A 134,685-nucleotide genomic window follows, 5' to 3' on the forward strand; every position below is an offset into this window, starting at 1 on the left:
GAGCTTTGCTCAGCTCTGCCCCTGAGTACTGGAGGGGGTTAGGCTAGATAAATCATTTTCAAACTTTTTTTTGTTGTTGCTATAAAACCCTTTCTTCAAATGTATTCTGATGAAGCTCTCTATATAAGACATAATAGCAGGAACTTGGTGGTACATTTATTCTTTCAGTGAGGATTTGTTTTCATGACACTGAAGACATGGTACTAAAGACACAATAGTGGCTTTTGGTAGAAGAGCACTGAATGAATGATGACAAATATATTTCCCTTACCCCTTGAAAAAAAAATCACAAATACCGTACAAATTGTAAACTGCTTTAGTGGTTCAGTACATAATTCTAGCTGTGTTCATTAGACCTCTGATTTGGGCCTTGGCTTTTGGCCCTCAACCAGTCGTGAACTGAAAGGTTGACTCAAGTTAGGAAGTTTCTCTGGTTCAAATCATTAGGTTCAAATGACTCATCCCTCTGGAAGGCAGCACCAGCAGGGAAACTACAAACACTTCAAAACTGAGTTTTAATGCTGGTTTTATCTTAACCACACACTGCACAGATGAGAAAAATTAGCAGGAATTGAGCAAAAAATACACAATACCTTGGGGAGAAGGCCTTGAAGCAGCTGCTAGCGAAAGCTGCAATAAAGTGAGAACGTCAGAACATGAGTCCAAGGCACATGTCCTTAAGAGGAGATGTTCTGTTGCTGGTCTCACTAGCCTGATTATCCTTCAGTTGCAGGCTTTTGACAGGATGTGACTGTTTCACATTCCAGGATAGTAAAGGAGTTACAGTTTGAAGCCAGAGTGAATGGCCACGATGCCCGATGTTAGACTTTCATAAGTCACCTTCTGAAAACCTGCATCTTCTATCATCTCCTTGAACTCCTCCTAAAACACAAAGGAAGATACAGCAAGGATCCGCCTGGATTTCATTTCAGCTTTAGGACCTTTGTTGTAAGCTACAGTAGTTTTGTACCTGAGGTGGGAACTGCCGGATACTCTCTACAAGGTATTGGTAGGACTTCCAGTCTCCTGCGATGACCTCTCCCAGGACAGGAATGACCTGGAAGCTATAGAGATCATAAAGCCTAAGCAAAAAGGCAAAAGATTAAGATCAGAAAATGCCAACTGATAAAAAGCAAGGTCTAAGCTTAGGATCATAAACTCAAATTCCTACATATAGGGGTCAAGCAAGTACCTGAAATAAGTAAGTGGGCCAGCTGCCAGACCAGTAGGGAGCAGTGAGGATGTGGTGACAGGTACAGTTAGGAAGCACCATAAAAGTGGAGAAGGGGCAGTTACTATTCAGCTCTGACTACTGCCATGTGGGAATATGGCTTACCCAGGGTTGCCATATGTCTGATTTCCCAAGTGTATGGAAATCCAGATTTTTATGTAGACTTACTGATTTTTAAATATGGACATCCAAGTCAATTTCTTTTTAACTTTTACTTATTTTAAGTGTGTTTTTCCAGGAACCATTAGCTCCAAGTCAAGTAGTTGTTTCAATCTAGTTGTGGAGGGCACAACTCACAGTGGCCCATGTGGGGATCGAACCGGCAACCTTGTCGTTAAGAGCACTGCACTCTAACCAACTGAGCTAACCAGCTGTCCCCAAGTCAACTTCTTTTTTTTTTTCCAAGTCAACTTCTTAAAATACCAACAGTCAAACAAAATATCTGTGGACTGACTAGAGCCTCTAGTTACTGGTTTGAGACTCTTCTGATCTAGGGGTTGTCATTGAGAACTGGCTGACCTCTGAGGTGGCACTATGCCTCAGGGAGTCTGGGACTCTGAACTATGAAGTTCATGCTCATAGCTTCCTGGCTACTTTCTATCCATTGGGGGATAGGAAACCCTTGGCTAGACAACGAGAATCAAGCCCTGTCAACAATGCCAACCTGGATACGAGCGGATTGTTCACTTGGCTGAACTCCAGACAGAGAAACCGTCCTCCTGGTTTCAGGACCCGATGGGCTTCCTGGAGAGCCTGAGTGAGAAAAGGAGTAAGAAAACACACTCCTCAGCAGACCTCACTCAGTTCCATGAGGCCGAGACAGCTTTAGCTTCTGTGGGCATTATAAAAGTTATTTCCCACAGATCCCTTGTTCCTTCTTAGATGGGAAGCTGTAACAGCAGAAATAACCCTACAATATCCTCAGTTTTATAGGCTGCCTGCTGCCAATGAAGAGGTTATTTGGAGTAATCTAAACTGACTTAAATTGGTACAACCCCCATGGAGGGCAATTTCTGAATTAACAAAATCACAATGGAAATTCCTTTGATCAAGCAATTTTACTTCAAGGAATCTATCTTACAGAAATGCTTCTGTGGAAGTGACATGTATATGGGTTATTCACTGCAGCACTATTCAAATAGCACAAGATTAGAAGCACTTTAACCATTAATGAGAGACTGGGTAAATTATGGAACATCTATACAAATGGAATCCATGCAGCTATTGATAAAAGGAAGAGCCAGTGTTCTTCACCGACATGGAAAAATCTCCATGATAATACTTTTGAGGGAAAAAAGCAATAGGAAAACTGTTTCATAAATTAGTATTTGCATAAGAAAAGAAAATAAATAAATATATTAAATATGCACAAAACATCTTTGTACAGATACACAAGAAATTGGTGATGGAAGGAAGAGAAAGGAAGCACTGAATAACAGGGATGCAAGGGCAGGAGGAAGATTTTCACTGATATAGCCTTTTGAACTTTGAATCTATTCGATTATATTTTTTTTAAAGAAATAATAAACTGGCTACAGACACAGGACAGGTCATAAAAACCAAGCTACAGAGTATTGTAAAGAATGTCCCACCAAAAGCAGAAGAATTGTCCCACCAACAGCAGGAGCCTACATTACAGAAACAAAACTGGTGCCGTGCACATTGTCTTCAAATGCTTTGGACAGAATATTAAAGTAGAAATAAAGAAGAGTTGCATCAGAATATGAGCTGAACGTTCCCTTCTCTCTACAGAGGAACCGCAAATCTACTAGCTATCTTCTGCTAAAATAGTGTGTGACTGCCTTTTTCTGTGTCAACCTCAGAAATGCCTCTGCTCTGAAAGGGATCACATATATAGTGATGGAAGAACTGACTGGGTGGGGAACACACAATGTGATATAGAGATGCTGTGTTACAGAATTATATACCTGAAACCTATGTAACTTTACTAACAATTGTCACCCCAATAAACTTTAATTAAAAAAAAAAAAGAAATCCCTGTGATCTTCTGCAAACTCACAAGGTCAGATGACTCCACAAGTGGGAGGAAAGAGCAAGACTGACAATCTCAAAGATGTAAATTAAATATCAACCCAAGCAACAAAAGGCTCCTATGGAGCCTGCTGTATGGTTTTGGTCTTTATCAATTTTGTGACTAGGAATATTGGCAACTTAAAGGATTAAGGCCCCTACGCCTCAATCTTTCCACTCAAGAGCCGAGCCCAGAGAAGAATCTCCCTCCTTCATTCACTCCAGGGGTAAATGAGCCACTCCAGGGGAACTCATATCCTGAGATTCACACAAGCTGAGGATGCAGCCATTCGTACCCGGTCAATGTGTGTGACATTCCGGATCCCAAAGGCAATGGTATAAACATCAAACTTGTCTTCATCAAAGGGCAGTTCTTCAGCATCTCCCAACACCCAAGCAAGTCCTGAAAGAGAAAATTGGTTTTCCTCTCAGCCTGGGTGGCTGTCCCTTCTGCACCCAGCGAATTGCCAAACCTGAGGAGTGGGTCATGGGAACCCCTGAATTTGTAGTCAGCCAGGCAGAAGTGGGGACGGCCTGGACACCCCATTTGCAGCTGGCTTGTGAGGTGGGGTCAGTCTTGTGGGGTATTCTAAGTACAGAATTTAGTATTGTTATATTAGTTATTTTTTTAAAAAAAATTTTGTTGTATTAGTTCTATTGGAGTCATAGAGAATCAAAGTGTCTAGACCCCAAGTCTGGTCATGAATTCAGAAAACACCCAAGGGAGTCCCCTATCAGCGTGGCTAGGTCCTCTAGGATCTGGATTCAGCTTTAACATTAATCAATTTGCAGCAAAGTAAGACATATGATATGGAAGGAAGGCTCTATAGAGGAAGACAAATGAAAACCTTTCTGGAAAACAAACTAGCAGTATTTAACAAGAACCTTCAAAATAATACCCTTAGACCCAGCTCTTTTGATTTTTAGGAGGAAATTGATGACATTATCATAGCTACTGCTTACTGAGTCCTTGATGGCAGGGTTTGTGTTATTAATATCACTTTACAGTACTGCCCCCTTATGCGAGGTTTTGCTTTTATCCGAGGTTGACTCCTACCCATGGCAACTGTGTTCTGCAAACATTACATGGAAAATTCCAGAAATAAACAATTCATAGGTTTTAAATTTTGCATCCTGAGTAACGTGATGAAATCGCACTCTGTCTTGCTTGGTCCCGCTCTGTCCCACCTCTGACTTGAATCATCCCTTTGTCCAGAATCTTCTGTATACACTCTCCGCTTGTTAGTCACTCAGTAGCCATCTGGGGTATCGCAGTGCTTGCGTTCAAGTAATCCTTATTTTACTTAATAATGGCCCCCAAACCTAAGAGTAGTGATGTTGGCAATTTGTATATGCCAAAGAGGAGCCGTAAAGTGCTTCCTGTAAGTGAAAAGGTAAACGTCCTCCCCTTAATAAGGAAAGAAAAAAAAATCGTGTGCTGAGGTTGCTAAGATCTACGGTAAGAACGAATCTTCTATCTATGAAATTGTGAACAAGGAAAAAGAAATTCATGCTAGTTTTGGTATCATACCTCAAACAGCAAAAGTTACAGCCACAGTGCATGATAAGTGCTTAGCTAAGATGGAAAAGGCATTACAGTTGTGAGTGGAAGACAAGAACAGAAAACACGCTCTGATTGATAGCACCGTGTTGCATCAGTAAGCTTTAAGCCTATAGGGAGACTTCAGGAAGGGACCCCTGAAACGAGTGACCACATTCACAGAACTTTTATTACACTATATTGTTTTAATAGTTGTTTTATTAGGTATTGTTGTTAATCTCTTACTGTGCCTAATTTATAAATTAAACTATTATAGGTATGTATGTATAGGAAAAACATAGTGTATATAGGGTTCAGTACTATCCACGATTTCAGGCATCCACCGGGGGTCTTGGAACGTATCCCCCATGGATAAAGGGGGACTACTGTACATACATCATCTTATCCTCATACTAACTCCATGAGATAGCGGTCACTATCATCCTCATGTTTCGGGTGAGCAAAGTTGAGTATCAGAAAGGTTAAGTCCAAGGTCACACAGATGGTTGAGAACTCAGGTAGCGTTATCTCTGAGCCTGTGTTTTTAACAGCTGTGGTATAGTACCTCCTATTATGAGGTGGTTATTATTTTATCCATTTCATAGATTGAAATCTAGATGGTTAAAACACTTGTGCAAGGTTATATAGTAAGTAAAAAAAATGACAAATGCATGCAAAAATGTACACATCAGGACACAGTGTTGTGCTATATATAAAAACATTAGGAAAAAAACGAAAGATCAGTTGGTTATGTAAATTGGTTATATGAATCATGAAACATCCATATGGGGAAATATAAAAATGATTTTAAGGAATTTTTAATGACATGGAAAAATCTTGTGATACAATACTGAATTAAGGCAGGATATTAAATTGTATATACAGGATGTTCTTAATTTTATAAGAAGGAAATGATTAAGAGAAAGAAGGAAATCTTTTAATATATTGAAGGATATCTTTGGATGTTGGAATTATGGGTAACATTTATTTTCTTCTCAATATTTTCCCCCAAATTTGAATTTAGAAATCCAAAATTTCTCTCATATCATTTTTAGAACCCATCAAATAATCTTTCTAAAAATAATAATAGTCTTTCTAAGGCTGCTGCCCTCAGAACTTCCATTTGGGGAGGAAGTGAGACACATAAACATAAACAACCATATTAACAGTGCTACACATAAAAATGCCTTTACACCTTAAATTTATTTTATTTTATTTTATTTTAAGTGTGTTTTTCCAGGACCCATCAGCTCCAAGGTCAAGTAGTTGTTTCAATCTAGTTATGGAGGGCACAGCTCACATTGGCCCATGTGGGGATCGAACCGGCAACTCTGGTGTTACGATCAGCGTGCTCTAACGAACTGAGCTAACCGGCCGCCCCCACATTAACTTTTATATTAAGTAATTTCTAGGATCCTCCTACTTAGTTTCAATGATGTTTGCATGGTATTTTTTGCAAAGGCATTATTAGTGGAGATTGATAAAGCAAGGAGGAAAGATAAAGACAACTGTCCTAGGCAACACTTGATTCCTATGCAGGTGGATTTGTCTTGGCAGGTAGAAGACCTTGAAGGGCAAGCCATACTACGGAACAGCTGCTTCCAGAACTGCAACGTTACCTATCATTTCTGTCTTTGTTCTCCATTCTTTATGGCTGAGCACCAGAGAAAAGGGAAACACGTTTTTCAGTAGGAGTAAGGAAACATAGTGCCTTTGTCTAAAAACACTAGTGACTGTCTGTCTGCCTTCTGGTCAGTGTTGATGGTTAACAAAAGAGCCCTTCATTTTGGGGGCCCAGGGAGCTGTGGTTCATATAGGCAGCTCCTTCTGGGGATGGGAGGAGGAGGAGGAAGAATTGAGCTAAAATAACCCTAGACACTGCTGATGGGGGAGCGGGAGGGGGAGGAAAGAAGTGCTGAGGCAGACCCGAGGGACTGGGTTTTCTTTGCTGTACACCACTGCCTCTCACAGTGGCTGCCTGCAGTGCTGGGCCTGCATGGGAGAGGGCAGTGCAGCGCTCTGAAAAGCGGGGTCAACGCGGTGCGGCTGCCAAGATCATTACTTCTACTTGAAAACATTGGGAGTGGGGAGAAGTAGTATTTCCAAACATTAAATGAAACGGAAAGCCAAATGTAACATGTACATCTTTCAGCTAGGCCACAAATTGTCTGTTTTGAGGTTGCAGTGGGTTCCTGGAGATAGTCAGTCACTCTCCCAGCTGCTGTTGAGAGTGCTGTGGTAGAGAAGGTTTAGGAGAACAGTAAGTCCTCACTTAACGTCATCGACAGGTTCTTGGAAACTGTGACTTTAAGCGAAACGGCATATAATGAAACCGATTTTACCGTAGGCTAATTGATATAAACAAGAATTAAGTTCCTATGGCATATTTCTTGTCACAAAATCACCAAACTTCTAAATGCAGACCCAAAACACTAATATTAAATATTGAAATAAATGTGAGCTATACGTATGTTTAAGAAAGATTAATAAAAGCAAGTCAGATGATGATTTTCCAACCCGATCATTCCAGGTCAGTACTGCAGGTGGCTGGAGCCTCTCCCAGCAGCTCAGGGTGGGGAACCCACCCTGGACAGGACGCCCTTCCAGCACAGGACACACTCACACACACCCACACTCATGCAGATTGGGATAATTTATACACGCCAATTCACCTCACAGGCACAACCTTGGGATGTGGGAGAAAACCAGTCCCTGGAGAAAACCCACTCACGCAGACAAATGGAAGGATGTGCTAACTCCACACAGACAGTGGGTGGAGCCCTGGCTGGGAATCAATTATTTTTTCTCATTAATCTTATAACAAAATGATGTTGAATCAAAAAAATGTTATTTGAGGACCTGCTATACTGTTTATGGGTGTTTCTTCACCTGTATCAGTTGGACCTTCTGAGAAACTAATGCTGAAATGGAGGTAGGAGTGAAAAGTATTTTGGGGGGAGGGGGCGGACATTTGGGAAAGATAAAAAGAAGAAGAAGCATGACTGACTTGGGGAAAGCTGTTAGACCTTGATGCAGATCTGATAAAGCCTCAGCCTCCCGACAGGAAGCTGTGGAGCAAAGACTGTTAAAAGAATCCCACCTGGGAACTGTCCAGGCCCTAGTGGCCCTCTAGTTCTCAGCCATCAGCTGGGTGCTGCCGGGAAAGAGCCTGGCTGGAAAGCTGAGGCAGAGCCTGAAGGTGCTAAGAGCTGGAGGCTGTCAGCTACCTGCAACCCTATGGCTGGAGGGCACGTCCCTTCTTTAAGGGCAGCGCACTGGCTCAGCTTCTACATCAATCAAACCATCCTGGCACTGATAGGAGAAGGGAATAGCTCAGGAATAGGACATTGTGGTCATCGGGGAGCTGCTGGAAATTAAAAGCAAAACCTCTGTCTCAGGGTATAGGAGCTGAGATCTGAAGATTCCGCTCCAACGTGGGATCTGCCATTTAAACGATATTACTTGAATAAGATAGTTAACTTCTTTGGGCTTGGGTCATCTCCCCTGTCACATAGGGGTGATAATCTAACTCCCTGGGTCGCTGAGATAATGTACGTAACAGCACAGACTGGATTCACCCACACAAATGATCTTCAACTCCAACCTAGCTATACGTTTTTGAAAACTGGGAAATAAAGCATTTCAACGTTTTCCATATTCCATTGTATCTTATAAACATACACACATTTCCTCCGTGTCGACTTTCTGTAGGACTTACCGGCCTTGTATCCTTGAGCGGAGGCCTTCTGCTTTCCGATCTTTAGCATCTCCTTGTTGATGTCACAGATCATGACGTGGGAACCACCCAAGGAATCCTCTTCATTCTGGTACTTTTGGGCAATTTCTTCCCAGGATAAATTTTGCTGGGCCCTTAACTGCCTCTTCTGCTTTCCCCGATACTGCGCCTGAACATAATTAAGGAACCGGAATGCAATGTCACCTGTGGGAAGCCAACAGGAGGAAAGATGCAAACATAAACAAAAACAAAACCTATCATTTCCTGAACCCAAAAGGGGCAACAAAGGTACAGGAGTTGAGGCGGGTACGAAAATGAAGTTTGTACTCATCTCCACAGTAACTGATTTTTTTTTTTAACAGCGATTCTAAGATTCTTTAAAGAACCTTTTTTAAAAATTACACAAGTAATACATGGACACATTCTTACTATACAAGACTCAATACCTCAATATATAGAATAAAACATGAATGTCACATTCCATGTCCATACCCTCTCCAGACATAAGAAGTGTTAAGAGCTTAGTGCACAGCCTTCTAATCTTTTCCTAATAATTTTTATGACAGTAACAGAAGGGTATAGTTACAAGGAACAATCTATGCCCCACCACTTACTCCCAGTTCAGTTCCCTAGAGACCATCTTTCCCTACTCTTTTAGTTGTTTCTTCTGTGGGTTACAGCTATTTCTTTACTTACCAAATTTATAATATATCCTACCCCTCCCATCTCTGCACGCCCCTACCATCTCAATATATTCACATCACTTTTCATAGTTCCTCATAGATACCTTTGCAATCTAGAGTAATAAACTAATCAATATTTTATTCTTATTCCATCAACTACAGATGGTATCTCTTAACTCCCCTTTGACCTTCCATCATATGTATTTTTACTCTGTCAAGATGTAACATTTTATTTGTTCTATAGCTATAATTAAGTCTTCTGTGCTTTACTGATGGTTTGAGTCCAAAAGCTGAGAATCAAAAGTGTTTATATTATTGTGACCAGGTAAATACTGTTTGGGCAAAGCCAGTGCTTTTCAGGATCTCATTTCTTTTCTTATAATGCTGTTTCCTTATCTTTGTTTTTCCCACACTATTTATAAGAAATATATCCTTTTTTCCAGTCTCTCCATCAAATTAGGTATTCTCCAGCCACTTTTCTATATCTACGAAACAACTTAGAATGTTTCGAAACAACATAAATGAGGATCATATTATACACATTGTTACACAGCTTGTTTTCTTTTTTCCCCACTTAACATCTTTGAGACATTTCCATCAGTATTTATAGGTTTTCCTCATTCTTTTAATAAGCTACATAGTATTTCATAGGGTGGATGTATCTTAATTTAAAGTCATTTATTTTGGGATAAATAGGGTATTACTACTTTTTTACTATGATTAAAAATGATGCAGTGAACATATTTATAGCCATATCTTTTTAAAAATGTCTCTTTAAATATATGGGGTTACTTTTTAATTACATTTTCTAAATGAGCAGTTGATGCTACTGGTTATGGTTCACTGGAGACGTAGGCAGCTCTGACTGAACCCCTTTAGTAGCTGTATCTTTGTGCAAGTTTTTTTTTTTAGACTCGATCTCTAAAATTAGAATTGTGGGATCCTAGACTCTAAGCATTTTCTATTTTGATAGAGTCTGCTGAATTGTCCTCCCCTGAGCAAGGTATCTTACTGCATTCTGAACTTCCACTTGGGGAGAGGAGCACACAACAAAGCCACATACACATATTTCAAACATGGAGATTATTATACTGTAATGTATTATACATTCTTCTGTTAGTACACATGATCACATTATTACTTTACACATTGCTCTAATATAATTTAACATGTACATTAACCATGAAATGGTATCACCAAGATGCACTTTAGAAACCCATGACATTTTCCTCCCCAAATGCCTAGTGTGAACCAGGTAAAAAGGAGCATGCCTAAACAATTGAGCTTTTGATATTTGATGTGACAGTGTGAGTGTGTTAAGCAGAAATGGCTGCCTCGAAAGCTTATGTAATAGGATAAAAGGCATCTTCCTCAGAGAAGAAAGTGGGTTAAAGGTTAAATAGGAGGTAAAACAGTCTTTTAGATGGTGAAATGTTACTGGAGTAAAAAAGTGGTCTTTTTACTTTGTAACCCTGTACATTTTAGAAAAGTGACAAGCACGAAGCTGATATTCTGTGCTTTTGATTGACATTCAGTTAAAAAGAAAAGAGTAAACCTTTCTTAGAGTGTATCGATTTTCAACTACCAACTTCAGGCTAATGGGAGGTGAGCTAGTTCATTCCAACAAGAGACACTAATTTCTGTAAAAGATGTTCAATGGTACCTGAGGACACTAACAAAGTCAGGACATTACCTGTGCCGCCCGCAACATCAAGCAGCTGGGTCCCAGGAAATGGACGCATTTTCCAGAGCAGCAAATCCTTCCAAATACGATGGATACCAAGACTCATCATATCATTCATCACATCATACTTCTTGGCCACACTTTCGAACACCTGATAGACTGACATGGGAGAAATACAAAACAATTATGTTATTGACAAGATTAATTTGGGAAAATCCTAAATAAAAGAATAGGAAGCTTTAACTCCTCTCCTGAAATTGCCTGTCTGTTGTTGCAGGGTGAACCTAAGCCATGATGTTTGATGCTCAAATCTACACCTTAACATCACCTTTTTTTAAAAAGGCTTGTATTCATGTAAGAAATCAATCTCTTTTCTACTGTTTTAGTTAGCTTTATCTAGGACCACTAACTCGGAATCATGCCATGCACATACTTGGTACTAAATATATTTCTGTTTCTTAGAGGATGGGGGTGTGTTGAGTTTTTCTAATGGTTATTATAATAAAGACAACAAAAATCCATTAGAAAGACACATGACTAATGGATGGGAGAGCCTCATGTCATCTCTGCCTGCATCACTGGGAAACAGAAGGAATTTACTATCCATGGCACTTGAAGGCTGCCATGAGGCTGAATTAGGTAATGTAGGGGAGATGCTTTGAGTTCCTCAGATGAAATGTGCTGCATGCATTCAAAACATTCCTCTCCTGGATTAGCAGGTTCTAGAGCTCCTCTTTTCACTCCCTCTTCAATGCCTATTCTTAACCTTGGGGTCTCCAAACTTGCTTTTTTTCTTTTGAACATCTTTTGGGGGTATTGAGGGACATGAAGGCTCAACCCGCTGAGTATAAGCACTGCTGGCTTTGCATGGTTCTGATGTGCATAAATTTCAGTGGTTTAGTTAAATAACACCAGTCCCCCAGCAACAGCATTTAGATACAATGGTATATTAACTGCAACTGCATATAAAGTACAAACTTTGCTAGTTCTTCAGTCCACAAATCACTATGTAAATAATCGACATGCATCATAATCAATAACCAGTCATGTCACTTCTTTCAGTTTGTGATTGGTTGGTCACTGTACATCAGTAATTTAGTTCACACACACACAGAGCAAAGCATGTAGTTGTGTTACCTCCTTATCTCTCAGTTGTAAACACACGGGGCATTTTACAAAACTAGATAACTGAAAGGGGAAATTGGCCAAGAAAAACGAAAGTGCAGCAAAGAGATGAAAAGTAATAATGCTGGAAGTGAAATTTAAATAGAATGTCCATGGAGTTAGAGGAGAAACCGCTGACCGTGGCAGTGTTGATACTACACGAGAGATTCTAGATATGCAGCCAGAAGAACTTTCAGAAGATGAACTTATGGACATAAATAAAGATGTGGTTGTAATGAAAAGTTTGAAGGTGTCCCAGGGAAATAATACCAGCCAAAAATTTCACAGTAAAGAAATTCTTGGAGGTATTTCATGACATTCAAAGTGAAAGGATAAAATGTGAGAAGCTGATTGAAACTTAGAAAGGAGTATGACAATTTGCCAAGGCATAGAGACAATGCTCACTCCCTGTTGTAAATTATATGACAACAAAGTAGTAAACACTGTTCGAATTAAGGTAAGTTTTTTACAAAGGAATAAAACAACTTAATTCCCAATATTTCTAATTTTTTATTAGAATTTAAATTTAACAAATTTTCAACTTAAATTAAAAATTCTAATTGATTTAAATGAAATGAAAATTAATTAAAAATTACAGTGTGCTAAAGAAATATTAACTTCACTATTTTTTCATTTCTCTATACATTTATAACTGATGGTAAGAGTTTTTGATATTCAATAATTTTTAAAGGTCATGGAACAATTAGAATTTTTCCCATTGTTTATTAAGATCATTGTGTATAATTTTAGCTTGCATAGTCATTTTTACCATGCTGCATCACTGTGTAAAGGGAAGACTCTGCCTGTACTTCAGTCTTGGGTCCCACATCTGAAAGCCTTATCTAGCTCAATGGATAACTCCCAACATGTCTGTCATTGTGTGAAATGTTGTTTATGTACTGTAAAGCACAATACAGAAGTTATACATCACTATTTTGGAAGCAGCCCACCTGGATTCAAATGCCAGCTCTGTGACTTACTAGCAGAATTTCGGCCAAGTGACTCTGTTTCAATGGTATCTTTATCTATAAAATCAGGCTAATAGTCCTATCTCATTGTATTTACAAGAATTAATGTAAAGTATTTCAAAAAGGTTTCAGGCTCTCAATAAATGTTCACTATTGTTTTACTTGGCTCCACTTATTTCACTCGACAAGCAGTTATTAAACTCCTAAAGTTGCATCAGGCATTGAAGATATAGACATGAATGAGCCACTGTTCTAGCTTTCTGGGGATTCACAGTGAAATAAGTGTTAATTTAAATTCAATATTCAAGAGTTATACAAGAGCTATGTATTTAATAAAGTTGGGGTGAGAGGTAATATAATGTACTAGTCTTTAAGACGATGGAAAATTCCTTTGCAGTCTCTTTTTCTGATTTCCTGAGTGTCCATAGGTTAAGTGAAGGAACCTCTCAGAGCCTCACCATATTCATCTGTAAAATGAGCATAATACCTTCCTCATTATAAATGGTACAGTTGGAGTTTTAAAATAGTTCTTTTCCTTTCCCATGCCTGCGGCACTGTGCTGGACTCAAAGAAACTGCTTTATCTAATATCTAATATTTACTGAACACTGACGAAATGTCGGGCATTGTTCAAAATACTTTCATTTTAATGTATGAAGTGATCTAATCCTCACAAGAACTTTAAGAAAAAAGTTACTATTATTCCTATGTGGCAAATTTGGAAGCTGAGGCAAAGAGAAGATACTTTCCTTCTTCCTTTTCATAAAAAATGACCTATGCCTTTAGCAAGAGGTTAAGAACGTGGGCTCTGTAGACTGACCAAAGTGGATTGGAATACTGACTGGTTCCATCACTCACTAGCTATGTTAAATTGGGCAAGTACTTGCTTAACTTTCAAGTCTCAATTTCCTTATGTGTAACATGGGGATAACAATATCCACGATCAAAAAGTTTAAAGAGAATTGGAAATGTCTGCACAGTGCCAGGTACATCATAAACGCTAAAGTGATGGAATCTAGTGATAATTAACCTGCTTAAAAAGAGGAGGCGTCTAAGCCATGCTGGGTCAGGCAGGGGTGTGGGGGCTCCTTAGATGTCAGGACTGCACAAGCTACAGCATCGAAGCTAACAGAACGTTAAGTCAGCCCTTAGTTGGGCAGAAGAAACTAGATTGCAGATGGTTAGATCCCTCCATCCGCCCTCTCGCCCCTTTCACCTTTGCCCCCCTTCTCCTCCTCCGACACAGTCTCAAACCCGAAGTGCGTTTCCGTTGCCCGCTTCTCTTGGGACAAGAGCCGCGCACCTAGCGGGCACCCAGGCCAGCAGCTACGAAACCCGGGGAGCCGGCAGCCCGGCATCAACCGCGACCACCCACGGTCGCAGTAGCCCCATAGAGCGAAACTCCTGGGGGCCGCCATGTTGACAGGTGACAGCAGCCGGACGGTACGTCTCATTGCATCACTAGACGATCGACGGAGGCCGGCCGGAGACATTATTAGCTGAACGCGTCCTGAAACCTGATATTAGGGAGTTATGCATGATCTCTGCGATCCAGAGGCTGCTTAGTCTTCCAGTACCCGAAGTCTCTTCTCTCTCTTCCTATACCGAATATAGAATTCACCAGGAGTGAGCGTACGTTAGGGAGAGCTGCCAATCACCTCTCAGCGGCCATGTCTCTGAATTTTGTCAAACTATAGCGCTAGTACTAACTCGCAAGACAGCAACTCTTGTTTCCTGGTGAAAAAGTGGGGAACTGAGGTACAGTGTGGTAAAAGGCTAAGATTACGGGATCAATTCTCCCAAACTTTGGTGTGCGTAAGAATCGACTGGTTTGATCTTTAAAATGCAGATTCTTGGGCCCCAAATACTACAGATTTTGAATCATTAAATCTGGTATGGGTATGGGTGCTGGGAATCTTTATTTGACCAAACTTTTCTTTGAAACTCAATAAGGAAACAACTACGTTCCCATATAGCTAAATATGCAGGTCCAAAAATGAAGGTATTTTTTTAACTGCCACACTCGCTGCGAAGCCCATTCATCTCCTTCAGCATCCCAAAACATTATGCACATGTTCTGCTTAGCTATGTTATAAAGTGGCAAAAACGCTGCACCCCTGACATCACAGGACAGTTGCCTATAAAACTAGACTTCGGAGGCTAAGCCCCAGCTTCCCTTTCTTACAGGTCGTCATCCTTGGCCAGGAGAGCAGTTGTCTGAGCACCCTTTAGGTCATGCTCATATTGTGCTGCCAAAGCAGGATGCATGACAGCCTCTGGTGGGGCAAGAGCAGGCATGGCAACAAGCTTCACGTTAGGGTCTCTGATGAGTTTTCTAGCAAGCCAGAGGAAGGGTTTTCAAAGTTGTAGTTACTTTTGGCAGAATTGTCATAGTGCTGAAGGTTCTTCTTTCAGTGGGAGACAATTGATTTTGCTTTACTTTCTTGTCCTTAATACTCACTCTGTTGCCACATAACATGATGGGGATGTTTTTACATACTTGTGCCAGATCTCTATGCCAGTTAGGCACATTCTTATAAGCAAATTCTTGAACTTACATCAAATATTATGGCATAGTGGACTTGGATGTAATAGCCATCTCTCGGTCTACCAAATTTCTCCTGACAAGCTGTATCCCATACATTGAACTTAATAGGTCCTCTGTTGGTATGGAACACAAGGGGATGGACAGCAACATCCAAGGTAGCTACATACTTCTTCTAAAAGTCACCAGTCAGATGACGTTTCACAGATATAGATTTTTCAGTTACACCATCACCAATGAATATAAATTTGAACTGAATTTGGGGTTCTCCTTGGGCAGCCATCATGATGTTACTTCCAGAAGTGTCTCCAGGCTCATCTTTCTGGTGATTCTGATGGAAGGAATTTGCAAACCATTCTTGAGAAACATAGGCTAGATTACTCAGAAAAATAAATGTAGGAAAGACTGTTCTTTGGCCTTTCCATTTTATAAATCTAGGAGTACATAAATGGGAAAGAAAGCTCTGGTATCTGTTTAGCAAGTCAGAACCAATCACCACTCACCTTCCCTCTCCTGCTGTCACACAGCTCCATTTCTAGCTCCAGTTGGCATAGCATGGGTATTTTACTTCAACCCCCGATTTTCCTCTTTGTTTTTTATGGAAAGAGTAATGTAGAGCATCTTGCACAAAAGAGGATGAGGGTGATGAGTTTTGCTTGGATTTCTGTATGTTTCTGCTTTGATTCTCTTTAAATGTATGTTTCTTATAAATATTTTACAAGGAGAAAGTGCTAAAGATGCTAAAAACTATTTTGAAAATGAGAAATCTCTTTCTAGTTTAATGTAGCCTACCACTTTCTTTTGGGAGAACTACACTGGGATTTCTCTCGTTGCCATTTATTTATTTATTTTTAATTTTTGAATTACAGTCAACCTTCAATATTATTTTATATTAGTTTCAGGTGTACAGCATAGTGGTTAGACATTTATATAATTGCCTTTTTTTATTTTTAAGAGTGAAAGGAAGGATTCATCTGTGTAATCAGAATTCCCACATCTTTGTTAAAGGAAATAAAAATTCATCAAGGAATCTTAGTATATCTTCCAAATCTAGTCATATATAAAAATAGACCTTAGGATTTGGGGCTGTTCCTTCTAGACATCAAATTAAGTTTCCAGACTAAAATTATGTAGCTATTCTCTCATTTCAATATGATCTGTTGGGGAAAAAACTGTAAAAAGGTAAAGCAAGATAAGGACTGATGAAGGGCATTTTACGGAAATTAAAAAATATGAGATTAATATCTAATTTCCTTTATCCCAGTTAGAACTGTTAATTTCAAGAAATTTATTGACATACATATTTATTAATGTTTCGTATAACGTGATAATTAATAGGAACCAATTCATGACTTGGATTTTCTGGAAAGATTTCAGTTGAGGAATGGGAACAAGATTATAACAGTTTTCCAATCACCACCAACTTCAATTTCCTTGGCTGTTATATTCAGCTTCCTCTGCTGGGCCTTGAGATTCGAGTTTATTTCCAGCTCAAGGAGCCTGGGAGATGCCAGACTCCTACTCCTCTGGCTTCTCGCCATTGGGCTTCGTGATCTTTGGGCTGAAACTGAACATGGCTTTCTCCTTGGTGAGCATCGGCCTAGCCACAGTAGTTTCTTATTTGCTTAACTAACTCAGGAAATTATACAATAAAAAGCCTCAAGCTTAATGTATTTTGGCTCAGCACAGTGCCTGGCTTATAATAGGCTTCTAACTAGCTAAGGTTACTGTGAGAAGAATTATTTGTTCATCTCTTTAACAGTGAGTGTATGCAATCCATTGAATTTCAAACTGCTATGGTTGGAGGGCATCATTTATAATTTTCCAAAGTACAGGTGAATGTGATGTGATTCCAAAAATACATATGTGATTTTCTAAGTTTTAGTATCTACATTTGTAAATGGAGAGGTAATCTCATAGGTAGTTGAGAACATCACTTATTAGCTATGTGATCATGGATAAATAATCTAAGCTTTTTTTTTTTTTAGTTTCAGGTGTACAAAACAATATCATGATTAGACATTTACACCCCTTACAAACTGATAACTCCCCCAAGTCTACTACCCCTGACACTGTACATAGCTATTACAATACCATTGACTATATTCCCTATGCTGTACTTTACATCCTGTGACTATATATATATATATATATATATATATATATATACACACATATATATTTTATATATATGTGTGTATATATATAAACCATGGGTGCCAAAAAAATGTATGCAAGTGGACACTTTGGTCAACGTTGCTCAAGCAGTAGTTGTAATCAGAAGTGTCTGGACGCTCATGGTAACTACTTTGCGCACCTCTTGTAATTGCAGAAGTCAACGTGACTTGTATTTATCTTTTGTTATTGATATATATTGAGTATTACAATTTTAATACAGTTTTCCTTTCTTAAAATGCATATACATATTTTTGGCACCCTCTGTATTTAATTATAGCTGACATTCAACATTGTTCTACATAAGCTTTAGGTGTACAGCACAGTGGTTAGGCATCTACACAATCTATGAAGTGATCCCCCCGATAGGTACAGTACCCATCTGACACCCTACATAATCTTTACATTATTGATTATATTTCTCATGCTGTATTTCACATCCCTGTGACTATTTTGTGACTACCAATTTGTGCTTTCTAATTCCTTCACCTTCTCCCCGTCCCCCAACCCCCTCCCATCTAGCAACAATCAGGTTTTTTTCCTCTGTATCTATTTTTGTTTGCTCGTTTATTCTGTTCTTTAGATTCCACATATAAGTGAGATCATATGGTATTTGTCTTTCTTAGTGTGACTCATTTTACTTAGCATAATATCTTCTAGGTCCATCCATGTTGTTACAAATGGTAAAATTTCATTCTTTTCTATGGCAGAGTAATACTCCATTGTGTAAATGTACCACAATTTCTTTATCCAATTGTCTACTGATGGGCATTTCAGTTGTTTCCATTATCTTGGCTATTGTGAATAGTGCTGCAGTAAACATAGGGGTACATATATTTTTTTTGAATTAGTGTTTTGGATTTCTTTGGGTAAACACCCAGGAGTGGAATTGCTGGGTCATAAGGTAGTTCTCTTTTTAATTTTTTGAGGAACCTCCATACTGTTTTTCATAGTGGCTGCACCAATTTGCAATCCTACCAACAGTGCACAAGGGTTTCCTTTTCTCCACATCCTCACCAACACTTATTCTTTGTTGATTTATTGATGACAGCTATTCTGAAAGGAGTGAGGAGATATCTCATTGTGGTTTTTATTTGCATTTCTTTGATGATTAGTGACATTGAGCATCTTTTCATATGTCTATTGGTCATCTGTATATCCTCTTTAGAGAAATGTCTATTCATGTCCTCTTCCTATTTTTCAATTGGATTGCTTGTTTGATCTAAGCTTTTTAAGCCTATTTCCTAGTCTTTAAATTTGAGTTATTGTGAGGATTGTGATAATCCATATAAACTGCACAGCACAGTGCCTGCTGATGATAACCACTGAATGATGACTATTATAATTAAATACTAACAATGGCTTATATTAACAAATGACTTAACAATGAAATGAAGTATTGTATGAGGAAGTGCTGTAAAGTGATATTAAATGTAAGGTCTTACCATTATTGTTGCTATTATTATTACAGGAGATAGAATAAGAGCCATAAATAAATTGATATCAATACTAGTATAAGAACTATAAGTTAAACGGTGAGTCAATAAAAAATTTCACAGGTATTCCGATGTTTGGATGTGTTATTAGCAGTGTATATTATTACACAGTACATATTATTAGCGTTCTAAAACCTGACTACAAATCCCATTATGCTGAACGGCCTCTCAAACACTGAGAAAAACAAATCACTGGACCCGGATGAAGGCGAAAACCACATTTCCCAGAGTGCCTCACTTCAGCATCTCCACTATATATAGTCCATCCGGGTTCTTCGAGATGCTGTTTGGCGACTCGTCGCCATTCCCAGAGCAGCTCGGCCTCGGCCCAGAGGCGAGTGTCAGTCGCTGTGTCGGAGACACCGGTCCCCGACACCAAGAGAGCCAGCCCTCTCCCCTGCCCCGCGGCGGGAGAGCGTGTCCGGCCGGCCGGCGGGGCTCGCGCACCCTCCCCTCGCCTCCCCGTCCCCCGCAGCCTCCGCCCCGCCAGGCCCGGCCCGGACCTCCGAGCCCCGGCCTCCTCCTCCTCCTCGGTCACCGCCGCCACTGGGCTCGACAGTCCCGTCCGCCGCTTCTCCTTTCATTTTGAGAAGCCGAGTAAGGAAACAGGGAAAAAATGTCGCCATGAAGGCCGAGAACCGCTGCCGCCGCCGACCCCCGCCGGCCCCGAACGCCATGAGCCTGGGTCCTTGCAGCGCCCGCTCCGCTCCGACCGCCGTCGCCGCCGAGGCCCCCGTTGATGCCGCAGAGCTCCCCCAGCGCCGCCGCCACCGCCTCCGACATGGACAAGAACAGCGGCCCCAGCAGCTCCTCCGCCTCTTCGGGCAGCAGCAAAGGGCAACAGCCGCCCCGCTCCGCCTCGGCGGGGCCTGCCGGCGAGTCTAAACCCAAGAGCGGTAAGGGCGGGCTCCTGTGGCGGTGGGCGGGAGTTGGGGGGCGACTGCCTCTCAGGCTGGAGCGGATCCTTGCTTTGGAGTCTGCTGGGTCCCACCCCGGGACACGCTCTGCTTTCTACTATGGTTCCTACCTTTCTGCCCTTTTCCATGGCTCCCATTACTTACAAGGAACACTTAATGAGCCCTGTATCCTGTGGTTTACGTGTATCCTTGCATTAGTACTCGAAACAGCTCGTGAACTAGGTGCTATTCTTATTCCCATTTTGCGGATGAGGAAACAGGTTCCGAGAGGTAAGGCTGTCCACCCAGTACGTGCCTCACAGGAGGCTTTAAGTCCTGGTTGGCCTGACTCATCAGTCCCGCTCCAAAAACCACTAAGTTGTTCTACCCTTGAATGTTGAATTAGCATTGGATAGTGTTCAAGTTTAAACAGCGGAGGGTGGGGCAAGGACTTTTCAAACTCAAAGCTCGTATTTAATAACCTGGCCCCTGAGCCATCCTCCCTCTGTTAAAGAGGACTTGTTCTTGAATGGCTTTGTTTGGTGTGGAGCAGTTTCAGAGCACAGGCTCTGGATTGAGGATTTAGGTTTGCCACACTGTGAGTGAGTGTCTGAATTTCCTTACCTGTAAAGGTGGAGGTAACAAGAATTAAATTAACTTAGAAAAGATGAACCTGAGGACTTAGGAGAGTCCCTGACACCTATTATGCACCAAATACGCATCATGCCTATTTCCCTGTGTTAGACTTCAGTAGTGTCCTTTTACAGGGAAGATTTTGTCATTTTTGTAGTCATGCTTCTCAATATTATGACCATCATGATAATAATAGCTACCATTTATGGAGGGTTTACCATGTGCCAGGTCGTGGGCTAGGCGTTACCCTCTCATACGGATACTCCAGTTACTAACCTGTCCGGCAAGGTGGAATTGTTTATCTAAAGAAGGAAAAAGTTGAGAGGCCAGGACTTTAGGAGTTGGCTGAGTCTGGAGTTGCAATCTCTTGTAATCTCTGCTCTTTTGTATTGTGATTATATTAACAGTAGGAAGACGTTTAGGAAGACGTTTTCGGTGGGAGTGGGGAAGTGTGTCAGAGAGGGGAACATTTGGAGTCCCCACATGTGGAGGTCCAGTTGTTTAAAAACTCTTTGAGGCTGACTTAGAAACAAAAAGGAAAAACTGGAAGGCTTACTTGAGTTGAGAGTTTATCTGTTGGATATAGCGCCCTTGTTTACCTGCTGTGCCAAGTACGTGTCCGAGATGCTTATGGAACTCAGGTGGAGACCAGTTGTCTCGATAATAAATGAATGCTTTAAATGTCCAGGCCGGGATTAGTGTGGACTCTTCAGGCCACGTCAGGCAGTATCATGTAGACTAATTTTGGGGTTTTGCACATGTGTAGCTTTATCACAGATCCCTCTAGAGATAGAGGGTAGCGACTCCTGGCTAGTGTTGGAACTGGTTTAGAGTGGTTAGACTATTTCTCAGTGTAGTTAATAAATTACTTTTGTACACTATTCCCAGATGTACAGTTAAGGATTTTGGTTTTCCAGCTATCCGAATTTTCAACTAATTTTTCTGGGGCTCCTGTTTAAACCACTAACATACTGTTATGAGTCAGCTGCAACAAATGTCTTAAGTTTATTCTTTAGTGAAGCAACAGTTGAAAGTTTTCAACAACCGAAACAAAATAAAACTGAGGTATTTAAGGCATTTTACTCATATTGTCCCTCACTTGGGGTATGTTGATTAGTGGAATTAACTGATTGCCAAGCAGGATGACATAGAATTCTGTTGTAGTTTGACCATAGCAAACATTTGTCAGTGTTAATGTTTCAAACAGACTTGTACAGAATAATTATTAATTGTTGGGTTCATTCTGATTAAAGTGATTTCTGTTTGTTTTTTTTAACAGTTAAATACTTATAAAGCACTTTTAAAACACTTGCTTACCTTAATTGAAAGCTTTTAAGGAAAAAAATTTAAAAAGGGACTTTTTGCTAGGTTTTATGAAATACACAAGTGTGCCCTCTGGTGTCATTAGTTATTGTTTAATGTGTTTGTTAGAAAGCGTGACCATGTTTGCCATTGCCAGTGCCTACTTTTCTGACTACTGCTATGTATTTACCCTTAGCAAAAGGGACGGTTTGTAGCTAAGTAAAGAGTTCTTCATCCATAGTCTACTGCTTGCATTAAGGAACAAATTCAAAGGTATAGTAGAAACAGATTAAAAATGATTTAGGAAACACTGGATATTGGCTCATTTTTAAGGTGAAGTAAAGGGTAGCGTACTCTTATGCTGCCTTCAGAGCTTTACAGACCAGTGCTGCCATAAATAACTGTTATTCAGTACCTCTTACACAGTGACTTCTAGATGGTTGCTCTAACAAAAGGGTGGACTCAAATTCAACAGAATTCCATAAAAAGGTTCCTGAAATATTTCAAAATTTGACTCAACACTTGATGTATTTGATTCTGCTGGAAATTGTTGAAAGGACCTCTTGAGTTTCAGAGCACTGAATTGAAGGAAGAATAGGAAGGGTAAGGTGAAAAGACATAACTTGCCTTTCTTTCGTCAAAGTAACAAGAACAAGAGTTCTGCAATTTTTTAAATATTTAATTCCCTTTTCCCATTTCCTTTCCCTACCTCGTGTGAGGAAAGAACCTCTGTAATTTCTGTTCTCTAAACCATGTGTGTAATACATGGTTATTTGTTTCCTAGCTACGTGATTAATATGCTTGAGTCTTTGATCCTGTGGCTGGCTTAAGTTTGCCCTTCATGCACACAAGAAATAGGTCAGTTTGGCTACTGGGGTTTATTTGATTCTTCCAGCCAGAGTGACATACCCTGGTTTCTTTGCCTTGGTTGACTGCTTCAAATATTCACGTACATTCCTTTTCTTGGACATACTCTGTACAGCTTTGTTTTCGTAGGGCTAAGATGCACTTCTAAAAGTATCAGTGAGTACAGTGAATATCCCAGGAACATAACGTGGAGGAGAGAGGTGGGATAGGATTTGGGGAAAGTCTAGAAAGAGCAAAGAAAGTAAAAAGAGGCAAGAGGACGCTAGGCAGTTTATGGGCAAACAATGGACCTTGGCCTGGACCCAGTCTCTTGCCTCATCCCCTTGGGTGGGGAATGGTACTGCCATGGAGGTTAAGAGAAGGTCAGGTATGAAGAAACAGTTATTTTGAAGTTGGTGGTGTGAAACACCGTCCTGACACTCTTCCTCTTATTCCAGTACCAGAAGCCAGGTTACTAGTGGTAATCTGCCTTGAAGAATGCCTCTGAGCTGTAAATGGACCTGGAGGTTTTAATGGCTTTGAAAATTGAGGTGACTTGAAGCCTTCCGTAAAAAGCACTTACAGAAGTTAAAAGAATTCCAGGCCTGTTGGCTCGAGACCTTGGTTTATATGGCTTTGTTGGAAGTCTGTGGGTGCTTTTGACCAGAATGAATTAGATTTATTAATAATAAGCTTTCAAATAATAACAGGAACTATGTGCCAGCCACTGTGGTAAGCATTTTACAGAGGTTTTCTCTTAATCCTCATAACCCTGAGAGGTGGGGGGTAAAGGATTAGTCCTATTTTACAGACAAGAAAATTGAGGCCTAGGGGGGTTAGAGTGATTTATTCAAGTGAATTCTTAAAAAGTCTTAGGCAATACTTATAAATACATTTTGTATAAATTCATTTACCATGAAGGTAACTTGCAGGCACATGCATCATTCCTGATACCGCCTCTCTCTTCCTTTCATTCAGAATTACTAATTTCAGCTGGATTCAATTTGTTGTCAGTTGATTCTGTAGTAGGCCATATAATGCCCCTCTGGAGGTGCTTGCCAACCACTCTGAACGATGGGTAAGCAACTTGCTTGTGATTACAGCGTGAATCAGCAGCAGAAACTTCCTGGCTGGTCTTCTGACCTCTAGGCAGTGCCACCTGTCAGCACGAGAGCTAGACATGTTGAAGATACCAAATTATTTAACTGAAAAATTTATGGCCTTTAATTTGGTAATGGAGGCAAGAGACTGAGGTATGCGTACTGTTACTTGGTAGAGATCTTTTTACTAGGGGAATGTGAAGTAACTGAGACACTGGATTAAATTTTCAAGTCTCTTGTGGATTCTGCGATCCTGCGTTCTGGTTTTGAGCCATTTAACTAATGGTCTTGTCCCTTTTGGAATGTGTCTTGATAGTAGTTCTTGGCAGTCAGTTGTCAGCTCTGGCTGTGCATTAGACTCTCCTGAGGACCTTTTTTAAAAATAGGGATGTGTAGGGCCCTTCCCTAGCGATTCTTAATGATTCTTTAGGTTTGGGGTGGGCCCTTGGGCCCTGACATCCATAGCTTTAAAAGTCTCTGGAGTGATTCTGTTGTGCAACCAGAATTGAGAACCACCACTTTGAAATGTAAAACTTTAAACAGAGAGTATGTTTCTTCCAAAAATTGAACTTGACTTTTCTTATTTAAAATAGATCATCTCATTGCTGTCTCCTATCAAAAAGGAGGACACATTCTACCCTTCGGTTATTTACATGTATATCCTGGCAAGTTGTCTGTAGAACATTTCAAAAACAGTACTGTGAATTTTATCCCTGTGTCCCAGGCCTGACTGTGCCTTCAGTCTTTAGCTGCCTGTTGCCTGGGTCTAGAGATAAGAGCCAGCCTCTCACTTTAGATGTCTGACTTCATACTTTTAGGTACGTGGAAGACAAGATAAGGGAGTTGATTTTAGCAACTGAAATCATAAATCCATATGTGGTCAGTTGTTGTAATCTGTTTTAGAAATAGTTCTCTGTCTACCAGAGAGCATTATGAAACTGTTTCCTTGTCAGTGTGGTAATAAGTGACTACATGAAAAAACCGTCCTGCTGTGTGCCAGCTTACTTTCTTGAGCCCTTGAAGTGTATAATCTGGCTTCAGTTAAATCACTGCAAATTATTAGGTGTTTGTTGCGAAAGCAACAGTCAAGCAGGACCATCTTAAACAGTCTTAGGTAATGAGGTTTGAGGAATACATGTTTTCTGTATATACCTCTATTTATGAGACCTCATTTGTTTTCATGGTAAAGTTTGCTGGGGCCTGTATCCCTCTGAATTTGCTATTTATTTGAAATCTTAGAAATGAATTCCATGGGTTGAGGGCAAAGCAAAATTTGTATGAGATCTAAAACTTCACTCTCTAGTTGTTACACTGCCATATTTGACAGTAACTTGCTAACTGAAATAGTAGGTAAAAGTATTTCATAAATTCTAACTTCAGATTAAATTCTAGCCATTTTCCCTAACAGGGGTTTAATGGTAACTGGTAGGGAGTGAGCCTAGCCTGGCAGTGTTTCTGTGACCATCTGTTCTCTGTTTACATCGCTGCCATCTCACATGACTATTAGCTTGTCTCCCAGGTCATACTTTGGTTAGGTTTGGACAGGATGGCATACCTCTCATTTATCCCATGTTGTTGACAAACTGAGTGCTGTCACAATTTAGACTCTGGTTTGTCAGCTCACGTTTCCTTTTCTCTGAAGACGGGCTTACACCTTGGATTTATTTAGTCTGCTGTAAAATAAGCTAGTCATCCTACTTGTCTAGAAATAATTTTTTCTAGGTATTGATAGTTTTAAAAATGAGTGAAATAATAATATACTGAAATCAGAATCTTGGAAGGTGAGGCCTGAACACAGGAATCCCTTAAAAGCTCATCTTGGTGATTCCTGTGAACTAGTAAAAGTGGATAGTTCTTTTCCCAAAGGTAACTGTCATTAACAGTCTGCTGTGTTGCCTTTCCGGACATATTTCTTTCTTTCTTTTCTTTTTTTTAAAGATTTTATTGGTGAAGGGAAACAGGACTTTATTGGGGAACAGTGTGTACTTCCAGGACTTTTTCCAAGTCAAGTTGTTGTCCTTTCAGTCTTTCTTGTGGAGGGTGCAGCTCAGCTCCAGGTCCAGTTGCCATTGTTAGTTGCAGGTGGCGGCAACCTTGTGGTTGAGAAGACACGCTCCAACCAACTGAGCCATCTGGGAGCTCAGCGGCAGCTCAGCTCAAGGTGCTGTGTTCAATCTTAGTTGCAGGGGGCAGAGAGCCTACCATCTCTTGCGGGAGTTGAAGAGTCAAACCGGCAATCTTGTGGTTGAGAACTCACTGGCCCATGTGGGAATCGAACCGGCAGCCTTTGGCGTTAGGAGCACGGAGCTCCAACCGCCTGAGCCACCAGGCCGGCCTGTAAAAGACTTTAATGATTATATTTGACCTGCTGATTCCACTTTAAGAAATTCACATAATCATACAGACCTCTGTATAAGGAGGCTCCCAATACTATTATATTAAACTAGCAAAAAGGTTAGATGCCACCTAAATGTATAGCAATAGGGAATTGCTCATATTATTATGTAAGCATATGGTAGACAATAGTGCAGCCATTAACCATGCTTCTGAGGACTACGGATGCAAGGAAGTGCTCCTGGAGTGGTAGGTAGAAGGCAGCGTATCTTGTATGCCTGTCATTTTGTGGAAGATGTGGCATGTGGGTAAAATGGAAAGTACAAGGAAATTAAACACTTCATAGGCTGGCATTCTCTGAGTACTGGCAAATGTAAATTCTTCTTCTGGGTTTCAAAATTGAACATATATTATAATTGGAAGGATAAAAAGCAATAAATATTTTTTAAAAGGGTGTAACTTATGCTGATCTAATGCTTTTTTAATTTTATTTAAAATTTTTATTTATTTATGTGTCTTTTTCCAGGACCCATCAGCTCTGGGTCAAGTAGTTGTTTAAATCTAATAGTTATGGGGGGTGCAGCTCAGAGTGGCCCATGTGGGGATCGAACTGGCAACCTTGTTCTTAAGAGCACCGCACTCTAACCAACTGAGCTAACTGTCCACCCCTGATCTAATATGCTTTTAGAGCTCAACTTATTTGGTCAATTTAATAGCTTCTCAGTTTGACCTCTAGAACATGTGTAAATATTGTTTTGCTTTTATGCCTTTTCAATGTATCTGCTAGGGCCTAGGCCAAGCTGTTGCAGTATAGAATCTCGCTATTTTGTTGTAATTTAAGGAAAAAATGTCTTCTATCCTGCCTCCAGATAAAATACTTTTCCCTTATATGTATAGACTGTTCCTATCACTTTGTGTGAATGGATTTTTATAAGAGCAGTGGTTAAGCTCTATAAAACAGAGTCATTGTGAACTGAAAATCTGTGTGGTTTGATCTGTATAGTGTTTGTCCTGAGGGAGGGACCCTTCAGGTTTCATCATTAAAAAACAAAACAAAACAACTCCGTACTATGTGATGTCTTGCGCAAAGCACCAATGCTCTGGCCCAAACCCAGAATTCCTGGAGGTTGTCGAAGGGCTTCATTTACCCTTGTTTAAACACAGTTTTGTTTTGAGGTGGACAACAATTGGCCAAAATATTGTATCATTTCTCAACTAGTTCTTTTGTGTTTCTTGCTTTCAGATGGAAAGAACTCAAGTGGATCCAAGCGTTATAATCGCAAGCGTGAACCTTCCTACCCCAAAAATGAAAATTTTAGCAACCAATCCCGTCGCTCCAATGCACAGAAAAGCAAAACTTTTAACAAGATGCCTCCTCAAAAGGGCGGCGGCAGCAGCAAACTCTTTAGCTCTTCTTTTAATGGTGGAAGACGAGATGAGGTATGGGATTTTACAAGTGTTCTTTCTAGAAAATAAGCATCAAATCTGTTTTTTTTTTATTTTTTCCAGTTTATCGATAGTTGGGGAAGTGGAAGAGTAAATAACCAAAGCAGTCTTGAGTAGCTGAGGGTTAACCAGGTTTGGAGCTTTGCCTCCTTTCTTGCTTTGAAGGTTATGAAAATTTCGTTGAAGGACAAAGACATCATAATCATGGATTGTGAGAAATTACAACAAATTTGGAGTACCTTAATTTGTATAGTCCTTTTATTATCGCTCTTAAATTAAGGTACCCTTCGGAATATTTAGGTAATAAAAAGATTAATTAATGACATTTGCCCTATAGTATCTAGCAAAATATAAAATGCTATATCCTTAGTCTCAGGTACTCTGATTTGGGGAGTTTCTTAGATACCCTTCCGTACAACCCAAATGCCATCAACAAGGGACTGGTTAAATAAATTATCCTGCTTGTTTGAATGTCCTGTACTAAGTAACCATTTCAGAATAGGGCAGGTTTAACGGAAGAATTCATTTATTTACCAGAAATTCACTCCTTGCCTACTGTGTACCAAATGCCATTTAGGAATTTGGAATTTAACATAAAGTGGAACATTGTCTTTCAGGAGCTTACATCCTAGTTTGTGGAGATAACAAATAAATTGTTATGTAATAAATCCAATGGTAAGTGCTTAATAATTTTTTTAAAAGTAGACTGAGAGAGGTAAAGGGATAGAGAGTAACAAGGAGTAGAGTTTTAGAAGGTGGCTAAGGAAAGCTTCTTTGAGGGGGTGAAGTTTGATTAGAATCCTGAGTGAAGCACGGGAGCACACCATACAATGTTGAGGTCAAGTGTCTTAGCCAGAAGGAATAACAAGTGCAAGGGACCAGAGGTGGTAATGTTTTTGGTGTGTGGGAGGTAAAGCAAGTCGCTACTATGGGTGGAGGAGGAGTGGGCAATGAAGCCAAAGAAGGGGAAAGGGATCAGATCCTGTGGAGCCTTGAGGGCTTTGGCTTTTGTTCAGAGATGGGAAGCACCTGGGTTTAAGAAGAGACGTAAGGTAATCTGACTCGGAGTTTTAAAAGGGAGAGTGGAATCAGGGAGACTAGTTGGGAGCTATTAAGATATTCCTGGTGAGAGTGATGGAAGCTTTGAAACTGATGGTGATGAGAGGTGGTCAGATTTGGGATATTTGAAGGTAGAGCCAACAGGATTTTTTAATACATTAGATGCAAGGTCTGAGCAGAGAGATGAATGAATAACGTTTTTGGCAGGAGCACAATTCAGGTACCATTTGCTGAAATGGGGAAGATTTCTGTCTGTATGCAGTTGGTGTTTGCCGCTGTGGATCTCAGAAGGTCATTAAAGAAGTGAGTGTTGCAAAAAACGAATGGATTCAATGACTGAGCCTGTAGTCACCATGATAGGGAACCAGCACAAAGGGAGGAGAAGAATTGAAATCCACTTAGAGAAAGTGATCAGTTTTGTCCTGTGCTGTTGATAGGCTGAGATTAGAACTGAACATTGATCATTAGATTTGAGAATGTGAAGGAAGGTTGTTGGCCTTGATCTGCTTTGGTGGAGTGGTGAGGACAAAATCCTGATTGGCATAGATTTAAGGAGAAGGTGAGGAAGGGAAGAAGAAACAGCAAGTTTAGACAATACTTTCTCGTGGCTTTGCTCTAAAGGGGAGCAGAGAGGTGAGGCAGGCAGTCCTGTGAGGGGAATGTGAGATTGAGAGAGATTTTGAGGTTAGAGAAATTCCAGCATACATCTGCTGACGGGATTGTTCTAGTGAGAGGGGAAATGTGATGCAGAGGAAAGGGGGAGAATTGCGGAACAGTGTCCTTGAGTTGCTGAGGAGTTGGGAGCCCAGTCCCCCAGTGGAGGAGTTGGCTTAGCTAGGAGCTTCTCCAGTTCCTCCTCCGTAACAGGAAGGCAGAGGAACAGTAGCAGAGCGCAGGAATTCTTTTCTGGAGGTGTTCTTACTGTCTCAGTGAAGTAGGTAAGGTGAGCCGAGAGAGGAGGTTCGGAAGCCTGAGAAATGGACTTGTCTGGGTGAATGGGGAGTTACTGGAGTACAGAAGTGCAATAGGACGTAGTGTGACGGCCAGGCAGCATCAGGGACTACGTGAGGGAGACTGGCAGTGTGGTGTGGTGGTGTTCTTTAGGCCTGTTTAACGGCTCTGGTGCCGGTGCAGAACAGGCGGAGAGTTGGATTAATCAGGGGAAGGGTTTTGCTCGGTGAGGAGAACTGATGAGATGAGAAGGGGGCAATGGAGCACAGTATCTAAGGCAAGTAAGGAAAGAAACTTTGGGGGATTGGATCACTAGCTGGAAGATCCCAGTGGGGTGAAGAATTGTTGGAATTGGAACTAGAGGGCACAGGCTGGGAAAGGAGTCAGTTGCTGTTGGGTGTAGGGTGCTACAATTAAGATGGTGGAAGAGGTGTTCCCAGCATGGTCTAGACTATAGAGCAGTACTGTCCACCAGAAGTGCAAGTCACAGGTGTAATTTAAAATGTTCTAGTTGCCTCATTAAAAAAGTAAATTTAATTTTAATATGTTTAACCCAATACAGCCAAAAATGCTCTCTCATAATGTGATACTTGAAGTTCTCAGCAGCCACATCTCGCTAGTGGTGACTGCTGTATTGGACAATATATAATATGTAGATGGTATGACCATGGGAATGGGTGTCAGGGTGGGGGCAAGCTGATTGGAGGAGAGGAGGTCAAGGAACTGAGAGGTTAGCCTGTTAGAAGGATAATCAGGAATTATGGGCAGTGTCGGAAAAAGTGGCAGTAGGGTGGTAACTGGTTAGCCCAGCTGGTTACATAGAGCGTGGTGCTAATAACACCAAGGTTGCCAGTTTGATCCCCACATGGGCCACTGTGAGCTGTGCCCTCCTTAAAAAAGAAAAAAAAAAAGCCATCTAACCATGTTTGAAGAAAAAGAAAAAGTGGCAGTGGGTCAGCTGTGATAATAGGGTGAAGATAGAGGTTGAGAATATGGGGGGTTTTGTTGAGTGAGCACAAGCTCTTATCTAAGCTTGGGGCATTGGGAGTAGAAAGCTGGTTAGGGGACAGCAGAGCCAGACGGAAATGAAAGTCTAAGGAACGAGAGATGCATATGGGATGAGGTGGGATTCTTGGGCTTCCTGTGGTGACTTACATAATAAACAATGGGTGGGGTGTTGTCATCCAAGATCTGTTAATAAGATCAAAGGAAATTGCCTAATTGTATTTAATCATAAGTATAGTATGCCACTGTACTTAATCATAAAAGTCATAATACTACGACGTGTGCTATGATTCTGAATGCATAGAATATATGCATAGAATGCCTCTGGAATAGAAGGTGTCTTTCATCGCATCCCTTTTGTACTCCTTAGGTTCTTTATCACCTATGTGCAAGCGCTGCTTACAAATCTCTAATCTGACTAAGCAAAAGCCTTACCTTTGCATTTTTTGACCCAATAATTCCTACTGTACACTCAAGAAATAATTGTAGGTGCCCAAATATTTGTGCATAAAGATCTATCCAAAAGTGTGTTTATCACAGCATTATTTTGTTACATGGTGGAAAGCTGGAAATAATCTGCGTCCTACACTAGGGTGTTACAATATACCTGTACGATGTAATGATGGTGACTGTATCATTTACAGTGATTGTATGCTGGTATTTAGTGACATGGGAAATGCTCATGACATTAAATGGGACAGTGGGATTAGAAAATGCATTAGCTGACTTACAGCAGGGATCTGTCCCACTTCAATTTGGGAATATTAAGAGGACCGAAAAAGCCCCAAATGATTTCTTTCATCTTTGCGTGCAGTGGTATTTCTCATGTTGTTTCCTGCCACTTTCTAAACTTTCTGAGTCTGCTGATTGGATTTATTTCTGGACAGAGCCACTCTTCCTACATGTTCTAATTCTGTCAGTTTTAATTAACAATGAATAGCAGTATGTGTCTTAGGAGGTTTCTGGCAGGCTCCTGAAGCTATGGCAGTTAGCAGCTGCCTGCAAGCCGCCTGCAGAGTATAATTCCACAGATTTGCTTTCGCCAGAAACAAACCAGAGAACAAGTAGCTAACAAGAGTGAAGCTGTAGGAGTTCTGTGGGACTGTGGAAAGATTAATCCCGCAAGTAAATCTTTGTGCTTCAAGATAGGTAGAGGAGTTCATTTTGTCATTTAATGGTTAATTGCCACTTAGCAGGACAGAGCGAACAGTTTAAATAATTGTATGTTAAAGACTCTTTTTCCCCTCTCCACTTCCACCTGGATCTTGGGTAGATTTTTGCATTACTCCCTCCTGGGAAGATTGTGTACTTTAAGCCTGTATTTTATTTAGTTGGTATTTTAAGCCACAGAAGGAGGGATTGTGCTGTTTTCTGCTGTAAATCATTGTGTCATCCTAATCAAAATACTCTGATTCATTCTCATTCTCCCTAGGTAGCAGAGGCTCAACGGGCAGAGTTTAGCCCTGCCCAGTTCTCTGGTCCAAAGAAGATCAACCTGAACCACTTGTTGAATTTCACTTTTGAACCCCGTGGCCAAGGGGGTCACTTTGAAGGCAGTGGACATGGCAGCTGGGGAAAAAGGAACAAGTGGGGACATAAGCCTTTTAACAAGGAACTCTTTTTACAGGCCAAGTGAGTATGGCTACTCTTAGGAGGAAAGTAAAATTGCATCTCTGGGTAGTTGTACTGAGAAGAAACTTCTTTAAACTGCTGTGGGAGAGAGACAGAAAAGGTCTGGGTCTTTTTTGTTTTTTTTTTTCGGTTCTCCTCTTTTTTCTATCTTGGCAAGTATTGAAAACCCACTTTCCAAGTGAATGTGTTCTTTGTGCTTAAAATAATATAATGCTTAAATAAATAAATAAGTAAATGCTAAAATTAAACAATGCTTTAGTATCATGATGAGGTACTAAAAGTGTTTGCTTTGGAATTAGACCCAGATTTGAATCTTGTTTGGCCTTTGATCTTGGGTAATTTAATCACTTTGAGATTCAGCTTCTCCTCTGTAAAAGAGGAGAAATTACTTAAGGGAGAATTGAATGACAAGTTGGAGTGCTTGGCATATATTTGCTCAAATACTGATTCCCTTTTTTCTTTTGTGTGGTGTTATAATGTAAGATTTGACCTTGGATCTAGACTGAAGTAGCCATTTAGTACTTTATTTGAACTGATACTCAGATGATTGAGTGGGAACAGCCTTTTCTGCTGCCTTGAAGACTAACTCTGTTCCAGGGTTTCTGGGGGTGAGGGAGCAAATCGGGCTTCCTGCTGGTTGTTGAAGCCACAGTCTGGGTTAATTTTAGTTCAGGGGAGGACTAGAGGCATTTTGGCTGGGCTTGGAAGCAGAAGAAACGGTTCATGGATTTAGACTCCTACCCACTGAGTCTTTGGAATCCTTCCAGAGCCAGGCTTCAGAACTGAGGCTGAAGTTCCAGTTCATTGCTTCACACACCATGGCTGCTAATGGCCTGCATTTGATTTAAGTGAAGAGATGCTGAATTTCGGTTGAGGGCTTGTTGGTGGATTCTTACAGCCTGCCTTTTCCATGTCTTCCTATTTCTAGCTGCCAATTTGTGGTGTCTGAAGACCAAGACTACACAGTTCATTTCGCCGATCCTGATACCTTAGTCAATTGGGACTTTGTGGAACAAGTGGTGAGTAGCTTACCTAAGCTTATAAGCTGTTAGTGGGAGAGAGAACTAAAGAAAGGGACTGTGGTGACACAGCAGTGGTTGGCTGGGTTCACAGCTGATACGCTTTGCCATATGGCCTTACTGTAGACGTTTCTCAGAGATCAGTCCTGGTTTCTCCTGTAATTCATTTTGTGCTAATTGTCACTGACTTGTCGGGCTAGGGAGTTGGAGGGCTCTGATCTGAAGGTATAAAAGGAGTGCTGTCTACTACCTTCTCTCTCCTGGAAAAAGTAACCAGGGGAATACATGACAGGCTCTGGTTACCCTCCTGACTCAGGGTGGGCTCATTACGTGGACATTGCTTCATTGGTAGCCGTTCATAGTGATCAGTATCAAATCAGGCCTCAGCCTTGTGGCTGGTGAATGAGCTACACGGCTGTACTTCTGTCCAAGCCACTGCTACATTTGTTTTCTATTGAAGTCAGAGCTCGGGGTATCCCTTTGCTGCTCCTAGGTTCTATGATGTAAAGTACCTTTCAAAATGATAGGCCTGAAAGCCTAGACTCCTGTTACTGTGAAAATTCATAAACTCATCTGAGAATGACATAGAAGGCTTGTGAAACTTAAGTTTTATATGCATTGGTTTGGAAAAATGGAGATTCATGAAAAGTGAAAGTCTCATTGACTGCTGCGTTGGAAATTACTGGTACATTACTTCTAGACCCTTACTAAAGCTTTTATGTATGTATGTGTACATATAATTTTTTTTTGTAAATAGAATCACATTGTTTTCTGTCATTTTTTTCCCTTTGATATAGAACCCCCAAGATGCCTGTTGTGTAGTTTTTTTATATTAAACCACTATTAACAGTTTCCTTAATGATGTGCTTAAAGTGCTATCATACGTATACTTGGCATTGTTGAACAATTTTATGAAGATGGTGTTGAGTAGAGGTGTAGGGATGAGGATGAGGATGGCAGAGGAGAGGCTTTAACTTTGACAATCCCTGGTCAGTTCTGAACGCATGTAACTTGTGGTGCCATTTTGTTTTCAGCGTATTTGTAGCCATGAAGTGCCATCTTGCCCAATATGCCTGTACCCACCTACTGCAGCCAAGATCACTCGTTGTGGACACATCTTCTGTTGGGCATGCATCCTGCACTACCTTTCACTGAGTGAGAAGACCTGGAGTAAATGCCCCATCTGTTACAGTTCTGTGCATAAGAAAGATCTCAAGAGGTGAGAGGGAGAGATTTACTAGATGAGACCCCAGGCTGCTAAGTCCTGGCCCTGCTACATCTGCATGTCCATGTTACAGTGTTGTTGCCACAGAGTCACATCAGTATGTTGTTGGCGACACCATTACGATGCAGCTGATGAAGAGGGAGAAAGGGGTGTTGGTGGCCTTGCCCAAATCCAAATGGATGAATGTGGACCATCCTATTCAACTAGGAGGTGAGTTCGGTTCATTGTAGGGGCAAATAATCCTGGGTCCACCCTTTGAGGCTATTGAATATATCTTCCTACTATCAGGAATTGAGCCTTTAGGGATGCGCTTCCAAAATTAGTCATAGGATTCCAGGGGGTTAGGGTGGAGTTTGCAGAGAGTGGCTTAACTCAATGTTTAAGTTTGGTTCGGGGGTGGGGTGTGTGTGTGTGTGTGTTTTCCATTTTACAAGGCTTTGTTGAACAGTATGTGGCACTGTGCCCAGTCTTAGAGATTTCAGTCAGCCAGTCTTAGCACCCTTCGTAAGGAACTTAGTCTAATAGAAGAGACAGACTGGTAGTTAGGGTATAGAGTGTGATAAGGGCTTATAGTGGGGAAAATGTAAGGGATCGTATTCCCTGTAGAAATGAGCATTGGATGAAAGTGGTATTTCAGTTTCTGGGCACAAGCTTTCTCAATAAATGGTATTGAAACAACTGACTGTCCTTATGAAAAAAATGAAATAAAATTTGATCCCTATCTCATAAAAACAAGTTCAATAAATTGAAGAACTAAATGTAAAAACATCCAAAACTTAAACCTTTAAAAGAAAATATAGGACCGTATCTTTATAAATCTTCAGGCAGGAATGGATTTTTTGAACCAGGCTAAAACTACAGATGCTGTAAAAGAAAACATTGAGGGGTCAGGGAAAGGTGAAGTGGGTAAATGGGGTTAAATATATGGTGACAGAAGGAGACTAGACTTCAGGTAGTGAGCACACAATAGAGTATATAGATGTCGAGTTATATAATGTTGTACACCTGAAATTTATATAATGTTAATCAATGTTACCCCAATAAAGTTAATAAAAAAGAAAAGATTGATAAATTTGAAATCTGACAAGATTCCTCAAAGTCAACAGTTGATAAGCTAGGGGAAAATTTACACATTTAGAACTAAAAATTAACATCCAGAACATACAGGTGTTCTATAAAATAGATTAACCTATGGGCTGAGCATATGACAGGACTTCCCAGAGAAGGATATTGAATAACCTCCAAGTATCTGCAGAGTTCACTTTACTAAGAGTTACGCAAATCGAAATGCCTATTAGATTGAGGCAAAAAAAAGACATTGGGAACACTGGCTATTGGCAGGGATAGAGAAATGGGTACTCTTATTCTTGGTGGGAATATAAATTGAATAGCCTCTGGAGAGGCAGTTTGGTAGTATTTAAAATATGCACAACCTTTGATCCAGCATTTATACTTAAGTGTCATAAAGAAATAATTTGTATTGAGTGTCCATAGGATTGTTTTCATCGTGAAGTTGGCAGTAACCTAAATGTTCCAAAAGGACTTACTAGAGCGTATAGTACTGTGGAACACTATACAGAAGGTAAAAATGGGCTAGATCTCTGTGTTAATATTTTGAAAGATTTTTGAGACACATTGAATGAAAACTAAACTGAACAAAATTTAGTTTATTTTTGGGAAAACCTTTATTTTTTATGAACAAGGGTATATGTATGGAAAAGGTTTGAAGGATACATATTCAAATTTGTCAGTGGGCAGGTGGTAGGATGGGAGGTTGGGAAAACAGGGCATTTCAAGGTTTCTCAAAAGATAACATTGTTTTACAGTACAGAAAATGTGGGGGAGGGAAGTAAAGGAAATAAATCATCCGTGATCCTTTTACCCAGAGGTACCCCCAAAAGTTTTACTCTAGTCTGGCATCTTCTCTTTTGTTCGTGTAATGTGGGTATTTTCTCTGTGTCACTATATGCCTCCTTCGGAAACCATTTTTAATGTTTGCAAAATTCTCTTTAGTGAATACCATCATGTCATTAACCATTTCTTTGTTATTGATTGGTCGATTGCAACTTTTTTGATATTAGAGACAATGCTATAATCAATATCATTGAACCAAATTTTTGAATGCATCTTTGGGTTTCTTAGGATCGATTCCTCATATGAATTATGGGGTCAGTTATAAACCTTATATTAAGGTCATTGTTAAATTATTTTTAGGAAATTATGCTAAATTACTTCATCTTCACCTTAGGAAAAAAACTTAGGTGAAAGTTGCTGTTTAGCCACACGGTTGCGAGCTTTGAGCGCTGCGCTTTTGTGATCTTGCTGGCTTTCTTGTAGATGAACAGCACAGCCAGTACTCAAAGTTGCTGCTGGCCTCGAAGGAGCAGGTGCTGCGCCGGGTAGTTCAGGAAGAGAAAGTCGCACTTGAGCAGCAGCTGGCAGAGGAGAAGCACAGTCCTGAGTCCTGCTTTATTGAGGCAGCCATCCAGGAGCTCAAGGTGAGGTGATGCCCTGGAACCCGGATGGGATGGCGGGCGTAAGTTACCACAGCCCGGCGCTGAATGTAATTATAGCGGGGGATGGCTGAAAGTGATTTGTCCTGGGCTTTGGTGAGGGGAGGGAAGGCTGACCTAGTGGGTTTTAAGCATTCTCTGCCGCTGAAAGGAACACTTTCAGCTGAGTCGTAATCACTTACAACTCAGAGACACTGGAGTTTCTTAGGTTAGCTGTGTTCTTAGTTAAACAAAGGTATGTTTTTTGTTTTCTAGGAAAACACTTGGATTTATTTTTAGAGATGTGTTATTGAAGGACATTGTGGAGAAAGTATTATGGCCTTTTCAGCAGGCCCTAGCAATATCTGCTGAGGATTTTGGAGCAGCAAGAATGACCCAAATACAGAATTCCCTATGCCTCATATCCTCTAAACAGGGATTCTTTAGCTTTAACAAGCATCAGAATCACGGGATGTTGGGCTCCACCCTGAAAGATTGATTCAGTAGGTCTGGGCTCAGTAGGCTCAATAATTTGCACATAACAAGTTCCAGGGGGATTCTGATGCTGCTCATCCCCAGACCACATCTTGAGACTCACCGATCTGTATTAGAACAGTGAAAGGCCTTATTCATTTAGAGAGTGGCATGTACCAGGCCCTGTGCCAAGGTACTGTACTTCATTTATTTCACTTAAGCTTTGTATCCTGGTGTGATAGCTACAACTGTCCCCTTTCCTAGACGAGGCAATGGAATCATGGCTTAGGTAATTTGCTTGAGGACACCTAACTAATAAGAGGTGAAGCTGGTGTTTGAATTCCAGTCTCTCTGACTGCTACATCCTCCTTGGGCAGTTCCTGTGTATTTTATTTTTTCTACAGTGCAGAGCATTTGTTCAAATGCATTTCAGGTAGAAGAAAAGCTACATAGAAGTAAAAAGCTGTCCAGGTTGAGGTGAGGGTTGGCCAAACCCCCTGCCTCTTGCGCTGGGGCCGTCTCAGTTTGTAAAAGTTGGAAGACTAGTTCTGTGTTCTTGGATTTCTGTAGGAAACTTGTGTAGTGTCATCGTCAGAGACTTGAAGCGGAATAGACCATCCTGTTTGAGTACAGATGCTTTTTGCTTCCTGTTTCCTTTAAAGATTGAGGATTTTAAGTACTTAAACTCTTCCCAATGGGTCTTGTTGCCTTTTAACTCTGTTGAGAGAGGCCATTATAAGCCCTTGTCTTTCAAACTACATTTGTTTCTGGAAACTTAGCTTCCTCTGGTCTCTTTGGTGGTCTAGATTCGGGAAGAGGCCCTATCAGGATTGGCGGAAAGCAGAGGGGAGGTCGCTGGTGTCGTGGCTGCTCTGGAACAGTTGGTGCTGATGGCTCCCTTGGCGAAGGAGTCTGTTTTTCAACCCAAGGAGGTTAGTGTGTCCCTGCTCCAGACTAAATGGCTGCCATTCCTCAAATGCTGCTATTGAGCTGCAAGGCACTGTTGTGAGATCTGAACTTTCTTGGGAGAAGAGGGGACTTTGAGTATTTCCTCTGTGCTTATTATGATAGTTCTTTCCCCAGGGGATCAGTAAATGTGATAGCTAAGATAAACATCCAGAATTAGTTCCCGTACCTCCCTTTGCCACATGTGTTTTTCTGTTGACCTAGAATTTGTCCTAACAGGGTGTGCTAGAGTATCTGTCCGCTTTTGATGAAGAAACCACCGAAGTTTGTGCTCTGGGCTCTTCTCGTCCTCTTGGTCTCCCTCTGGTAGAGGAAGAGGAAGCAGTGTCTGAACTGGAGCCTGAGGGGTTGTCAGAGGCCTGTGATGACTCGGAGTTAGCAGGTGACAATCTCAGAGAGGGGACCATTTGTACGGAGTCCAGCCAGCAGGAACCCATCACCACGCCAGGCTTCACACACCTGAGTAGCTCTCCTTGTTACTACTTTTACCAAGGTGAGGGTCCCTGAGGGGAGGGCTGGGTTGCCACAGAGATGTTTCAGAGAGAGGACCTGACTCTCTGAGCAGAAGGAAGTATTGTCACTAGTTCCTGGGCACTTAGATCTCTTGTGCCTTTCGGCTTGAGGAGGGAGAGGCAGGCCCAGCTGTACAGAGGGCCCTGTCTGGGGGACTGGCGAGACTGTTGTGTGATAGAGGTGCTTGTCTTCAGCGGAGGACGGGCAGCACATGTTCCTGCACCCTGTGAATGTGCGCTGCCTCGTGCGGGAATATGGCAGCCTGGAGCAGAGCCCAGAGAAGATCTCGGCAACGGTGGTGGAGATCGCTGGGTACTCCATGTCTGAGGTAAGGCCTTGCCTTGGAGGTGGAGGGTCGGGGAGCAGCATTAACCTCATGTTTTTGAGGTGCGCCTGGCCAGCCCAAGTTCACAAATCTTCAGGGCCTTCAGTTGTTGTACCTTAAGGCTCTTTTTGACAGTGGTGGTGCATGTGAATTTTTTAAAAGTGAAATGATGTTACCTTGCCCTTCCAGGGTTCTGTTCAGTGAGCCACCACTGCTGTCTGCTTCACAGGTTATTTCCTGTGGTTTGGGAATATAGATGTCTGTTACTTTGAGTCAAGATGAGTTTGTTTTTGTTTCTCTTTCTCCTTATTGCTTGGGAGAAATGTCCAAGAAAACAGAAAGTCCTTGGAGGCTCTTAGCTAGTTTATACATGCTTGAAATGCATTTTTGGTTTAGCAGACACCTATGAATTATGGCCTGATAATTTACATGTATGAATTTTTACCCTTTGAGTTATCCCTGCATTGATCACAAATTTGTTATAAGCCTCAAATTTAGACTTTCTGAGTACTATAAACTTTGCATCAAACATGCAGAAAAAGAAAATTAAACTTAAATTGATGGGTTTCAGTTTTTACTCTTTTTAGGCCAAGCTTTGTTTAATTGGGAAATCTCCTTTATCATTAATGGTATAAGTTATCATTAATTCTGTCAGTGGTTCCCAGAGTTTTGCCAACAAACAACTCTTCCTTATTCTCTCCCCTCAGTCATGGACCCCAGAAAATGATAAACACCTGATCAGCTTTAGATACTTTATTACCAGGCTCCATTCATTTGCAGCACAAACCAAAAAACTGCTTTTGGTCACTTGTTCTACCTTGCTGTAGCTTAATTGACACTTTCTATTCAGCCATTCACAATGGTGATAACTTGAGCACTCCTCATGGAGCCCCTAAGCCTGGTCTTAGTTCAGTGTTGGTCCCTTTTCCATTATAGGATGTTCGACAGCGTCATAGGTATCTCTCTCACTTGCCGCTCACCTGCGAGTTCAGCATCTGTGAGCTGGCTCTGCAGCCTCCTGTGGTCTCGAAGGAAACCCTAGAGATATTCTCAGGTGAGAATTCCCCTACTTTGCTTCTCTAGAATGGAGTTCAGGGATTCTTGTGACTAGAAATCCACTGTGGGCAGAGTTAAGGGGTGGTGTCATGAGTCTCAGAATCTCCTGATGCACTCCATCTGTTCATCCAGTCCATCTGGGCCCACTCGTGTGGCCTTAGGTATTAGTCAGCTGGGGGAGGAAATGGCCAGGTTGTTCTGGCTCTGCCTCCTCATGACCTGACCAACCCACAGATGACATTGAGAAGAGGAAGCGTCAGCGCCAGAAGAAGGCTCGGGAGGAGCGCCGCCGAGAGCGCAGGATTGAGATGGAGGAGAACAAAAAACAGGGCAAGTGTAAGTTCAGGAACTGTCATCTTTGACTAGTACAGCTGTGTATCATCGTACAGAGGCTCAAGTGTCCTGGCCCAGAAGCCATACTGCTTGGGTTCCTATCCCAGCTCTGCCAGTTGTTTTCTTTAACTCTTAAATATGAATCGTGGGAGTATCTCTTTCATAGGCTTATCTGAGAATTAAATGAGTTAATGCGGGTCAAAGTGTATAGCACATACTAAGGAATAAAGTTAAATTCATTCTTGGCACAGTGGGTGAATAAGCCTGGCAGGGGAAGAAGTTAGAGATCTGCTGAATGCTGGGGATAATTGTCCCATGTGTTCTCTGGATGGATCATTGACCTCACCTTTGACTCTATTCAAAGGGACATCTGTACATAGTAAGTCTGCCAAGAGGGTCTGATGGAGTAAAAAAACCTTGACAAACTAGGAAATAGATGCAGGAAGTTTCATTTAAGAGTTCTTTCATACCAGTAAGTGCGGAGTCTTTTGTTCTGGTTCGCCAACATAAGCTTCGTTGAACCCAGGAGATCAGTGTGACATGAGGGCCCAGTTATCCTCCAGAAAACAAGGAATGAGTCCTTGGCTAGGGAAAGGACTTAGGTATATTGACTCCATATGCTATGGGAAACATGAATTATACTTCTCCAGCGGGGGTAAGTATATAGCTGGTTCCAGTACTGTAGCTTTTTGGCACATGTCCTAAACATTTGAGAAAACTGATGTTTCAGGAACAAGGGCTTTTTGTTTAACTTCTTTTATTATGGAAATAATAAACACAAGTCCATAGACCAGTATGATTAAGCCCCATGTTTATCACTGAGCTTCAATTACGAATAGTCAGAACCGGCTTTTATATTAAAACAAAGACATGAAGTGGCAATTATACATTTGGGTTTTAAAGCTTCTGTCTACATCCTACACCCCTGGGGGATTCATATTGATTATGCTCAACAGTTGAAAAAGATTTGAGGAAATCTGTAAATGGGCCTAACATTCTCATCTTTTCTTTGCAGACCCGGAAGTCTACATTCCCCTCGAAAATCTACAGCAGTTTCCTGCCTTCAACTCCTATACCTGCTCCTCTGATTCTGCTTTGGGTCCCACCAGCACAGAAAGCCATGGGGCTCTCTCTGTTTCTCCTCTTAGCAGAAGTCCAAGTTCCCAAGCAGGTAAATAAAGTTGGGATTTAAAGAATGAAATTGGCCACCAGCCACAGACCTTAAATCAAAGCTCTAGTGTCTGAATATACAACACTGAATTTATTCAGTGTGGTGAGGTCTTTAGGTGACCATCCTTTCTTTGGGTAGTCAATATATTCCTGAGGTACATCAAATTCTTACCATTTGATTCACCTTTCCCATTGGCTGTTCTGACTACTTTATGCCTTAGCTTTTAAAAACCCCAAAGCAGCTCACATGGCAGGATGGTTACACCTAGATTCTTCCCTGCGACCCTGCTGCTTTATTTCTGGTTTCTTTGAGATACTCCCCTGTATGCTTGAGCACGTTTGTATATGTCTCCTTGTAGCACTGTTTGTAATAGTAGGGAGGAACAAACAGTCAGCAAAGTCTACTGGTAGGAAAATGGCTAAATTATAGCATTTATACTATGAAATACTTTATACCTATTTGAAGGAAGAAATAGCTCTCTTCATGAACTAACGAGTAGACCTTTAAGATAAAAGGAAGTTTTAGAACAAAACATGATCCCATTTGTGGGCTTAAAGAAAAGACCCACAAAACAAAGCATTTCATTATGGGTTTATGTATCTAAAAGTATAGAAAATTACTGGGATGTTTATGTTCCAAACTGGTATTGGTGTTCCACTCCAGGGGTGAGATCAGGATGGAGAGGTTGTTAGGCCTTTAGCTTTTTAAAAATATTTTTTTCTCATAGAGAGAGAATCTTTTGATGTGTTATAAAATTAAACACTTAAGAAAGAGATGCTGTAATTTCAGAGCTATCATTTCTGATCTTCCTCCACCTGGCAGATATTTTGGTACTTATTTCTCTGTCAGGCATTTTAAACAAAATGTGCAAGATCAGAATATTGAAAACTCTTGGTTACCCTTGTGATCCCGGGCCTGTCACTGATCAGCAGCCTGGGGCTGAGGCAGGGACTTGATTAGTGGCAGCGACTGGGACTAGAACCTGCATCCTGACGGCTGCCTGACCACGAAGCTCCACAGTGTGAGAAGAGCTGCTTGCTGTACAAGGAATGTGGCGGAACGCTGACTACGTGTTAGCGAGATAAAGATTGTGTTTTCATGCGCTAGCTATTCAGAAGGCATGGGCTTTAACGTATTTAGGTAAGAGCAGTTGGATGGTTCTAGGAATAAAGGTACTAAACAGCCTTGGCTGAGTACGGAAGGGCCTGCTACTGGGAGAGTGAATAGGCCTCTCTCCCCCAGTAGCCATCTGGGCAGGGGGTAGACTGATCTATGGGAATGTTTAAGGCCAGGAAGGATGGAGAAGACTATTCCTTAGGGAGTATCAGGGACAAGCTTGCATCTTCATGCTGGATTTTGTTGATGTATGTGTTTTGGATGCTAAATGAATATTCCGAAGTCATCTGCTGGCTGGAACATAAAGGCTGACCGGATTAAATTTTATATCTTTTGCTTGGAGCTTTTTCATCTATATAAAACTAGTTAATGACAATCCAATACCTAGGCCTTGAGAGCCAGCCAGTGTGGACGGGGGTTTTCTTACTGTGAGAATGGATTCTGCCATGCCTTTTAGTGTTATTGTAACCACTAACTTTTCTCTATATACTGATCAGTGGTGTGAATAATAGGCCATGTTCTTGGCTTTTTAAGAACATGGTAGGATTGAAGTTGGATCAAGGTTTGCTTTTTGAGGTGAGGTTGGTAATTACCCAGACCTGATTCACGGTTCATCTCTTTGGAACTTGATTCGTATAATGAATCTCTCGTTCCCTTTTAGACTTTCTGCTGACCCCTATGTCACCTACTGCCAGTCAGGGCAGTCCTTCATTCGGCGTTGGGAGTCTGGAAGAAGACTCTCCCTTCCCTTCCTTTGCCCAGGTAAATCCTTTGCTTGTGAAGTAGCCAAAGGGTATTTAACATAAATTCTATCGCTTGTTCTTTCTGGAAATCCCTCTGTTGAAGGGGAGATTTACAGGCTAACATTGCACTGACTCTAATAATCACGGAAGGCTTTCTTAAGCGGGAACCTCATGGATTTAATCTCAGACATTACCGTAGATGTACTAAGGAAAGAGGCCAAGAGTACTTGAGGGAGAATCAGAGTTTTCATTAACCAATTACTAGATTTCTTTTTTTCCCCTTTTCCCACATTGGCAGATGCTTAGAGTTGGAAAAGCAAAACCAGATGTGTGGCCCAAAACTACTCCAAAGAAAGGTGAGGATAGCCCTCCTGGTAAAGGGAATTTGGCCCCTTTCAGAAAGTATGTCTCTAGAGTTTTTTTCTAGAATTGTAATGCTGCTATTTTTTAGATGAAAACAGCTTAGTTCCTCCTGCCCCTGTGGACAGCGATGGGGAGAGTGACAACTCGGACCGTGTTCCTGTGCCCAGTTTCCAAAATTCCTTCAGCCAAGCTATTGAAGCAGCCTTTATGAAACTGGACACACCAGCTACTTCAGATGCCCTCTCTGGTAAAGGCAAAGCACTGAGTGCTCAGCTCAGCACAGGGTTGTTCTTCCTCCCTGGATCTCAGGGCAGACATCACTAATCAGTCCGGCACCTTCCCCGGAGCCTTTCATTCTAGGCTCACATTCTAGGGTCCGCTGACATTCTGTTTGGTAGGTCATGTTGGACCTTTTTGCCACCTCAGATTAATTCTGCAGCCTGCATGTGACATTCTGGGGAATTCATTTTTCCCTTCTAAGATACAGTAGTGGAGAGTAGATTTTGGAATCCTGAGTTGGTAAAGGGTGGCTCACAGATACAGAAATTGGGCTCAGAGCCCACCCCCACTCTGTGGTATTCATGATTAGACAAAAATAACATTTATGGTGTGCTTCCTATATGTGCCTAGCATTGTGCTAATTTTATTCTCCCATTAACCATATTAAATGGGCATAACTCATGTTACAGATGAGGAAAAAGAGGTCTAGGGAGATAAAGTGCCTTGTTCAAAGACAAACACCTAGAGTATGCAAGGACTGGTATTTGAATCCAGGCAATCTGATTCCAGAGCCTGCACTCTTAGCTGCCACTCTGATTCTCGGTAATGAAAACTGGCTGGGGACAAAGGGATGGCATTCTAAGATAAGATCTCTTTCTGTTTCCATTTAGAAGAGAAAGGAGGAAAGAAAAGAAAAAAACAGAAACAGAAGCTCCTGTTCAGCACCTCGGTCGTCCACACCAAGTGACACTACTGGCCCAGGCTACCTTCTCCATCTGGTTTTCTTTTTTCCATGCTTTTGTTCTGCTGCTGTAATTTTTAAGTATTTGAGTTTGAACAGATTCGCTTTGGGGGGAGGGGGTTTCCACAACGTGAGAGGGAACCAAGATTTTAAATACAGTGTATTTTCCAGCTTCCATCTTTACACCAAAATAAAGTATTGACACTCACAAGAAATCTCTTCCTGCCAAGGTTTTTAGTTTGTTACCAGGTTAGTCTTTTTCAACCCGTGTAATTAGTTTTTCTCAACCCCAAATAAGTTTGAGTCCCTTCAGCATCCGTTGGAGCAGCCCAAACCAAAGTATTAAATAGCACTGCTCTTGTTGTGACATCATGTCAGGGCATCATGGTTTCAGCACACCTATCAGTGTCTTTTAAAAAAAAGTTGAATCTTTTCTATCTGTTCAGTTCTCTTAAAGAAACAAAGGGATGGAAATAAAATGGATTTAGGATACCCTGCTTGAATTGCAGTTTTTCTTCAGACAAATGGCCAGGCTGTGAGGCCAGACCTGGGTTGCACTTGCATGTGTGATGAAGGGTTTTGCCTCTTGCACGTGGCTTCTATTTGGCAAGGAAAGCTGTGACTGTCACTAAGGAAGCCCCAGGGCCTGCCAACTGTAAATGACAGTGGCCTGAATTGTAGAAGCAGGAGTCTAGCACACCTGGAGGCAGAGTAGGAAAGGTTTGAAAGCAGTGGGGTTGCCCACTGCCTCCATTATTTTATATTCTTTTACCTTGGTTTGAGGTAAATTTGAGTGATGTGAATTCTTTTGCTGCTTAATAAAGTGACCTCTAGGTGTAATAGAATGTGAAGGCAAATAGTTGCAATAAATCACCTGCACAAGCAATGTGAGCTTTCTGTTTTTTTAAAGTTCATTACAGGTCAGCTAGATAAACTTCTTAAATAGGTTAAAGCAATAACTACTATGAGCGTGAGCAATTTTGCTGTCACGGAGTAATGTCTTTTCTAGGGTCATCAGGTCTAAATAAAGGGTTCTTGAGCTGGGTTTAGGTTTAACCTGTCCTTGTTGAAAAGGTTCAGAAATCCTGCGTCAGGAACTCTCCTGGGTGAGTGAGGGTGTTCTAGCCTGAGATGAGGTGCATTGAAGAAAAAATCAGAACTCTGTTACATGTGTCAGGGACTTTGAGTGACATCCATTTTTATTATCAAGAAAACATCCTAGAAATGTCATTAGTAGGTAGATCAGAACTAACCACAATCTCTTGACCCTCCTAATTCCTGTGAGTGTGGCAGTCTCACCTGTTTGCAGCTGCCAGGCAGGTATAAGGCAATAGGGAAGGATGGGACTACAGAAACTACCAGAAATTGGCAGCTGCTACTTGGCTTTGTAATAATGGTCGGGTGAAGCCAAGTTTTTTTCCCCTCAAGAAAAGTGCTAGAACTGCATTTTTTGTCAAGTTACCTAATGAAGTAGACAAGGAACCTGGTATTTTTAAGGTTCTGTGGGTCAGTACTGAGACCAGCTGTAAATCTGTGCCAGTTCAGTTGCTGTGTCTCATTAATGCTTCTACTCCACATGACCTGGACTGCTTAGGGCCCGTCCTAGGGGCTCGGGGTACAGGCCTCAGTGAGAGACTGTGCATCTCGTACCACATAGGGAGCCAGTCTTCTCACTGAGGCCAAGGGTAGAGGGAAGAGACTTGGCCAAACATGACCTTCCTAAGTACATATGCTAAATGCTGTAGGAGCCAAATAAAATTTATTAAACATGCTCTCAGTCAGGCAATTAGAAACAAAGATAGCTGTAACCACAGAGGGTCCACAACCTGCAGAACCACTTGACCGGGCAACGCTAGGTAAAGGTGACATCAGTTGATGTGAATAGGTCTGCCATTGTGAGCTGCTAACTTGGCCTCTGATCGGCAGTCATCCAGTGTGAACTATAGAAGATGCTGCTGCCTCCCAGAATGTCGTTCCAACAAGGCCCTGAGGCCCAGGCACAGTGCCGCCTGCAGAGGCTCACTCCATTGCTTCAGCAGCCTCCTCACCACCATCTGAAAGGTCCTCCTCTCCCGACTCCTCCTCTAGTAAACAGCTTCTTGTGACAGACTTCTGGATAGCTTCCCGCTCTCCTGGAGAAAGGCAGACGGACAGCATGGATGAAAGATGTCTCTGGGAGTGTGACCTCTTATTCAGCTGGAGGTCACTGCTTAGTGGACACTGGGCTAGTAGAATTGCTTACCTTCATCCGTGCAGTTCTGCAACAAGATCAACAGCTGTCTCCTGTTGTATTGAATTAGGAACTTCTGACATGTTCTAATTGTACCTGGCACGTGAAAGAGCTTTGTGGTCAACAGCTGGTGAAATGGGTCTGACTCAAAGACGTTCAGAGCTAGGGGAAGGCTTCTTGTTCTTGGCAGAATAGCAGGAGACCCACCCACTAGTCAAGACTCAACTCTGAACCTGTTACCTATTGAAAATGAGCCATTCCACATGCACCCCTACCTCCCACATGTAAGGTGTTGAGAAAACACGGGTAATGGTGTCCTTTGTTCTCCAAGTATGTGATGAAGGGAAGAGCTGACCACACAAGCTGGTAGAATTCCTTTCGGCATCGAAGAAGCACTATTCCAGTATAGGCATTGAGGTATCGCACTACAGCAGGGAAAAAAAAAACACATTTGGGGGAACTGGATTCTCAGAGCAGGTTAAAAACCTTAGCGTAACAGAGAGCCTATTATGTGCCCAAACTGTTCAAGGTAGTGGCACTTGGGATGCACCAATGAGTTAAAACCAGATTCCAGAAGGAAAACAAATTGTAGGGAAATTTCATTTATGGAAGGGGGATAGACAACACCCAGTGCCTTGCACACTACTCATAACTGGCTGCTGATTTAGAATTTTAAATGCTCTTAATTCACTAGCTCAAATGGAATGGGATAGGGAGGGCGTGTGGAGAAAACCTTTGGCTGAAAAAAAGGTTCTAATACAGCTAAGCATTAGGTTCTTGAAGCAGCCAACTGTCTCACCTGATAGAGAAGTGTGCCTATGTGCATTTAATTCTCCAGGATTCCATTTCGAGCATATGGTATAAGGGAACAAATTTAGATACTGTGGCTGTAGGGAAGGCCCTGTTCTTCCTCATTTACACACACACAATTTGTTCTGTACTTTACTGGCCCTATTAAGGGCTTTTCAGGAGTAATTCTGAATGTTTTTTCCATGTGCTGTCAATGTAACCAGTCAAATAACTTGAATTCTACCCATTCTATTGAGTTTAGTCGTACTCCCCAATATACACATGTCAAACAGGTACAGGGAGTTCTTGCCCAAAGTTCCACTGCCTTCTGCTCTCTCCGCTTAACCTCGGACTCGTCCAGACGTGGGGCTCGGGGGTCCCAGACGCCTGAACAGGACGATATCGTACAGAGGATGGTGCATAGGGGTTGGCAGGCCCTGGGGTCGCTCGTGCTCCTTCATCCCTCCTCCGGCCCCAGTTCCCTCCAAATCTCGCCGTCTGTCAGTTCCCCAGCACCCTTGTACCTGCGAAGCCGATGGAGGAGGCGGCCGCGCCGAAAGTTCCGTGTACGCGGGCGATAGTGTCCCGTACGAGGCCACCCAGCACTCTGTCATCCAGACTCAGGCGGCAGCGGGGGTCGTCAGACACCACTTCGCAGAGCAGGTACCTGCGGCGGGCGAGAGGGAGGTGAGCACGCGGCCAGAGCCGTGGGCACCGGGCAGGGACTGTATTGAGAGGCCAGACAGGTTGCTTACCTGTGCTTGAACCGCACCATGGCGATCTCCGCGTCCGGCTTTCCGTTGCGCAAACCGGATGTCTGTGTTCCCGCTGGTGGCCAATGGGAAGTTAGCCTCCGCAGTCTTGCAGCCACTCAGAGAGGGAGGCAGGATAGAGGGCGGAGCTATAATGTTGAGAGGCCAAGCCCAGTGTCAGTCTCCTTTAAGCCCCGCCTATCTGCGTTTGCAGCGCGCATGCGTCATGCTGAGATCCACGCTGCTTTGGTTGGAAGTTGGACTCGGTGTTGGAGAGGTTCGTGGCGGTGATGGGTAGTTCTGCTCCACGCCAGAATTTGCAATACTCTATAGGATGCAGCTGCTGCATTTGGCGACCTCGGAACGTTTACTTTCTATTATCTTGTAATAAATACAGTTGTGTATGCACTTATATTCTCTCCCCAACCCGGACTGTAGTACTTTTGAGGATACGACCTTGCATTTACAGGCCAGCAATTGACACAGGAAATCGGACCCTTATTTTCAGGTTAGGGCTCGGTTTACTTTTTCCATACAGCGAAATATGTTATTACTGTTTGGGTTTTTCAACAATCTTAGGGAGACGGGTGTATTGTCTCGTTTTTTGTTTACAAAAGCAATCCGGGGGAGTTTTATTTTCCGATTTTTAAGCTGAAAAGCACAAAGAAACAAAAATAAATTATAATCCCAGCACCGAGAATAATTTATAATGTAGTTTGTTTTCTTCCGTTATTTTCCCCCTATACCTGAAGTTCTCAAAGCGAGATGCAAGGACCACTGGGTTTTCTCAGACTCCCTCAAGGTCAAAATTACTTTGATAAAAACACTGAGCTGTTATCTGCCCTTTTCACTCTCTTAGAGTGGACAGTAAAGTTTTCCAGAGGCTACAAGACGTGTGGACATTATTTCTCTAATGGCTAATGGAATTGTGAATTGTGTTTTAAACATTTCTGTTGTAATATTCATGGTAAGGATGGATATACATATTCCACAAAACAAAAGCTCTTTGGGATCCTCAATAATTTGAATGTAAAGGAGTCCTGAGATAGTGAAAAAAGTTTGAACTGAGAACTGTTGCCTATGTTAAATTGTATTTTTTATTTTCTTTTTAAGAATAGGATCATAATATTTAATACTCTTTTTTTTGCTTGAATATCTTTTTAAAAACCTGTCTCATTGAAGTATAACATATATAGAGTGCATATATATATATAGACTTGTATAACCATCTCCCAGATTGAGAGCTTTTCCAGCACCGAATAATGTTCTAGTATCTTCTTCCCAAAAACCTTCCCAGAAGTAGCCTCTATTCTGACTTCTATCATGATAGATTAGCTTTGCCTGTTCTTGAACTTTATATAAATATCCACAACATGGGGTGTGTTTGTGTGTGTGTCCTTCCATTTAACATAAAGTCTGTAAGATTCAGTCTTCTTGTTTGACTATATTTTCATGTCAACTGTTCTGCCATGTTGATTTTTTTCAGCTACATTTTCAGTATTGCCTTCTTTGGAAGTACCACTATTAAACTGGTCAATATTCCCACGATGGACGTTTAAATTAGTTCCATATTTTACAGTTGTACCCAGCACTTTGATGCACAACCTAGTGACTCGGTCTTTATACCTATCCATGACTATTTGTAGAACTGTCCTGGACTTGGCTGGCTCTGTGAGGTCCATGAACGGAGGCAGATTTCACAACTGATTATTTGAAAGATCTGGAATGAGTCCTCAATTTTTCCATCTCTCACTCTTCGCCACCTTAAAAGAGGGATACTGAGAAAGGAAAGGGAGGAGGGGAGGCAGGAGAGCGTGGCCTTGCTGAGAAACCAGAGTCTGCTTTAACTTTCTTCTCACCCAAGAACCACCTTACTATGCCCCCCACCCCCGCAAAAAAAGATCTTGCCAGCCTTCACCTTTTGCCAGCAGGGGGCATCAGAGGCCTGTAGTGTGTGGAGAGAGAAAGACGCCGCTTCCGAGTACCCCTTCTCCCTCCTGTCCCTAAAATCACGTCCCTAACACTTCCCGGCCTTCAACTCACTTAATCCCAACATTTTATGGGATGCAGTTGGGGCTCAGACCAGTCAGTCACACATCCAATAAGAAGCAGGATCAGAATTCGAACCCAAAGCCAGCCAACTCCAGGGTTCTTGTTCTTGGCTACACCGCTGATGTCCTGTCCATGTTTCGCTTGTCCACTTGGTGTAAAATTGGAGAGACTAGAGACGCCGGTTCGAATCCCCTCTCCGTCATTTTCCAGCCACGTGATGTGGGGGAAGTTAATTCACATGTCTAGATCTTATCTATGCCATAGGATAATAATGGTTTCTCCCTCACTGGTGGATGTAAAATTTAAACGAGATAACGTGGTCAAAACTCCTGGCACGGAGTACACAGTAAACGCTTTTTTGAATGCATGATCTACTCCTCCCCCCAGACACAGCCCCCAGAGGAAGCACAGTGGGCCAGTCCTGGGGCCCCCCTCCTCCTACCAGGCCCGGCCCCCTGCCGTCCCCTTCAAGATCTGGACACCCACTGTAGCCTGGCGGAGCCGGCGGCCGGGGCGGGTGGCATCGGCGGCGCCGCCAGCTCCCCGCGGTAATTAGCCTGTGCCGACTCGGGTTCCGCCAGCCGCTAATTACACGTCTCCTAATGAGGCCGGCGGCTGTTTGCAATTACCCAGGTCCCCGCCGCGCGGCGCGGGAGGCCACCGGGGAATCCGCCCACAGAGGAGTGGAGGGCGGCCGGGGCCGTGAGATCCGCTTGGCGGCGAAGGGTGTGTGTCCTGCCCGGCGCGGGCGGGGCGCTCACCGTCAGTCACCTCGATTCTCTCCCAGTGGTGCCACAGAACCATTATCCCCACTTTACAGGGGAGTCAGGGGACTGAGGCTCAGAGAGGCGAACTCATGCAGACACAAACAAAACTCACGCTAGAATGAGGCTAATCGTGATCTCTGACCGGGAGCCTCTGCTGTTAACCTATACAGGTTCTGTCTGGATCAGTGGGGTGGGTACTCGCTGTTGTTACTTCTGGGACTCTCAGAAGAAGGTCCCAGCTCAAATGAATTGGGGGTTGGGGGAGGGGGCTTGGGAAACTTCCTTTGAGCGCTTCCCCTTCTTCCCATCTGAGGGTTCCCATGCTCAATTTGTCCTTTTGGATCAGACACAAAACTGAATATTAGCTCTGGCAAGTCCTTTAAAACTTATTTGGAAACATAAATCACACAACCCATTTCACAGACTGGGAAATCTGGAGCATTCCCTAGGTGGTCCTGGCAGCTGCTAAAATGCTCCCATAAGATGGGGGTGGGAAACTACAATTGTTCACCTTGTTCCAGGACCTTCTAGGGAGATCCAGAGTAGCTGGATCCTTTATTCTTCATCTTTATCTTCTGGGACTACCAGTTATTAGGCTCTTACTATGTGCCAGGCAATGAACTAGTAAGCACTTTATATATTGGACTTCATTTAGTCTTCACAACAACCCCATGAGGGCAGGTATCATTATTCTCTGAGGCTCAGGGAGGGAAATGATTTGCCCAAAATCACACAGTAATTTCAGTCTAAAAAAGACCTTTTGTCTCACCCCAAAATCTGAGCTATTAACCCGAGTCTCTATCTCTTCTAGGCTGTCTGTAACCTAGAAGGATGTTCAAAGAAGTCAAACCTAATTGGGGTGCCATTCTGAAGTGACTTTGGCATCCAGGGGTTCCCTATCAGAGCCTGGGAGCTGCTGGTGGCTAAGGAAAATTGTGTCTGCTTCAGCATTTTGTTAAGTAGCCACTGCTCATTAGGAGCTCCTGCTCCTCTAGTCCAATCAACCAATTCCTTGTAAAGACTTTATGGGGACAATCTGGATAAAATTAAGCTCTCCATCTGCCTGGCCAGGGGCCTGGGAAGCTGCCACATCCTGCAGGTTGCTGGGGCAGACATGGCCCTCCCTGGACCTCAGAGTCAGAAGGTCGCATTCGCTCCTCCATCCTCCTCACTGCCTTATGGACTTCTTTCCCCTTCCCTCACCTGCTGCGAGGATTCACTCATCCAAAAATTAATTGAAATTACAAGGGCACTACTGTTTGACCCAGCAATTTTTCTGCTAGGAATTTGTCCCACAGAGATTCTTGCACTTGTGCCAAGTGAGAGGTGAACAGGATGTTTCTTGCAGCATTGTTTGTGATAACAAAAGGCAGCTTCACAGAGAGAGTAAGGAGCAGGGCCAGGATTTGGACTAGACGGTCCATATCCTTCACCACTATCCTATACAGCTTCTCTGTCTTTATGTGCACTGGAAAATTTCTAAAAGTGACACAAAAGCTTTTGATGGTGGTTACCTCTGGTGAGAGGAGTTAAATAAAGGTGTGACATAGGAGGGGGAACTCACTTTTTACTGTGTCCCATTTTGTACCATTTTATTTTACCATGTGCATATTTTAGTTTCATAATTTAGAAGACTTCCTGAGCCCCAGGCCCCAAAGTATGTTATTATTATAGCAATACTTGCCTTTAGCCTGGAATTGGGTTCTATCATTACTCCCATTTTACAAGTAAGGAAGCTGAGCTCACCCAGGTGGTCTGGCCAGGCCACATGACTACGAATGGCAAAGTTGAGACTGAGTGTCAAGCCAGTGCTCATTTCCCTAATTTATACTAGCCTCCTGGGCTTGGAAGATTCAGAGGAGAGAAAAGTGGTTAAAGCATGGACTCTGGAGCCGCCTTACCTTGGTTCAAGTTCTGAGTCATCCACTCACTAGCTGCGTGATGTTGGACAAGTCACTTCCCTTTTCTGAACCACAATTTCCTCTCTGTAAGGATTAAATGACTTATCTCCATGTCAAGTGCTTAGAACAGGGCCTGACTCATCCTGGTAGCTCAAGAAATGTTAGGTATTTTGATATGATTGTCCTGAGTGTTGTCTTCCCCAATTTCAAGCTCAGAGCAGTTCCTTCTCCCAGCGGGTGGGTCCAGCCCTGGCAACTCCAGTCCTCTCTCTGAAGCGCAAGGCTCAGCCACCCCGTGCTCCAGCCTCCAGCAGAAGTCCTTTGGAATTGGTGCTCCTGGGTTATCTCAGGGTGGTGGCTGTGATCAGAACTGATCACATCACCAGAGCTGGAAAAAGGGGCAGAGCCATAGGGCTGGTGTGGCCCAGATCCAGAGTGAGGCTTTGACGGGCAGCCTCCCAGTTCGGGATGTTCCCAGCACCTTCCCACCACTCATGCTTGGAGGGAGAAGGGCCTCAAAATAGCTGTTGCTTCCCCAGCACGGTGCTAGGCCAGGGACAGGAATAGACATCTGGGGGTGGCCGCCTCAGCTTTCCTCAGGGGCCCTGGGGGTGCTGGGAATAGCTAGAGGCCAGGCTCCCCCTACCCAGTGTGGAGGGAGAGTGCAGCTGTCAGTATGCGGTGACCCACCCATGATGGTCCAGCCCATGGGAGGTATTGCCCCAGCTGGGGCTGGCTGTTCAGCAGGTTACCAGCACTGGCCAGATACTGTCCAGGGCCTGGATTCTTAGACCAAGAGGAAATACCTTTCAACACTAGCTTCTACAGTCCTCTCTTGGCAGGTGGGGAAACTGAGGCCCAGAGAGAGGATCACATACGTGAGATCACAAAGCTGGTTAGAAGTCAAGCTGACAGGGTAGGCAGGTTTTGGGGCTTTGAGAGGCAGTATAGGCTCATGGATAAAGGGTTAAAAGACTCAGACTGTCTGGGCTCAAATCTCGCATGCTCTCAGGCCTCAATTTCATTACCTGTAAAATGGGCACAATAATAGTACCACCTCTGGTTGTAAAGATTGAATGTGTTAATACTTGAGTGCTATTATAATTGTTACTGTTTTCTTACTAAATTCTTCACTCATTTATTCCTAAGGCTTTGGCTGAACACCTGCCATGTGCCAGGCAGTGATAGGCCTACATCAGTGTAGCTCAGTGTAGCAAGGTGAGATCCGTTGACAGTTCACAGAGCCTGCCATGTGCCAGCTTTTGTGCTAAACATTTTTACCTGCATATCTCATTTATTCCTAATGACAGCCTGTGAGGAGCCATTTTCATGCCCTATTTTACAGATGGGGGAGTGAGGCTCAGAGAGGTGAAGTCATTCCTCCAGGGTCACACAGCCAGGAGGTAGCAGAGTCAGGATTTGAAACCAGGGCTGCCTGCCTGCATCACACATGCAAGTAACCACTGTACAACACGGTCACTTTTCTGGGGAGATGGACAAGTTGTTCAGTTGGTGCGGTCCAGGGGTTGGGTAGGAGGTGTTGGGCGCATGAAGGAGGGATCCTCTCTCACAGCCTTAACATTTATCACCCCAACTCCCACACACCAGTCCCATGTGAGATGTGAGGTGGTCCCCAGCCCATACTACCAAATTCCCACCTCCATCCCTTAGAGTTTCCCTAAGTACCAACTATAGATCCGGCCTGTGCTAGGCTCTGAGCACACAAAGAAGACTTCATCTCTGCCCAGAAGTTGTTCATGGAGCAGTGAGAGAGACAGGTTTCTAAATGGCAAGAGCAATTCAGGGGTAGCTGCTGTGATGAGGGTAAGAATGGGGGTCAGTGGGTACCTGGAGGAGGTACCTCACTCAGCCTGGGAGGTCAGGGAAAGCTTCCTGGAGGTGGTGATGTCTGAGATGAAGTCCAAAGGAAAGTTAGCCAGGAGAAGAGAGGTGGTAGGAAAGGGTGTGCTAAGTGGAAGCGCTGAGTGCCAGGAACTGTGAGTAGACGGGGCTCGAGGTGTGAGTGAAGGGCACTGGGCCTGCAGAGTTGGATGGGGACGCGTCATTCAGGGCCTTGCTGCCCACACTAAGGGGTTTGGATACTATCTTTAGTGCTGAGAGAATGAGATTGGGAGCTAAAATGTTCCCCTGGCTTCAGGGAAGGATAGACCTCAGGAGGCTGGACTGAAGGTGGGGAGACTGATGCTTTGGACTAGTATGCTGGCAGTGGGGGTGGAGAGAAAGAAGCAGCTTTGTGAAGTTTTTAGAGGTAGAATTAGTTATGTATTGCTGTGTAATAAATCATCCCCAAACTTTGTGGCTTAAAACAACACATTATCATTTTTCATGATTCTGTCGGGTGGCAGGGCAGTTCTGCTTCCTGTGGTGTCAGCTAGGGGCACTGGGGTGCCCGGAAGATTCCGAAATGGCCTTATCCACATGACTGGCAGCTGGTGCTGGCTGACGGCTGGGAGTTCAGCTGGGGCTGTTGGCTGGGAAGCCTCAGTTCACCTCCACGTGGCCTCTCCGTGGGGCTTGGGCTTCTCACTGCATAGCAGATGGCTTCCAGAAACAGAAGCTGACATGCTTTTTAAGGCCTGGCCTCAGAAGTCCCAGAACATTACTTCTGCCACATCTTCATGGTCAAAGCCAGTCCTAGGACCAGCCTGATTCAAGGGGAGGGGTAATAAGTGCTGCCTCTTTGATGAGGACGATGAGGTACATATTCTTGTATGTACAATTTAGTGGCATTTAGTGCATTCAGAATGTTGTGCAACCAACACTTTTCCCTAATTTCAACTTTTTTATCCTTCATAAGAACACTCCATATCTCCATACACATTTTGCTCCCCATTCCCCTTTTCCCTAACCCCTCTCAACCTGCTTTCTGTCTCTATGGATTTGCCTACAAGGTCTGACAATTAAGTTCGCGAACTTGCCACCATGCACTTACATTGGCAGCACTGTACAAACTCGGTAAGCTCGGTAAGGTTTCATAACCTTGGTATATCAGTGTCTCATAGCTGTGTTTGTGTCAACGTGTTGCGGAGTCTTACTGAATGGCGTTCATTATTGTTGTTGCATGTTTTTATGTGCCGTTGCAAGTATGTCTGAGTTTGAATTAGAGCAACGAACAAACATTAAATTTCTTGTTAAACTTGGCAAGAGTGGAAGTGAAATCAGGGACGTGTTAGTCTAAGTTTATGGGGATAATGCCATGAAGAAAACGGCAGTGTACAAATGGATTAAATGTTTTTCTGAGGGGAGAGAACGCATCACTGATGAAGAGAGGTCAGGGCAGTCAGTAACAAGAATAACTGACAAAAACATTGCAAAAATTCGTTGAATTATGTATCAAAATCGTTGGCTGACTGTGAGAAGCATAGCAGACCAAATAAACATCGATAGAGAAACAGTTAGGAAAACCTTAACTGAAAATCTTGGCATAAAAAAGGTGTGTGCAAAAATGATCCCAAAGGAGCTCGCCGATGAACAAAAGCAAAGGAGAGTCAAAGTTTGCCAAGACTTTTTTGAGAGGCAAGACAATGTTTTGGGCTGTGTTATCACTAGTGATAAAACGTGAGTGTACCAATACGACCCTGAAACAAGGGTCAAAGTGCACAGTGGAAGTCAGCCACTTCTCCACGACCAAAAAAAGCTTCATCAGTCCAAATCAAGAGTCTAAACAATGTTGCTAACCTTTTTTGATATCAGAGAGATTATTCATTATGAATTTGTACCAACTGGACAAATAGTTCACCAAGTTTACTATTTGGAAGTGCTGAAAAGGCTGCGTGAAAAAGTTAGACGACCTGAACTTTTCACCAACAATTCATGCCTCTTGCATCACGACAATGCACCAGCTCCCACGTCACTGTCTGTGAGGGAGTTTTTAGCCTGTAAACAAATAACACCCTCCCTACTCACCTGATCTGGCCCCCAATGACTTCTTTCTTTACCCGAAGATAAAGGATATATTGAAAGGAAGACATTTTGATGACATTCAGGACATCAAAGGTAATAAAATGACAGCTCTGATGGCCATTCCAGAAAAAGAGTTCCAAAATTGCTTTGAAGAGTGGCCTAGATGTCAGTGCATAGCTTCCCAAGGGGAGTACTTCGAAGGTGACCATAGTGATATTCAGCAATGAGGTATGTAGCACTTTTTCTAGGATGAGTTCGCAAACATAATTGTCAGACCTCGTTTTCTGGATATTTCATGTAAAAGGAATCATATAATATGTGACCTTTTATGACTGGCTTCTTTCACTTAGCATAATGTTTTCAAGGTTCATTTAAGTTGTAGCATGTATCAGTGCTTCATTTCTTTTTGTCGCTGAATAATATTCCATTATATGGATGGACCACAATTCGTTTATTCATTCATCTGTTGATAGACATTTGGGTTGTTTTCATCTTTTGGTGATTGTCAGTGGTGCTGCTGTGAACATTGGTAAATGAGTATCTGTTTGCGTCCCTGCTTTCAATTCTTTCAATATCTAGGAATGGAATGGGTGGGTTATGTGGTAATTTTCTGTTTAACTTTTTCAGGAACCATGAAACTGCTTGTCATAGTGGCTATACCATTTTACACTCCCACCAGCAGTGTACGAGGGTTCCTATTTCTCTACATCCTTGATAACACTTACTATTTTCTGTTTTTCGTTTGTTTTTGTTTTTTTTAATTAAAGCCATCCTAGCATATGTGAGATGCTATCTCATTGTGGTTTTGATTTGCATTTCTTAACTATCAATGATGTTGAAAATCTTTTCATGTGCTGTTTGGCCATCTGTACATCTCCTTTGCCCATTATTTAGCTGGGTTGTTTTGTCTTTCTGTTCTTGAGTTGTTAGAGTTCTTTACATATGCTGGATACTAAATCAGATATATGGTTTGCAAATATTTCTTCCCATTCTATAGGTTGTCTTTGCACTGTCTTGGTAATGTCCTTTGACACACAAAATTTTTTGCTCTTCATGAGATCACATTTATATATATTTTTCTTTTGTGCTTGTGCTTTTGGTGTCAAATCTACAAATCCATTGCCAAATCCAAGGTCATAAAGATTTACCCCTCTGTTTTCTTCTGATTGTTTTGTGGTTTTAGCTCATTTAGGTCATTGATCCACTGAATTAATTTTTGTATATGAAATGAGGTAGGGGTTCAACTTCATTATTTTGCATTAGTTAAGCTCTACTGCTTGACTGAAGGTAGCGTGTTCTCACAGGGAGGGGAAGAATTGTTGGGGGCCATTATTGGAGACAGTCTTGGTGATGGGTTGACTGTGAGGGGTTGGGGAAGGAAGGGGAGAAGAAGGCAGGTGACATCCGTATTTCTGGATTGAGTCATTGGGCAGATGGGGAAGCCTGGGGGAGGAGCCAGACTTTGGTGAAGGGAAGACTCGGTCTCGGACATGTTGAGTTTGAGCTCCCTCAATATCCAGGCACCGAGAGCACTGGGAATCAAATACATGATAAATGAAATACGGAAGGGTACTAAGGTTTTCATTCATTCAACAAATAGTTATGGAACACCCAGTACTAATACTAGGTAATATCTTTGTGATGCCAACCATGGGCCAGACACTTTGCACTTTTTCAAAATTGAACTATAATGTACATAGAGTAAAATGAACAGATCAAAAGTGTACACAGTTCATTAAATGTTATACATACCACCTTCCAGGTTAAAATGGAGGACACTTCCAGCCCCCAGAAATCTTCCTCTCCGGCATGTTATATGTACTTCTCGCAATGACCCTATGAGGTAGGTATTATTATTATATCCATTTTTCAGATAAGGAAACAGAGAGGTGAAGCCACTTACCCAAGAGCACACGGGTGGAATCTGAATTCGAACTCAGGCCTACAGGATTAAACCCAGGGTGAGGAACATCCCACCCCCTCACTGGACAGGGACTGGTGGGGACTCCCTGGGAGGATCCTGGGATCATTTCCTGAGCCCCCTCTCTATCTCCCACAACTCTGCCCTGCACTCCTGTGACCTCATTTGTCATTCTGCTAAAACCGGCCTCCTTGCTTTTCTTCTAACCTGTCAAGCTCCTACCCACCTGAGGACCTTTGCATTCAATGTTCCCACCATCTGGAACCTTGTGCCCCCTGGACTTCCCGTGGCTTGCTGGCATCTTATCATGAACCTCAGCTCAAATGTCACCTCTTTAGAGAGCTTGTCCCTGAACGAATTGCCCTATTTAATGCTCTCCCTACCAGCCAGCACAATGGAGCCAGATGGCCTGGGTTTGAATCTCAGTTCTCCTGCTTCCTAACTGGGTGGCCTAGGGCGAGGTACTGAACCTCTCAGGGCCAGTTTCCTCAGCTGTAAAATGGGGATGTTGATAATAGCACCTACCTCATGGTGTTGGTGTAAGGATGAAATCATTGAACATCTGTTAACAATGCTTGGCCCACAGTAGGTGCTTTATAAATATTTGCTATTATTCACATAGCAACTCATCCCCTTCTGAAATTATCCTGGTTATTGGTTTGTTTACTTGGTTTTTCCACTTCTCCCAATTAGAATGTGAACCCCCTGAAGATGGTGGTTTCATCTATAATATGTTGTTCATTGTTGTGTGTCCCCAGTACCTAGAAGAATGCCTGGCCCACACTAATAAACACTGGCTGAATAATCAAGTGGATTAATAAACCAGGCTACTAGATTATCCTGTTTGCAGCGCCCCAAACATGCCGTGCTCGCTCTCATTTGCTGTTCCCTCTGCCAAGACCATTCCCCAGAGGAAAGGGCGGTGGGAAAACAATGGAGGAAAGATGGCCTTTCAGCTGCCCAGGTCCTCACTGCCTCCTGCATCGGTTACCCACAAGAGAACAGTGAGTGAGAATTCTAAACGTTCCAGAGCTATAATCACCTGTTCTGGGGAAACTGAGGCCCAGAAAGGGGACAGGACTCAGCCAAGGTCACACAGTGAGTCAAGAGCAATGTTCTTTCCCCCCCTGGACTCCATGTGTCTCACGTGGAAGCTGTTTCTAATGTCCACACTGGCTCTGCCTCCCTACATGGGGCCTGGAGAGAGGTGGTGGGTGGGGGTCTGGACCCTGCCTATGGGCTACTGCCCTTCACCCTGCCCAACTGAGGAGGCTCTGGGCCTAGTGAATGGACATGCTTCTGACTGTGACGGACCTGAGTCGGGCTGCTGACACGTCCTCTTATTAACCATGTGGCCTTGGGTTTTCTGAGTCTCAGTTTACTCCCCTGGAAGATAAGGAGATGGAAACCTCCCACCCCCTCACCCCCAGGGTTGCTGGGAAGATTCCTATTAACGGTTCTCATGCATTGAGCACTTCTTCTCAACTACCCTGTGGGACAGGTATTTTATCTCCGTTTTCCAGATAAGGAAACTGAGGCTTAGCACGGGGAAAATGTGACCTGTCCAAGATCAAACTGACTGCAAGGAATAGAGCTGAGGTTTAAATCCAGGCAGGCTGACTTCAGAGCTTATATTCTTAGCCATATTATGCTCCAGTGCCAGGTACACAGTAGACACTTAATAGATGGTAGCTATTGGTATCCCTCTGACTGAGGTCCTAGGAAGATCTCACTTTCATGATGGCACCATCTTCTAGGACAGCAGTCGCTCAGCTGCAAACCACATCTTTTGTGAATTTTCCTCCCTTCCAATCCCTGCTTGGAGACACAAGGGCTCTCAGCAACCTCTCTCTCGGATGGATTTTTCAGATTATCCCCACCTTGATTAGTTCCAGAGTCTTCCGGCAGAAGCAGGAGTTATTTTCAGGACTGGATGGCTCCCTCTGGCTGTCTCTGACCCCCCTCTCCCCCGCAGTTGCAAGCACCTCTCCAGTCAACTGCAAGGTTAATTAGAAGCTTCCCGACTGTTCACTTTCTGGCCCTGCAGCCCTCAGCTTAGACTCAAACCCTGCTTTCTGTTCCCTTCCTCCCTGCCCCACCGCCACGTCTGCCTTCCCCTTATTTTGCAGCAGTGAGGGTGGTCAACTGTTTTCTAATCCTTGGCCCCCAATTTTTTCTTGGAGTAGTGACTCTCCCTCCTACTTCAGGATTTTTCCAGAGAAGCAAAACCTCATGTACCACTTGGACAAAAATATTTTTGGCTGGTGTTCCCACCCGGTTCCCACTGGAGTCCAGTCCTCAATGTCATGCAGCCTGAGGTGCAAGCGGCTCAAAAATTCTCAAGGATAAATTTTATGGTATGTCTATTTTACCACAATAAAAATTACCAAGGGGAGGCATCCTGCCTCCTCCCCCTTCTGCCACCGTGTTATATCACAATGTGTGGGGCTGACGTCACAGGGACGGGGCGTGGGTTCTGCTGTAGCTATCTGTTCTCTCTGCTCCTGGCTCTCCCTTCCAGCTCTGTGCTCTGCCAGGGCCGCCCGCGGACCTTACTTGCTTTTCAAAAATAACTCTTGAGTCTCTCACGGAGGTGGGCGGGGGGGTTGCTTCCTTGGTGTCCCGGGCTCTGTGTTAATCCTTCCAATGCAAGACTTCCTGAAGCGATTCTGTGCTGGGCTGGGGGCTGGTCATCCGTCGTCGTCAGGTTGAAGCAGTTTCAGATGTTGGCATCCTGTTCTAGCACCTAGTACTTTCAAGGAAGTTGGGCAAATGGGTCTTCTCGGGCACCCACTAAGTCATTCATTCGTTCGTTTGTTCGTTCATTGATTCATTCATTGATTCAGATATTTAACGAGCATCTACTCAGTGCCCTTTGCCTGCAGAGCACACTTCTGGGTGGCCTCTGTTGCTTTTCCATTTGCTTCTGAGTCCTGTCCCTGCTTCTCTTTGAATTTCTGCTTCCTCCTCTCAAGTAGGGGATCTTAATTAGGGTAGCCAGTCAGGCCCAAAAGGAAACAGATGGCACAGCAAATTGGGTAACTTGAGGAAGGGCAAATAAAGGGACTGTTGAGGTGTGAGCAGGGTGTAAGGAAATCCTGAGGGATAGTGCAGTGCTGGACTAGTTACAGCGGGGAGAGCTGTTACTTCTGAGGCCTGCCAGGCTGAGGGAGCAGTTCCACCACACAGAAGGAGTGGTGTAGAGAGAGCCACCTTTACAGAAGCTGTGACCTTCTGTTGAGGGGCAGAGCCAGCTGGAGGTGCCCTGGAGGGAGAGAGTATAGGAATAAATATCCTGACCTCCCTTTTCCTTCTACCTTCCATCTCCTCCTGGGGGCGCCCCATTGGCCAAACCTGATTAAAAGCCAAAAAAATATGAGAGACTGTTGAGTCTGAATAGGTCAGTTTCCTTGGGCACAGAGCAGGGTAGAAAAGGGAAGAGAGTGGTTCTAGACGGACAAACAGAGGATATCCATCTTGTCACCTACTCCTAGCAATAATAGGTCACACGATAAATGCTCAGTAAGTGTCAGCTATTATCATCAGTGCTCGTATTAGTTATTGACTGCGGTGTACCTAATTACCCCAAAACGTAGTGGCTTGAAACGATAAACATTTATTACCTCACACAGTTTCTGTGGTTCATGAATTTGGAACAGCCCAGCTGGTTGGTTCTGGCTCAGTGTCTCTCCGGAGGCTCTCCGGAGGTCGCAGTCAAGCTGTCAGCGAATCATCTAAAGGCTTGCCTGGGACTGAAGGATCCAACTGGCTCACTCCCATGGCTGGCAAGCTGGCACCGGCTGTTGGCAGGAGGCCTCGGTTCTTTGCCATCCAGACCTCTCCAGAGGGATGCTTGAGTGTCCTCATGATGTGGAGACTGGCTTCCCCCAGAAAGAGTGATCCAAGAGCAGAAGGCTCAATCTGTTTCCTCACTTAGGCTCAGAAACTACAGACCATCATTTTGACAACATCCTATAGGTGACATAGGGCAACCTATTCCACGTGGAGGGGGTTACACGGGGGCAGGAGTGTAAGGTGGCAGCAATCATTGGAGGCCTTCTTGGAGCTCGGCTACCACGGTTTGCAATACGTTTGTTCATTTAATCCTTTCAAAAATTCTATGAGGTTATCTAAAAACAATAACAACAAACAAAAACAGAAACAAAAAATGAGGGAAGTATTATTATTCTAACTTTTCTCTGAGGAAGTATGCCATAGAAAAGTGAAATAACTTGTCCAAGATTACAGTTAGTAAGTGGCAAAGCCAGGAATTGAACGCAGGTGGACTTTTTTAAAAAAATCATTTTTAATTGGGCTCTAATTTACATACAATAAAAACACTCTGATGGAGATACAGGACATTTCGTCCCTCCAGTTTTTCTTCAAGCCCCATTTGCCGTCAATCCTCCCAGGTCCTGCTCCAGGCAATCACTGATCTGCTTTTTGTCACAATAGATGGTCTTATCTATTCTAGAACTTCATAGAAATGAAACCACACAGTATGTTCTCTTTTGTGACTGGCTTCTTTGGTTGAACAAAAATGTTTATGAGGTTGGTCTACATTTTTACATGTGTTGGTAATTCTATTTTATTGCTGAATAGTATTCAGCTGCATAAATATAACACAAGTCCTTGACATAATTCTCCTGTTGAGTGACATTTGGGTTGTTTCCAATTTGGGGGCTATTATGAATAAATCTGCGATGAACCTCATGTAAAAGTCTTTGTATGGATATATGTTTTCATTTATCTCAGGTAAATACCTAGGAGTGGAATTGTTAAATCATATGGTAAGTGTATATTTAACTTCGTAAGAAGCTGCCAAACTTTTCCAATGTAACTGTACCATGTTACAGTCCCACCAGGTATGTATAGGAGTTCTAGTTGTTCAGTATCCTCACCAGCATTTTGTGTCATCAGTCTTGTTAATTTTAACCATTCTAATCTGTGTGTAGTGGTATCTTATTGTGCTTTCAATTTGGACTTCTCTGTCAAAAAAAATATTGAACATCTTTTCATATGTATATTGGCCATTTGTATGCCTTCTTTTGGGAAGTATTTGTTCAGTTATTTTGTCTACTTTTTACTGGGTTATTTGTCTTCCCATTATTTAGTTGTAAGAGTTCTTTATATATTCTAGATACAAGATCTTTGTCAGACACACACACACACACACACACACACACACACACACTGAATAATATTTATTCTCAGTTTGTGGCTTACAGTTTCATTTTTAAATAGTATCTTATGAAGAACATAAGTTTAAAATTTTGCTGAAGTCCTACTTATCAATTGTTTTGATTATTTCATGTTTTTTTATGTCCTAAGAAAGCTTTGCCTAACCCTAGGCCACAAAGATTTTCTCTTATGTTTTCTTCTAGAAGTTTGATAGTTTAAGTTTTTACATTTAGGTCTCTGATCCATTTTGAATTAGTTTTTGTGTATAGTGTGAGGTAGGAGTCACAGTTTATTTTTCCCCTCTGTACCAATATGTTCCAGCTCCAGCTTCCTCCTTCCATTGAATCATCTTGTCACCTTTGTCAAAAATCAATTGATTGAAAAAAAAAATCAATTGATTGTATGTATGTGGACCTATTTTTGGACTTTATCCTGTTTCATTGATCTGTATATCAATCTTTCGCAAATACCACACTGTCTTGATTACTGCAGATTTATAGTAATTCTTGACATCAAGTAGGATTAAATGCTGCAACTTCATCCCGATTTTTTCAAAATTGCTTTGGCTATTTCAGTTTGTTTGCATTTCCACATACATTTTAGAATCCAGTTGACAACAACAAATCCCTCCTGGAATTTTGATCAGGACTGTGTTGAATCTATAGGTCAATAGGGGGAGAAGTGACATCTTATGCCGAGAAAGTTCCCTTCTATTCTCTCACTGCCCAACTTTGTTTTTGTTTTAAAATACTGAATAGGTGTTCATTTTATCAAATATTTTTGCACATCAGTTGACATTACCATAAAGTGAACCTAGATATATTCTTTTCTTAAAAAAAAATTGAGATGAGATTCACATAATATACAGTTAACTCATTTTAAAGTGAATAATTCAGTGGTATTGCACAACCACCACCTCTATCCAGTTCCAAAACATCTTGATCACCCGAAAAAGGAAAGCCTGCATCCATTAAGCAGTTACTCCCCTTTACCATTAAGCAGTTACTCCCCTTTACCCCCGCCTCAAAGCCCCTGACAACCATCAATTTGTGTTCTGTCTCTATGGATTTGCCAACTCTGGACACTTCGTATAAGTGGAATAATACAATATGTAACCTTTCATATCTGGCTTCTTTCACTGAGCAAAACATTTTTCAGGTTGATTCACATTATAACATGTGTCAGTGCTTCATTCCATTTTATGGCTGAATAATACTCCATTGTATGGACATACACAATTTCTTTACCCCAATATAGTCTTAACCACTATTCTATGCTGTCTCCCCATGTACCAGGTGCTGTCTTTAGCTCTATAGATACAGCGGAGAAAAAGAACTGGCCTTGCCCAAGTGGAGCTTAAGTCTCTTCTGGAACTTAGCCCTTTCTCAGGCCTTGCCTTGTGTGCCCCTGCGCATTTGTCTCCATAGCCCTTAGCGCCTAGCCCGGTGCTCTTAGCTGACTAGGTGAGTTTTAATCTGGGAAGGCTTCATGGAGGAAGCAACTTTTAAGTGGAGCCTTGGAATTTGAGGAGTTGAGTGGTTTCCTTTAGCCCACAGTGATTAATAACAGCAGCCACCATTTATCAAGCACATACTATGTGCCACACACTGTAATGAGCACTTTAAGTGCCCCCAGGGCAGCAAGCTAGTGAGGGGCAGAGGAGAGTGTGGATTTGAACACAGACCCACACCCTTAACGACTGCCTTACACTGCCTTTCCAAGTCTGGTTCCAGATTAGGGTTGGGGGTCTTTCTTCTCCGTATTCTGCCTTCCTGTCTTTCTTCTTCTGGGGATATGTGGACAGAACTAAGGAGTGACAGGATGATAGGCAAAGCCTTGACTGGGGACACCCCAAGTGTTGGAAAGGAGTCCTCAGCTCCTACCCTCTGGGTCCTTCCAATTAACCAAGACCTGAGCATTGGGATAGCACCTTCACAGCACCCTTCCTTCCCCCAGTGCCCTCTCCCCTCTTTCTTCCTTAGCCCCTCTGGCTCATTGGGCTATGCTGGAATATGTGGGGAAAGGAGCAGGATTTCGGCTAAATATAAACCAGGCTGTTCCAGTTTCCAAATAGAACAAAGGAGCAGGGTGTTAAGTTGATTTTTATAAATAAAGAGAGAGGGAGTGAGAGAAAATTTTTTTCGAGATGTTTAATAAAATTGCCTTGTTAGAGGCAGGAAAATCACTGGGCTGTAGTGGGAGGGTTTGGAGAAGGGAGGGGAAGAAGGAGAGAAGATGGGGAACGCTTCCTCCTTCGTGCTGTGAAACTTTCCAGTGTCCTGTCCTCTTCTGGGGACCAGGGAGACAGTGGGGCAGAGAGTGGTAAAGAGGCAGGGGAGGGCCGCCGGCCCGGTGGCTCAGGTGGTTAGAGCTCCATGCTCCATGCTCCTAACTCCGAAGGCTGCTGGTTCGATTCCCACATGGGCCAGTGGGCTCTCAACCACAAGGTTGCCAGTTCAAGTCCTCAAATCCTGCAAGGGATGGTGGGCAGCGCCCCCTGCAACTAAGATTGAACAGGGCACCTTGAGCTGAGCTGCCGGCTCAGATGGTTGGAGCGCATCCTCTCAATCACAAGGTTGCCAGTTCAACTCCCGCAAGGGATGGTGGGCTGTAACCCCTGCAACTAGCAATGGCAACTGGGCCTGGAGCTGAGCTGCGCCCTCCACAACTAAGATTGAAAGGACAACAACAACTAGACCTGGGGGAAAAAAAAGGCTTGGAAGTACATATTGTTCCCCAATAAAGTCCTGTTCCCCTTCCCCAGTAAAATCTTAAAAAAAAAAAAAAAAAAAAAAAGAGGCAGGGGAGGGGCATGAGGGTCTCTGGGAGGAGGACAGGAAGACTCATAATCATAGTTACTACCATGTATTGAGCGCCAGATCCTGTGCTCGATTTATGTCTCATCTCACCAAATGCACACAGTTCGTGAGGCTGGGATTCTGCTACGGGTGCTCTGTGATCTAGCCCGTCTACCTTTCTGAACTCATCTCCTTTCTCTCTCCCTCCACTCACTCCACTCCCACCACACCGGTCCACACACCAATGTCGTTCTCTTCTCAAGACCTATGTGCCTGCTCTTCCCTCCGTCTCTAGGTCTCACAGCTCCTTCTCACCATTCAGGTCTCAGGTAAATGTCACTTACTCCCTGACCACCGTATCTAAAAGAGAGCTCCTCTCCCCTCCCCTACCCCACTCTCCACCTCAGTTATGATCATATCACCCTGCTTCATTTTCTTCATTAGCATATCACTTCTGAAGTTATTTGCTTGCCTATTACGTCTCTCCTCTCCCTCCACCAAAATGAAAGCCCCATGAAGGCAGAGGTTTTGTCTCTCATCCACTGCAGTAACATCAGGGTCTACAATGGCACATGGTAGACACTGCTAAATATGCATTTGTTAAATGAATAGATAAGTGAATGAGGTTCGGAGAGGTGAAGCGACTTGTCCAAGGTCACACAGCTAGGAAATGACAGGGCCAAGAGCAAGCCCAGATTTGTTTCCCCTTTCTGCTATTTTATGAGGCTTCCAGCATGGTGGAGGAGGGGACTTAAAGGGATCTCTCCGGAACTTGGGGGCTTTGGGGGATGATCGGACACAACTCTGGAGGATTAAAGGGGGTCAGTGAAGCCAAATTGTCATCATTACCTTCATCCTTAAACAATGTATGTAACATAAAAATTATTAAACAACAGAGCTTCTTTGGGGGGAGCCATTAGGTCGTGAGAGTTTTATTCAGTATCCCCCAAAGGAGAGTCGTCTAAGCTTTGAGGAGCTAGCAGAGGTCTTCTCACCTCGGGAGCTGGAAGGGACAGCCAGAGGAAGGAGAGATATCTTGCATTCCTATATGCCTGCCCTCCTCTTTTCCTCCTCCCACCACCCCATCTTTACTGTTTTCATGTCCACTCCCAGTGGCACATCAAGTATGCGCTAGAAGCTGTGGCTGCACATGCCGTGGGGTCTCAGCCTTTCTGCTGCCATCAGGTTCTGTGTGGCTTGGACAAGGCACACGACTCTCTCTGAGTCTCAGTTTCTTCTTGTGTAAGATGGAGATAGTGAACTTTGCTTGGTTATGAAGATGAGAGATACTGCATTGTACGTCAGGGACCTATGCTTCAAGCACGTGGTAGATGCTCAGTAGAATAGATGAAAGCTTTCGTTTTCTTATTTATTATTACCCTTCTCTGGACTGTAATCTAATTGAGCACAGACACTGTCACTTCCTTAGTTGAACAGCTACTATATGCCAGGCTCTGGGCTAAGCAGTCTATGTGGGTATCTCTTTGAATCCCCATACTAATTCCATGAAGTAGGTACTGTTATTACAATCACCTCCATTATTACGAATGAGGAAAATGGGGCTCCCAACGGTGAAGTGACTTGGCCAAGGTCACACAGCCAGGAAATAACACAGCTGGGACTGAAATCCAGGTAGGACCCAAGCGCAGACTTTGGGCTTTTAAATATTATACAATCCTGCCTCCCAGAACTAATGAACCAAAGGGCATTCTGGTGCTCCAGGATGTAGACTCTGGGATAAGGGGGGAGTGAGAGGCCAGACAGGGTTATGGTGAGAAGCAGAGGCCTGGCCTCGATTAAGAGGTCAGCGAGGGAGCCCGGAGTGGAGTGCTGTGGCGTGAGAGGGAGAAACGCTGCAGTTTGGGGGGGTATGGCTCCAAGGCTCTGACTCATTCATATGGAGCAGCTCGATTCCCAGCCGCAGGAGATGCTATTTATAACCTGCAGGTTCTAACAGCCTTCCAAGCAGGGAGCCCTGCAGCTACCTGGGGCCCTTCTTCCTGGGTGAGGGGGGAAAGTGGTGGGGGAAGGACTCGGCCGAGCCTCCTTTCTCCTTGCTCTGGACTCTCCACCAAAATTCACACTCAAGTGCCCCGTGGCTCCAGTAGAGTGTCTGGCACCTAACAGGCTTGAATGAATGGCAGTAGCGTCAGGTTTCGTTAATGGGTCAGATCATGTCATCTCTGTGCCCCAAACTCGCCAATGGTGCCCCATCTCATTGGAAGTAAAAGCCGAAGTCCTTACAGTGGCCCCCAAAGCTCATACAATCTGCTCCTGCTCCTTCAGACCTCCCCCCCTCCTGTTTGGTCACTTCATCCCACTGGCCTCCTTGTTGCTTCTGGGGACACACTAGGTACGTTCCTGCCATGAGCCTCTGCTCTGTTTCCTCCTCCTGGGATACTCTCCCCCCAGACACTGGCATGTCTTCCTCTCGCACCTCCTTCAGGCCTTTGCTTAAATGCCAGCTTCTCAACGAAGCTTTCCCTGGCCATTCTACTTAAAATTGCACCCATATATACATTCATTCCCTTTCCCTGCTTAATTTTTCTCCATGACACGTGCCATCATCTAACACACTACATATGTTACTAATTTATTGTTTTACAGTAGCACCCCCCTTATCCACAGGGAGTACATTCCAAGACCCCCAGTGAATGCCAAAAAAACCTGGATAGCACCAAACCCTATATATACGATGTTTTTCCCCATGCACACATACCTAAGGTAACATCCACAGCTTCTCTTTGGCCTATCTAAATTGCCAGCTTCACTACTCTTGTACTTTGGGGCCATTATTAAGTAAAATACGGGTAACTCGAACCCAAGCACTGTGATACCACAACAATTGATCTGATAATTGAGACGTTTCCCGAGTGACTAACAGGCTGAGAGCATACACAGCGTGGACACGCTGGACAAAGGGATGATTCATGTCCTGGGTGGGATGGAGCAGGACAGTGCGAGATTTCATCATGCTACTCAGGACAGCAGGCAATTTAAAACTTATGAACTGCTTATTTCTGGAATTTTCCATTTAATATTTTCAGACCCCAGTTGACCGTGGGTAACTGAAACTGTGGAAAGCAAACCATGGCTAAGGGGAGGCTATTGTAATGTCTGTCTCCTTCTATTAGAATGTCAGCTGTGCGAGGACAGGACTTTTTGTCTGTTTTGACCTCTGCTGCATTCCTAGTACCTGGAACAGTGCCTGGCGCATAGATGGTACTCAATAAATATTTGTTGGCTGCATGAGTTCACTGGGATTTTCACGGACTTGCTGTGTGACCTTGTATAGCTAACTTCACGTCTCTGGGCCTCAGTGTGTTGGACTCAGTGACCTCCCAGTATGGACATTCCTAGGGCTCTATCCCTTCATCCTATAGCTTCTGAGATTTTTCTTTTTCCAGAACGTTTGCTAAAAGGAGAGCTGGCCAAGGCCTGGCTTGATACTAGTTTTCTCCCAGACTAGACTTCTCTGTGCAGCATGCAAGCCCGTGAGCTTGACATGTGCCAGCACTCTTGTATCTGTGTTAGGGGCTTTGAGCAGACTCATTTGTGTGAACGAACTTTTACATGTGTTTGGGAACCTGACTGAGATGGGACATTCAGCAAAATGTTAGCACCGGTCTTATTTCTGTCTTCCTATTTCTTTTTGTTTTCAATGGAGCAAAAAGTAGAAATTTCCAAGGGCATGGCAGACCCTCCTATAACTGAAGGGAACACCCACTGCTCTAGAGAAGCAAAGGAAGAGCTTATTGGCTGTGAGTCCTCATACCTGTAACAGGCTGTTTCCACTTCCTCAGGAGCCAGCTGTGAGAAACCCACAGCAGAGCTGCCCACCTTCCAATGAGGGAACCCGGCAGAACTGCAGGCTTCAATGGGGATGCCAGGTCCATTTTTAGATCTCATCTGTTCTTAATGGGAAATGGGTCCAAATGTGTCCAGGTTTTACAGCCATCCCTGGCATGTCTTCCTCTCTCACTTCCTTCCGGTCTTTGCTCAAATGCCAGCTTCTCAGTGAGGCCTTCCCTGACCATTCTACTTAAAATTGTACCTATATAATACACTCCTTACTCCCTTTCCCTGCTTAATTTTTCTCCATGGCATTTGCCATCATCTAACACTACGTATAGTATTAATGGGCTTTGGGGTTTATTAGCATGTTCACACACTATGTATCATTTAATTACATGATATCTTCTGTTTGGCACACCCCAGGCCTACCTAGCATAGTACCTGGCATCTGGTAGGCAATTCTACATTTTTGTTAGAAGAGTTAATTTTCAAGTAATGGGCAGCAGGCAATACTGTCATTTTATAGATGATGAAGCTGAGGCAAGGTGACATGACTTGCCCAAAGTCACACAGGTAGGACAGGAACCCTAGGTAGGCAGCTGGCTCAGAATTACTAGGGAAGGAGAGAGGGTACTCCCTCCGAAGTGGCGATCATACTTTGGAAAAACAGATTTTACTTTTGAAAGATGAGTGAGGGCCTAAGAGAGCTTGGGGATTTGGGAGCCAAAGAAAGTCAGGTTCAAATCCCAGGCCTGTCATTACTTGTGCCTTTGGACAAGTCCTAAAAACTACAGGAGCCTCAGTCTTTCCATCTGTAAAATGGACACATCAATCCCTACTGCAGAAAGCTGTTGGGAATATTCAGTGAGATAATTCAGTCCAATGCCTGCCACTGGGGAATGCTCAATACATCCCAAACCCACCCTGACTTCCCAGTGACCTCCTGAATCGCTCTCCCTACTCTACCCTCGGGAGGCCCAGGTTGAAATGCCCAGTCGCAATATTCAGGCTAGAGTGGAGAGATCACATGATGAATAATCCTGTACACGCTCAGCCTCCTCAAGTCACGTGGCCCAGTGTTAGCCAGCAGGTGAGAGGCCAGAGAAACGTTCTGCTCACTTTTTTTCACTTAGGTTGGAGCTCTTCATTTTGGAGCACTGGGTATATGCTTGAGGTGGGAGAAGAATGCGATAACCTTCTAGAATCTCAAACAAGGTTCATTTGGCCTTTCCATTTCTGAGGGAGGCTTTGCTGAGCTCCTGGAACGGAAGAAAACCCGCCCAAGGAAATGACAGAAATGGCCACCATAGGACAGGGCAGCCTCCTTGGGCAATCCTTCCTTGTTTGTTAAGACAGGCAACACATGAGTGTTCAGCCCTTCTCTGGTGTTGTGCAGTGGGGATACAAGGACACGGGCCCAGCTGGAGAAACAGACATTCCCTGGGAAGTGTAAACTGAGTGCAAACGGAAGGGATGAGTCTGAGTTAGTCTGGAGAAGAAGGCAGAGGAAGAGGTTGCTGACAGATCTGGGAATAGTGGGTGAAAAGTGGGAAGCAGCTTGGATGGTCGAGAGAACTGAGGCGGGAACAGTGGCTGTGTGAAGAATTTTGGACTTGATCCTAAGAGCCGTGGGAAGCCACTGAAGCCAGGGAATAATGTGATCTTTATAGTCCTGCACTGAGTGCTTTTTGCCTTGCTTTCTCATGCAAAAAAAAAAAAAAAAAAAGGACTTTGAATTCCACACCTGCCATACTAACTTTTTTGTTTTTTACTTTTCATAAGTAGCAAATAAGGGAATGGTGGAATATGGATTAAATGTGCTAACAGATGCAAATTGCCTAGCATTCTATACTGGTCTATAAATGGTAGTTCCCTTATCTTTCCTCTAAATTCCATTATCATTTCTGCTATTCCAGGAGCACCGAAGGAGACCAATCTTCCCTACAGACTAAAGATAAATTTCATTTGAAGTGCGCCGGATGGATGACAAATCTGGATTGGTTCAAAAGATCAAGTGATTATTTTACAAAATTATTATTCAAGTCGTAAGCACCCCCTGATCATACAACATTACTATTTGATTTATGGATATACTTTTTGTTTTCAACTTTTTAGGAGCACATTAATTGGAGAAAGCAAGACCAAGGTTCACAGGCAGAGTCCCTCCCTGTCTATGCTATTTTTCGCTGCAAGATCACCACCTTTCTGGCCACATAGTAGGCTTTTTGAATATTTGTGGGATCGATTTAAATACTGGACTATGTTTCCTGCTAAATTTCAAGTGAGGGGCATCACTTCTGCAGTTCTCTCGTTATAGTTTTTCACATGAATTTTGATGGCATGGAAAAGCTTGTTCTCCGAATTATATTTAGCTCATACAAACCCAACTGCACAATTATGTTGTAAAGAGGAATTAGGTTTTATCTTTAAGTTGTTATTATAGCCTTGGGAAAAGGTGAACGTTAAGAATAACTATAAAGTAGTAGCATATTGTATTATTAAATTTGCCTTTTTTAAAAAAAAACAACTGTGGTGCAGGGTCGAGAACAGGCTGACACACGTGGTAGGTGTCTCAGTCGGGGTCTCTATAAGAAACAGGTGGCACACTCAAGTCAGATCAGTAGAGGAAGGTTTAACAAAGGGACTCAAATCTATAAAGGTTTGAGTAGGGTGGCGGGAACCACAGGAATAGTGCAGGACCCAGGGGGCTGGTAAGAGCCAGGGTCTTCATTCCTCCTAGATCTGAAAGTTGAAGGTTGGCAGAAATTACAGAACCCAGAAAGAGAGCTGTGTATGAAGAGGGGCACCTTGAGAAGGAACGGTGACCTTTTATCAAAAGATACAACCGACCTGAGGCGATCTGGCAGAGAGGGAACAAGGGGAATAAATACTTCAACCTCACCCTCCTTCTGCCCCCCAGTTCCTGCTGCTGCCTCCCACTGGCTGTACCCAAATGAAAGCTTAGAGGGCAAAGGGGCTAGCTGCTGTCCAGATAGGTGAGCACCCCAGGGCAAAGAGCAGGCTGGGTGGAAACGTGGATCTGGAGGGGCAAATGGAAAATATCTGGGGTACAGTAGGCTTCATTTCCATGTTGGAAAAAGACTTGACATTTAAATCTTGGTATCTTAGTGAGACAGTGAAACCATCAGGGATGGCACTGTGACAGCAGGTTCAGGGGTATCATTGGTTCACTCTTCAGGTCTCCTGAACACACTGTAAAAAGTATTGTGCTGGGCATTTGGAGAGAAGCCCCACAGTGGCAAAAGAATCCCAGAAATGCAATGAGTTCTCCTTCCTGATGCGTACATTTTTAAGAACACAACCCCACTCTATCACAGTACCCGTTTAGAGCTCTAAAGAGTAACTACCGTGTTTTCCCGAAAATAAGACCTAGCTGGACAATCAGCTCTAATGCGTCTTTTGGAGCAAAAGTTAATATAGTAAAATAAAACCGGGTCTTATGTAATATTATATAAGACCGGGTCTTATATTAATTTTTGCTAATTAGAGCTGATTGTTCAGCTAGGTCTTATTTTCGGGGAAACACGGTATGACCCCACTGGTCTCAAAATTAGATGCTGCTTCCCCAGAAGCAAAGAGAGTTCTGTTGAGGCAAAGCACCCAAGTTCTCAGTCCTGTTTGTGGCTGGCCACTATGCAAAGGTACCATGTTGGTACCTTTCAGATAGTAGTGGAAGAGTCATTTTTTTCAGGCCAGGGGACCAGAATAGGATTTATCAGTGCAACTCAGGAAACTGGACTTGCTGTTATGAATGGAGTCAATGGTGGCCTCCCACTTTCTGAATCTGTGAAATCATTCCCCTTTTTAATGAAATCGGCTGGGAAGAGGAGGGAATGGGGCACCTTTGACAAGACTCTGACAAGCAAATCAATTCGTTCCATTTGTTTCCTCTGTGAAAACAGCAATCCTCGAGCGTTACATAATCTAATCTTCATGCCTCACTGGTTTGTTCTGTCCTCCTGAGGAATTGGCAGATGGTGCCAAAGCAGAGACCCGCATACACGGCTCACCCGCCTCATGGTAACAAGAGAGCTTGCTCAGTGTCTGTCTCTGCTGTGGGGTCCCTTGCTGGCATTTGTTTCTCTGGATCCGTTGGCTCTTTAGCATTCCTCAGGCACCACTGGCTTCTTGCCTTGGGCTCTCATTCCAAGATTAATTGCAAATGCTGAAGCAGATAAAAAGAGAACAGAAAGTGAAGTTGAGAGGGCAGAGAATTTGCCAGATCTTGTCTAAAAGCCCTTTTCCTTGTAAAGGCTGAGCGTCTTTGAGATTTTAGCTCCAGACCTTCGACTTCCTCATCCAGCCTAGTCCCCCTGTGTGGACATCCTTGTTGCTGGGTGACACATGGTTCGGGGACAGAGCTAGCTGGGTGGAAGCTGGGTGAGTAGAGATCTGCTGGATAAAGTCTCTGATGTCTCACAGGGAGTCACATCCCTGCACATACCTGATTGTTCCCCAGATAGGGCAGTTGCCCGGAATCCACCTAGCAAGGTCGATGATGTCACTCTTGCTAAAGGAAAATTATGTCAGAACTCCGTAAGGTGAGGAGCCTGCCAGCAAGGCCCTGTCAGCCAGGACCACAATACTGAGATGTCCAGGCAAAGACACCGCCTATCCATCGCATCCAAAACCCCAGAAATGACAGCTTCCAAGGAAGCAGAGGCGTGGACATCCTGTGGTGGGTATACTCCTACTGATATTTAGGACCAGAAATCAGCTGACACGCTCTGGCACTGCCTTTCCGTTGTTAAAATACTGAAATACTTCCACATCGGTTGGTAAAGAGTTATATAAATCTGTGAGCTCCCATCCCTCTGCTAATACTCAAGTCTTTTGAGAGGATCTTCATTTCAGTACTTTCGTGAATAGTTGTACCTTTCTGTGCAGCAACATGAGCTTCCTTTGCCAAACCCATTCTGTTTCCAACCGGGTGGTACTAGGAGATCTGCTTGGTGTAGGGCCAGGCACGATGCCAAGTGCCACAGATGTAACTGCCCTGCTCACAGACTGCACTGTTGGCTGCCTCTGGTTTTGGATGGAACCCCCCCAAGCAATTAAAACATAGAACCTTCCTGCCTGTGGCACAAACATGCCTGGTCCTTAAAGGTCACATGCACCTTTATGCTGGCCGTTCATTCAGCACCCAGGTTGTATTATACTGGAAACAGAAATGATCTGTATGAAGGAGAAAACAAACCAAACCATATAGAATCTTCTTTCAGTTCCATTTCTCCTCACTGAGTCCAAGCACAGGACACTGGTTTCTATAAACACAATCACGTTTTGCTTCTTTTCATTTGTTGCTCATTCGCTAAATATTAGGTGAGCATCTACTATGCTATTACGTGTCAGTCACCGTGCTAGGTGCTGGATGTCCAGTAGTGAGTAAAACAGATCCTGTCTCTGCTTTCATGGAACCTACGTCTAGTGGGGGAGACAGATAATAAAGGAGGCCATTGTGCTTGGTTTCATTAGGTCATCTGAGCATGGGTTGCCGTTCAGCTAATGGAAACTGCGTGGATGTAATGATGACTTCCAGCGTGTAGTATATTGATTGAATGTATCACACCACTGCTAGAGTGCAGGGGTGTGGCATCTGTTTTAAAGAAGTCATGCATGGGCGGGGCGGGGCGGGTTAAGTCCTACAGGCAGTCAAGGTCCCAGAGAGGCTGAGAACTGCTCTGGATTCGTGAAAGGGAGGAATATTTGGAATGAGAATGATGGTGACGATATGTTCTAATATTTGGAGGTCACACATGCTGTTCTTAAATGAAGATGGTAACTACTGGCCATCAGTCAGCTGTAAGGGATGGAATTCCTTTCATCTATGTTCTTCCTCTCCTTTGCCCTTGAAACCAGGAAACAGATACAGAACTCGCTAGCTTGGATGAGGGGTACACCCTGCACCACAAAACCACGGAGAGCTAATGGCCTACATAGGAATCAGCTTCTGACACCCTTGGTCTCACTGTCCCAGCCTCTTACCCACTCATTTCAGTCGCCACTATTTTGAAAACCGTAATTCGTGTCCCTAAGACATTCCAGTAATAGTTCGTTCTACTTGTCCTCGTTAATAATTTTTTGCTCTATCTGTCCTGCTTGCTTGGTTTTTCTTCTTATTGAATTATAATTTATACATAGTGAGATGTAAAGTCTTCACTGTACGGTTCAGTTTTGACACATGCATATATTCTTATAATCCACATCCCTTTTCATTTTATTTTTAAAATCTTGGAATCCTCTTAAGTGATGAACATTTGGGTCCCGAGGCAGATTTCTGGAAATGAATCCCCTGTTCAGTTCACTGACTGCCCCCAGCCCCCATCAATTTTTTTTCATCCAATCCTTTCCTGAGTTCCCCAATCACCACAGAGGACTTAAAGCCATAAGAACATTTTGTAATCCCAGCTTTGTGAAACCTAACAGAGAGATTTGAAAACAAGGGAGAGATTAAGTGCAGAATTTGATTCTGTCAACAGCAGCAAGGAATAAGCTAGACATGAAACGTCAGAGAATTAATTCAAGAATCACCATGCAAATGCTCCACAACCTTTTTCAAGACTTTAAACATGACATACAGCCCCGGTCAGGAAAGATCAGTTTTTCAAGGAGTTTGCTACAGGGACATGATGTTGTCAAACAGATCTGTTACATGAGAGATCCGTGTGCATTTTTAAGAATTTTCCCCGTAACCCTGCCCTATTCCTTCTGAATGGATTCTCTTAGAAATGAGACATAAAGACAGCTAAATACACTATTCTCTCTAGACCGATGTCGTGGTCCCAGGCCCATGTTATCTATTTAACTGCCCTCATATGCCAGGATGTCTTTCTACGTAGTACTCCAAAACAGCTCCTCTTCTGCATAACTTTCACCAAAGGTTATACAGTCAAATAAGATAACAACGTGTAATTATTTACTAATTGTAAATATTAGTTACTAATTGTAAAAATTATTTACTAATTGTAATTATTTACTAATTTGTATAACACTTAAAGGCAAGTGAGAGGCTTTATGTGAAAATGCCTTTAAAGCTATAAAGGTATGTACAGCCCAAAAGAATTATATAAAAAATGGTTTCTACGTGACAGGATACTTTGCAGTAACTATATTCCCATTACATCTCACAGAGAGGCAAGCTATTGTCATTTTCTACATCTAAGACATTCTATGTCTTAATGATGGTATTTCTGAAATATTTCCTAAATCTGACCCAGCCCATACATTTAGTCCTTATGACCTTCCCACTGGACTTAAAATCCATACAGAAAGGCATGGTGTTCAGTTATTTACTGATCTATTCCCAGTGCCTTTCAGATGGTGGGTATTCAATCATTTTTGGTAAATGAATGAACCTAGTTTCCTAATTGGTTTTGCCTTCAGTGTCTTAGTCTACTCCACAATGAGTCAGCATTATCTTCAGAAATACAGTTCTGCTTATGTCCTGTACACACCTCATAAAACCTTCAAGGACTCTATCGTCTATAGCATAAAGGACAAACTCCTGAATAGCACATTCAAGATCCTTCACGGTCTGGTTTCAACCACCTTTCCAGGCCTGCCTTCTAGCCCTTATCGACCCTCCTCCCCTTAACCACGCAATGATTCCCACTCTATGCAGGCCCACATTCCCAAGCCTTCATTTGAAACTATCCCCTCTGCCTGAAATGACCTTCCTTAGTCACCTGGTAGAATTTCACTTCTCCTTTGAAATGCAGCTCCAATGTCACATTCTCTAAGCCTTCTCCAACTCCCCTCAAGGTTCTGCTTTGGTGCTCCCTTATAAACTAGCTCGTCATTCCCATTATATTATAGTGAGTTTTATCCTTTTTGTGTGTGTGTGTGTGTGTGTGTGTGTGTGTGTGCAATTTCCTTGAGAACAGGAACTGAACCTTACTGAATCTGATCACTTCTGACCACCTCCCCCACTATCACTCTAGTCCAAGCCATCACTTTCTCTCACCTGTCCCACGTGACAGCACCTGACTGGCTCCACGTGGCCACACTGCCATCCAACAGTGGACTTGCTGCAAAGCAGTCAATGATCCTTTAACAATGTAGACAACCATATGCCACTCCTCTACCACAGCCCGCTAGTGGCTTCCCTTCACATTGAGGAAACAAAACAAAGCCCGCGGTTCTCTGGCCCCTGCCTTCCTCTCCACTTTCATCTCTCCACTCTCCCCCTTGCTCATTCCAGCCTCACTTGTCTCTGCTTCTTGAATATGCAAAGATGTTCCTGCCTCAGGATTTTCGAACTGTCTCCCCTCTGCTAGAAAAGCTCTTCCCCGGGATATATGCACGGCTTGCTCCCTTCCTTCACTGTGCTTTCTGCTCAAATGTCCCCTCCGCAGAGAGGCCCTCCCTAATCACCCTCTAGCACCCTCCATTAAGCCCTCCTCTCTCACCTACTTCATTTCTCTTTGAAGCATTAAATGCCACCAGTTTGTCACCATGAATTTTCCATGCATTTATATAGTCATTTATTTGTGGCTGAGGATAGAGACTGTTTAGTTCACCCTCGTGTCCCTGGTACGTAGGACAGTGCCTGGCAAATAACAGGCACTCAAGTATTTACTGAATGAATGGATAAATCCTTGTATCCCAGGTACCTAACACAGTGCCTCGTTCTAGAAATATTTGTTAAGTGAATGACCAAATTAACACATTTTACAAACAAAATGGAATCTTGGCACATATCCAGGATTATCCAGGATCGGCGTGCAAGTGTTTCATCCATTTGTTCCATGAACATAATCTTGATTTCTTTTATTTACTCTACTATCACAGGTGATGTAACCAGGTTCTTAACTTTTTCAGAAACTAGTTACTGACAGAGGTCTTGCCCAAGAATATTTAGGGAATTTCAGAAAGACAACCATGAGGGGCACAGTATGGATTTAGAATGACCTTCAGCCCATTGCCTCTCATTAGCTCCTGAGGGATTCTGGTAAGGGACTTGATCTTCTGTGATTTACATGGAATGTACAGTTGTTGTTAATCCTGCCGAACACTGATTATTCTGAGGGTTGGAACAGGTGAGACACTGACTGACCCCAAAGTCTGAGAGAGTGGACCCTTTACACGCTTCACATCCGAGTGACATTGCAATGAGACGTCAGGGCGCTACATCCCAGCCTGCCTCAGTATTTGTGCTTTGGAAACCTGAGTGGTTTTGATATGGGCATTCAGTCCCTTATAGTAGGTGAGCTGGGGAATAATTTGTCATACTTCCCTCGTTCATTTTAGCCTCTGGGCAGTTTCTTTCCCTGCTCGTTCTGTTTTCCTTAATTCCTTGCATCTGGGTATATAAAAGAAGTAGACAGTTCAGAGAAAGGTGAATGCTTGGCATGAGTGAACTGTAGCATAGTGGCAAGCTGTCCACCCATCCTTTTATGGAGGCTCAGTGTTGACCAGACTTGCCTTATTCTCATGCATGGGTGGGATCAGGGCCAGAGACCAGAACAGGGAGAACCTGGGAAGTTCACACCCACCCCCTTCAAATCTCAAGTATTCTATTATAAATAGATGGGGGCCTTGTAAGGTGCAGGGGAAGGGAACTAGCTTAACGGCATGTGTGCCCTGTTCCAAGCACTGGGCTAGGCCTCTTAGCGCATGGTGTCGTAGGATGTTACCAAGAAATAAGTCATGATTATTCCCTGCATTTTACAGAAGAGGTAAACGAGGTTCAGAGAGGTTGATGACGCTTGCTCAATGATCCAGATGGTAAAAGGCAGAGCTGGGATTTGCGATTCAAACCAGGCCTGTGTGACTCCCTGGCTGCCTACCAAGAGCAAAAATTTCTCTAACATGTAGAAGGGCATAAAGGTGGGGGTAGGGCACAAGAGCGGGAGGGGCAGCAAATGGGTCCTACCGGAGACTTGATCATCACCAGGCCCTGCAAAGTCCAGGTTATACCGATGCCACCTGGCTTCTCTTCTGAGAACTGAAAATTCTGTGGCTGATTTACCAGGATCAGCCTGGCCCCACTCCATGGTCTTGGGACTGATGCAGCGCTCACAGAGTGCAGCCTGGCCTTCCAACAGTGTCCTTACGCGCCATTCCTGCTCCTGCGTTTGTCAGTAGTGGTGTCAGAGTACCTTCGTTCTCCTTGGTTCTCTACTGTACTGCACCTCTCTCGGTCTCAGTTCCAAAGTTGTACCCCCTGGGGAGTGTACCCCGCCTGCGTTTCTGGAGGTCCCGCGGTTCCAGGTCATGGTGGGAGCCTCCAGGCGTGTTAAGGGGCAGTGCCTGCGATACCCAAGTCTGGCCATCTTTCGGACTCTTCACCAAGCCCCTTCCCTTGCGCTCCCAGCTCCGCGCCGCAGCGCCCCCTCCGCCGCCAGGGGCGGCCCGGAAGCGTGGATCCTCGATCGCGGGGCGGGGAAAGGGGCGGGGCGCGGCGGTACCTGGGCCTCCCCGGAGCTGGGGGTGGGCTCTCCAGGGACAGCCGGCGGCGCCCCCAGATCCGCACCGCCAGCGGCCGGGGAGCTCAGGGCTCGGGGCGTAGAGGCTGCGCTGTCACATGGGTGGCGGCGACGGGGCCGCATTTAAGCGGCCGGGGTACGGCGCCCGCCTCCAGCGCATCCTTGGGCTTGGCTCCGGCCGGGCGCCGCGCTCTCTGACCACCCGAGGCCCGGAGTCGCGCCGCACCGCGCCGCCCCCGCCGGGCCATGCGAGCGCGGGCCCCGCCGCGATGAGCTCGCACATCGCCAAAAGCGAGTCCAAGACATCGCTGCTGAAGGCGGCGGCGCCGAGCGGGGGCAGCCGGGTTCCCCGCCACGGCCCTGTCCGGGAGCCAGGGCTGTCCAGCCGCCGGACACCTGGCACGCCGCCGCCGTCCGGGGACCCCAGTTCGCGGAGGCCCCTGTGCCGGCCGGCGCCGCGAGAGGAGGGCCCGCGGGGCAGCCGGCGCGGGCTCCCCCAGGCTCACTGCAGGCCCCGGGAGGCGCTGCCGGCCGCGGCGTCCCGACCTTCGCCGTCGTCGCCGCTGCCGCCGGCCCGAGGGCGGGATGGGGAGGAACGGGGGCTGTCCCCGGCGCTTGGCCTCCGGCGCTCGCTGCGAGCCCCGCGTCATGGGGTCTCCGCTCCAGTCGCCGCGTCCGAGGCAGACCCGTTCCTCCACCGGCTGCGCCCCATGCTCAGCTCCGCCTTCGGCCAGGTAAGGGCCGCGCCTCCCGTCCGCGCGCGCTGGAGAGGCGCTCGGGACCCTCGGTGGCTGCGCACCCACAGCCCTCTTCCTGCGGCCCGCGGCCCCCGGGTCATGCTCCCCTAGTCCTCTTGCAGCTCTGCGCCCTTGCCCGCGCTCCTCCTCCCTTGTGCCTGATTCAGCACCCTGTGCGCTGTCCACACTCCGGGCCTCTTCTGGGCGAAACACCATCGCACAGCCTTCTTCCACCTGCCAGGATAAACCAGTCCTGGAAGGGAATGACCTCCACAAGCCGCCTGTAGATTTGCAAGGGTCAAGGAGGGGCGCTCTGAGCAGGTGGCACCAAACCCACTACTTTGGCTTCTGGCCAAGACCACCAGTGAGCGACCCAAGAGAGCAATGGGTTTGGAGTCTTGGGGTCCAGAGTGGGGACCTCGAGGCACACAGCTTTGCTTGGGCATGAGGGACCCTAACCATTGCGTGTGGTGACCCCAAAACCTGGGAAAAGTTAGAGCTAAAATATGAGAAGAGAGAAGTGTCTGGGTAGGCATAGAGGGGCTGTACAGAGCTATTGCTCAAACTGGAACTTAGAGGTGTTTCAAGAAGGTTGTCACTCCCGGAATGCCATTAGGATGGCAATTGTTCAGCTGTGTGTCATAGGACGTGGGCTAACAACCAGAGACCCCTAGCTTGAGTTGGTGTGCATTTTAGGGTCAGAAAGGTCATTAAGGGACCACTAGTGGCTCCTTTGGTTTCCTCTAGGCCTTTCAAGGGTCCCAGGCAGCTGGGCATCTGCCCTTTAAAAACAGCCCTGTAGTCATAATCCAGGTCTACAGTTTGCAGGTGTGCTGCTGGAGAGAGGGGCTCAGCAGAAAGGGACCTGTGAACTCCTGAGCAAAGCCAGGATTTCCTCTAGTTTTGCGTCCATAATTAAATCAAGCTCACTGGCACAGCGTCGAGACAGTTCTGCGGCAGCCAAGGAGGGGTGTGATGCAGAGGTCTGATCAGAGTGTTTGCATGGTGTGTGGGGGAAGGGGGGAGCTGAGCATTTCTATGCTAGGATGTAGCGTCAAGAAGCCGTTTTAAACTCCTGGCTTGCCATGCTGGATCAGAATTCCAAGGAAGCCATGTGTGTTGCTTCAGATCTGCACATTCCTTTTCAAAATACTACTTCGCAGCAGCTGATGCTGGTGGAGGTCTGACATGAAGGCAGCTGCACGTGGATTCAGGTCACACAGAGCTGCTGTAGTGGTGTGATAGGGCAGCAATGTATGGCTTTGTTCCTGCAGGGAGCCCTTGTTAGCTGAGTTAGCTGGAAACAGTTCTCCAGCATAGAGATCTGGATGCATAGCTGTGAGAGTTAGTGCAGCAACATGTTGAGGTAGAAGTTCACTGCAGTGGCTTATGTGAGGACGTATAGGGTGTTTACGGCAGCAGTGGTCTGTGGAGTGAGTCTGCATTGCAAAAGGAATGCTGCGTTGTTGAATTGGTGTCACTTATTTATCAAATATTTTTTGAGTTCCTTCTTTGCTCAAGCATTTGCTTGGCTTTAGGGAGACAACAGTGAACCAGATAGCCGGGGTTCTGGCTATTTTGGAGCTTACAATTTAGCAGTTTGGAAGGGGAGGTCATTGGCCCAGAATCACACACTTTCTGGTTATTTAGTTTGCTAGTGATCTGGAAAAAGAGCCCTTTCTTTCCAATCTTGCAGAATTTGCCTGCACGGGCTGGGCCCTTTGTAAGCTCAGAGCAGCTTGGCTACCCGATTTTCTTCCTCCTTCTACTTTCACAGTCCTTAAATGAAGAACAGTCTTCAGTCCTGTGTTCTGAAATGTCACCAGAGTCACCTGAGTCAGGGAGAGCTGGAAGGTCCCATCAAATATTTACTACCTCCCTCTGGAAGCTCTTGCCCCCGGAGCTGCAGACTTTTCCTTTCAAGCTCAGCACATTCAGTTTGAGCTTCCTGCTGACAGCTGGAAGGCTTCTGCTGGGACAATAGCAACGACAACAAAACCCGGGCTGGGACTTCTGTGTCAGTCTCCAGTCTCCTGCGACAACCTGGAATAAGTCTTTCGTTCCCTTCTTTTTGCATTGTGATTTCTGTCCTTAGAGACAGGGTCAGGACCAAGAGAAGGGAAAGAGTTTTCTGAATGTAGAAACTTGCAGGTAAGATCTGCTTAAGGCAAAATACAGCCCTGGGGAAGTATATGTTTCATGTCTCCCAAGTTGATTTGTTTTAAACCCTTAAGTGAATCACTTAACCTCCTCCAGCCTATTTCTTTATCTGCAAAAAAAGGATAGTCATAGTACCTCAACGGGTTTTGGGGAGATGCAATGGGATGTAGAAATGCATACAGAGCTTGGTCCAGTGTGTAGCCCAGAGCAAAGGCTCTATAATGTTAGTTATTATTATTATTGTTGTTGTTATTGATTAACTACCAAGGGTTGTGTCAGGCCTTCTTTCTTCCATTTATAATAGAGTCGGGGAAAGCCAGGGTTTAAAGTGATGCTGAAGGTACCAAGATAGACGCCTACATTTGGGGGAACAGGAATTAGGATTCTGCCAGTGATCTCACAGAGCTTCCTGTGAGAAGCTCTGTAGCAGGACGGTGTGGTTTTAAGGCTAAGGCATAGAACTGTGGCTTGGGAGACAGTAGAGCTGCAGGGTCCAATCCCAGCTCTGTCATTGCCTATTGCCGTGACCTTGGGCCTCTAATTTTCTCTCTCTGGTCTGGGTTTCTTCATTCAGAACTGAGATTGACAAAATCCTACCTTGCAGAGTTATTATGAGAGTTATACAAGATTAAGGATGTCAAATGGCCCGGCTCAGAGTGGATGATGGAAAAAGGGCAGACTTCATTAATGTTATTATTATTATTAATAGAGTAATTGTCTGAATAAGGGCCTATGTAAGGTACTTTGAAAGTTGCCTCTGAGCCCGATGGCCATTAAACGGGAGCTGGTGGTGGCCGGTTAGCTCAGTTGGTTAGAGCACAGTGCTGGTAGGTTGCCAATTTGATCCCCGCATGGGCCACTGTGAGCTGCGCCCTCCTTAAAAAAAAAAAAAGAAAAAGAAAGAAATTGCTGAATGACAAAGGACCTTCCCTAGTTAGTACTCTCTTTGTGGCCAACTATGGACATGCCACCCAGCTGCCTAGAGAGAAGATGTGATATCAGAAATTAACTCAGAATAGGCATGACTTGGGGGCAACTCTTGGCATTGGGTCTTGGAAAACTATTTTAAAAATAGTCTTTCTACTTCTTACCCTAAGTTTGGGAGGAAACACCCCTTGTAGAGGAGGCAAATGTGAATAAGACCCACAGCTCTGCCCTATCCTTCTTTTTCTAGATATAGAGACATCTCTTTTCTTTCTTTTTTTTTTTTTTTAAAGATTTTATTGGGGAAGGGGAACAGGACTTTATTGGGGAACAGTGTATATACACTCCGAAGATTTTTTCCAAGTCGTTGTCCTTTCAATCTTAGTTGTGGAGGGTGCAGCTCAGCTCCAGGTCCAGTTGCCGGCGGCATCCTTGTGGTTGAGAGCCCACTGGCCCATGTGGGAATCGAACCGGCAGCCTTTGGCTTTAGGAGCACAGAGCTCCAACCGCCTGAGCCACCAGGCCAGCCCCTAGAGACATCTCTTTTGATTTAGATAGGCTATTCCAATTCCCAAAGTGCTTTGCACATAGTGGGATCACTATGATCCTATATCCTAGTGAGTGAATCAATGAATGAATGACTGATACGTCCAGGCTCTGGACTGCAGAGCTTTCTTAGCTCCTATAGGTTAGATGGGGGAGAGAGACCATGATGGTTTGGCTCCTAACAGATTCACTCACACTGGGCCGATGTTCCTAGAATGTGGGCTGTATATAGTATTCACTCCTGCCCAGCCAAGTCTCTCCCTACTGCTCTCTGAGAAGGCTGGGGCCCCTATTTCCTTTCCTCTGGAGCCTGGGGAAGAGAAAGGTGAAGGTCAGTTTGTGGTTAATATCAATCATAGAGTCCCCCAGAATGTCTGCGTTTGCCTCTGGCTGTTTTGGGGATCCAACAAAGGTACTTGAGACCTCAGTCTGGAACCCACTAAATAATTGACAAAATAGCTTCTCATTATCTTCACAGCAATTTGTGACAGTAGTATTATCTTTCTCCATTTTAGAGATGGGGAAACAGACTCAAGAGAGGGGAAGTGGCTTGTCCAAACGTCACACAGGACTGTTATGTGGCCTATCTCTGAACAACCTGCCTGAGCCACCCCATGCTGGTTTGGTGGGAATTCACCGAAGTGTGTTTCCTATTTGTCAGAAGCATCCACAAAGCACCTCTCAGGTTACGACCCAGCTTTCCCTGAGTGTCTTAGCACTGGGCTGCCATCCAAGTTCAAATGCTGGCGATAGAACTGATCAGGGCCACCGAAGGCCAGCCTCCCTTCTAATTAGGAATAATCAGCAACGGGTTTATCCTTCTCATCCCTCTGATCCTATTATTCCATTCCATAACTCAAAGTGTGGCTTCCGGGGGCCCAGAGGCTGCTGCCACAGTGAATAAGGATGAGGCTGAGGAGCTATGTAATGTGCTTTGCTCCTTTGAGAAGCCCCCACTGTTCAGCCCTTTTAAAAATTTTCTGCTAAAGATCAAGCATCTGCTCCTTCCAAATCACCAGTTATCCCTGTCACTCAGGACCACCAGCACCCTACCTGCTGAACCCAAAATCGCTTAAGCAAGCTTTGGGTTTGAATCCCTAAATCCCTTTCTGCCCTTACACCTCAAGCTGGTGTTAGCATCCTCCTCTCTAAAGAAGGATGGGGTTTTTTCAACGTTCATGCCTTTTCCATAGGGGCCTGGTTTTGCTGTCTCGGGTCTCCTGTTTCCAAGGACAGAGATCTATCCCAAGGTCGACAAATGGGTGCTGTGTTCTGTGCTGGCCTGCAGGGGGCAGGAGTCACCAGGTCTGAATGGATGCCCTCTGAGTGAATGGAGGCTATACCCAGCCCTTTAAGACCAATGCAGGGCAGGGGAAGGGGAACCTTTTAGGTCTTGGCACTGTACCAAGGCCTTTGCATGTATTATCTTATTAAATCCTCACGAGACTCCTAATGAAGAAAGGGTTACTAGAGGACCCATTTTATAAATGAAGAAACTGAGGCTGAGAAAGAGTAACACGTCCTCAAGGTCATGTAGTTGCTAGGCAGCTGGGCAAGAACCCAAGTCTGTCTGACTCCATGTTTCAAGCTCTTAGCCTCTGTCAGTGGTTCTGAAGTCCAGCTGCAGGTTAGAATTACCTGGAGTACTCAATACCACCAATGTCCAGAGCCCCCCAACACCTAATAAATCAGAGTCTCTGGGGAAGCGCCCCAGTGAGTCTCACCTGCAGCTAGCTCTGAGCATCTCTGCTTTACACTGTGCCACTGTGCTGCCTTTTCATGTATCTGCCCCTGTAGTTAGTATGAAGTGGGTTTCTACCTGGAGCCTAACCCATCTCCGCTCTAGGGTTCCTGGTGAGCCCTGGCTTTTCAAAAGAGTCTGCAGATGGTCCGTTTTCTAGCTTTGGTTTACAAGTCTTTCCTGATCCCCCTGGAATAAGTCAGCTCCTCTGTCTCACATTCTCAGAGTCTTTGTGTTTCCCTTTCATAGCATTTACCAGGAACGTAATGAAATAAGTACGTTCCTAGCTCTTGGATACCTCTTGCCCACCTGCTAGAATGTAAGCTCTCTGACAGCAGGGACTGTGTTTATCTTGTTCCCCACACATTCCCAGACCGGGGCACAATGCGTGGCACATGAACACTGGACAAATGACACTTTTTTCTTTCATTTTAATAATTACCTGTTATGTGCCATGCACTTTCCTGTGTGTACTTTATCAGCAAGAGAGAAGGAGCCCCATTTTCCAGGCAAGGGAAACTGAAGCTCTGGAATGTGAGAAGTCAGAAACCGGCAGAGCCAGGACTCAACTCCAGGCCTGCAGATGGGATCCTTGCCAAGCCTCTGAGTTCATTGCTGTTCCTCATATGCTGACCTCTGACCCTTGCCCCCCCGGAGATGTTCCTTTATGCTGTTTCCAAGGAACGGCTTTGAAGAAGGCACTTAAGTTGGTTTCTCCACTCTTCCAATTCGAACTCCCAGTGTCTTCACCCCCTTTCCTGCCCTTTAGGCGTCAACAAATCCCCAGGCTCCTCCCTCTGTCCTGGGGGGGTGCCCCTCCTTCTCCACATCCCACTCCGGAGGTTTGGTCCAAACAAAGCTGCTGAATAACTCCCCTGATTACACCATTCCCATGTCGTCAGCTGTAGCACTGTCATCAGGAGCTATCCAGGGACCTCCTTCCCCAGCTCCCTGGGAGCGAGCCTGTGGTACCTTCTGGGCAGCACTTCCACCCATCTCCCCTAATGGGCATTCTGATCAGCCACCCAAAACTGGACAAAAAGTCCCTAGGAGAGCCTCTCTGGACTGAAAACTCAGAGGCAGGATGCATGTAAGTGTTGTTGCATCAGGAGCTGGCAGGAGTTCAGCTTCTGGACCTATCTCTGGTGCCCCCTGCTGGGAAAAGCTGGGTGCAGGGAAATGGGTGCCTCCTCTCTTGGATCATCTGGCTGGAGCCCTGGGTTTCCAATGTGACATCTGAAGCTGGAGGTGAGTTCCCGTCAAAGCTGGAACCTGGAAGGATGAGGAAGAGCCAGTCGTGGGACCTTGAAGACCACTTTGCAAAAGGCAGCCTCTCTGCTTGACACCCCAAAGAAGCTGGTGAAAGATCCTCGGTGAGGATCAGGCAGAGGAGTAGGAGAACGTTCATAGCCCTCACTCACGCCCTCTGTGCCAGCACTGCCTTCATCATGCCCCCCTCAGGGCCAACTTTTGGTTTCCCTTGGGTTGGAGAGACCACACACACAGCAAAGGGAGCAGAAGGAGCTTCTCACTGCTGTTGGTTCAGCTGTACTTCCAGTCCCCTGACCCTCATCTCATTTCAATGACGAGGCAAGTGTGAAAAATGGAGCGTGATGGAGACGTCACAAAATCTCCCAGGCCCTCAACTGGAGCTGCCTGCTCTGCATCGAGCTGCGATTGCCAGGGGGTAGTTAGGATGCGTGTTTGTCCCTGGGTGCCTGTGAATACGTGTGTGTGCGCGCACACACAAGGCTGGTTGCTGAGTGGCAGCCTGGCTTTGGGGACCCAAACTAGCCTGATTCTCCTTCTGGGTCTGCTGGCCTAATTCCCAGCTGCAGCTGCCATTCTGGGCCCCCTGCCCCGAGACAATCTCCCCACAGATTTGGCAGCCGGGAGAGGAGGGGCCGAGGGAAGGGGAATGAACCGGAGAAAGGACTGAACGCTAATCTGATGGAGATGATCCGGCAGCCTTCCCCAGCTCAGCTGCCCTCTGCCATTAGCTCTCTGGGCGATTTTCTCTGTGCCCTGCACGCTCCCCTCCTGCCTTTATCTCCTTAAGAAAGTGCCCAGAAAGTTAAACCCACACACACAATTCACCAAAAAAGAAAGAAAAAAAAAAAAAAACACAGCAGGAGCGGGCAGACGAGTGAGAGAGCACGCGCGCAAGAGAGAGGGCTCAGATCCGTCCTGGAGGAAGAGCGGCGCAGGCGGAGGGAGGCTGGGGTTGGCGGTGACCGGGACTACGGTCTCTTAGCCCCCAGGAGCCTCCTTCATGGACCCAGGGATCCTGAGAGGGGCTGCCTCAGCTTAGGATGGGCAACTGTGTCAAGTCTCCACTGAGAAATCTCTCAAGGAAGGTATGTTTCTGGAGTTCCCAAGACCTGGGGCGGGGGATTGGAGCATCTTCCCATCTGTCCCAGAGTTTGGGCACGGAGCGGGTGGGCATTTGAAGCTTGCCACCCTTTGCGTGGGTTCTGTCTAGAGCTGCTTCCCTGTTCCTACCTCCAGTTTCCTTCCTACCTCCAGTTTTTTGTGTCCCAGGCTCTGAGCTGAAGTTGGGACCTGGAGCTGCATGGGCTGTGTTTGGGAATTTGTACAAGATTAAGGACAGAATCATATAGCTTCTGGGATGTAAAATGAAAAGCATGGGTCCTTAAGATGTCAGAGTGGACAGACCCCTTGGAGCTGGCAGGATCAGAAGAGGATTGAGCTGAATTTTTACTCTGCTGCTGCTAAAGCCTTCCCAGCAGTAAGGCCGGGCGCTTATTCGCCTCCTTTGAGGGTCTCTGACCCTCTCTGGTGGTCTCTAAGCCTTCAGAGTTGTAGGTTTTGAAATAGATCCTGTGGCTATGGAAAGGAACCAAGCAGGGCATCTCCCTTCTACCCTCGATCATTCTTGAGTCAGGTCAGAAAATCTCAACTAGGACCAGAATTGTTTCCATTAATAAATAGGATGTATGAGCAAGGGTGTCTATACACATATGTTGCTTTCAGTAGCTGATTTATTGCTTGTACACCAGGATAATATCCTTTTGCAAGAATTCCTTTTGGAAAGCAAATAGTCACCTCCAAAGCACCTTCCATGCAAGTCTGGGCTTGCATCTATAAGGTTTTGCTTCAAGTGGGCTCTGCCTGTGTTTCTAGCCCTCTGCAGACAGTCTATAGCAGAAATTTATAGATATTATTTAAAGGAAGAAGGAATAATAGGGATGATTTCCTGCAGTGCTTTTTCCAGACAAGGAACTTAATTGCCACTCAGGTTAAGTGACTACCCATGGTCTCAGGTTAGTTAATGGCACCTCTGCTCCCAACTTCATCCTAAATCCTCAGCCAGTTTGACACCCTCTCAATTTAGGACATTTTGGGTTTTCCTGCTCGTCATCTTCTTCATTGAGCTAATCCGCTCACATCAAATTCCTTTCAATCTTCGCCGTTCCTTGGATCCTTCGGGTTAACTGTTTCTTCTATGCACCCTTCCCCCGTCATCTGTCTTCTTCTTAGGGGAGTCTTTTGTACCAGAAGTGGCCTCTCTGCTGTTGCAGAGAAGTTGAAACTTATCGGAATTAGTTTAGAGGACCACAAGGCGAAAGCCCTTCCCCTGGTTCTGGCCAGAGCTTGAAGAGGTAAATTTAAGAACAAAAATTGTCCTTTGGTCCCACCCCATCCATCTTCCTTTACACAACAGAGTACTTGAGAATCAGTTTTCTCAGGTCTTTTCTTCTCAGCCATGTAACCTTGGGCAAGTTACTTGACGTCTCTGGGCCTTAGTTCATTTGTCCATAAAGTGGAAATACTAACAGCCACCTGGTAAGGCGATCGTGAAAACTAAAGTATTGTGCACACTGCCTGGATATAGTGCTAGACAAATGTTAGCTAGTAGTATTGTCATCATAATGATCATTTTCCCACTCTGGGTTCTCTGAGAAGGGGGATGGAGGAAAAAAAAGGAAAATATGAGAGATTTTTGAGTCCATGGAGTAAGGTTAAAGATCATAAAACTTATTGCATTCAATTTCATGTTTTTCTAAGAAGAATAATTGTTTTTTTCCTGAATAGCTACAATATATCCAGTTTTTGTTACCAAATTTTCTCTTTTCCACCAAAGAGTTCTTTTGGCTATTTTATAGAGACAGGAGCTGGACTCAGAGATAAGAGCTTTCCTAAGGCCACAGAGTCTACTGGGTTTTGAGTTGGGATTTAAACCCTGGTCTGTGTGAATCCAGAGCTGGTATTTTATTTTTATTTTTGCCATTCTCTTCTTCCTGCTGTCAGAAATGTTATTCATAGATTCTTGAATCTGACCTCACACGTCATCTGGTCGAAATTCCCACAGACTGCAGCAACAGTCTCCCTCCTCACCAACATACGTACTCATTCAACTTCTCCTTGAAGACCTTCAGGGAGAGGGACCCTTGACCTGCATTTGCTTGGCCAGCTTGTGTTGTTAGAAAGCTGTTAGGTCATGCTTGCTGGGCCCTCCTGTTGCCATGCCACACTCAGGAGACGTCCCCTCGCTGCCAGGAGACATTGTCAGCCTGTGGGCAGCTGCCCACTTGGCTTCCTGAGTGATAGCCAGGGAACTGGTAATGGTGAGAGGTGGCCAGCTCTAGGCTCTGAGCAGGGCAGGACCAGGCTGTCAGGTGCCATCACTGGCGAGGGAAGAACAGAAGCTTCTCTGGGCAACTTGGTGCCAGGCAGTATTATGATCAAAAGATGCAGTGGAAATTCCCCAGCCACCACTGGTTCATTCTTCGTGGGAGCAAATTCTTCTCCATCCTTTTCACTTCTTTCCTGATTGGCAAATATTCTCCCACTTCCTCAGGAAGTAAATGAATTCTGGCACCCAGCATCTCTTACGTTGCCTCATCATCCTCATCTTTCTCACCACTCCATTTATACTCCAAATAAACTCCATTGATTTGATTCTTACCATGCTCTAAGCACCATGCAGTAGCTCATTTATTCCTCAGAAGAAACCCGTGGGTCACCATAATTATCCCCATTGTACAGAGAAGGAAACTGGAGCATAGAGAGGTGAAGTGACCTGCTCAAGGTCACTCAGCAAGCAAGTGGAAGAGCCAGAATTTTCCCCAAGACTGAGTCCAAAGCCAGTATTCAAAACCGCCTCTCAGAGTCCTGTGCCGCCTCCTGCCTCCTCCTTCCTAGGTTGTACTCACTCTGAGCCAAGTGTGTGAGTCTGCCAGAACCAAACGGTTGCTTCTGTACAAACATCTCCTGAGATGGTCTCCTGGGGTTAAGCCGCTGTCTCCTCCCAGGCTTCCGCGGAGCCAGCCTCCCGTCAGGAAGGTCTCGGCTGGTTCTGCCCTCAATGCTAGCCTACATCCTGGAAGCCTGTGTGAGTGTGGTGGAGGCCCTGAAGCTCGTTTGGCATTGAATCAGAATGGCCCTTGGTCTGTCTGACTTCCTCAAGTTCTGAGATCACCTAAGACCCACCCTGTTGCATTCACTGAAGTTGGGCTTTGGACAGAGGTCCTTCACCTTGAGTCTGAGTTGCTGCTTCCCCTTGGAGGAACCAGAATACTGTTCCTCCCTCTCTAGGGCTGCCAGAGGCTTAGGAAGTTGGAGGGGAGTCTAGTCTGTAACCCCACAGTGTGGGGCTTTGGGGAGAAGACACATGAGAGGACAAGGTGTGACAGGGCAGGTGGTTCTGCTTCTCAGCCCGGGAGGAAAGGCTGCCCACTAGGTCTTAGGATCTTTTCTTGGGTGTCACCATCTTTGAGCTAGAGGAACCTGGCAGGAAGAGGAGTGTCGCAGGATGGAAGGATGGGGTATGCAGCTCTGGGTTCTGTGGGGGCCCTGGGCATCCTAGGGAGGCTGGGGTGGAATAGAATGTTGTGTCTGGATGCTGCTGTTGTCCTAAGGGGACGTTCTGTGGGCAGTGCTGACTTTTTATAGCTGCATGGGAACCATCAGGGAGGAGGTTGGGTTGGCTTGGGAGCACAGCTATATTCGGTAAGCAGAGAGGGCCACTGCCTCAGACTCTAGAGGTCGGCAGGCTGGGCCGGGCAGGGAGCCAGGGCAGGCGGGACGGGGAAAGGGAGAACGGCTCGTGGCAGTGTCTAGTCTTAAGGTTGCAAACTGAATGGGATCTCACCCACAGACGTGCTTTGTTTCACCCACCCGGAAGGTCTGGCAAGGTTGGGCTGGAGTGAAGTAGTGCTGTTCCTTCAAAGGGGACACACAACATACAGTTAGCCCCGGTCCCCACCTCCTCCACCTGCCTGCTTCATTTATGTTAGCTATGGCCCCTGTGTTTGCGACCTCCAGTCTAGCAGACTATCTGAGCCTGCTCTCGGTGTTGTGCGCTCTGATCGTCCTCACTGCCTTCTCTTGGAGATCCCACAGGGGTAGGGTCAGAAGTCAGTTTGGGAGCTTAACCCCTGGGATTGCGTTGGGACATTGGGACAATCTTGGAAAAGGAAGTTATTCCATTAGTCTCTGATTGAAAACTTCCCATTGGTTGGAATAGAAGCCTCCCGCTACCTGCTTCTCTCTCTGAGCCTCTGCATGTACCTGAGTGCGTGATTCTGTGTCCATGTGAGTGTGATGTGTGTGTGTGTGTGCACGCGTGCAGGTGTGCCCTACAGTGGATACCACACCCAGCTCTCCCTGGAACATCTGTTTCGATCAAGGATTGCAGACTGCATCTGCTGGACCAGCTTGGTGCCTGCCCTGTGCATCCCGAGGGCTCTCCGGACCCCACGGTGGGACTCTCAAGGGTCTCTCCTGAGGAGAGCTCCTTCTAGGACCAAGAGCCAGGCTGGGGCCAGGAGGGCCCGGTTGGGCTGGGAGGTGACGCCTGCCTCTCTTTTGTATTTGCTTGGTGCTGGCTGAAGATGCGCCAGGAGGAGAAGACCAGCTACAGGGTGGTGCAGACGAGCGAGGAGGGGCTGGCGGCCAGTGGTGAGCTCCCGGGACCGCTCCTGATGCTGGCCCAGAACTGCGCCGTCATGCACAACCTGCTGGGCCCTGCCTGCATTTTCCTGCGCAAGGGCTTCGCTGAGAACAGACAGCCTGTACGTAAGTTGGCCCCCGTGGAGCCGCTCTCGACTTGGCTTCACAGGGCATGAGGAGGTGCTGGGAAGAAGTGGGGCTCTGTGCACAGCCGCACGTGGCCCCCAGCAGATACACCTCAAAACCTCAACTTGTGAATCTGACCTGCAAATCTTCCTACTCATGGCTGCAAAGCACTGGCGAGTTTACTTCCACCAGCAAGAAATAATAACAGCAGCTATCATTGCTTTGGGGTTTTTCTTTTTTTAGCACTTACTATGTGCCAGGCACTATGCTAAGTGTTTTGGTGCATTGCCTCATTTAAGCCCCAGAGCAACTCTGAAGAGGTAGGTACTCTTATCTCCACTTTGCAGGTAAGGAAACTGAGGTGGAGCAGTAACCTGCTAGTGGGTAACAGAGGTGGGGTTCAGCCTCGGGGACTCTGCCTCAAGGGCTCCTGTGCTCAGAACAGTGCTGAGGACACACAACACTGTCCAGTAGCACTTTCTACAACGATAAAAACATTCTATAATCTGCGCTGTCCAGTACGGTGGCCACACGTGGCTATGGAGTACTTCACGAGGGACTAGTGCAATCGAGGAACTGAATTACTAATTCGATTTAATTCCCTTTCAAATTTAAATAGCCACATGTGGCTATAGTATTGGATAGCTTCCTACAGGTATCTGAACAGCCACCGGGAGGAAGGTAACTGATGGTATTACAGACGTTTGCAGGTTCCATTTATTGAATGCCACACGCTAAACACTGTACATATCTTTCCTCACGGAATGCTCACAAAGGCCTGGTAAGGTGGGTCCTGGTATTAACCCATTTTACAGATGAGGAAACTGCGGCTCACAGAAGTGACCTGCTCAAGTTCCCACAGCTAGGAAGCAGTAAATCTGGGCTTTGCAGTTAAGTCTGTCTGACTCCAGAGGCCACGTTTTTCTCCCCGACTGCATATGTTGGAGACAAAGGAGTATATGTGTGCTCCACTCCACCTCACCCCCACCCCCCGAGGTGGCGCTCATGGTTTCCCTGCCATATCGGTGGGCACCCCAGCTCTACTCCAGAGCACAGCACACATACCCCTGCCTCTCTGCACAGGGGAGTGTGTGACTCAAGGGCCAACCCCTGGACTCAGCTAGACCAGCTCTGGCACAGGCCCTCTGCAAAGGGGTACCTGGCTTTCCTGCTGCCTGACTCCGGCTATGTAAGAAGTATGGAGGGGGCTGCACTGGGGAACATCCGTACCTCATTTCTCTCCATTCCTGTAGAGCTGGGTCCTGGAGAAGTGGGGTGGGGGTGGGGGGTGGCTGCTGGAGCCTAAAGGGTGGAAAGGACTTGCTATGTCTAAGTAACTTGTCCTAGTGAGTATATTCTGCCTGTGTGTACACATACACCTACACATGTACCTTTGGGTACTCACTTTCACTTATTGGGGGTATAGGTATTGCAAAGCAACATCCTTTTTGGTCACGCAAGATGCAAATCTGACTAGGAACAGGAGTGGCAATCCTTGCACTGTGCACCATGACAAGCTTTTAAAGTGGAAGCCTTGGTGGAAGCCAGTCATCTCACACAGACATACATACCTTCAGTAACTCCTATCCTCAGCTAGAAATGCCCCCTGTAGGACCTGTAGCTTGCAGCCACTTGTTTGAAGCGTACATACACTCACCACAATATTCTGACACATACAGCCACCTCTGAGCACCTGATCCTGTGTTCCTTGTTGTCCCACAAGATGTTGCTCAGTAGCCCTTTTCTAGAAGATGCTCAGATTTTCCAGAAATGAAGTCACTTGCCCTGGGGCCAGTTCGGAGTAGGTAGACAGACAGCAGCTGTCTCTACCCACCCTGGCCCTCTTGGCTAGTACAGCCTGTGTGCACAGCTGAGATGCCTCATGCTCACTGTGGCACGCTCACGTGTCTGTGTTCATGACGGGGATGCCCACACCTGGTGTGCACTTCCTCAGGGCAGGTATACCTGCCCCATGTTCTCCCTGCCCAAAGGGAGAGAGCTGTGTCATCTGGGGAGGACGAGCCCTGTGGACCGCTTTGGGCGCTTACTAAGCAGGTCCAGTTGGGCAGCCACATCCATTTCGTGCCAGTCTGTGTCCCTCCTGGGCAGGCCCGGAGCAACTGGCCCCTCACCAGCTGGAGCCACTGCATGTGTCCTCTGGGCCTGCTCTTCAGAGACCTCTGCCATCTGTTGTGACGCCCGGACCCAGGGTTTCCTTGATTCTCCAAGGAGACCTGGGCACTGCGTGAGGCTTTAGATGTGTGCTTTGGACCCTGGCAGCTTCCAGATTCACTGGAGGCCCCCAGGGTCCTATGCTGTGTCCAGTGACAGGGCAAACTGTAGGATGGGGGTCAAATTGGAGAAGGGAGGGCAGTGCCCAGGAAACAGGGCACAGCCTTAATACTCCCTCCACCCTCTCAGGTCCTCTTCCTCCTCTTCCTCTCTCTTGGGCTGCCTGTCCGTCCCTGCTTTCTTTCTCCTTCAGCCCCTCTCTTTTCCCGTTGCCTTGCAGGCCTCCTCTCTGTTGTGACCTCCCACTGACCCTGTTTCATTTACAGGTTTTTACCTCTGGACCAGCTTGGTTCCCTGACACACTCTTGTGTCTGGAATAAGGGCCTGGGTATAGAGGTTCTGTGCCCAGGCTGGATGGGCCTCTTGGGTCCCCAGGTCTCTCCCTGCCTTGGGGAGACGTGGGGCTGCATCTTTCCCCTCAAGCACATGGTCCAGGCATGCCTCTGCTGCAGCCCTGTCACCTCCCACCCAGTGCCTGCTGCCACTTGCATGGCCATTGGGTTGGGCATTTTGTGACTCCAGGCCCCTCCCCGTTGCTAATAGGACATGTCCTTTTATTTCAGGACAGATCACTGCGGCCAGAGGAGATTGAAGGTAAGTCCTGGCCCCTTAGGAGAAAGGGGTGCTCAGCCATCCAGGAAACTGAGGGCAGGGAGATTGGTGGGAGGAGAGGCAGAGACCCCTTGGCCCCTGGGGACGGGACCTGGTACAGAGCCGGGCATCCTCTGTGGAGCCGGGCATTGGCGGCGCGTGCAGTCCTGGGCAGCTCCCGGGGCCAGTTCTCCAAGCCAGTGGGCCCTAGGGCTGCCTCTGCCTCCAGAGGCTCTGCAGGTCCCCATCCCAAGCGCACCCACCTTTCTCCCCTTCCCCAGAGCTCCGAGAGGCCTTCAGGGAATTTGACAAAGACAAGGATGGTTACATCAACTGCCGGGACCTGGGCAACTGCATGCGTACCATGGGCTACATGCCCACCGAGATGGAGCTCATCGAGCTGTCCCAGCAGATCAACATGAACCGTGAGTCCCTCCGCGGGGCACCTCTTTCCCTTTCCGGCCTTGGCCTTGCAGTCCTCTGCAGTCACATGGGCCTGGGTTCAAATTCTGCGCTCACCTCCTTCCAGCTCTGTGACCTGGGGCAAACTGCTTACCCTCACTGAGCCTGCGTTTCCTCACCTGCAAAAGGAAAGGGGTAACGGGAAGAGTGGCGCCTAGGGAGGCAATTAGGGAATATATTTGAAATAGCCCAATACCTGGCCCACAGTGTGAACAGAGAGATGCTATTATTACTGTGTTTTTGTCTTCATTTGGGTTCTCCCAGAAGCAAGCCTGAGACAAGGATTTGAAAGTGTAAGTAGTTTATTTGGTAGGTGATGAAAAGCGTTGATTGGGAGTAGGAAAGTGATGCAGGCAAAGGAAGGAGCCAGGAAAGAATGCACTCTTGAGCCAGCTACCCCTGACCAGAGTCCAGTTCTGCTGGGGACCTCAGGGAGTTAGTGTAGCAGCCCATCTCAGAGTTATCCCCCAGCCCTCTCCTCTCCGGCTGGGTACTTATGCCCCAAACTCCTGTCAGTCACCAATGGAAAGCTGTTGTGAGTGGGCCGTGGGTGGGTGTCAGGTCTCCAGCACTTCTACTTCCTGGGAGAGCCAGTTGGAAGTTGAGCTTCCATTTGCACCACAAGGGTGAGGCTTGGGGCATGCTGCCCAGGTGCCCAGAACTTCTGCTTCTTCTCTCTTTGCCTTTCTGTGTGTTGTCTCTGTCTCTGAAATTCTTTACCTGTCTCTGTGACCTAATGTTTCTTTCTCCCGTCTGTATCTACCTCTCTCCAGTTCCTGACTTGTTCCCTTCCTCAACCCCTGGCCGCTCTCCTGAGCCATTCTTTGACAAACCACCTGTCCATGGGCACCTCTCTGTCATCATTTGGCCTTTGGTTAAATCTTGGACCTGGCTCTAGGCAGGTCAGGGCGGGGTTTGTAGTCCCTTCCATTGCCTCCTTAGAGGTGGGGGGATGGTTAGATGGGTGACCACGCTCTTTCCTCTGTCCCCAGTGGGTGGCCATGTGGATTTTGATGACTTTGTGGAGCTAATGGGACCTAAACTCCTGGCGGAGACGGCAGATATGATTGGAGTGAAAGAATTGCGCGATGCTTTCCGAGAGGTGAGTTATGGGCAATAGATAGGGAAGGGGTGAAAAGGTTGGTAGAACCCCAGCCCTGGGATGGCTACTTGAAAAGAAACCCAGACCCTGGGTCCCAGACCAGGGGAAGGAGTTTGGACAGAGAAGGGTCTCTAGGGAAGGAGCTCAACCTTGGGATCTGCTTCTGACAGTCTCCATGTGGTAGCTACCACTTCCTCCTTCCTGCCCTCTCTAGTTTGACACCAATGGTGATGGGGAGATAAGCACCAGTGAGTTGCGAGAGGCCATGAGGAAACTCCTGGGTCATCAGGTGGGACACCGAGACATAGAGGAAATTATCCGAGATGTGGATCTCAATGGGGATGGACGAGTGGACTTTGAAGGTAGGTGGGGCTTGAAAGTGAAAGAGAAACCAAGGCAGCAATGGCCATCCATGGAACCCTCCAATTGTGCATCCATGATACAACCATCAATCCCCTCCAACTTTCCATCCCCCTTACCTTCCACCTTACCACCTCTCCATCCATGCACCACTCTAATCTGCCTCTCATCCCTATATCCATCCATCCATCCATCCATCCATCCATCCATCCATCCATCCATCCACCCATTTGTCTATATCTGTTTTCATACATCCATCTCCACCCGTCCAGTGCCTATTTATCTATTCATCCATCTCTAAACAATCATCATAGAACCATTTATCTGTACACTTATCTATCCATCCATGCATCTACTCATTCTTCTATTCATTCATCCATGCACTCATTCATGAACCCATCTACATGTATATCTCTCCATCTATCTATGTGCCTATACTTCTCTACATTTGTTCATACATTCATGTATCTCTATCCATCTGCTTATATTTCTACCCATACTTTCATTGGTCTATCCACTTGTCTGTATAATGATTTCCCCATCAGTATTCATCCAGTCATCCATTCATCCATCCACCCACCCACCAATCCATCCATCCCTGTGTCCTTCTGCCCCCATTCATCTCTATCCATCTGTCTGTCCACCTCCTCCTGCATCTATCCCTGATAGCATTTTCTGAATGCCACATTCCTCAAGCTGACACTCAGGCTCCTAAGATCTGACCACAGCTCACCTCCCCGGCTGCAGCTCCTCCATTCCTTCACTCCCACTCCACCTTACAGCTGCACCAAAGTACTTGTGGTCCATGAACCTGCTGGGCTCCCATTTGAACTCACTGTTCTTTTTGTCAGAATGCGTTTTGTTCTATTCTTCACTTGGACTAAATTCTATTCATCCTTCAAGACCCAGCAGTGGGGTCACTTCCTCCTGCCCTTCTTCCCTGATTCTCTAGTTATACTTACCTCTCTGCTCGACTCTGAACTTTTTGAGAAGAATTCCATTTTCTTTATCTCTGCATTTTCCACATAACTCATAGCTAACTAAGACTCAGTAAAGGTTTTTTTTTATTTAAGGAATCAGTAATAATCATAATAGTTATCACTTATTATGTACCAGTCACTGTGCTAAGTAGCTTTACATGTATCACCTCATGTAATTCTCACAGTGACCCTATGGCTTGTGCTGTAATTACCTCATGAGATGAGGAAACTGAGGCTTCGAGAAGTACTATAACTTGCTGAAGATCACCTAACTAATGAGAGGCAGAGTTGGGTCATAAACCCAGGCCTGGAATCTCAGCCGCTACATATGTAATACTGTGCATGACACCATTTGCAACACTATGGGATACAGGGGAAAAAATACCATCAGACGTTGCCTCTGTGCTCCAGGTACTTGCATTTGGAGCAGAAAGCCAAGATAAATATGGGCCAGACTGTGAGTGTGTCCAGAACACAAAGGTTAGGGGGCCTTTTCTGGGAGTGGTTGGTCTTCAAGGTTGAGGAGAGTGTGGCTAGATGGAGAGAAGGCTTTGCTGCCACCAGATCTGAAAAACTCAGGATGCCCTGTTTCCAGGTAAGTGCTCCCAATAGATGACAGCCCTTCCCTGAAAGCCCGGCATCCCCCCATTCATTCTACCAGGATGTGTTATATACCTACTGTGCGCGGAAACCTGATCCCTGCCTTGAGGAGCCCAAGACCAGCAAGGAAAACAGAAGCCAACAGTGTAGTTCATGCTGTTTTGGGGGAAGTATAATGGGATGTGGGGTACAGAGGGGGCACCTGTACCAAGCTGGAGTGGGGATTAGAGAAGGCTTCCTGGAGGGGGCTATAAATAAGTAGATCCCTAAGAAATGAGTAGGAGCTACCAGGTGAAATAGAAGGAAGGAGTGTTTATCCAAATGAGTTGAAAACTTACGTCCACAAAGAAATCTGTGCATCGATGTTGATAACAGCTTTATTCATAATTGCCAAAACCTGGAAGTAACCCAAATGTCCTTCAGTAGGTGATGGATAAACTGTGGTTCCTCTAGACAATGGAGTATTATTCAGCGCTAACAAGAAATGAGCTGTCAAGCTATGGGAAGATATGGAGGAACCTTAAATTCACACTACTAAGTGAAAGAAACCAATCTGAAAAGGCTACATATTATACGGTTCCAACTGTATGACATTCTGGAAAAGGCAGAACTCTGGAGACAGTAAAAACATCTGTGATTGCCAGGAGCTGTGCAGGGAGAGAAGGATGAATAGACAGGACACAGAGGATTTTTAGGGCAGTGAAACTATTCTGTATGAAACTATGATGGTGGATACATGTCATTATACTTTTGTCCAAATCCGTAGAATGGACACCACCAAGAGTGAACCCTAATGGAACTATGGACTTGGGGTGATAATGGTGTGTTGATGTAGGTCCATCAGTTTTAACATTTGTATCACTCTATGGGGGTGTTGATAATGGGGGAGAGGGTGCCTGTGGGGAGGCAGGGAGTATATGGGAACTTTCTATGCTTTCTGCTTAATTTTGCTGTGAACCTAAAACTGCTCTAAAAATAAAGTCTAGTTTGAAAAAAAAAAGAAGGAAGAAGGGATAAGTTGCAAGAAAGCTGAGAGGTGAAAGGGAGGGAGAGAGAGAGTGCCAGAAAGGGGAAGCTATATAGGTGGGTCATGAGATTGGGGGTGAGTGGTGAGAGATGTCAGCTGGGGCCAAAACAGGGAGGACCTTGAGGTCATGTCAGGATATGGGATATTAGCCAGCGGGGAGCCCTCAGTGGTTTAAGAAGGGGGTCAGATGTGCAGATTAGAAAGCTTGAGCTCGCTGTTATGTAGGAGATGGCTTTGAAGAGGCTGAATGGATGTGGGGGACCAGCATGGAGTCAGGAGCAGTGGCAATGGAGAAGGGGACACAGATCTAAGGGAGATTGGGAGGCTTCGTCCTGAGCTGAGCCCTGACTTCTGCTTTCTCCCCACCCTCTCCTCTACCCTTCCAGAGTTTGTCCGGATGATGTCCCGCTGAGGCCGTGATGGCCCCTCCAGGACTGCCAAGCTCCCACAGGTGGGAGAAGAGGAGCCAGAGCTCGCCTCACCCCGCCATCGCTGCCGAGAGCCCAGGATGCACTGGCGGATGGGGCCTGCCTGCACCCCGGGGAGGTGCCCACCCCGGACCCCCACCCCTCCGCACTGTGAAAGACTCACAGCTCCTGCAACTGGAAAGAGGGGTGCCTGCCGACAAGGAGGCCACAGTGCCAAGCCCGCAGAGGTCATGCAAGGCGCCAAGTGCCATGTACCCAGCCGCTGCTGGCTGGGTGGGCCAGGGAGCCCGCCAGCAGATCCCACACAGCATGTCTGCCCTGGGGCAAAGCCTCTTGCTGCCCTCCTTAGCTCTGTGCCCATCCCAGCTCGCCTCAGCCCTGTTATCTCAGAACCAATAAAAATATTTCCAAGAGAAAGGCAGCCATAGAGGTCTTTTCTTCTTGGGCCTGGTTAGATGACGCATTTCCTGAGTACCAACTGCATGCCCAGAACTGGCTGAACATTCCTGCATTTAACATGCATTTATTGAGCACCCATTAGGTACCCAGCCATTTCCTCACTCATCTCAGAAGCCAGAACCTGGTACCTCGGACTGAAAGGGAGACTGGGGATATAGTGTTTAGCTGGGTACACAGCTGCCATAAGTCAGTAAGTCCTCACTTAACCTTCTCAGTAAGTCCTCACTTAACCTCATTGATAGGTTCTGCCACTTGAAGCGAAAAGATGTATAATGAAACCATAGGCTAATTGATATAAACAAGAGCCAGGTGCATTCCTATAGCATCTTGCGGAACAAAACAACGTTATTCCAGGACCTGCTGGAAGAAAAGGAGAATGGATACCGGGTAAGCATTTAGCAGGGTCTGCTCCATTTCCTGTCTTCCTGGAGCTTTCATACTGGTCAGGGAAACAGACATGAAATAATCACATTGCTTTATGATTACAAATTGTAATGCTGCTATGAAAGAAAAATGCAGGGACCTTCGCTAGAGTATAATGAGGAGGCCTGGTCTCCTCTGAGGCGATCAGGGAGGCTTTCCTGAGGAAGTGATGACAAGGTTTTTGCCTGGGACGAAATCCCAGTGTGTGTGAGGAGACAGATGTAGAAACAGCTGCCATCCTCTCCACTGAGCAGGAAGCAGGGAAGCAGGATTGTAGAGTAGTTAGATCCTGGGTTTCTTTGCTGTGTGACTTTGGGCCAGTGATGTTCCCTCTCTGACCCTCAGTTTCCTCCAATGTATAATATGGGGATAATAAAGGATACTAAAGTCCATGGTTAGTGATCTCAGGGCTTTGCATTGCACACCTCCAGGGGCCGCTATTCACATAACTGTAGTGGAATTGTGCCCTGTGCCAATATTGCACAATCTGTTATAATCATTGTAATTAATTTTGACAAGTGAAAGGTTGAAGGAGTTCAAAGAAGAAGTCTGTGGGTAGAAGTTGCCTAGACTCTTTGACAGGCATGGGGGTATAGACAGGTGTGTGTGATGGACCCGGGTCCTCCAAAACAGTGGTTCTCAAACTTTAGTGTGCGTAAGAATCAATCACCTGGAGGATTTGCTAAGCCACAGGTCTGGGCTCCACTCCCTGGTGATTCTGAATCCGTGTTTGGGGAGGGGTCCGTGAATTTGCATCCCTAACAAGTTCCTAGGGGCTGCTGCTACTGGCCGGGGTGTGGTAGAGCGCAATTTAAATAACGCTGCTGTAAATCCCAGGTACATGGGCGGCAGGTGTGCTCCTAAGCACCTGGGGGAGGCTGTGGGCTGAAGGCTGGAAGTGGGAGGTGGGTGGAGAATCCTGCGCCCATGTGTTGCAGCCCAGGGACGATCCTTGTTCTCAGACTTGGCAGGGAATATGGGAAAGACTGTAGGTCCCTGCCAGAGGCCTGGATAATCCCTATGTCCCTGTGGCTAAGGGGGGCTGGGTGCTCCACATTCACTCTAATAATCCAGTTCTGAGACTGAGCCCTTGGCTCTGCGCCCCATATGGCAGGCCTGCAGCCCTGCCTGCTCCGATGCCCATTTAGCTCTGCCCGGAGACCTCAGATCTACATTGTTTCAGAAATACAATGGCCTTAGAGGACCAGAGGAGCAATCTGTGGAAAGAAGGCTTCTTTGGGCATCTCGTCAGCTGACAGGACGAGCCCCTGGGGGCACCCCAGGGAGAGGGTGGAGTTAGGGGGTTAGCTAAGATGCTTCTGTCCCCAGTGTCATGGCCTTCTAACATCATAGACGCAATGGCTGTGATAAAGTGACTTGACAATATAGCCAGGCCACTGTTCAGAGGAGCCCTCACGCTGGACCAGGGGAGGCCCAGGGGCTGGACTTCTGCCTCCTCCAATGCTAAAAGGAGAACTCCTTCCCTTGAACTTGTCTTATATTTAGGGAGGCCTGGTAAGATTGTTGGAAGAAAAGATTCTGTTACTTTCCAAGGCTGAGACTCATTTTCATAGGTGGACCCTATCCCAGGCAGGAAGTTTCTCTGTGATCTGCAAGCACAACTGCTTTAATACCTCCCCTAGTGGGGAGCTCAGCGTGTGTCGTCTTAGAAGACCTCTCATTGTCTGAAAGGGCTTAAACTGAGCCTGGATTTGCCGCCCCGTGACTTATAAAGTACAATTCACTCATGCAGGCATTCAACTGATATTTATTGAGCACCTACTATGTGCTAGGTCCTGGGCCCAGTTTCCTATATTCAAGGAGCTCAGACTCTAGGAAGGAAAATGAATGAGAACACAGATAAGTATAATGTAGTGATGGAAGCGCTACTTACTAGGTTAGTTAGGAGGTTGGCCTAGGAGAAGTGAGGGTACGTTAAAGGCACCCAATGCAATCTGTCTGGGTGGGGGTGGGTGGAAGGGACAGATTTGCTAGGACCTGAAGGATCCGTTCCGTTTAGTCAGAGGAGGTCAGGGGAAGAGTGTTTCTGGTTGACAGAACAGCACAAGCAAAGGACCCGAGGTAAGGGAGAGCATGGCTCCTTTGGGAAATGAAGCAGAATGCCATCTGCCTGGTGTAGTGGCCTGGAGGACGGAGCAGAGAGAGATGACACTCATCAGAGAGTCAGGGCCTAATCCCACTGCAGACCGTAGTGTGTGGAGAGGCTCAGATGGGACCTCTGAGGGGCTGCCTTCTTGTGTGAGCCAGGCCCACGGCTGCAGAAACCATGATGCCTGTAACAGACTCCCCTTAGGGGCAGATAGGTCCAGAGAGTGGAGCAAATCACAGAGCAGCTGAGGGCAGCCGGGAAGCATCCCTGTAACAATGTGGTTAAGAGCATGACTCTGATCCTCTGATCAAAAGACAGAGAGAAACAGGCATTCTGTGTCCTCGACAGAACACACCCCTCTGAGTCTTGCCAAAAGGATCCGACTTGAGTCTCATTACGCCTCTAGTTCCAGGGGCATTTGGCAGGGAATTCAGAGGACAGAGAATCATGTTGAGTTGTTTTGTGAGTATTTCATTAGCAAAAGCCAGACTGGGAAACTCCGCAGGTCAAACAGCTCAAGTTCTTCAACAGATAAATTACAAGAAAAAAATAGATGGAGGGAAGACTCGCAGATTAAAAGAGACTTAAAAGGTATTGAGTTAAAAAAAAAAAGTCTAGGGATGTGTGCTCAGGTGAAAAATACCATAAACACAAGGAAATTATTCCTATAAAAGTCCAAATAGCAGTTGCTTTTAGAGAGCTGGAGGGTGGAGGCTGTGATTGGAAGGAAGAACAGAGAGGGGCTTCTGGGGTGCCAGGCAAAATTCTACTTCTTGACTCATGTGGTGGTTACAAAGGTGTTTACCTTATAATAATTCACCAAGTTGTACATTTGTTCTGTATGTTTTTCTGTTTGTCTTATTTTACAATAAAAAGGCTATGTGTTTTTTTAAAAAAGCGTTTAAGTTCAGGAGTCTGCTACCTGGATTCCAATCCCAGCGCTGTCACTTATTAGTTGTGTCATTTTGGGTAAGTTTTAAAACCCTCTGAGCCTCAGTTTCCTCATCTGTAAAATGGGGATGATGTTATAGGCTATTTTGAAGATTACACAAGTTAGTGTACTCAAAGCCTTTGGAACACTGCCTGGCACACAATAAGCATTATAAAAATGTTTGCAAGTATTATTATTGCATTGTTATCCCCTACCCTTCTCTCTCGTGTTTCTGTTATCCCCTCTCAAAGAAAGGGGAAGGGAGAGCCAGCCATGGCATTCTTAATGGCTGTGGTAAGTAACAAGATAATCACAGCTTAAATCTGGGATCTGGCTCCATGACCACTGAGTAACTGTCTGCACAGAATGGTTCTGCAAGGTGGCCCTGATACTGGTGGCTGTGCCGGTGCCTCAGGTGGCAGGGCCAGAATATCCTTTCACACTTCTGGAGGTGCATGCCACCTGCTCTTGTCCTCCTGCTGATGCCTGTCTAGAGAGAGAACCAGGGGGCTGAGTATCATGATTGAGGTACAGGCTTCGGTGGTAACATGAACCTGAGTTCTAACCCCAGCTCTGCCACTTAAGGGAGTGAAGGGATATATGTGTTAAGGGATTTCCTCTTCTTTTTTGAGCCTTGTTATCCATTATTAATGATAATAATTGTACCTCCCTGGTGGGGTGGTTGTGAAGAAATAATCCATGAATAATGCTTAGTAGAGGGCCTGGCTCAAGGCCTTCACACATCCTGTTCCCTCTGCCTGGAATGCTTTTCCCTGCATACTATGGATAGCTGGATCCTTCTCATTTCTTGGGGCGGAGCTTACATGTCTCCTTGACTTCCTTATTGAAGGAAGAAAAGAAGCCACTGCAACATGTCATTTATATTCTTTAGAACATACGAAAGCTATGGCCTGACATATTTATGATATTATATTGATATATTTTCATTTGTCTGCTTATTGTTTGATGCCCCCTGCCCTCACTGGAATATAAGCTCTGTGTTGGCAGAGACCATTTCTACCTTGTTAACTGCAGTATATCTCCAGTGTCTAGTAGATACTCAGCAATTATTTATTGGATAAATGAACGAAATCCATTAATATATAAATGAATATATTTGTTCACTTCTCTATCGTGTGTCTTCCTTGACTGGCTTGTGAGGGACGTAAGTGCAGGAATCTTGTTTGACTTATTCTCTGCTGTGTCTCCTGAACCCCTTGTTCTTGGCCAGGGGTGTACTGCGTGCTCAGTAAGTACTTAGCAGATATGAGCCTGGGGGTGCAGACGTTGGTAGCCATTTGTGACTGCTGCCCTCAGGCGCAGGAAGAGCTCCAGGACCCGTCCCTAAGTGGCTTTCTGACCTCAGGTCTCACTCCGCTCTAATGTCCGGTCTTTTGGGACCATTTCCCTTTGGGGACCTCAAGGTCACTGGCAGTGCCATGGAATGGGAAAGAAAGCATTGGAAGCTGGACAGACCTAGATTCTGGTCCCTGATCAGTCATTTACAGTCTCTGGGACCTTGAGCCAGTTGGTGCAGCTTCAGTTTCCTCATCTGTTCAAAAGAAGATGATAACCACTCCCACCACCACAAAAAACAACAACATATGTGCCTGGAAGGGATATAGTGATCAGATCAGGTAACAGACATGAAAGCTCAATATGGGTTGAATAGTCCTATACACACATGTGTTGTCACCGGTATTGGTAGCTACAAATACCTGGTTTTTTGTTCTGTTTTGTTTTATTTGGCTTAAAATAACAGAAATTTATTCTCTCGTAGTCCTGAGGCCGGATGTCTGGAATCAAGGAGTTGGCAGGGCCATGCTCTCTTTGAAGTCGCTAGAGAATAATCCTTCCTTGCTTCTGGTGGCTCTTGGCAATGCTTGGTATTCCTTGGTTTGTAGCTGTGTCAGTCCAACCTCTGCCTCTGTCTTCACGTGGTGGTCTTCTCTCTGTGTTGTAGCTACAAATACAGAGGGTGCCAAAAAATGTATACACATTTTAAGAAAGCAAAAATCTGTATTAAAATTGTAATACTCAACATATACCGATAACAGAAGATGAATACAAGTCACGTGTATACATTTTTTTGGCACCCCTGGTATTTGAAATGGCCACTGAGAACCAAGTCCTAGGGTGAAAGAGTTCTGGGGAGAGACTGCTGGGTTTTTGTGAACATTCATTCTCCCCATTTTCCTTAGTAGTGAAACTCTTCATTTCCATGACATTTAGAATCAAGACTACATTTCACAGCCTTCCTTGCAGCTAGCTGTAGCCTTGCGCCCAAGTTTTGGCTAACAAATAGAAGCAGGTGTATACAATTTCTGGTAAGCGTCCTTAAAAGGAGAGACCTGGCTTCTTTTGCCTTATTCCTCTTTCTTGCTGGCTGGAATGTGGCCTTGAGGCTTGGAGCTTGAGCAGCCATCTTGGACCATGAGGAAGAAGTCAGTACTGAGGATGGTAGAACAACCAACAGAAGGAGCCTGGGTCCCTAACACTTTCTGGAAGTCATCCCCAAAGCCCTGGAATGCCTCACTTCAGACTCCTTTACAGGAGAGAGAGAAAGAAACCTTCTGTGTCCTTAAAGCCATTATTACTTTGAAGTTTTCCCTCAACCAAATTTAAATATAACCAATATACTCTCCAAAAATGAAGAGTTCACACAGACTAGATGAGTTTATTTTTAATTAACAAACACTTGAACAAGCTATGTTGCTGGCATTCTACAAGCCCTTTCCAAATATGAACTTGTTAATTCTCATTATAAGTCTAGGAGTAGGAACTACTATTATTCCCATTTTACAGGGAAGTCTTGGCAACTTCATAGCATACACCCCTTTTTCAGTTCCTGCCTCTGCTCTTTCATTCAATAAATATTAACTGAACACTGAATATATATTTGGTCCCTCCACTGGGTGTTAGGGATATAGGGATAAAAAGACAGATTTGATGGCTGGCCTCATGAAGCTTACGATCTAAGCTGTGCTGTCCAATATGGTGGCCACTAGCTACATGTGGCTATTTAAGTTTAAATTCATTAAAATTAAATAAAAATTTAGTTCCCTAAACATACCAGCCACATTTCACATATTCATTAGCCACAGGTGGCTGGTGGTTACTGTACTAGATGGTGTAGATATGATGTGTTCCATCATAGTAGAATGTTCTGGTCTAAAGGGACAGCTTACAAGTAAACTAGCCATTCACTCTCCAGTGGGCAAGCACTGGCTATCCTATTTCTTCTTGTTGCATCCCTAATTTGTCCAGTTTTAGGGATGAGAACGGAAAAAACAAAGCAGCTGCTTTATTTATTTATGAGGTATTGTTGGCTTTGTGTTAAGTCCTTTTTATTCATCATCTCACCCCATCTTTGCAAGCACCCTATTTTACAGATGAAGAGACTGAGGTTCAGAGAGGAGATGTGACTTACCAAGCTTACACCTATCATAGATAGTAAAGTCTGTCCTTGGTGCTCCTGGTCTCATAAATTGTGTCCTTAACACAATGAAAATTCTGGGAAATAATAAGAACAGATGATATATGTGGAGTGCTTACAATGGCCGTCTGAGGTAGTCTCTGGAAGTTTGCTTTATATAATCTTCATCTCAACCCTAGGAGGCTGAATGTTCTCATCACACCTCATTTTCAGGTGAGGAAACTGCAGAAGGAAAGTGACTTTCCCAAGGCCACCCAGATGGGAAGGCACTTGGTTTTTCTATCCTTGTTCTAGGCAACCCTAGGCATGGCTGATTTCTTCTCTGTGACTCATATCCTCTTGGGGGAAGTGAAAAAAGCCAAAGTCCATTCCCCCCCCCCCCCCCCCCCCCCCCCCCCCGTTGAAGTTGGAGACTCAGCTCGGTTTCTGTTGGTTCAGTTTGCCCACTTGGGGCCAGGACCAGGCTATACTGTGGGGGGCTGATTCCCTGCCTCTCTGGGTGGTTCTGGTCCCCTAACCCCTAGAGGCCTTGGGCAAGGAAACTTGGCTTTAAGACCAAAAGACCAAACCACCTACTTTTGAATCTAAGGGCTGGCAGGGAGGGCTGAGCAGAAGGCAGGGCTGGCCTCCACCCCCTCTCTGTGTTTACCTTTTGAACTTTTATTGTGAGCTTATCTTTAAGGGGGAAATATATTCCATAAACTTAAAATAGGCAAGACTTAATTAATAGCTTGCTTTGTTCTTCTGATCTTTATCTGTACAGGAAGATACACCCCTTTTCAATGTGTGGGTCAAGGTGAAACTACCTCTGGGGGCTCAACAGCTGCTCATTTTCTACTTTTGAACTCTGTTTCCCTTTGGCTTTTCCCTCTCCTGGATGGAAGGGTTTTCCCCTACCCCTCAGCCTGAGCACTTCACAAAGGTCTTTGCTATTTACATGTTATAATTATTTCTGCTTATATAATTAATAGCCACTGTGCACTGAGGACCTGCTATTGGCTCCTAACACCCTTATCTGGTGGGTCTTCTCATTATTTTCATTTTATAGATGAGAAAACTAAGGCCCAGAGAGGAGAAATTACTTTCCCACAGCCACACAGTTCTGAAAAGTGGAGTTAGGCTTTGAATCACTTCGCTGTGGACTCAAGAGTCCCACAATGCTGGCTTTTAAAACATGTCATTTTAATTTTCCTTGTTGAAAATATATCTTTTTATTTTTCACAATCTTCTGAGGTACATACAATTATTCTCTACATTTCATAAATGAGGAAACCAAGACTCAGAGAGGTGAATTCATTTATCCAAGGTCACACAGTGATTAATGGTGGAGCTGGCAGATACCAAGCCCTGTCTGACAGAGAGCCTGGCTCAGAGGAAAAGTAGTAGATTAGAAGCCAAACAGATTTTGGCTCCACATTGTGTGGGCAAATCACTTAACCCTTCTGAACTTTAGCTTCTCATCTACAAGGGGACACAATTTTCCCAACTTCTTGAAGTGGTTGTGAGAATCAAATGGCTGGGAACCAATGGTTATTGAGAACCTGTCCATCGGGGCCTGAATTTACACGACTTATCCCAGTATGTATGGAATTCTGTTGAACTTTATCTCTTAAAAAGTCTCTTCTGGGGTGGCTGGTTAGCTCAGCTGGTTAGGTCATGGTGCTAATAACATCAACGTTGCTGGTTCGATCCCTGCATGGGCCACTGTGAGCTGCGCCCTCCTTAAAAAAAAAAAACACAAAAAAAATCCCTTCTGAGTTTTCTATAAAATGTCTTTCTTCCATAAACAGAAAAAAAAATATCTATTTTGAAACTATCTCATTTAATCCTTACAACTATGAGGTGGATGATCTTTTTAAATTAAAAAAAAATTTTTAATTAATTTATTGTAAATTGTAATTGACAAACAAAATTAATTAGTTTCAGGTGTACAACAGTGTGATTCAACATTTGTATATAAAGTACCTTATAAAGTGATCACCATGATAAATCTAGTAACCATCTGTCACTGTTTACAGTTATTACAATATTATTGACTCTATCCCCTATGCTGTACATTACATCCCTGTGACTTATTTTATAACTGAAAGTTTGTATTTCTTAATCGCCTTCCCCTTTTCTGTCCAACCCCCTCACCGCTCTACCCTCTGGCAACTATCAGTTTGTTCTCTGTATCTAAGGTTGGGTGGATGATCTCATTTGCATTTTAGGACAGAAATGAGTAGAGAGTCACTTAGCTGGGAAGCCACTGAGAAAGAAACTAAACCCAGTTTTGTCTGATCCCCAAATCTCTGTTCCTGTCACTCCATGGAGGGCAAATCCTCCATCCTGAGTGGGTACTGAAGGGTTTGAAGTACATTTTTAAAATAGATTTTATTTTTTAGAGCAGGTTTAGGTTCATAGCAAAACGGAGTGGAAGGCAATATGAGTAGTGTTCCCATATTCCCCCACCACACACACCCGCTGTGCCCCCATCTACATCCCCTACTAGAGCGAGACATTTGTTACAATCAATGGACCTACACGGACACATCATTATCCAAAGTCCATAGGTGACATTAGGGGGGTTCACTCTTGGTGTTGCACATTCTATGGATTTGGACAAATGTATAATGACATGTAGCCACCATTATGGTATCACACAGAGTAGTGTCCCAGCCCTTAAAATCCCCTGTACTCGGCCTATTTCTCCCTCCCTCCCCCCAAAACCCCTGGCAACCACTGATTTTACTGTCTCCACTGTTTTGCCTTTTCCAGAATGTCATGGAGTTGGAATCATACAGTACGCAGCTTTTTCACATTGGCTTCTTTCACTTGATAATATGCAATTCTCCATGTCTTTCCATGGCTTGATAGCTCATTTCTTTTTTAGCACTAAGTAATAGTCCAATGTCTGGAATATATCACAGTTTATTATTTATCCATTCACTTACTAAAGGGCGTCTTGGTTACTTTCAAGTTTTGGCAAATAGGAATAAATCTGCTGTCAGTATCTGGGTGCAGGTTTTTGTGTTGACACAAGTGTTTGACTCCTTTGGGTAAATACCAAAGAGTTTGACTGCTGGATCTCAAGGTAAGAGTATGCTTAGTTTTGTAAGCAGCTGCCAAACAGTCTTCCAAAGTGGTGGTACCATTCCCACCAATGAATGAGCGTTCCTGTTGCCCCACAGATTTGAAGTCATTTTTGCATAAAACCAAACCCAGCTGAAGGAGGTAGAAATGTAGCTGCTGAAAGTGTCTTGGGTTCTCAGATAAAAATGATGTTCCACAACAGGCAAAAGAAATCGGAGGCTGGAGCCCATTGTAGAGAAGTGGCCTGGTCTGGGGCTGACACCTTTCTCAGCCTTCCCAGAGCTCAGACTCTCTGCCTTGTGGTCAGCCAGCCCCCAGAGTAGGCCTGAGGCTAGCTGGGAACTTCTGTGGGTCAGTGTCTTTGGATATCATCTTGCCTTGGGGACAGGCCCTTCAGGTTGCCTTGGAATCTGGAACCTTAACCGCTTTGTCTCTTGCCTTCATCCCCATCCCAGCCCTGAGTCCTGCTCCTGATATTCCTGCATCTGCCAAAGAAACTTGACTCCCCACAACCCTAGTCACCCCTTCCCCCAAGGAGACCGCCCATGAGACATACCTTTCAGATGAGACCCCATTCTGTAGGCACTAACTTCTGCTTGCAGGAGCAATGTCCGCCATTTGAAAACTGCTGGCTCCTATCCCCCTGGGCTTCAGTATTCTCAATTACAAATGGGAAGAGAAAGTTATGGGGCTTTCATATGGTGTAAGACTCTCATGAGATGAGGCAAGAGAAAGAGCTTGGTGAACTAAGGGGCCCACAGCTTCTGTTAGGAAATCCCCCCGTTAAATGACACCACCAAATTCCCTAGCCCCGGTGATGGAGTACAAAGGACATTGTCCCCCTCAAGGGTTACACAGTCCTTCAGTTAGAAAGGAGTTTGAGGAGACTGCAACTTCGCGATTTTACTTATTACAAGCTCTGAGCATTCATAAAAGCATAGCTCTGGCAAACTTTCACAGGGCAGGGTGGTGGTACGAATTGCAGAAAGCAAAAACTCAGGGGACCCTTTCATTCCAGGATAACAATCAGGTGAGTGCTGGGCTTGGGCCAGGAGCTGTTCTAATGACTATTCTATTCTAACGTACATTGAAGTCATCTCCTGCCCCTCCTCCTCCCCTGCCTCCTCCCTCTTCCTTTTGGAAACAGCTTTATTTGGATATAATTCATATACCATATAATTCACCCATTTAACATGTACAATTCAATGATTTTTAGTATATGCACAGAGTTGTGTAACTATTGCTGCAATTTTAGATATTTTCATCACCCCAAAAGGAAACCCCGTATCTTTTAGTTATCATCCCTTTATCTACCTGCTCTCTAATTTACTTTCTGTCTCTATATATTTGCCTATTCTGGGCATTTTATATAAATGCAGTATTGTACAATTTGTGGCCTTTTGTATCTGGCTTCTTTCACTCAGCATAATGTTTTAAAGGTTTATCAGTTTTGTAGCATGTATCAGTAATGCATTACTATTTCTGGTTGAATAATAGTCTATTGTATAGATAGAGTACATTTTTAAAATCCATTCATTAGCTGATGGATGTTTGGGTTGTTTCCACTTTTTGACTATTATGAATAATGCTGCTATGAACATTAGTATACAAGTCTTTGTGTGAATGTTTTCATTTGTCTAGAGTGAAACGGAAATTACTGGGGAAGATGGTTGCATTATCTTCTTTAATCCTCACAGTGTTTGAAGGAGAAACTATTATGTCTTTCACAGTTGAGGAAACTGAAACTCAGAGAGGTAGATTACTTGCCCAAGGCCACACAGTGAGGAAAGGGTGGAGCAGGGCTTGGAACCTAGGCAGTCTAACTCAGATCCCAGGCTCTCAGAACTTTCATGTTACCTAAGAGGTAGCCTTATTGACAAGTACCTGAATCTCAAAACTGGGCAAATCTTCTCCATGCAAGGGTAGCCCAGGTAGGAATGGAACCTGAAGAGCCCAGATGGGGCTAGCCAGGAATCTTGTTCACTTCCTCCAATGACCAAGGACCTGGCAGACTTAGAGAAGTCTTAAGGTTAAGGCCTTTTGAGGCCCATCCATAGATTTAACCCATTTTTGTGACAATTTTCTCCTGTACTAAGCTGCCTTGAGGATGAAATAAATGTGAGTTCCTGGAGGCAGTGTAGTATGTGGCTAGAACGTAGGCTCTGCAGGTTAATTGCCTGGGTGGGTGGGTGTGGGAAGCCCCCATCACCTCTGTTCTGAGGGCTATGCAAGCTGACTTGTCAGGTTCCTCCAAAGATGATGGTTTTCACAGAGAAAAAAGGATTAGAAACCCCTATGCAGGGCCCCAGAGAGGCACTGGGAGAAGAAACATGGCTGTGGGGGGAAGCAAGTCCAGATCCTTGCAAAATAGGGGGAAAAAAGTGGGACCAGGAGGGGATAGTCCAAAAGTTACTCTCATGAGGTCTTAACTTGGGAGCTGGGGAAGGAAGTCTGGTGCACTGAAACCTCCTGCCAATATTCTCCATTTCGGTACCCCATTTTGTTCCTTTATAGCAATCATTACTGTTCTGACTAAATAATTTGAGTCATGGGACTGTGATTCTCATGCAGGGTGCCTGGTGTGTTTTTGTTCACAGCTGCAGAAAGCTCATTGCTTGGTACCTAGTAGGGAGGGTTTTCAGATCAAATGCAAAAAGCCCAGTTAAATTTGAATTTTAGACAATGAATTATTTTTTAGTATAAGTATGTTCCATTTGTTTACCTGAAATTCAACTTAATTAGCCTTCCTGTATTTCGTCTTTTAAATTTGACAACCCTGGTAATAGGAGCTTTGTAAATATTTGTAGAACAAACAGATAAATGGGTTTTTGCCTTGGCTATTCCTAAACTTGCAGTATGACCCTTTAGGCAACACTCCGTCCTTCTCTGGACCTCAGTTTCTGTATCTGAAAAGTAGGAGTTCTGGCAGAGACCACAGCGCAGGGATCGCCACTGTAAGTAAGAAAACGCTGCATCGATGATCTGTCACAGAGCAGACAGGGAGGCGGGACTGTGTCTGTGCTGAACAGACTGGACCTCCAGACTGGGCACCGCCCACGACTCCCCTAACCGGGGCGGGGGAAGCCCGGGTTCCGCCCCCTCCCCCGCTGGGGCCAACCCGAGGCCGTCGCCATGGAGACATGGGTAGCCTTGAGCCCCTCCCCCACAAGGCCACGCGTTTCCGCTGCGTTGGAGCCTTCTGATTGGACGGCTGTCTGGACGCTACCACCAGCCCGGAGCCCGCTAAGGAGTGGGGGCCGGGGTCTTGTCCTCGTAGGACTATTGCCCTAGCCTCTCTAAGGGACGATGGGTTCTCTGCCTCACGCCGGTAAAAAGACCGAATCTCAGGTCGGAAGAGTGTCCACTGCATCTCTAACGCTTACGTTCATGCCTCTCCCAGTGAAAGGAAGAGGGGGCGGGAAAATCGGCCACGCCCCCTCCGGAGCCCATTTGGTCCCAAGATCTGGAGCACCGGAAGTGCTGGCGACGTGTCGGTGCGCCCTACCCTAAACGTTCCTCCCTAGGCCACCTTCCTATTCAGCTGCGGGATTCCGGGGCCGGCTGGGCGCTGCACCCCGGCACTTCCGCATTGAATCGCCGCTTCAACCGAACTCCCAACCTCTGCGCGCGCTCCCTCTCGTGCGGGACGGTTGGGCCGGCGCCTGTCAGTAGTCACGCCCTCTCCGCTCCTGGCAGCCAATGGGCAGACGTCTCCCGGCAGGGTGTTGGGTAATTAATGAGGGCCGGGCACTGATTGGCTGCAGGGTCGTGGGCGGGAGCTGGGCGGCGGGGTAGGTTGTTCCAGAGGTGGGAGGCGGCACCCGTGGCTGAGAAGGAGGCCTGAGAGCGACATGTCCCCGGCAGCTGAGGCAGAGCGGCCGGTGGCGCTGTTTCTCTGAGTCCGGGGCGGCCTGGAGGCCGGCTGAGGACGAGGGTCGGCGGAGGCTGCCCCCGCTGTGGTGGCCGCCATGCTGGGGGCCCGGGCGGTTGAGGGAGCTACCGTGGAGCTCCTGCGACTGCTGCTGCTGCTGCTACTGCCGGCGCTCCCGGGGCCGGGGCTCGGCGTGGTCGGCTCTGTGGGGGCCGGGCTGCCCGAGAGCGTAATTTGGGCCGTCAACGCGGGCGGCGAGGCGCATGTGGACGTGCACGGGATCCACTTTCGCAAGGACCCTTTGGAAGGCCGGGTGGGCCGAGGTGAGAGACCCTCACGGAGCCGCGGGATACTGGGCCTGCCTTGCCGGGCGCAGCCGGCCGAGGGCTGCGGGCCCCGAGCCCCTTCCTCCACCCTGGGGCCACGTCTCTGGAGAGAAGTTTCTCTCCGCAGTTTCCTCGGGGATCCGGTCACAGCTCAGAGCCTGACACTGACTGGAAGCTACCAAGAGCCATTGAGGCAGAGAGTTGGCGAGAAGTTATATTTAGACCTCGCACACTGCGTTTTCTAAACCCCTCGCCTCCACCGCGGCTGGAAAAAAGTAAAGACGGGGGTGGCCTATTGCCACCACGAGGCCTCACGGTTGTAGGTTGTCGGTGTCCCTGGCCCAAGTCAGTTCCTGGTAGATTCCTGCCGACCCCGACATCGGCCGCTTTCCTTACTCCTGCAGGATTGGGGCTTGTTTCTTGGCCAGAATAGAAAGGAATCTTCGAAGAGAGAATGGGCCAGGAAAGTTTGATTGCAGCCTCCCCCCCCCAGCCCCCCTTTGGAGCGAGGAATATGAGTGCTTAAAAGTAGAAGCTGCAGGCCGCCCCCAGAGGATGGTTATATTGAAGCCATCCTGTACTGGAGCCCAGTGGTGTGTCAGCCGGGTCAGCCAGTGTGTAAGATCTGAATATTCTGAGTATGTGCAGAACCTACCCCAACTGGTTCAGAGAGATATGATTCCAGCTTAAGGGAAAAATGGTTTTGACCTAACTGATTGAGCAACAGTAGTTTTTACGGAGCTGCACAGTTCTCCAAGTTAGTGAAAGAATTGCTGGAGGAGCTGGTTAAAAATGCAAAGCCCAGACCTAAGAAATTAAACCCAGGTTTCTGCACTAGGGGCTTCTGATGTGGGTCATCCCCAGACCCTTGGGAAAATCTGCTCTAGACTGTTTCTTCTGTAAGTAAGATTGGAAAACAGGTTTAAGAAGGAGTTTTTTGCTTCATGTATTGGAAAGAGATTTATGCTGTATGCTGGGTTCAGAGGCTGCCAAATTGGCAAAATGCCATCTCCAGGAAAACTAGGAGACAGACTTGTTCGCACTCTTTTCATGATGCCCAGATTTGGCTCTTGCCTTGACTATAAAGGGTTTAACTTAATTCTTCGAAGTGAATTGCAATGTCCTGGAGTTTGTTATACGAGGGGATTTATGGCTTCCATACATGTGAGGGTGTTGGGACACAGGGCTGTTTTCTGTAGTTCTATGTTTGTCTTGGAATTTATTTAGCCCTGGCATGTAGGTCTCTAGCCTGGGTTCAGCTGAGTCAGGGCCCTGGTGTTTAGCAGCTGTAACTGCCGCCAAAGCCAGACTTCATAGCAGGAGGTCACTACTATCTCCATCCTGGACCCTTCCTCTTTCTTCACGGGCATGGGGGTGGGGGAAGCCCTTGAGGAAACTAGAGACGGTTTGTGGACTTTGCCTCTTGAGATAGTTGTGGTGAGGACCGTGCAGATGGTTCCTTTCATTTAATAGATACCAGGCTTTACATAGTTACGTTATCCTTTTAGATCCATTGTTCAGAGGAGGAAGTTAAGACCACATAGGTTTAGTCCCCAGCTACTCATATTCAGAAATCCTGGTTTGAATTTGCTGGTGTAGGTTTGTTTTTTTTGGCCTGGTCACCACTTAGCCAGCCTCCCTGTCCGTGGGTTATTGGCTCATGGTTGCAGTTCTTTTGGAGTTTATCGTAGCAGGTAGAATGACATGGGACCTACCAAAAGCTCATGTGTGCTGGAGTCCTTTCTCAGACCCTGGCCTTGGGGACACTCTAACAACGGAGGTTCCCTGCTCCACAGTATCATACTGGAATGGCAGCAGTATTAACGCAAGAATCAAGAATGGAAGATGATGGTTCACTTGCAGCTTGGACCAGCCTGTTGCAACATTGCTCTTTTGGGTGCCTGAGAGTAGCATTTTGCTGGCATTAGGTCTGGGACTAAGATGTGATTAAGCTTCCACTCTCAGGAGGCAGCGCTCTAGTTTCTTCTGTGCTAAGGATTGGCACCACCCAGGGAAGCACAGCTGTTCACGCCGCCTTCCCTTCTCTGGCACTGTTTGGATAAGGGTGTGCCAGCTATTTGGAGACCCTTGCCTCATGTAGCTATTCACACTGATTGCCGTAGGGAGCTGTGTGTCTTCCAGTGAATTCAGGTATTTGTTACCAAGTTAATCCAGATAAGGGTTTGGCTTGCTTTTGAACTTGCTGTTTCTCTATAGTGTCTTTGTAGTTCAGCATTTGCGTAACTGTGAGTGGCCCAGGGCATTTAGTGGCTTTTGCTTTCAGAGGCACTTTATAATGTTTATTGAATTTCATTTTCTGCCTTGAGAATAGTTAGTGTTCATAGGAGATACTGACGATTTGAGAAAGGCCTTTTCAACCTGTGTGCTTCAACAGATGGAAGTACCATTACAGAAAAGGATGCAGAAGCTCTCAGTTGGGGATTTGGGCATGCTTGTCATTCCGGGTTCTTTTTAACTTGCTCATTCTGGGTTCCTCTTGACTCTGAAGAGGAAAAGGTCTGGTTATTTGGCCTGAGGGCATAGCACTTGGCTTGAGTTTAGGAGAGGCTATTTCCTCTTCATAGAAAGATACCTGCTAATCATTTGTATTACCTTTAAGAACGCGCTTTATCTCTCTGAGCATTGCTTTCTTTCTTAATAAACGTCTCGTGCTTTAGAAATCAGTAACAGAAATCGGAAAACTCTCCTGTCCAGAGTAGGTTAAAGTGTCTCTATCTTTTTCTTGCTTGATGACCTTTTACATGGAATTAAAAGTAGGTCAGAACATGGAGGGGGAAAAAACTGGCTAGGGGCCTGGGCCTATCAGATTACTAATTCTTTAGGCCTAAGGAAGATCCTTTTGGGGCAGCCTTCCTTTTGGCTAGGGAAGGATTTGGCCTTGGTGAGATAAAATCTTGAAAGCTGGGAGGCCTCTGCTTTGCTTAAGGCCCCGGGATTTGTTTAGAATTCAGTCCCCATACTGTCACCTGTAGTGCTGTAACCAAAGATGCAGGCTTTATTTGTATGCCCTCCAAGTAGCAGAAGTTCTCAGAGAATTTAGGTAGATGAGATCCCCATTTTACAGGTGGGAAAACACTTAGAGAAAATAACTTGTTCTGAATCGCATAGTAGGTGGCAAAGCCAGGATTCAGATCCACGCCTGTCTTACTCTAAAACCTGGGCTGACTTTTCCAAGTAGCCTGGCTACTCCAGTGTCCAGGGCTAGGAAACAGCGGACATAATGTAGGCCTTTTGGCCCCCTTCCTTTCTGGCTTACTGTCTTAGCTATATTGTGCCAACTTCAGCAGTGTGCTGTGTACACCTCACTGTACTTGAGAGAAATCTGTTTAGCTGTGAATACATAAAGGCAAAAGGGAGGAAAAATCCCTTTTGCTGCCGTATCTCTTGGGACTTGGGAAAATTCAGCTTGCATGCGGCAAATCTCTTGGGAAAGCCACTTGGGTTTTAAAGGGAAAATATTTAAAGGTAATTCCAAGGTTGTTAAGTACTTTTTGTTCACATGGCTGAGTTTTCTTAGTTGTGGGACTGAGACTGCCAGAGAATTACATTACTGTCAATTTGTCACTTTTTCTACTCGGCAAGAAAAAAACAGATTCCCCAAACACGCACAAAATTTTCTGTGCATTTAAAAAACAAAGGTAGTTAATGTTCCAAATTTGTAAGGATCACGGTCCTCATGGAAGAAGGAAATTCTTAGAACTCAGTTGGAAGAAAAATAGCAGTCTTTTAATCTTTATAGATTTATGCCCCAGTGTAATGGTGTGAGCCTGAGAAAGAGCCGGGGTGTGTTAGCATACATCCTTTGTAGTGCTACTCAACTACCCTTCTTTGATTTCGCGAGGAGAAATAGGAAGAAAAAAAGTCTGAAGACAAAAGTGCAATGAGTTTCCTGTTGCATTGTCTCGTGGGTTCATCTGATCTCCTGGCTACTGTTCACTTACAGGAACTGTTAACAGTTATGCTTATTTTTTTGAGGGCTTGACCTTAACCTCTGAGTCTCTCAGTTACTCTTTTATCTCCCTTGGAGATCAAAGATCTTCTCACTTGGAGTTTTGGTGATTCAGAAGATAAAGCTCCAGGGATGGCCGCTCTTGGACATCTGTCTCCCTTGGACGTCTCCCAAAGGACCTAGGTGCCACATGTCTTCAGCATCACTGTGGCAGATGGGAAGGTGGTCTGGAAATCTTCATTCCAGGCTGGAGGAGAGACTAGGCCTGTGTATTGAGATCACTGTGAAATCTATAGTTTGGAAAGTAGATTTATGGCGCACTGGAAAGCCTCTTTTATTTATAGAATAAAGGGGTCAGAGACGCTACTCTTCAAAGGATGAAGCATAACTGTTCATCTCTGGGGCTGGAGTTTGGTATCTTATATTTGACGAAAGACCCCGGCTTAGTTTGTTATGTGGGGGGAAGAAAAACCTAGTGTCTCATCTCCTAGCAAGGTTGGGGGAGGGCTGGGGTCAGTAGAGGTTTTCAGCTGTGCTGATACTGACCCAAGGTTAGTATCTTTTTACTATCCCCTGCCTTATTCAATGTCAGTCTGTGAGATGGGAAAGGTGGCTCCCCCAGGACTAGGGCATCTGGAGCCAGAGGTGCCAATAGGCCCTTGGTAGATTTTCTTGCCCTCCTGGGATGGTTGTAGCTCTGGAGAGAAGAGCATGGCTTCACTGCTTCATGGGCACCTCCTTTGTCTGCCATTTGTTCATTCAGGAAGTCATATTGAGTGCCTCCTTATGTACCAGGGACCGTGTTGGGTGCTGGTGACACAGTAGGAACTTTTTTTTTCTTTTGTTTTAACTGGGGGAATGTTCAGGAGAGTAGGTAAGGTTGAGTTTTGTGGGTCTGTGAAAAGGTGCTTGGACCTAAAGGAAATTAGCATCGTGCCCTTCTTTTTATGAACGTGGTTTTCTTTACCAGCCTTGGAACTTTATGAATGAAAAATTACAAAAAGCAACTAAAGCTGGTATCTTATTTGTGGTAAAGACAATGAAGAACGACTTTCCTAACAGATAGCCTGTTTTTTAGACTCTGAGCTTTTCTGAATGAGAAAACGAAACATTCTTTGAACTTAATTGTCTAGTAGAGTTCCTGGCCATCCCCCTGGTTTTATGAGGTTTCTCTGAAGCTCTCCCTCACAGGGAACCAGGCAGCTGTAACGCAGGGCTTTGTTCTAATAATGAGTTAGACTTGTTCTCTTCCCATCACTCTCCATACAGTTGAGAAAAGTCATTTTAATGTGCTTTCAAAAAGTTCCGCTATTAGGGTTACAGGAGCTGTTGGGGTGATGAGTATTTGGTTTCTTTCATTTTACTCTGGCTTGGTAATGGCTGTCGGATTCTTGCCTTTGTGTCTGGTCTATTTGGGGCCAGGTGCAGAGGTGGTGACCCTTTCCACGGGAGGGTTATTAGCATTGCCCTGGAAATGCCTCTGGTGGCTCTGGGGTCTCTGCTCGTATGTTTTCTTCTGATGTGGTTTCTCTTTGTCTTTTGTACCCAGCCTCCGACTATGGCATGAAACTACCAATCCTGCGTTCCAACCCCGAGGACCAGATCCTCTATCAGACAGAGCGGTACAATGAGGAGACCTTCGGCTATGAAGTGCCCATCAGGGAGGAGGGGGACTACGTGCTGGTGTTGAAATTCGCCGAGGTCTACTTTGCACAGTCCCAGCAGAAGGTGAGGCTGGGTCAGGCCGGCGCTTGACCGGTAGGCCATCGTCACTCTTGGCTAGTCCTCTGCTATGGGCCAGAGCGTGTGCGAGCCTCCTCAAAGGGAGAAACGGATGGGCTTTGAGGAAAAGCCAGATTCCTCTTGCCCCCAGGGAAGCGATGTCCCCTTGCTCACGAGGCTGCACTTGCCATGGGGTTGGTGACAGAAGGCAGTCCCAGGACACCCTGGTTCTTGGCAACTCGCTGATCCCTTTAAGGCCCCCTTGGTGGGCTCTCTCTTCTCGGTTGTCAGCACCTTCTGGTTTTTAGCCTTGTTCTTTTCCTGTCTCCTCCTGTGAATTTCCTCCTCCTCACGTTGAGCTTTTTGTTCGTCTTCTCTGTTCCCTAAGGCCAGTATGAGGCCTTCTTGCCAGTGAAGGAACGGGCTTTGCTTTGGCTCAGGTAAAGGACTCTACCCCTCTGGAGTATAGCCAGCCCTGTCATTTCTTAAGGCATTTTTGAACTTGAAGGCCGGGCAGATAGGTGTGGAAGGGCTGTGTGAGGCCGATGGTTTCAGCATTGTCTCCTCTTTGCGTCTTGGCAGGTGTTTGATGTGCGGCTGAATGGCCACGTCGTGGTGAAGGACTTGGACATCTTCGATCGCGTCGGGCACAGCACAGCTCATGATGAAATCATTCCTATGAGCATCAGGAAGGGGAAGCTGAGCGTCCAGGGGGAGGTGTCCACCTTCACGGGCAAGCTCTACATCGAGTTCGTCAAGGTAATGCTCCGCCTTTGCCCTCACAGCGGGGGCAGAGCTCACAGGAACGGCTGCGGGGGGCTGTGTGCTGCGCGGGGGGCTGACAGCTGTCTCCCATCCCCTAGGGGTACTATGACAATCCCAAAGTCTGCGCACTCTACATCATGGCTGGGACGGTGGACGGTAAGTTGCTTTGAATCTACTTTTTGACTTGGGCTGAAGGGTGTGGTTGAGGAAACCCTTGGGGGGATCATTTAGCTGCTCACTATTTTGAAAACACCATTACTTAAAACCGAACTGTGGAATCCAGAGTCAGATGGCCGGGAATGAGTGTGGTGGGGTGCTAGCCCGAAGCTTTGGAGCGAGATCTGTGTTTCAATCTTGCTGCTGCCATTTAATCAGCTGTTTGGTTTGGGGCAAATTCCTTTCATTTCACTGTAAACTGCAAGTAATAGTGCTGCCTATTGGTGAGCCTTGGCCTGTGTAGTCATTAGGAATTGCCTCAACCTTGACCTGGATTCTGTTTCTTTGACATCCATTTCCTGGGGGCAAAAAAAGAAAAAGGCAAGAGGAGGAGGAGTTCTTTGGTGTTTTGGTAGCTCCGAGAGATGCCAGCATTGCCAGACTGCACTGGACAAAAGTGCATTTATGAATGTCTCCTGGTCCTTGAGATCCAGCCTCAGGCTGTGTCTCTTTCTCAAGGTTGAGATGATCCTGGCTGCTGGCTTCCCGGGCTGGTTTTTGTGGAGAAAGCTTGTGTCCTTTCTCCCCCAGTCCACCTCTGCCTTTTCCCATTTCATCCTGAATGCACTGAGGATCTCATCCTGTTGTCTTGATGTCCCCCACACACATGTCCCCCCCACATATGCTGGTGTGATGGCATCCAGGAGAATGTCTTGCCACCAAACAGATTTATAGCTCCGTCCCTAAGAAGGAGACAGAGCAGAGAGGTAGTGTGTGCTGAGAACCCTTTGGATCAGTTTTTCCTCAACTGCTCTGTGAATCAGAGGGAATGCGGGATTCCGGGAGGGAAGAGGAGGGATTTGAAAGGGTAAGTTTTGGGTGTCAGGTCACTGTCCCTGTCTAATCTGTCCTCTCGGGGATCTGAAGAAGTGGGACAGGAAGGGGAGATAGTGGCCCTCTCTGTGCACAGGGCTTTTACTACTTTTTAGTGTAAAGAAGTCTAGGGTTTGCAGGAATCAGCTGTTTTCTAGGCCAGAAGCTATTTCTGCTACAACTGCTGCTTCCTTTGGACCCTGGTTAGGTCATAGCGTCTCTTTACTGTGGCTCATTTACTACTCTTAAGGGTCTCCCTTAAATGCTGTGGCTCTTCAAAGGTGTCCTCTTTCTTGTGTCAGATGTACCAAAGCTGCAGCCTCATCCAGGACTGGAGAAGAAAGAAGAGGAGGAAGAAGAAGAAGAATACGAGGAAGGGTCTAATCTCAAAAGACAGACCAATAAGAACCGGGTGCAGTCAGGCCCTCGGACGCCCAACCCCTACGCCTCGGACAACAGCAGCCTCATGTTCCCCATCCTGGTGGCCTTCGGAGTCTTCATCCCAACCCTCTTCTGCCTCTGCCGGCTGTGAGAACAAATTACCATCCTGCGCAGGGTGGAGGGGTGTGGGAAAGAAACTGAACATGTTGGTTTGGTTTCTGTAGTTTTCACGGTGATTCACAAAAACAAAGAAACAAACAAAGCCACAAAATAATTAAAGGAGATCAAAAGAGGCAGAGTGAGTAGAGAGCAGCCCTCGTCCACCACCTGGTCCCAGACCTGCTTCAGTCCTAGACCTCTCTTTGTGGCTGGCCCCCAGCCATCTCCTTCCTCCCTAGGGTACGTAGGGTAAACGGGGTCCTTCCTGTTCAAGGATCCTCGTCTGTATACCTAGTGGAAAGGACTTGGACCTCGGAGCAGATACCTTTTTTTAGGTTAGAAATTAACAGTGGAGAAATGTCATCTTATTACCTGAGAAGACCAGCGCTGGGAGTTGGGTATGTGCTGAAGTTCTATGTCCAGATACATTTCCAGATGTCCTGGGATTGAGAGTATGTGTGAAGATGTATAATTTGTATGATAAAGATGAAAATGTAAGGGGGATTTAGAAAAAGAAAGAAAAGTAGATACTTCTTACTTGGAAGCCTTTCTGGTTTTCGCCCAATGATGTTCCACCTTAAGTGTTTGAGCTTTGTCATTGCTTGTCTCCCTGACATGTGCCAGTTAGAGGACTGTCTGGTATCCAAGACGATTAGTTTATGTCAGGTCCTCTCAAGTTGCCTCTGACTTGTTACCACAACAAATCATTTTGATTTCAGTGCCTGTTGGGGACTTGATTTCCTCTCACTCCCTCCCTGTCTTCCCCCAGCCCCCCTCCCCCCCCCAATCTGGCTCATTTGAAATCTCTTCTGTCTCTCAACCATCCCACTCAATTATTGCCAAGAAGGGAAGGAGACGTGAGGACTTGGGGTTCCCTCTGCTTGAATGTCTTATCGTCTACCACCTCACATTGATGGTACCTCCCTCCCTGGATCTGTGAGCCAGCAGCCAGGAGGACCTGACCCAGCAGTTCTTTTACTGGCCCCTTTGTAGGGTCTTGCTGCCAGGGGACAGGGATGCTTTCCAGCCTGAAGCAACGGAACACTTGACCTTAAGAGTCTCTTCTGGTCTTTGGATTGGAAAAGGCTTATGTTAGCATAACTTAAGAGCAACCTCAGAGACTTGAGCCCCACTAAGTGACTGACCACTGTTTAGAGTGTCTAGTATATGATGTTCCTTTATTCCTATGTCCTTTTATGTCACAGTTCAGCTGGTTTTGGGTTATGCCTAGAACCGCCCCAAGGAACTAGACTGATCGTATCTGGCCCGGTGACACTGCTCCCTGATCTTCTTAGTATGTCTCTCTGTCCTTTCATTTTCCCATCCAAGCAGCAGTCGGGTTCTTGGCCGAAAGATTTCCAGTCAGCCTGGTCCTGGCAGCGCTGAAGCCAACCTTAACGTCTGTCTGTCTGTCCTGAATTCCCTGGAACATTCTCTGCAGGAAATGAAGCTTCCCTGTTCCCCTGCTTTCTGGTCACTGTCATCCTTTTCCCAGCTACAAGGAACTTTGTAGACGCAAGGCAGCAGGATTAGCTTCTGCTTGGGCCGGAGCAGGATAAAATCTCAGGCAAGGCCCATTATTTTTAGAATGTTTAATTTAGAATTTGTCTTTGGATATGTTTTATAGAGCTCCATATATTTGAACTGCTTATTAAATGACAAAGTAAGTAGCCCTTGGGCTCAGGTCCTTTTGACTTTTAAAGAGTTTCTCCAGGCCAGCGTTTCGTCCTTTGAGAGTTGTAGCCCTCTATTTTTGCTGTGACATAGGCCTCGGTACTAGGGTATTGAGTCAGGCAGCTGGACAGCTGTGGCCTGAGGCTGCAATCAAGGAACTTTCTGGAGTGCTACACAAAGTTCCCTGCTTTAAAGGAGGACATCCTGTAGCCTTGATCCTGGGACCACCGGCCTGGGGCAGTGGACATCCTGACTATTAATTGGGCTTCTGACAGTGGCTTCGGTTCCCATTCCATCACAACTCCCCAAAGCTGTAGGCCACTGCCAATACAGTTGACAAGACGAGGAAGGAAGACTTGCTGCCCCCATTCTGCCTTGTTTGTTAGTTTGCTTGGGTCTAAGGAAGGAGGGGTCCCCACTTCCTCACCTCACCCCATCCCTTCAGTGACTCAGTCTCAGAAGGAAACTGTGGCTCCTGGGGCCATTTCCTAATGGTACTGTAAAGCCAAGTGGCTTTGCTTCTGCTGCTGTTTCCAAGCCCACCCTTTTCCCCGGAGCTCAGGGCTAGGGATGGGCACTTTCCTCTTTGGTTATGTCCCAAAGGAAGGAACATCTTTCTATGGCTCACAAAAACTGAAGGGGAAATGAGGAAACAGGAAGAAGTATGGTGGGGGCTGGGGTAGAGTCCCCTGGAGCCAAGCCCGCCCAGCCCACGAGCTGCCCAAGGCTGGTTACAGTTGGCTCATGATGCTGAACTTGAAAGCTTTTTTTTGTGTGTGTGTGTGGGGTGGGGCCGGGGAGGCTCCTCCCAGATGATATAGGTACATGAACTTTAGGTGTAAGGGGTGGGAGGGGGCACTCTTTATTTTTATTTTTGTATTGTGTGCGTCAAGAATTACTCTGTAGTTCATCTTTGCTTTTTGCACTGTTCGTTCCCATGCCTGTATTTCGAGCTAGTGCTAGGACAGCGAGACTGCACCGTAGGGAGTTGGACTGGGGTTGGGGAAGTGAGGGGTGATGCCAACTGGTCGGGGGGAAGGAGAGGCCTGGGCTCTCCTACTGGATCCATGCTCTGTCCTAGGGTTTCTAGATCCCCCTGAGCCCAGCTGGCCAAAGCCAAAGCCAATAGCCGAGGTGAAACTCCTTGTGCCAGAAGTGTGGCTTCGGTTGCTGCTGGGTGGACCACACAAAGGTGTGTGCTGTAGAGGGGCTAGGGGCCAGCTGGCCTCCAGTGGGACGTTTTCGGGCTTCACTCATGCTGACTGAAACATGGTACCAGGAAATAACCTGTGGGACCCATGTGCCCTAAACCAGATCCAATTTTTTCTGAAACATCTCTGCTGTTGAGGAGAAGCTGCTCAGGGGACACCTTGAGTTCTGGTGACTTGAAAGATGGTCCTCTGCAAGTGTCAGTGGTGTTCGACTCCCAGGAGAACCCTAGGCCCTGCAGGGCCACCTGTCGGTTTGAGAGAGCGTGATCTTACTCTCATGTTCTCCTTGTTTGCCTAAGAGATCCTGGCCTGAGATTGGGGATCACAGGAGAGGTCACTTTAAAAAGGTGGGGTAAAGTTTGAGTTAAGTTTACCTTCCCCTTTCTGTGCCTGGCAACTGTTTAATCCAGTTTCAGATTGTGATTTGACTTCTTTGTCTTTTTGGAGAAGCTTCTGTTTTAAGGAATTTCTCTTCTTATCCCGCTTCTACCCTCTCCTGGGAAGGCCTGGCCATGGCTTCTAGAATCTCAGTTGAACGTTAGAAAACAGCAGCAGTATTTTCCCTTTCCTAGCACTTATATTCCTTTCCCTAGAAAACGGCTCACCTTGGGAAGCCCAGGGAAAGAATCAGCAGGTTCTCTACCCTCCCTAGGGTTTGGGGAAGGACCCACCCTGGTCAGCACAGTGCCTTTTCCTCTCCTGCTCTGAGCCAGGGTGGGCATTCCCTCTAGATTCAGGTCTGGGCAGGGGTCTCTCAGTCCCTGCCACGGGGCTGCTTCCCCATCCCTTCTCCCCTCCCCCCCCTTGGCTGGCCGGCTCCGACCTAATTCAAGTGTCTTGCCTTGAGGAGCCTTAATGGCATCAAGTGGCAACATGTAATATTGTCCTCCATGCCTTTCCACGAGGCCTGAGGAGAGCAGGTGAGCTTTCCGCGCGAGAGACTAATAGATGCTCCTGTTTAAAAGAAGGGGGGTGGGGAGATATTCTTTGGGCCTCCTGCTGTGGCCCTGGGGGAAGAAGCCTGGGATAAGGCTAAGTGACAGTGGAGCAGCAGAACCAGAAACTCCCAGGATATGTTCAGACATCTCTGAAGAAATCTGCTTCTCTTCTATGGAAAGATATAATTAGGTATCAAAGAGCTCTAAGAAAATTGCAAAGAAGCCTTAAAATGTTCAAGCTTCAGAGAGCTCAGAGTAATTTTTCCCTTTCAGTCCGAGCTGGGGCTCTTTCGGTATTGAGACCTCTCCTGGGGCAAGAGGGCTAGATTTCCTCGTAGGTTACAAGACTAGATTGGCACCTGTGGGTCAGCTGCCCAGTGAGGGCGGGGTTCTTTCTTCTTTGTACATGGGCGGCTTGCTGCTGATCTGTTTGTCCCTCCTTGGCTGCCTTTTGGCTAGCCTGCTTTTAGGTCTCCAAATCATTTTGATAAGAGCAGATGACATGGGGACTGGCTGGGTTGGCAGGAAAAGAGCCGGATAGATCTCTTGCGATGGGTCTCCTCTCAGGAGTACAAAAGCAAGGAGCCAGGATTGTGTTGGCAGCCAGGGAAACAGTAGTGCCTGTTAGAGTTGGCAGAGAGGGCCTTGGCACTTCTTGCATCCCGCCAGTCTTGTGAGATCGGGGGCACGTAGCACCAGGCAATGCAGAACTCCATTCTCACCCCGATTTTGAGCGTCAGAGCTTTTCTTCAGTATGAGAAAAAACAACAACAAACTGAACTGTGCTTTCCGTCCTTTCAAAGGACAGCTGTCGGGAAAGGAGAGCTGAGGTGCCAGGTGGGAGGGGAGAATTGGCAGGGAGAGATGGTACGGCAAAACCAGGAATGAGACATTCTTGATTCCTCTCTTCCCTAGTGTGTCATGATCCAGGGAATGAAAAGAAATTTGACCCTGGGTGAGTTTCCTCCTCGGATTTCTCTTCTACCAAGTTCTCCCACACTAGGACCAGCTAGCTGCCTGTTCTGAGGAGCTCAGGGCAGCCTCTTTGACCATTAACCTGGCTTGTCAGGGAGCCAGCCCCGCCTCTCCACAGTGGGCTGGCTGCTCTATTCTGTACCAAGTACTGGAGAATAGTGTCAAGTTCTCAGTAGCCCTTTGCAGCTCCTACTCTAGATTCCCATCCTCTCCCTGCGGAGGTGAAACCAACTCTATGTTTGTAGCCACAACATGCATTTACAACGGCACAGTGAGATGTGATTGAGGGGCTTTGAACCTGGCTGGCCCGGGAAAGCAGTAGGGGTGGATAGAGCTGTCTTTCTTTCTGGGCTGTCTCCACCTGTCCCTACCCCTTCCATGCCCCACCCTACTCCCACCAAAAAAAAAAAAAAAAGAAAAAAAAAAGATGTTTTTCACTGTCCATTGCTTTGTGTTTTAATAAACAATTTGCAGTGACACTCTGTGTTGGGATTGAGTTTGAACTTGGTTGCAAAAAGGTGAAGTGATGGGGTGGGAAAAGGAAGACCCAGGGGTTCACTTGGCTGCACAAGGTTCTCCTGCGACAAGTCTAGGAGCTTTTGTCCATTTCGTCATGTGTCTCTTGCTTTTCGGTTCTCCGGGATGTTTGATTAAGGGAATGAAGTTCTGTAACCAGCAGCACATTCAAGGAAAAATAAACAGTTATTTTGTTTTGCTTCTACTTTCACTAGAACACCAGGCCATGACTGTCTCACCACTCCCCAGGCACACTGAGCCTGTAGCTGCCTCTCTCATCTTTCCCTCAGCTTCCACCATAGCTTGTGGACAAACTAAGCCATGGGCGTTTTCTCTGCTTTTTCCTTTTCTGGTGTGTTGTCATTGATGAGTATACATTGGAAGGGGCAGAAAGCGCAGGGAGGATTTTTTCCCCCCTGTAATTTATCTGCCACATTTTACAGCTGAGGAACATGAAACTAAAAAAGCTTCAGTAATCTATCCCATGCTGGTCAGTAAATGGTCAAGCCAGGACTCAAACCCAGTCTGTCCGTCTACAAAACCCGTGTTCTGTCTAAGGCTGCAAGAATAATGATTATACATATCCTTTATTGAGCCCTTGAAATGGGTAGGCAATGTGCTGAGCACTTTTATAGGCGTTATCTGTTTAATTTTCAACAAGCCAGTTGGTATTAGCCTTTAAGAGGTGAAGTGACTTGCCCAAGGCCACACAACTAGCAAAAGGCGGAGCTGGGATTGTATATGAGGACTCTGGCTCTATTCTGCCTTCCATTTCCCCATGATGCTCTGTGACATGGTTTCTGAACCTACCTGCTGTATTCCTCTAAGCAGGAATGGAGGCTGCTGGTTTCGGGAGACGGAGGGAGAGTTTGGCCTCCCTCCCTTAGTGATCCCTTGAAGGGCAGGATTCAGCACTGAACTGTAAGAATGGAGCCAGTGTTAATGGAGTCTGTTCTCAGGGCCCAAATAAGCCAGGAGGCCCACAGAGCCTCTTTCTTAGCTTGAGCCCACCCATAACTGGAGTTCTTTACTAATTCAGATTTAGCTGTTACTATTTCAAGTAGCTTTGCATGAGCTGCCAACTGGGGAAGAGACCTGAAGAAGCCCTGCTCTAGGGAGTTGCACGGAGGGAAATTGTCTGACAGAAGATCTTGGGCTAAGTGCCGGGGGTTGGGTAAAACCACTCCTTGGATCCAGATCCTAATCTTGCTAAGGAAATCAGGCTCCGGGTTGGCTGGAGCCGGTGTGTCGGACCTTTCTTCATACTTAGTCCCCCACCCCCCTGCATCTCCCATAGAGGAAGAGAGATGAGTTTTTCCAGCGTTTACTGGAAAACCTGTTGCTATAGCAGTGGTGGGGGTCAAGGCAGAAAGGAGGAGAAGCAGGAAAGTTCTGGAGTGGGCTTGCCTCTGCTCTCTGGCAACCTGAGATGGTAGATGTCTCACTACAGTACTCTAGCCCAAGAGTTCAATGAGTTTTGTTTGTTGCTAGCCACTTACAATAGTAAAAAATAACTCCACTTGCTTTTTGGCTTGGGCCTTGTACTAAGACTTGCTCTCCTGGGTTTCCTCACTGCTTCCACTTGAATCCCTTTGTTGCTTTCTCAGGGCTGGTCCCCAGCTCCTTTCCTCTCAGCTCTGACCTGAGTGTTCTTTTCGGGCACTGCACTTTCCAGTCTAGCTCCATGGCTTCGCCCTGCCCAGTGTGCCTGCCCTCAGCCCAGGGGTCCTGGAGAAAGAGGCCATGAAATACACTGCCTTGGCCACCTTTCGTGAGACGCTGCCCCTGGCACCAGCAGAGTGCTTTTTGTTGCTGTTTGCATCTCTTCTTCACAACAACCCTAGGAAAGACGTGTGACTAGCCTGATTTATAAATGAGGAGCCAAGGGCTCAAAGGGGATAAAGGACCTGCCCAAAGTCACATAGCTGGTAAGTGGCAGAGTGAGGACCGGAACTCAGTTTGGTCTAACCTCAAATCCTGTGCTCTTAATGGTATGATGTACTATTTTAAAAACGGAAGCTTTTGAATGTACGTAACTGATGAAGCTGGGTGATGGTTACATGGAAGTTTTTGATATACTTCCTTCTCTGAAAAAGAAAGTAACCTATTAAGACTTAGTGATATAAAATGTATAGGTACATTTAAAAAAATTATATGGGGTGCTGCAAAATGTGAAAACTCATTCCTAGTCCTCTACTCCCTAGAGAATAATGCAGGTGAGTTTGGTCTCTATCATGTATATTACATATATAACATATTTATATAGTTAAACATTTATTGTGCACATGTGCAAGTATTTCTTTAGAATTCCATTAAGGAATTACTAGTTCAAACAGTATATGCATTTAAAATTTTGCAAGTACTGCCCTCGACAAGACTACATGAATTTTCACTCACCAATCTTGTGCTATATGACTTTGGAATATGCCTGAAATTCTCTTTGAAAACAGGTAGGATACAAATAATAAATTCATGTCTTTTAAAAACAGCCCTCAGTCAGGGAAAGAAGTGACTTGGATGCTAGAGAAATTGTTAGCGCTCTGTCCCGGACCACAAGGCATGCCTGCAGTCCAGCCAGAACTCACTGACTCGATGCATGCCACCTATAAGGAGGGCTGAACTTGCCGGTCTCGGCAGGAAAAGCCCTCATGCTTACCTTGGCTGCACCAGCTCCGGGCCCCACCTGCCTGGCCTGATCTGAGGCAGACTGCCTGGCTACTCTGGGACTGGCCTGGAACACAGCCACTGTCACACCTCTTACAGTGAGGGGAACGAGCAGCGGAAGGAGAGGGACTCGCAGAGCACTGAACTGGGGTAAAAGGGAGGCCTTTCTACTCCAGTTTCCTGGGTCCTAACACGGAAACCTTGGGGTTACTATTTAATGCAGGAAATCTCTTATTTTCCTTTCAACCTCAAACGGGTTTAGTATATGTACCTTTCAAAAAACTTTTAAAAGAGCCTTTTGACCTACCTTAGGGAGATTGGAGGTTACAGTCCTAATTTTTCCTACTCCTTTTTAAAAAGGGACATGTATCTATTCTTTTTTGTGTTTTTTCTTCTCCTAAAGACATAATCTTTTCCTTTTAACCACAATTCATAAGTGGTGACTAGAGAGAGTTCCTTATGTAGTAGTATTTATTTAATTTTTTTTCAATAGAAAACAGTGATTGAGTTTGCTTTTAATTCTATGAGAAAATAAGGCTACTTTGGCTTAGTGTCTACTTTCCAGAAATAGATCCTAAGTTTTTTTATAAGTACACAAGCAGCCCATGATCATAGGTTTGTTGTGATAAAGTAGCACAGAGCAGCTCTAAATAGTGTCACCAGTGACTATATCCCCATTTAGTCCCTTCAACACTCTTTTCCCCTGAGGGAACCACTATTAACACTTTAGTGTATATCCAAACCCTTTCCTTTGCAGCTACAAATACACTTCTATATATTCATATACTTTTTATTTTAAACAAATGGGATTCTGTTTTTCCCCTTCACTTAATATAGCTTTGAGATGTCGCCATACTAGTACATGTAGGTGGATCTCATTCTTTTTAACAGCTGCATAACATGAGTGCAACTATAATGCATTGTAATTTTTCAGTGTTACAAATGGTCCTGCAGTAAACGTCTTTGTGCATACATGTAGGCTAAATTCCTGGATGTGGAATTGCAGGTAAAGGGGTTAATACGTTTGTTATCCTTAGCAAGAGAAAAGCTGGGGTCCACATAACTCTAGTCCTGGTGCTCTGAAAACAAAGGTTCAGTGAGCAAGTGAGTGTGGGAAGTGGCTGCACGCTAAACCCCCCTCTTGGTGATTCACAATCAAGTAGCATATTAAAAGTTCTGGAAATTCATCGGTGACCACTCACTGCTGAATGGTTTAAAAAGAGTCGTTCTCAAAGGGACTTTAATTCTTTGTACACATCTATTGAAATTTCCCTGAACAGTTGGTAAGTGC

General features: G+C 45.4%; 5 protein-coding genes and 1 pseudogene across 8 annotated transcripts; 3 read left to right on the top strand and 3 right to left on the bottom strand.

The window, feature by feature from the left end:
• Positions 1–509: 509 nt before the first annotated feature.
• Positions 510–14,473, bottom strand: COQ5 (coenzyme Q5, methyltransferase). The gene is made up of 7 exons (XM_033097131.1): positions 14,253–14,473; positions 10,915–11,064; positions 8,521–8,742; positions 3,559–3,665; positions 1,896–1,984; positions 971–1,082; positions 510–882 (listed from the first exon to the last, which is right to left on the bottom strand). The coding sequence occupies exons 1-7, from the start codon at positions 14,452–14,454 to the stop codon at positions 781–783; spliced, it is 984 nt and encodes a 327-aa protein (XP_032953022.1). The 5' UTR covers positions 14,455–14,473; the 3' UTR covers positions 510–780.
• Positions 14,474–15,217: 744 nt separating this feature from the next.
• Positions 15,218–15,864, bottom strand: LOC117017672 (GTP-binding nuclear protein Ran-like; annotated as a pseudogene).
• A 3,670-nt stretch (positions 15,865–19,534) lies between these two features.
• RNF10 (ring finger protein 10) lies at positions 19,535–45,705 on the top strand. 2 transcript variants are annotated; one of them, XM_033097625.1, is made up of 17 exons: positions 19,535–20,148; positions 27,607–27,803; positions 32,257–32,456; positions 33,385–33,475; positions 34,510–34,694; positions 34,774–34,910; positions 37,038–37,198; positions 38,473–38,598; positions 38,852–39,125; positions 39,340–39,473; positions 40,407–40,524; positions 40,761–40,862; positions 41,875–42,030; positions 43,808–43,908; positions 44,188–44,245; positions 44,341–44,499; positions 45,143–45,705. In XM_033097625.1, exons 1-17 carry the CDS (start codon positions 19,992–19,994, stop codon positions 45,217–45,219), a joined length of 2,433 nt encoding a protein of 810 aa, XP_032953516.1. In that variant the 5' UTR covers positions 19,535–19,991; the 3' UTR covers positions 45,220–45,705. The 2 variants fall into 2 exon arrangements, with proteins under 2 accessions (XP_032953516.1, XP_032953517.1); XM_033097626.1 differs by having other exon boundaries at positions 19,962–20,148; positions 40,761–40,856.
• Positions 45,706–46,367: 662 nt separating this feature from the next.
• POP5 (POP5 homolog, ribonuclease P/MRP subunit) lies at positions 46,368–49,091 on the bottom strand. The gene is made up of 5 exons (XM_033097194.1): positions 48,988–49,091; positions 48,757–48,899; positions 47,719–47,868; positions 47,456–47,539; positions 46,368–47,345 (listed from the first exon to the last, which is right to left on the bottom strand). Exons 1-5 carry the CDS (start codon positions 49,005–49,007, stop codon positions 47,233–47,235), a joined length of 510 nt encoding a protein of 169 aa, XP_032953085.1. The 5' UTR covers positions 49,008–49,091; the 3' UTR covers positions 46,368–47,232.
• Positions 49,092–81,801: 32,710 nt separating this feature from the next.
• On the top strand, positions 81,802–103,183 carry CABP1 (calcium binding protein 1). Of its 3 annotated transcripts, none has more exons than XM_033097519.1 (7): positions 81,831–82,505; positions 94,737–94,916; positions 97,776–97,806; positions 98,085–98,228; positions 99,258–99,367; positions 99,582–99,729; positions 102,721–103,183. In XM_033097519.1, the coding sequence occupies exons 1-7, from the start codon at positions 81,870–81,872 to the stop codon at positions 102,744–102,746; spliced, it is 1,275 nt and encodes a 424-aa protein (XP_032953410.1). In that variant the 5' UTR covers positions 81,831–81,869; the 3' UTR covers positions 102,747–103,183. The 3 variants fall into 3 exon arrangements, with proteins under 3 accessions (XP_032953411.1, XP_032953410.1, XP_032953412.1); XM_033097521.1 differs by lacking the exon at positions 81,831–82,505 and adding an exon at positions 86,506–90,236 and having other exon boundaries at positions 102,721–103,164; XM_033097520.1 differs by lacking the exon at positions 94,737–94,916 and having other exon boundaries at positions 81,802–82,505.
• A 13,805-nt stretch (positions 103,184–116,988) lies between these two features.
• Positions 116,989–130,625, top strand: MLEC (malectin). The gene is made up of 5 exons (XM_033097513.1): positions 116,989–117,387; positions 122,910–123,088; positions 123,665–123,841; positions 123,946–124,003; positions 125,179–130,625. The coding sequence occupies exons 1-5, from the start codon at positions 117,162–117,164 to the stop codon at positions 125,406–125,408; spliced, it is 870 nt and encodes a 289-aa protein (XP_032953404.1). The 5' UTR covers positions 116,989–117,161; the 3' UTR covers positions 125,409–130,625.
• The last annotated feature ends 4,060 nt before the right edge of the window (positions 130,626–134,685 follow it).

This window comes from Rhinolophus ferrumequinum, chromosome 25 (genome assembly GCF_004115265.2).
Source record: "Rhinolophus ferrumequinum isolate MPI-CBG mRhiFer1 chromosome 25, mRhiFer1_v1.p, whole genome shotgun sequence".
Lineage (NCBI taxonomy): Eukaryota > Metazoa > Chordata > Mammalia > Chiroptera > Rhinolophidae > Rhinolophus > Rhinolophus ferrumequinum.

Bases quoted from the DNA above. Each gene is read 5' to 3' on its own strand.
- COQ5 (XM_033097131.1), bottom strand. From the start codon at position 14,454: ATGGCGGCCCCCAGGAGTTTCGCTCTATGGGGCTACTGCGACCGTGGG. The intron at 3,666-8,520 runs GTAAGTCCTACA...TTTCTCTTTCAG, and splicing joins CGCTCAAGGATACAAGGCCG to GACTTGCTTGGGTGTTGGGA. The intron at 883-970 runs GTACAAAACTAC...TTTGTGTTTTAG, and splicing joins TCCGGCAGTTCCCACCTCAG to GAGGAGTTCAAGGAGATGAT.
- RNF10 (XM_033097625.1), top strand. From the start codon at position 19,992: ATGCCGCAGAGCTCCCCCAGCGCCGCCGCCACCGCCTCCGACATGGAC. The intron at 27,804-32,256 runs GTATGGGATTTT...CATTCTCCCTAG, and splicing joins ATGGTGGAAGACGAGATGAG to GTAGCAGAGGCTCAACGGGC. The intron at 44,246-44,340 runs GTGAGGATAGCC...GCTATTTTTTAG, and splicing joins CAAAACTACTCCAAAGAAAG to ATGAAAACAGCTTAGTTCCT.
- MLEC (XM_033097513.1), top strand. From the start codon at position 117,162: ATGCTGGGGGCCCGGGCGGTTGAGGGAGCTACCGTGGAGCTCCTGCGA. The intron at 123,089-123,664 runs GTGAGGCTGGGT...GCGTCTTGGCAG, and splicing joins TTGCACAGTCCCAGCAGAAG to GTGTTTGATGTGCGGCTGAA. The intron at 124,004-125,178 runs GTAAGTTGCTTT...TTCTTGTGTCAG, and splicing joins CATGGCTGGGACGGTGGACG to ATGTACCAAAGCTGCAGCCT.
- CABP1 (XM_033097519.1), top strand. From the start codon at position 81,870: ATGGGTGGCGGCGACGGGGCCGCATTTAAGCGGCCGGGGTACGGCGCC. The intron at 94,917-97,775 runs GTACGTAAGTTG...CTTTTATTTCAG, and splicing joins TCGCTGAGAACAGACAGCCT to GACAGATCACTGCGGCCAGA. The intron at 99,368-99,581 runs GTGAGTTATGGG...TGCCCTCTCTAG, and splicing joins TGCGCGATGCTTTCCGAGAG to TTTGACACCAATGGTGATGG.
- POP5 (XM_033097194.1), bottom strand. From the start codon at position 49,007: ATGGTGCGGTTCAAGCACAG. The intron at 47,869-48,756 runs GTACAAGGGTGC...TCCCTGCTGTAG, and splicing joins CTCCTCCATCGGCTTCGCAG to TGCGATACCTCAATGCCTAT. The intron at 47,346-47,455 runs GTAAGCAATTCT...GCCTTTCTCCAG, and splicing joins GCAGAACTGCACGGATGAAG to GAGAGCGGGAAGCTATCCAG.